Consider the following 118,563-nt stretch of genomic DNA (forward strand, 5'->3'; position numbering starts at 1 on the left):
CTTCTCGGATGATGGAGCAGGCAATAACACTTTGTTTATGCGTTCGTCTTTTAGCTGTGTGTTAGGTGAGGTTGGTGTCGCAGGGCTGGGAGTGTGTGATTGGCCCCCATGGAGAGGAACATGTCATTATGTGTGCGTTGACTCGTGTAATTCCTCGTTCTGGAAACTCAGAGAAACGTGGCTGAACATTTCCTGCCTCTGAAGCTGTCTCCGTGGTGATAAAGCCAGAAGAGGGGGGGAGGAGAATGGTTGGAAGATGGAGCGTGTCGCACATTCTTTCTTCCACCTACACAACCTATCCACATATATATATATATATACATACGTACAAACCTCCCTTAGGAGACAGCAGCTGTAATTTCCTTCCTCCTCTCTCCTCCGTCTTCACCCTATATTCATCATGTCAGACAAAGAGGACTCCGAGGGTCCATCCTCTAACCGCGAGGACATTACTTTCCCTCCATGCTCATTAGCGACGTACATTTCAGAAGCTGTTAAGCCCCTCTCGCCACCTGTATTACTCTAGCACAGCTACAGTAGCGACATCACTCATTTGTTCTTGCAGTGATCATCAGGTCGGCTCTCCAAGGCTATTAAATTCCATTATACCTGCTCTAACGTTTGATCGCCTTGGATTTATCAAGGTTCATATGCAAAGGCATCACATTTGAAGTACTGTTGTTCTTAATTGACGTTAGTGAATTATTAATGGACAGGTATGTGTGAGGGTTCTCCCTCATTTAAATGGACTAATTATTCCACTCAAGTTTGTAAAGTAATTTGTATTAATAAAAGATTAAAATGGAAATGAGCGGCCCCCACCATTGTGCCTGTGTCATCCACAGATTTACCAGTTTGGATTAATTTCCTAGTAGAGCAATTAAAAACCCTTAACCCATCTTAAAGTCATTATATTATGTCTTTTGGCCTCACCCCTAGTGCAACATTAAATGAATGTGAGCGTGTGGAAAAACTAGGTCTAGATTTATGTAATAATCTGCATAATTGAACAAGAAGCAGAGCCGCACATCAAGCTGGTGCATTCAAGGCTGATACTGTTGCATTGTGACTGATGGTAAATGGAGGGTAACGGGATTAGTTAGAGTAGAGGTTTCCTGAGCTGCTTTTCCATGAAGCACACGAGAAACCCTCAGCAAACACAATTATGGCAATTGCACGGTTAACATTTCCGACAATATGTTTTTCTTTGTCAGTAGGATATGGGAGGAATTGATGCACAGAGGCGGAAGCAGTGAAAGAATGTGTCCTCAATATTGTAGCAGAAGAAACTCAGATATTACACTGACACCGGTATCAGGGTTTCAAATGGACACCAGTATTCTGATATGAGCCAGATTAAGTCAAATCAGACACTGTCAGGTTGTCAATCGAATCAAGATGCATATGTTGACCTTATTTGCATTATACGGGCAAGTATACATCTTAATTGCATTGTCACATCATCCTGGAGTTTTCATAGCGTTGTTTGCGGCGTTGAGAAGTCAGTTACCAACTGGTTGATGACACGAGTCCTGGTTTCGAGTGTGAGAAGATGACCGGACACTTTGCTCTGTACCATGTAAACAGGAATATGAATGGAATATTGTATTAGCAGCTCATTTAAAGAACATAATTGAATCTAGAGTGCAAAGGCCCAACAGTCCACATATGAAACCACATTTACATTTACTAGATCCACATTTTTCTTTGGATCTGCACCGTCATACTCATAAACAATCTTCTGCCAGTTTCTTACTCATTTATATCCATGAATTATTCTTAGAAAAAGAAAAATAACGCACATCTCAATATTTTCTGAGTGCAAACACGTATTTTTCTTGCACGTTCTAGTATTTGCTGTGCAATGTTTGAATGGGTATTGCCTGGAGCCTCTGAAGGAGTATTTTCTCCACAACCATCTGTTTACTTTTTATAATGACATGGTGTCACTGTTCCCCCACAGGGTGCAGGTGGAGTTCTACGTGAATGAAAACACCCTCAAGGAGAGGCTGAAGCTTTTCTTCATCAAAAACCAAAGGTCAAGTAAGTACAGCCGTCGGGGGAGCATCACCCCCTCCTGTTGCCGGTGACGTGCTCAGAGATGAAAAAGAAATAAAAGCATAATGTAGAAAAATGCAGCCAGTGATGACTCATATATTCAGTTTCTGTCTCAGTTGGGGTTATCATTATTACATTATATGCCTCACTTAAATGACTATTCTGGAGTGTGCGCACACTGTGGCCCAGCATGGACGGAAGAGCACGGCTCATTTGTTGAGAGAGGCTGCCGGGCTGCATCGTTTTTCTCTTCAGGAGATAAGACTGGCAACGCCACAGTTTAGACAGAGACACTGGTGCAGCTCTGCAGCTTGGTGCATTGTGGACAAAGTGTCCTCTCTGGGATCTTTGTGTCTCTTGATAAAACATGTCGTCGACATATCCTTGACACTGACGTGAGCTGATGTGACTGGCTCTCATTGTCAGTGTCACTAACGGGGAACTGTCTGTGACACGGGGCAACAGAGTCTAATGAAAATGTCACTCGGGGCTGCAGGCGTCTGTTGCTCTACCCCGTTGCATCATTGTTTGTGTTTATCCAGTTTCAAATCATCTTATCGTTAACGCTGGCTTCCCCGTGAAGAGGTCACGCCACAAGAGATTATTTAGCCGCTGCGGCTGATTGGAAATACAGCTTGCACCACACTCTGGCCGGCAAGCATGGTTGCAGCCGAGTTCTTGCTCTGAAATTAGTTAAACAGGAGACTCCACAATCACTGCTATATTTGTGTTATGAAATTCCACCCGTCACGTATCCTGCTCTGTAGCCAGTCGTCAGATTACAAGCCTGTGGAAGTGCTGGTGTTATTTAGTGTTGTTCTCTGAGGAGTTGAAAGCTGAGCGTCAGGGGAAATTAGTTGTGACAGGGTGCCGGAGCAGCGTATTAGTCATGCTCCCCAGCTCTGACAGATATACTCACTTTAGGCCTTTCACTCAAGGCTTTTTAATGCACCTAAACAGTCCAGGCATCATCACCTTCCAATGAGACAATGGACAGAGTATGTGCAGAACTTTTCATTTAAGTCTGTGAACCAATATTTGCAAATTAAAAGATTGTTGTTTGTAATTCGCTCCTTGTGTTGTTGCTCCGCAGGCCTGAGAATTCGCCTGTTCAACTTCTCTCTGAAGATTCTCACCTGTGTCCTGTACATTGTGAGAGTGTGCCTGGATGACCCCAAGCAGGTCAACTACAACCCATGGTGAGAGTCGCATTCCCACTGTGTCTCTTTTTCTAATGTTTATTTATATTGTGAATTTAATTCAGAAAAAGCTGCTGTTTACAAACCTTTCTTGTAGATGTTTTCTTGTTACTGTCAGTTTATCATTTTTAATGCAATTCATTTTCTTATGCTATTATTTCATGAATTCTCACTTTATTTTCCCTCCAGCTGTTCTAATTTTTGTTGATTCATTTGTTTAATTTATCCTTTTGCTTAAAATGTAATTTCCGTACTATAATATTTCCGAAGGGTTTTACTTTTGTTTATGGCAAATTCTACTGTTTCTTATTAGTGTTTTGTTTGTGTCTTACAAAGTTTTGTTTATTTTCTGTACTTGGCCATATTGTAAATGAGAACTCAAACGTCAAATATGAAAGATATCAGCGGAGGAGAGAAAAATGCATTTATATGGAAATAGTTTGGACACTCTTAAGGGGGTCTTCTCACTGGGAAACATGCCTAAAACTAAACCCAGCATTGAAACCTAAATATAAACAATGTCTAGGAATTATTTGTAACTTTGTGTTATATTTATTTTCATGTATAAAACGTGTGAAGTTACTCCTTCTGTGCAGTCGTGTGGAAGTTGTAGATGGTCTGTGTTGTGTCCACTGCCAGCAGCTTTCAGAAACACATTGAGGTTTGTTCTTTATGGCAGCCGACCAGCTGATGGAAATGCTGCCCAGCAGGCATGTTCCCACTCACTCACACACCTTCAAACACACTCACGCTCCGTGTGCGTTTCCTTTTGTTGCTTTTTCCAGCAGCACAATATGTCTCAACACGAGTTGGACCAATACAGCAGAGTCGGCACACATCAATTGGCAAGTTCCAGTTAAAACTGCATTTATTTGTAACCTGAAGTCTGTTGATATTTTCTACGATGCAATTAAACGGAGAAGCACTGAGTTCTGACTAAAACCTTTTCTCGTGGTTTTTGACAGGGATCTGATTTTCTGGGTGCAAAGACGCGAGTCTCTTTGGGCGATACAGGTGAGCATAATAACTCGCCAGTGAGAGTGCACATAAATCAAATTTCCCTCTGCAGCAACTGGATTTCAATGCAGAGTTCAAGACTATCACACTCGCACCCATTTAGTGGATAAAAGAATCGCAGAGCCCACGATTTCGTGTGTGTGGGTTCGGAAGCGAGAACAGATGAGTTTGCAGTTGCTCGGCTCCTTTTATCTCCATGTCTCCCTTCTCTGCTCCAGGTGACAGTGGCCTTAATCGGTTTCTTGGAGACCATGCTTATCACATATCTCAGCTACAAGGTAAGAAACAGGCCCACAGTGCACAGTTTCCCTCTTTACTCCAGGCTGATGTCTCATGGCTGTCTGATCATTCTCTCTTGTGAGCTGACAGCTTTCCATGTCCAAGTGCCAGTGCCAAGGGACTGATCGAACACATTAGGCCAAGAGTGTCCTGCTGTAATTTTGTGTGTGATTTAGACGGGACCGACACTTGCAGTCACATGTTTTTCTAAAGAGGAGCATATAGCCCGATAGTGAAGTATGTGTTCCATCATCTTCTGTGCACTGAATATTAAAAATTCATAAATAAGCAAGGGTCAGTTGAAGTGTTATATTTCTCCACTGACAGTGATCTATGCCCCTTTGCATTTGGCAATATACAGTTTCACCAGGTGGACTATGAGCCCACAAGTTCACACGTCAAGTCCAACACAACAGTGAGGTACGATAGAAGTAAAGCTAAAAAAGAAAGTTGTGCAGATTCAAGCAAAAACATTGTAAGATGAAAAAATGTATAGACACAGAAGATGAGATAAAAGTATATCTAAGATATGACGTTAATAATAAATTACAAGAGCAGATGCATAAAACAGAAAGCACAGTCCAGTAAAACATTAAACCTCTCTGATAAAGTGACAGCAGTTTATAGTAAAAGTTGTTTAATCTTTTTGGGATGGGATTTATTAATTCACTTTCTGTCTTGTGGTTATACTTTATTTAGAACGCAAGGTATTTTAAAGAATACATTGTATTGTTTGCATCTAAATAAAACCAAGATAAATGACCTTGGGATTTAGGGATATGTGGAGGAAACGTGCACAAAGAGACCTCTCATGGCAGGACTCGCTCTCTAAAGCCGTTTATCTTTGCTCAGACATATTAGGTCTCGCTTCAGCCCTTCTGCTCTGAGACTGTCGATGTCTCGTGTTACTCCTCAGATTACAGCTCCTTCACCTTTGCTAATCTTTTAAAAGGTAGTAAGGTTTTGACTTAATACAATATATTGTACATCTTGTTATAGAAATGTCTCTTTGATTTTTTAGTTTTTCCCTCAGAGGTTTTTAAAAGTCTTTTCCATAACTCTACCTTAGATGGACAATCCAAGTCTTGAGGCCACCTTGTCATTTCAGCTGTGGTTTCAATTTGCTGTTAGTTCTCAGTGAGTGTGGAATGAGCCGCAGCTTCACTTATTTTCACCAAAGGGCCCAGATAATACACTTTTATTAATAAAGTCTATGTTATGCCAGTGGCCACAGAGTGCGGTCAGTCTTAAAAATTGGAATTGAATCTGTTTGAAAATGGCTTCCCCTCTTACCCAGGCTGATATCAAATGAATAATAAAACAGGCTTGTGGTTTCTATTTTTTTTTTTTATAACACCTTAAAAAGCAAGTGCAGGTAATTTGGTTTTACATCAGGAAGGATGTGGTTTGTGGTTTAGAGAGTTTGACTTAACAGTCGCTAATGTACTTCCCAAACAAACGCATGCTTTGACTGCTGAACGAAAACAGCTTAAAGAGGAGGGCTGTTGTTTTGACCTTGTCCTAATCCCCACTCCACCGTGGCTTGAAGCATCAATAACCGGAGATATTGCTTGTATAATGTTTATTTTGCTCACCCATGAAATTGTAACACGGCCTTACAGTTGAAACCATGTTAACCCGTTGCAGCTAATCACCTCCATCGGTCATCTTTACTGCAATTACATTAATTCGCTGAATTGCTTTCTGTCAATTTCATTTCCAGGGGAACATTTGGGAGCAGATCTTCAAGATATGCTTCATATTGGAGATGATCAATACAGTGCCATTCATAATCACCGTAAGTAATGTCCTCGGGACAAGTTCCTCTCTTTTAGGCCCCAGGACATTTTCTGATTGGATTCTCTCAATTCAACAGGGTCAATGCTCCAATGCTCTTAGTACCATATTCCAGACCTAATTGTCCATTTTGTTATTTCTCTTTATTGATTATAAAGATTTCCTATCGTATCCCCTGTGTTTTAACTGATTTGTGTTACACCGACAAGTTTCTAATCTCTCTCATTTCCTTCCTTCTTGTGTTCTTCAAGATTTTCTGGTGTCCGTTGAGAAACATATTCGTCCCTGTGTTTCTTAATTGCTGGCTTGCCAAAGGTGCCCTGGAGAACATGATCGTGAGTAGAAAGTTATGAACAAATTCTGGATGCACTGCAGGAACATTATCCATCCTGTTGCTGCCATACTGGAGGTCTCCTGAAGCTCCATGAGTAGCACTGGCTGTAAGAGTCTGAGTGGTTTTATACAATTTACAATTTGTCTGAGCAGAATTCAATTTGAGAAGGTGAATTTCTTTCCTTGCTCTTTAGCTGACATCCAAATGCGCACAAGGCAACGCTGTCTTTTTTAAGCTGATGTTATTGGGCACGTTAGGGAGACATTGTTAGTATTAACGCTGGTTACTTTGATAAATCGGCTTACTGGGTTAGTTGGCTCTTAGTTGGCAAACGCCAGCGATTCGTTCAAATTTGAGGAATAATTAAATGTTTGGAGAACGGCCTTCTATTAACACTTGTGTATCTATGCAGTACTGGAGAAGAAAGAGCACTTTTGTTTTCATTACTCTAACTCCTGCTCCTACAACAAAGAGCCTGTCAGAGCTACTCACTTTGGGCTAAACTCTTATAGCTCTTATAAGCTAAATCTGTGCATGCTGGGTAACCAATGGTCTGTTCGTTTGCTAAGCTTGTCTTGATTTGGGAATGTAAAAATGTGTATGAGAAGCTAAACTTTTACATGCAGACTTCCGTTTCTGTCTGCTGGCTTTGGGAGTTTTTTCTCCAGTTTGTTCCCACAGTGGCGGCATGTTGAAGTTTGAGCAACAGTCAGGGAGCAGGCAGAAAGACTTGAGGCAACGAAAGATCGGGGATATCTTGGTCCAGTCAACACGCTGTGCAATGAAAGAGGGTCATCTTCATATTTAATGGATATTCAGTTTAACTGAACTGAAATGATAAGATAGGCTGCCGATAGAATCATGTTTTTTTAATGACCTACGAATTCATACTCGGGCTGTTTATGTTTACTTTCAGACTGTAGGAATATTCCAGCCGTCTTTCTCAGGTATATACGCCGTGTTATATCAGGATCGTTTCCTAGAGAACAGAACATTGCTCAAATTTATTCAATTGATCTGCGTTATCCCACCAGCTGCAGTAGCTGGTGTTCAGTGCTGCAGCAGTTTGCAATGTGCAAACACCTAATACACTGGAGACCCATTATGAGGTACAGTGAAGTTATGTTTTCTTTTTACAAGGCCCCACAGCACATTTTTAAACAAAAGCAGGACCAACCTTAATGCGAGCAGAAAGAAAACGAGGCCAGTGCAGGCAGAGCAAGACAATGCACTGCAATGCAACACAGGAACATAGAAACAACAGCATCAATTATACAATAGCATCAACTGTAGGATCGCTATAGTGCAGGTGCTACCCTATCGGATAGCAGTACATGGAATTCGAAGGAATTAGATGGTAACCAGCAGGTGTAGCGTGTTCTCTCGCTGTGCATCAGATCAGTCCAGTGTAGCTGGGCAGATGGTAGAATCTGAGGCCTGTGGATGGAGGTGATAGCGGGTGGAACATTATAACAAGGTGCAACTGGTGATTGAGTTGTAGCTGCTACATTTCGACATAGACAGGATGCTATAGGAGAAAGCACAATGTGGACAGTATATAAAAACGAGTGACTGAAGTGTAAGTGGAACAGTTCTCAGACCAGCCCAGTTATACATGCTAGCCATCGCTTCAGGTCAAAGAAATCTCAAAGGCCCAGTTTAGGTTTCAGTTGTGTTTAATTTGTGTATAATCACCAGTTGTATTGCCACCTTAGAATCAGTCCTGCGTTTCTACTTTACTCGAACCAAACACTGACTCAAGAGCTGGACTTCTTGTGTTACCCGAAGGCCATCGTAGGTTCGCTTCAGTCGATTGCAATTTGACACTAAAACTTGCACACTGAAACTTGAGTAAATCTGAAAACATTAAGCGAATGTCGAGGAGTGTTTTATAAATAATTCTCTTGTGGTTTTTGAGACCTGAAAGATGTTTCACATCATTTGTAATCCAGAAAATGCTAAAATTCAAAATAAATTCCCAGTCACTGGTATTTATGTGACTTGTATGTGTCTGTGTCCATCTGTCCAGAATGATTTCCATCGAGCCATCCAGAGGACCCACTCTGCCATGTTCAACCAGGTGGTCATCCTCATCTGCACCTTACTGTGTCTGGTTTTCACTGGGTGAGTGAACATCGTGAAACACATCTCTAACCATTGAGGTGTATGTGTTGTTAGACAAATGTTAGAAGTAGGAGTTTTATATTTTGATGTAATTTGGCAATGGTTACTGGCAAAAGCAAATCTTAAAATATATAACTTTAGCTTGTGACGATCAGTAAGGAAACTTGCAGATGCTCTTAAGACAAAGAACAAGGGGAGAACCATTACATTACATTACATTACATGTCATTTAGCTGACGCTTTTATCCAAAGCGACTTACATTTTTAGAACACTCAGCATTTATGAGGGGCCATTTTAGGGGTTCAGTATCTTGCCAAGGACACTTAGGCATGCAGATGGGATAGAGTGGGATTCGAACCGGCAACCTTCTTGTTGCAGAGCACCCGCTCTATCCCCTAGGCCACGCTCTCCCATTAGCCATAGCCATTGTCATTGAGTTCCACTCTTTCAAAGCCAGTTCATTTTATTTAACGCTGTCACTTATCGACCTTATCTCTTTGGCAACCTTACGAGCACTGGCCACCACCCAGCTAGACATTCTCACCCTCACTCACCGCCTCAAGGTTTTCTTATCGATGGAAAAAGCACAAATATATAAGCGTAAGCATTGAATTGGAACTGACAGGGCAATCAGTGGTGTCATTATAAAAGACTGAGGAACAATGAGGAGGAGGCTGACACTTTGCGAACTTTGACCTTGGGCAGATTGAGTTCTGATACCGTGCCCGACAGGCAAAATCGTTAAGACCGAAGCCTCATTAAAATATCTCTTCATGCATATGATTTTAATTGTCTTAACCTGTGGGAGACGTGTCTTACGATGTCGTTGAATCATTCGTTTTTTCTGCAGAGCTTGTGGGATCCAGCACCTCGAGCGAGGGGCTGAGAAGACCCTGTCTATTTTTGACGCGTTATATTTCTGCATCGTCACCTTCTCCACTGTGGGCTACGGGGACGTCACGCCAAAGATCTGGCCGTCCCAGCTGCTGGTGGTCATCCTCATCTGCGTTGCCCTGGTGGTGCTCCCACTGCAGGTATGAAGCTAAATCAACTACAAGGCTCCTGTGAAAACACTAATATCCTATCTTGTCATATCAAAGCAGTGTTTCCCATTGGTGATGTAGACTGGCGACCCACCATGTTCTACTTTGTTCCACCAAAGCTTCATAATGAACCCCCAAAAAAAGTTTAAAAACTCTCTATCTTGATGTTTTGCTCCGTTGCTGAAGAAGTTTACAAATCTCACTCAAAGCTCCGGCCAAGTCATCCTGGGTCACACATGCTGAAACCGACTGCTCACTGTTTTATCCATTCAAAAATAAGAAAATCATCTTCACTCAGAATACTCTGACGTGTTTACTCCCCCTGCAGAGCAAACTGGGTGATAAATCAAAATTACCTCCTGCTGCAAATTGCCGCGTCAGCAGATTTATGCTCCAGTGCTTCCACCATCTGTTTCTAGGCAGCAAATCTGTTCTCCGTTTATTACTCATACAATTCTGGCTGCTGTTGACATATCACGCGATGCTGTTGTCATTGTGTCAGTTTGAAGAGCTAGCCTACCTGTGGATGGAGAGACAGAAGTTGGGGGGGAACTACAGCCGCCACCGGGCCCAGACGGAGAAGCACGTGGTGTTGTGTGTGAGCTCGCTAAAGATCGACCTGCTGATGGATTTCCTTAACGAGTTCTACGCTCATCCCAGACTTCAGGTATAGTGGAAACAACAAACCCCCATGCACCTGCAGCTGGAGCCGTGACGTCCCACTTTCCACTGCTTGTTTCCACCATCAGCTTTGAAATGGTTGTGATGAGATAAATGACAAAGATTATAGATGTGTTTCTATGTGATCCGAACATGAATGTGTGGGTGGTGACCACACGATACAGGGACGGCAGGGACATATCTGAGCTTCCAAGAGTATAACGCTGTTCCATCAACATTAGATGAAAGAGAATATTTGATATATAAAGTATAAAACTGCTGAAAGAGGCCGTTTAAAGGCTTTATATCAATTTTCTCATTCTCCTTTTAATGCTGATGGATCAGCTCCTGCATGAGGCCATTCCACACCGTGTTCTGCCAAAGTTAGAAACACTTCAGTTTTTTACCATTAGAGACATTTCTGTTCGAGCAGGTCTGTCTGATCTCTCCTCTCTGGGTTCTGAAGTGGGCACCTCTTAGCCAAACTGTAACTTTTGAGTGCTGCGTATTCAGCCAGGTATATTTAATGTTTCATGGGGATTTGAAATAAAAAAAGCCTAATATCTCTTTTGTTGTGCAGGACTATTACGTGGTGATTCTGTGTCCGACAGAGATAGACATTCAGGTTCGTCGCATCCTCCAAATCCCTTTGTGGTCCCAGAGGGTCATCTACCTGCAAGGATCCGCCCTCAAAGACCAGGACCTCATGAGGGCCAAGTGAGTGAAAGCATTGGATTCTCACATTTAATCAAACACAAAAATCACATATTTAGTTGTGTACTAATTATGTTTTTGGCAGATGTGAGTGTCAGTGCATCCTTGAGTTATTATCTTGTCTGTCATTGATGATATCAACTAGGTTTCAATACTAAGTTCTTATTTCATTCTAAAACATCCATATCATATTCTTTAAAGTGCATTGTATAGCGTTGTCTGATACATGCGTCTGTCTGTCTGTTCGTCCGTCCCACTCTCATGAACACTGGGTTTCACCAACGCTCTCAGGGAATTGTTTTAAATTAGGCCCACACATCGTTTTGGACCAGAGGATGAAATGAAACGGTCTATAGTCTGGACAGATATTGATTTAAAATGTTGTTGGGCGATCATTCAAGGTAAATTCATAGTCTGTATTATAATCTCTTATAATATAAGAATATGTTAAATATAGCTAGAAGGGCACTTTGAGTTATGTGCTTCTTTGGTCCATACCCCACCATTCCCCTTAGTATTAATATAATCGGTTCTGTTAACAGGAAAACAACCGGTAATGAAAACATAACCTTCTTGGCAGAGGTAATATAAAGTGTAAGCCCTCCACCTGCGCAGAGACACTTAGATTGAACTTAGATTGTGAAGTCCATTTGGTCGACCTCTATTTACACATCGGTGTAATGGGATTTCCTCTTGCATTCAACCTCTGCTCTCATCACAGGCCACGTTCACACACCGCAATAACATTGGTTCAGCTCCGGCTCCATTTATGTGACATGTTGTTGCACCAGCATCACCAGCGTGTGGTTCCCTGATTAATGGTTGCTTTGGGGAGATCGTTCAGCTTATTGGCAGATGTTGTTTTTGCAGCAGGGGGATAAGATGCTAGTGAAATTTCTCGCAATAATATGTAATGGATGAAATCGCCCATCCAGGTAAGCTTTATAGACAAATCACTGTTGCTTTTCTGAAAGCTTTTTATGTTTATCATCTCATACTCTGGATCCCATTGAGTTTTCTGTCTCCATGAATGATGGCGTGATCGCTGTCTCATGTCAACCAGCAGCTAGGTCGTCATGCAAGACTTGGGCTTTCATTATAATCGGACTTGAGCATTCACCCTTGACTTGTTTTTCCTTAAAGCATTGATCTCTTTAACTAATGAGATTCCTGTCCCTTTTTTTCTTATCCGTCTTTCTGTCTGTCTCTCTGTCGATACTCAGGATGGATGACGCTGAGGCCTGCTTCATCCTGAGCAGCAGGAACGAAGTCGACCGAACTGCTGCTGTGAGTCTCATTATGGGGAATTTGTCGAAAGCAGTTGTAACCCCTGTTTTTATATCCAGCATAAACCCTCTTTAATGTTAGAGCTACTCATTGTGATTCAAGTAATAGTATTGAGAGCACACTGAGTCACTAAGGTAAAACTTTTAAGAATCAAGTGAGTAAACATGATCCTTTTCTCTTCCCACAGGATCACCAGACTATTTTAAGGGCCTGGGCTGCAAAGGACTTTGCTCCCAACTGTCCCCTCTATGTCCAGATTCTCAAACCAGAAAACAAATTCCATGTCAAGTTCGCTGGTACGTGCAGGGAGATCACAGAACTCCTGAAATACAGTCGTTTTGTCTGTATATTACATTTCCTAAACCAACCTATCCTTTATATGTATCCTATGTCATTCAGATCATGTAGTTTGTGAAGAGGAGTTCAAATATGCCATGTTGGCGCTCAACTGTGTGTGTCCGGCCACGTCCACCTTAGTCACTCTGTTGGTTCACACCTCCAGGGGACAGTGAGTATTTCTTTACCTTGATTATATTAACCTGATGTATTTATTTACCATCTTTGATTTACTTCTATACTCAAGAGTAATATACTTTACTTGCTTAATTACATAATCAATACAATTTTAAACATCATAAATAATTGAGAATTCAAATATTGCACAATAACCGCTGAAATCTCAAAATTCAACTTAAATTGAAAGCCAGTGAGAAGAAATAAGCAATGATTAAAAAAAAATGTTTTGGTCTTAACAGTTCTGATATGAATAAGTAAGCTAATCCAGAGTTATGCAAAAAACTGGTCACCTCTATTTTCCAGCCTGTATCTCGGGACATCAGGAAGCATCAGTTTGGTAGAGCTGAGTTAGAGCATCTGTCTTTTGATTCCTGTCTCCTCCGGTCCGCATGTTGAAGTGTCCTTGGACAAGACACTGAGATTTTCTGATTGATGTACAATGTGCTTCATATAGTGAGGGCTGTGTGAATGTGTGTGTGTGAGTTGGTGAATGTAATCACTTTGAGTGCTCGTGAAGATTAGAGGATATAATGCTGCCCATTGAATTACCTTGTGAGTTATCGTCCTACTCATTCTCACTAAGTCATATTCCATTGCGGCCAGATTTTGTTGGTTGGCTTCCACCTCACCTCTTTTTGAAAAGCTCCTTTGCCATGCATACCTGCAAACCTTCGTTTTGCAGAGGCAGAAAAATACAAAGAAGCCGTGCAAAGAGCTGAATTACTGCTTATTCTACAAGGATCTTGTAGTCAGGAGAAACTGATTTGTACCCTATAGAAGTTGAGATTAATAAGTGGGGACATTTCAAGATGAGAGAATTTTCATCAATTACTATCACAAGTGAGAAAGGACCAAACAAACACCTGAGAAGCATAGAAGTCTCATTAAGAGCTACAGAAGGCGCTTTTAACCTATTTCAGTGGCTCTCCTCCTGACATAGCATATTGAAAACTAACCAAATGTTATTGGTTATTGTTTATAAAGGTTTGTCAGCTCACGGGTGAAAGCTGCACTGTCACCACTGCAGGGACTTGTCACTGTCAAGTCCCCAAACATTACACAGTTCTTAAAGCTCTAAAAATGTCTGTGCCTTTCACTTTCTCTGCAAAGGGACCTGTGTTTCTTCACTGCTCTGCACAAGAGTGACTAAAATGTGGGAAGCTCAGGAGTACAAGGTTGGGAAAGGTCATATGCATCGTCTCGTGGGGAGATGAGAGCTTCTGAGTTGTAGATAAAGTCTCATTTGATGTAAAGGGGCTTTTTGTTTGACTAGAATCAACTCTTGGGCTGAAGCTGAAATAAAATCGGACAAAATTATGGCAACAAAGTTTTACCCTTACGTCTAATTTCAGCATTAACTCCACTTTTCTTTTTAAAATGGAGCCGCTTTTTGACAGCAGTGCCTGGTTGAAGTATGACTCTTCAAGTTCTCTTTTAATTCAAGTCATAAATATTCTGTTAATGCCTTTTTCTCCAGGGAGGGGCAGCTGTCACCCGAGAACTGGCAGAAGATGTACGGGCGCTGCTCGGGGAACGAGGTCTACCACATCCGTTTGTGTGACAGCAAGTTTTTTGGGGAGTATGATGGGAAAAGCTTCACCTACGCCTCCTTCCACGCACATAAGAAGTAAGTCAAACTTTCACACTCCATGATAATAATTCATCTCATTCCAGTGGTGGCTTTCTTTCAAACTAAAACACCTCGTATCTTTACCTCCCAGGTATGGTGTGTGTTTGATCGGAGTGAAGAGGGAGGACAACAAGAGCATCCTCCTCAACCCCGGCCCCCGCCACATCATGGCCGCCGCGGACACCTGCTACTACATCAACATCACCAAGGAGGAGAACTCCGCCTTCATCTTCAAACAGGAGGAGAAGCACAGCAAAGGTCTGTCCGTCTCTGGCCTCTACGACGCCCCCTCCAGGCTGCCCGTGCACAGCATCATCGCCAGCATGGGTGAGAGTGAAACCCCAGATGCAGAACAGATAAATGATTTTCAGTAGATTAGTCTAGTGATGATGAAAGCAGACGGGAAGATGGAAGATGGTGTTTACAGTTTGCACAAGTAACGAGTCAGGTGGCAGGTGCTTGTGTTTGATTGGACGAGAGGGTTTTCGTGTTAGAAGAGAAAATGGATGCTTTGTTGTTGTTTATTAACTCCAAGCTGCACTTACAGAGAACGCCTCTGAACGGGGGGGGGGGGGGGGGCTGCCTGGGTGTGATGCTCTCACTGACTATTATGCATGAATCTTTTTCTTACATGCTTTTTTACTTTGACGGCTGAAATTATTGTGTTGTGCTTTTTCTATGACCTGTGAAAGTTGATCAGGCCACTTCATATGGTAAGTTTGTGCATGGCGCATCACTTTCTCTCTCTTATTTACTACTTTTTATAATTAACATTTATAGTTTATTGTTATTGTTGTTGCAGTGGGGCTATTGACGTTTTCATCTCTGATCAACTAACAAGATCTTGTGTATTATTTGTTTTCAGCATTTATCTTTTTATCTAATATGCATGATATTTGTATGATACATAGACATCATATTACAAACTAAAGCCCAATTGATTTATCTATTAATCAGCTTATATGAGTCTTTCACAGACGTATCGGTGTTTGTTTGCCGATAAGCGCGGATAAGAAAATCTTTATTTAAAGAATAAACATTGCATAAAATATGTCTGTTTATATTTTACCTGCAAAACATATTTTTAATTCCTAAATTCGAGTTCCTAGTTGTGTTTCATTTATAACTTATGTTATGGCCAAATTGATTAGGAATTTTATATATATGATTGAACCACCTAATATCAGCGTCTACCCCCAAAAATCCATATTTTTCCGGGCTCTATTACACTGATATGATGTAGTCTACTGGCATAGTTTGTGAAAAACAAAGTGTCAGCGCTGCTTGCATGCCATTCGTAATGTACAAGGCCGTGATTCAGAAAGCAATACATTTTCTCCTCAAGGTCAAGCAGCTGAGCTCAGGGAGGTGTTTTGAATGTGGGTGGATGAGATGCTGAAGCAGCATATATATGGAATATATTATATTCAATATGAAAAGGGCTTTTTCCAGCAGGGGACGGAGATAAAGTGGTCTTGGTCTCATCATGTGCAAACACTCACCGTTGACTTTATAGCACACAGCAGTAAAAGTGCTACACCTGCTGTTTCTTAATAGCCTTGTTGTTTTCATGCTCAGTGGTAAACAGCGTGATAACGTGTCATGTGACTTTCAGGAACCGTAGCCATCGACCTCCAGAACCCCGATCCGCCCGAGGAAATCAGTAAGCTGACTTTGCCGACAGAGAACGGAGACGGAAGCCGCAGGCCGAGCATCGCCCCGGTCCTCGAGATCGCAGACTCCTCCGCCATTCTGCCCTGCGACCTCCTCAGCGACCAATCAGAGGATGAGACCAACCAGTCAGACGAGGAGGGCTCTGTGGGGTCAGAGTAAGTGATGTGGATTCGGTGAAAGTGTCACACAAAGTGGCTCCGAGGAGAAGAGATCCGGTGGCTTTGTCCTGAACAGTAGATCTTGTCGTGCAGCAGTAAAAAGTGAAATGTCCTCAAAGGGCAAGTGTCACGTTCTCTGCGTTTGATTGATCTCACACGCCCACTCGCCCTCTCGTTGGGTGCAAGAGGAGAGATGGATGTGTTTGAGATTAAGTGTGTAATCTATGTGTCATGATGCTGCAGAGGTGCAGAGGTGTCAGTGATGAATGTGCAAGTCATGACTGGGCTGTCCTCAATTTCCTCCTCAGTGAGGCTTATGTTGTGTCCTTGCATAAATCCTGATCCTTCCACTCTCGGCTGTCAACCTGCCAGACTTACTGCCGCCACGATGGTCCAGCCAGTCCAAGGAATCACTTTATCTAGGCAGATTGTTCCCGTCTTCTGTTGCTTTATATGGTTTCATCAGATGATATAAGTTCAGGACGGGGGTTCTGGGCAGCGTTTGTTGGACCCAGACATCTCTGGGTCTCATAAACTAAAATACACAACCTGCCCCTCTCCACCTCTCAGCCTCTTATTACTGCAATCCAGTGCGCTTGAGTAGTTTTAAGGACTTTTCAGAAGCTCTTGCCAGAAAGCAAAATAAAACTCAAGGTCCCACAGCGCCACCATGTGGTGATGGGGATGACTTTTCTCGAAACAAACTCACTTTCCCTGTTACTGGCAAACTATAGAGGGCAGCGTGAGAGCGATGAGGGTAATTACAGCTGACAAATTACAATTCAGGGGACACACAACCCAATTGACACTCAAAATAAAAAGCAAACATTGTAATTGTTTGTGTAGTCGGAATGGAGCGGGGAGAGGAAGTCCTCCAGAATTATAAACACGAGCAATTTGAACACAACAGCTGCAGAAGCTAATTATGATCTGGAAAGTAGAAACAGTGTGATGTCGGCAGTTCGTGGTGTTAAATTATTTAATAAAACATGGGATTCAGGGATTCTTGTGATGTGAAAACACTTCTCTCACTGTGTATCAGTACTTTCTCTTAAATTCATTTCGCAGATAGATGATGTTACTGTTGGAGAACAACTATTAGAATCACGATATATATCCACCAGTTTTTGCTTCAGTTCTTCACACGTCTCAATGCAATGCTGTGAAAGTTTAACGCAGTACGTGTTTCTCCTCCATCAGTTTTGTGAAGGGCTACCCTCCGAACTCGCCCTACATCGGCAGCTCTCCCACCCTGTGCCACCTCCTGCCGCAGAAGGCTCCGTTCTGCTGCCTTCGCCTCGACAAGGTGAATTCACCTACACGAAAACACATTAACAGCACAAACCCCATCACTTAAAAACACACAGTAAAAAATATTGGTATAGGTTCGATTTATGAGTCCCATATTTAAAGTTTCTCATAATGCCCTGAACATTAGCTGGTATTTATCTATGAGTTACAAGAAACACTGATGAATGTTGTTATTAATATAATAAAAAAGAAAGCAGCAAACATTAGTCATGACTGATTATAACTATTTATTGAACAAATAAATAGGAAATTATATTCAGGAGGTGAAAGACACTTCATATCAGCAACAGATGTCGGGATCCAACTGAGTTTCATGATTAGATTGAAATTGGCCACCTGGAGTTTTTTAATCATCATTATTATTCCATTATTTTCTCATCTGTGAAAATGAGGCGGACACATCTCGTGTTTATTAAAGCATAATCTGCTGAGTAGGAGAATTTATAGCATTACACAGTCTGTTTTTTGTGGTGAAACCTAAAACTTTCTGAAAACTTTCAGGTGACTATTATTGACTTTAACACAAGAATTCAAACATAGCAATGGCAACATACACTTAATACCTTTTATTGAAACTCCAACACAACATACCTGATCTTATATGAGTAACGGAGGACTGTAGTTTCTAGTAAAACTGTAAAGACTTGATGTGTCTGCTCAGATCTTTGTACAGATGTAATCTGACTGACCTCTGGTTGACGTGTCTCTCTCCGTCCAGGGCTGCACACATAGCAGCTTCGTGGACGCTAAAGCATACGGCTTCAAGAACAAGCTGATCATAGTGTCCGCTGAGATGGCGGGAAACGGCCTCTACAACTTCATTGTCCCCCTGCGTGCATACTATCGGCCAAGGAAGGAGCTCAACCCCATAGTGCTGCTGCTGGATAACGCGTAAGACTATTGAACCTCCCTAATTTTCCATTATCATTATTATTATTAGTAGCAGAGGAAAATGGAATCTATGTTTGCCTGATTGTGTGTAAGAGCGTATTTGTATTTTTTATTGGTTGCCTGTGGTTTTGAAATAGATTTTTTGTTTTTTAAAGCTCCAGTGGTAACACAGCCTAATTGCTTTCAGTAGAAAATTGGAACTATAGCTCTAGGATAGTGACAAAGAAAAGTTTTTCATTATTCATAAACAAAAGTTCTCTGTGCATGAGAAAGTCTAGGCATGTGTCTGCACCTTTTTGTTCTAAATCACGCTGGGTTTCATTAACTTAGTTCTGCAGAGCCAGGGAAGCTTTTTGGAAATTTTAAAAACAACGTTGTCATCTTTCACTGGGTGTCTCACAAAGAAAACAAGTCTGTGCTGCTCCTTCATGATGTTTCCCGTTTTGCCCGCAGGCCAGACAACCACTTCTTAGAGGCCATTTGCTGCTTTCCAATGGTTTACTTCATGGCTGGCACCATCGATAAGTATGTGTTAGGACTATAAAGGCCTGCTCTATCAATTAGATAATTAAATGATGTTTATCTCAGTAGTTTTTTAATTTCTAATACAGCTACCGGCGAGACAGATTGTCTGCAGCTGCAGAACGTTGTTGATTTCTCTTCAACAATAAATGTATTTGCAACTATCCAGATTATTCTAATCTTTCTGAAGTTGTTTGGTGAATTAAACGATCAGTATTAGCACAATGTTTTATAATCAGAAATATTTTGTTAACGATGCTGTGTTGACATGTATTGAATTAACACAAACTGTATTTAGCCTGGACAACCTGCTGCAGTGTGGGATCATCTACGCCGACAACTTGGTGGTTGTGGACAAAGAGAGCACCATGTGCGCTGAGGAGGACTACATGGCCGACGCCAAGACCATCGTCAACGTCCAGACTATGTTCAGGTACAGAGACACAGATGAGCAGGGTAGAAACGCACAATAATCACTGTCAGTGGATGTTTGTGCACGAGCTCGAATTTGCTGGTTTCTGCTTCATTTTTTTCTCAGAGTAAATGTTTGTTTTTCTGCCAAAACGGAAAAGGAATTTGTCTCTTTTCCAAAGATATGAAGCTGCTCTATAATTCAACAGCTGAGAATTAAAAACATGAATCACTGCCACACCAGAGCTCCCCTCCCCCTGAAGCACATCTCGTCTCTCCAGTGACATCCCTCCCTCTCTTTGTCTCCACCACCCTCAGGTTGTTCCCCAGCCTCAGCATCATCACCGAGCTCACACACCCGTCCAACATGAGGTTCATGCAGTTCAGAGCCAAGGACTGCTACTCTCTCGCTCTCTCCAAGCTGGAGAAGGTTGGTGCTTCTCGTGGACTCGTGTAGAGACGCCCAGGCTCTGACTCACTCTCCTGGAACTCTACGATCACTTCCATGTTTCATCCATGTGTCTAAAAGACAAATCATAGCTGTATTATAGAAGATAGGTTGTATCGCTGTAATGGTGTAAGAACCTTATATTGTACAGTCAACTCCAAATATCCTTACTCATAGGTTATATTATACTTTGGATTTGTGTTTACCAGGTTCTTCTGTGCAAGCAGCTGAACTGTGGGAATATTTTTCATCCAATCTCCTGTTGCTTTTTTAATTATTTCACAAAAACAAACTTGAATACATGTACAGAGGCCAAAACCTGTCAAACGTATTGATTCTGTTACAGGAAAAAGAAATTCACTTTCCCCCAAAATCAAGTATTTTCTGTGTCTCTGTGGGATTTTCTGTTCTGTAAACGAAGCGATAAAACACGATACCATGAACTGATAAAGAGGATCAGTTGTATGTGGACTTAAGGAAGAAGTCCAAAAAGTGACAGGATATAAGTCAAACTTTTACCAAAGTTACAGATATAGTCGTTGCTTCAACTTTCACAATCTTTAAGAGATGTATCGCTGGAACCAACAGGCCACATCAGACTCTTTGAAGCTTTAGCACAAGAGCAATAGTTCAGCATGCAAAAAGGATCAAGTGAGATTTGAACATCTTGTCGCTCTGTTTCTCAAATGTTTTTATCTACTTTATTCCCAGATAGAGCGAGATAAGGGCTCCAACCTGGCCTTCATGTTCCGCCTGCCGTTTGCTGCAGGCAGGGTTTTCAGTATCAGCATGTTGGATACGCTGCTCTACCAGGTAGGACGCTAGACATCTGAGGCTGAACTTATGTTTATTATGGATGAATAGATTCAAGGCAAACATCAGTCAAGTCTTAAAAGGTTGTGCAGCTACATTAAAGAAGCACCAAGCAAGTGAAATAAAGGGCTGAAAGGTTTGTTGATATTTTTACAAATAAAATAAAAAGGTATTCAATTACAATGAAAACGTGGGATCATTTCAAAATAAGTGAATAGACTTGATTTTCCCATACATTTATATGTTGAAATGCTTGAACCCTTTCAAAGTTGTATTCTGTTAACATCCCCTATTCTCCCAATATGATCAGTTCTTTAGCTTCTGTTACTCTATGAACTACTTTTTTTCATATAATTCACCTTCTGCTGCATTTTATGCTTTAAAAAGTGCTCTAAATATATTATTAGATATTTAGATATATTTTATGAAAATAGAAGTTAATTAAATGTCTAAATGCAGTTGTCTGGTACAGGTTGTTTGCAGCTGGACTCCTCTTACTTGTTCATCACCGTCCTTCTCTGTGTCCTGACAGTCATTTGTTAAGGACTACATGATCGGCATCGCGAGGCTCCTGCTCGGTCTGGACACGACGCCTGGCTCTGGGTACCTGTGTGTCGTAAGTACAGAAGAGCGTCATTTGTCTAATCGTGTGATTCCTACAGATGAGAGCAGGATGTGTGAATCCACTGGATTGTTGCTCTCTCTCCTCAGATGAAGATCACGGAGGAGGATCTGTGGATCAGGACTTATGGAAGACTCTTCCAGAAACTGTGCTCCTCCAGCGCTGAGATCCCCATCGGGATTTACCGCACCGAGTCGCACATGTTCTCAACCTCAGAGGTAAGCTCACTTTCAGATGCTTCATTTCAGAAACCTCTCTACTGCATCGGCTGTGGCTTCTGGTTTGGCCTTGTCCCTGCTGCATCTTTGACTTATTCTCTCCTAAAGCCTTTTACCTCCGCTGTTTTATTTTTGTTATTGGCTCGCTTTATATCTTTTCTTTTCTTTTATTCTCATCTAAAACCTTTTACCTCCATTTTTATTGACATATCGTTTCCTTTCTTTATTTCTTTATTCTCTCCTCTTTCTTTCTATTTTCCCTTTTTAATAATCTTGCTTATTTTAATTTCTATCAAGATAACAGGGAAGGAAATTAACATGTTTGGACATCACAGGTTTGGTGCTTACTATCCACTGGGATTATTGAAATAGAAACCAGCCCCTTAAAGGATGACATAATTTTGCAGGTTAGGTAAATGACTTGTATAATAGATATATGAAGAAAGAGAAATAAACCTACTGGCTGGTTTTAATTTCCCACTGTTAACTGCTGATAAAATAGTTAATCCACCATATTAACTATTTCATTTGCTGAGTTTTGAGGCCTTTAATGATCCTGTTTGCTTTGGATGCCCCCATCTTTCATTGCATCTCTTTTTGTTTGGATGTCTGTTTGTCCTTCTCCTGTTTCAGAGCAAGGACAGTTATGCACAGGTAAGGGACAAACGCTTCTTTATGATTTCAGTTTGAACATCCCCTGCTTAAAGTATGCAAAGATTAAAAAAATACCTTAATGGCTTTTTTCTGGCAATTTTTATTATCCAAAGTTTGTAACCGTGATTTATTTGAAGTGTCTGAAAAGGGCTCTTTTAAGTCATTAAAGAAGGACGTGAACACTGTCCCTGTGCTCTCTCAGTCTCAGGTGTCCATCAACGTGGAGCACGGCGAGGAGCAACGAGAGCGCAGAGATATCTGGAAGGAGAAGGTGGCCCACAGGAACTCCACCACCAGCGACCAATCGGAGCACCCGCTGCTGAGGAAGAAGAGCATGCAGTGGGCGCGGCGTCTGAGCAGGAAGAGCGCCAAGCCGCCGAGTCGGACCGAGCGCATCTCGCAGCAGAGACTCAACCTGTACCGACGCTCGGAGCGGCAGGAGCTGTCCGAGCTGGTCAAGAACCGCATGAAGCACCTGGGCCTGCCCACTGTCGGATACGGTCAGTGGATGTTTGGAGAAGCGATAAAATGATGAAGTAAAGCTAAGTTGTAGTATTTAAAATATATTACGAACACTTAATAAGATTAAATACAGAATAATTAACAATAATAATGTAATTGTGTATATTCGTCTATTTTAATTTGATTTATAATTAATCGTAATATACCTGCAAATTAATAATAATGTAAATTAAAATGTGTGACGCAGATTGGAGTGTCAAAATTTCATTAAGGTGACATCAGCTCTGGTGGAAGAAATTATATAATTGTTTGAGTTAAACCTCAGTGGTTGATGACAAAGAATCTAGATAAATATATTCATACTTATGATCATAGATGAGGAAAGTCAGTAGACTAGTTACCAATGGTTAGATTGAACTTTATACATTTAACTTTTATTTATAACTGTGACTTGGTTGTTTTGTCATTTAGCAGCAAGATAGCAACATCTCAAGTTATATAAAATGTTGTATATACATTATATAATATTAATTTCAATGTGCTTCACAAAGAAGGATGAATTAAAAGGCAAGAAAACTAAATTTATCGAAATAAAAAATTAGTATTATCAACATTAGCTTTAACTAGGTTGAAATAATTAACACAAAAAGGCTTGTCACTGCTCATATTTATAAAGAACTGAGCTCTGTCTTCTTTAAACGTGATATAAACAGACTTCAGAGTGTAGCTGATTCTTTTTAGCTCCTCCCACTGAGTCTTCTCTCAGCCAATTAGATTATTTCTGCCACAAGATCAGCGCTGTGATCGAGAAACGTATTTAGAAACTCCAATCTGTGTTCCAGTCATTGTATCTCATCCCATCTACAGTATAAGGATTCGTCTTAACTGATCATGAACATCGCACTTCATTATCATAAACCATCAGAAAACATCATCTTCTTAGTCACATCTAACTCCTCCTCCATGTTCCATACGCCCCCTGAACACCACCACATGGTCACGATCACACCAACAACACGTGAACACAACATGCATGGAGATGCAGGAGCACTAAACCTTTTCTCAATTGCATTTTTACCACAGACTGCAATTGCCTGCATTCTCAGATGCTCACTTCTCCACCTTTTGGTTTCCTCTTCTTCCTCTTCTTCTTCATTTTCTCTCCTCCCAGCTTCATGCTTTCAAAAACAGAAAAGGCAGAATCATGCTCCAGATGTGTTGCACTGGCCAAATATTATGTAACGTGTCAATTAAATACGTTTCAGGAAGAGCCTCAAAAGATCCAGATCTTCCTAACAACCATGAATGTCAGTGAGGATCATTGCAACGTGTGATAGATGAATAATTTGGAAGTGATTCTGTGCACACACACTCTAACGCATGGCTTCTTTGCATCGCTCTCACCCCCTCCAAGAGTTCTTTGAGTTGTGAAACTGCAAAATGCATTCGCTGCCTGCCTGATCTTTTATTTGTTTCTTTTTCTTGTTGTCCCTCCCCTTCCTCTGTTCCTCCCCCTTTTCTCTCTCTGACTCTACTCTCTTCCCTCCTTTCGGCTTTTAGAGGATGTTTCTAATCTCACTGCGAGCGATGTCATGAATCGAGTAAATCTAGGATATTTGCAAGGTAATTTCTGTGCTGTTTATACCTCTCATCTACAACATGTGTGGTGGTTCCCTTCCTGTGGAGAAAGAATCTATTTCTTTCACCAGCATCCATTAAAGACTAGTGCACGGAATTTATCCCCAGAATTAGAGAATGTAGAAGATGTTTGTCCTCTTCTCACTTTTCCTTGTCTTGTTATAGATACTAAACATTTAATTATAAATGGAACCAATCAGGACATTAACAGTGAATGCCGTTGCTTAGAGTTGCAGGACATTTCAGAGCACCCGTATACAGAGAGGACCAGGCCGGCAGGTTAGCCCGTTGATCACAGTTCTGCAACTTTTACTGCATGAGTGTGTGTGTGTGTGTGTGTTTGTGTGCAGTTTGAGTGTGTGTTTGTGTGTGTGTGTATGTATGTGTGTGTGTGTCCTGCCAGAGTTAGCGGTAGCTCAGCAGCCAATCTATCTCGCTCTACTATCTGTCTCTCTATCTGGTCTTCTCTCTGCATTGTGTTCCTGTGAGGTGACGTCCCAAATGGCAAAAAGAGAACGGCAGGGTAAAGAGTATGGCTTACAGAGTGGAGCGGAACACATTATGTCTGTGGATGGAAGGTTACATGTGTAAACATACATAGAACTGAGAAGAGGAGAGGAGAGTTCTTCACCTTCACTAGTTTGTTATATCATTTTATACGATGGCCACTTAGACACTTCAAAAATAAAAGCAGGGTTTCATTCGTCAGGTTAATTTCTTAAAGATTGGTCTGTTTTGCTCGTTTCACTAAAAGCTAAATGCAGTTTAACATAGTTTGCATTAAAAGATCAAGTTTATGAACCCTTTGGAATTAACGATGATAACACGATAGGCTGCATAAAGATGGACAATATGACCAGTAGTTTCTGTCACACGTTCAAAGGTAGTTTTTAAGGTGTTATTTGATGCTATAAAAAATACAGTGCATGTATAGAAGGAGCCTTGATTTGTCGTCCATCTTTATATGCAGTCTGCGGTCTGGATTTAAAAAGTAAAGCCTCTTCCGGCGGCTGCAGATCAGACCTCCACAACGTTCAGGAGGAACAATTTGGATTGTTCCTCCCACACGACAGCTTCAGCTCAGACATATTTTTAGTATGTCTGGGATGAGTATCCCTGTCGGGTTAGAGGGGACCTACTGTCCTCATAACCAGCTCTTTATTGTTATTCTGAGTCTCTTTGCATGATTCACAGTTCAAAAAGTCCTTCTCTGATCTCAGAATGCCTCTCGTTCAGTTGAGCCTCCGACTGAAACAGCCAATATTAGCTCAGGCCTCCTTCAAAACTGTCTTTTGATTGGCCGGACGTTCAGAAGCCTCCGTATGTTCTGCTGTCGACAAACAACTCCACAGTTCATTGAGAATGGTGGACTTATTCAAGTAGACTGTTTTGGGAGAATAAGCTGGGCTCCTGCTGACATCATGGTGTTAGGTGCCTTGATAAACCTAAGAATTCATTTAACCTTGATGAAAGCGAGCTGACGGGGCCCAGAGGCACAAACCCTCTAATCTCGTTTCATCGATCGGACTCATGACTTCAGACTGGAATTGGCTTTTGTGGAATTTTCCTGTCTACACTGATAAAAGTATAAAAATAGATTGTGATTCTTCTCAGTCATATCTTAGATGAAGATCTGAATATATTTAAGTTAAAGTTGTAAATCAAAGCAGATAATTCCAAAGGATTCACTTACTGTAGGACGATACACTGAAGGATGATGTTTATCTTGTCAGTAAGTAATAGGACAGGAAAACGTTTTTTTGCCTTTGTCCTCCAGCACATTGCAAAAGCTAAACTGCAAATATTAATTTTTAATACAACTGCTATTACAACAAGTAAAAGCATAAAAATCCTGTTGTGGTGTTTAATATGATCAAGTTTAATATAATATTTAAATAAACATGAAAGGCTCAGAAGACAACAAGAAATTAAACTCTTACTTGTTCTCTCACAAGAGTTTAGCATTGGTCACTTTAGAGGTTACTCTTTTACATCTTATCTTTAAATATTAGATGATGGAAGTAATTTAAATATGCTTTATATTTGTCTGTTAGTACTTTTTCGCAGTAAAGAACCAGACTGCGGCCATCTCATCTCTTATTTAGTTTGTTGCATGGAGGTTTAGAACATGTGATGAGTCTACCTTCTACGTATGTTTAAGATCAGGAGTCTGCTGCAGTCGCAGTGCAAAGAAATCACTAATAAATTCACGACCATCGTTTGATTGTGTTGATCTAATGTCCTGGATAACAGAGCATCAACAGATGTGTATATGTGAGGTGTCCTTCTTCCTCTAATTGCACCAAACTTCTTGCCACTGATTCAGAGTCTTTCCTGTGGCCATGGTATAATCAATGTTTAATGCAGAGTAGTCGAGTTCCAGGTGAAGTCCCACCGGCAGGTTGACCTCTTCCACTCTCACACTCCCAATGTGTTCCGCTTCACTCTGCGTCTGGTTTGAGTCGCGCTGCCTTCGGTCCAGTCTGACGGATGCTGGAGCATGTGCTCTGTGTCTGTGGGTGTGCCACCCAGGGGGGGGGAGGGGGGGCCGAGTGTCGTCAGTTAGCATGGCAGCCTGCCGCCTGTTGGTGGAATGCGGTGGACGTCGATATGTTGCGTAGCCGCGGACGCTGTCTGCATGCTGGCTCCATTCTGAAGCTGCGCATGGGATCCTGTTTGAGTCAGCAGGCAGCATGCCCCCCCCCCCTTCCTCCACAGAGTGCCCTGTCAGTAACGGTTAGCCCTTCTCTCTCCTCCACCCCGCCTGGCTTTATAAAGGGCCACACGCAGGTGGGTTGTCATGAAGACACACGTGCCCTCCTCTCCCTTCCTCTGTCCATCACACAACACAAGTAGGAGCCGCTGCCAGAGAGCAATCATTCATATATACAGACACAAATCACACAGACACACTAACAGACACACACTCACACAAAGTAATATGACTCCTCATCAAGGTTTCCTCCTATTGTATAAACTATAAAAATAGTGCAAAGTCTTTTCCATTGTTGGATTTACATAAAAGTGAAATAAAAAAAAGTTACAAATGTTCATTTTTAAGATTTAATAAATATTAAACCCAGAAACAATTTACATCAATCTGTAGATTATGTTTCGTGAATAGGGAAATCAATTTATCACTCTTCATTGCATTTTACAAATAAAAAACTCTTTAAATCTAAGTAAACATCCGTTCACTTTTATTATTTATTTGTTTAATATCAAAATAGAAGAAAAGTTAAATAGCTTGTTTTTTGTGTCCTGTTGGTTTTTCAGCTCTGTGGATTTCTTGTTTTAAGTTTATAGTTTTTCTGCACAATCAGTTCATCTGTGACAGTGTAAACTTCAACCTGTCACATACTGATCATAAGTAAAGAACAAACCATTTGTACGTCTAAATTAAAGTGAGACACACAAATCTGTGGGGTGGAAAATATACAGGTACCAACAGAGGGCGCTGTTTGTACATTAGGGTCTTAAACCGAAAGTTAATATTCATTTAAACTACTTTCGTCAAACTTTAAATTTATTTTGTTTTGTTTTCTGAGATAATGAATCTCAGTTCACTCAGCTTGGCGGTAGATATGATGATGGATACCTTCTGTCACCGCCTGTAGTTTGAGAAATTTTAGCTCATCAACTTCACCTTATCTCCATTTGTCTTTCTGGGATGTTTAAACTCTCAAATGTCAACATCAATTGTCAAAAGTATTAAAAACGCGAAATGTTAGCTGTAGATTTAGCTGTTTATTTCAATGTCACTGTCAATTTGAATCGTAAATGAATTGCTCAAACAGTTTACTGCTTTTTAAAGCTCTGAAATAGTTGTAATCTTTTATAATTTACAGTGAGTCGAGGAAAAGAACATCCTCTAAACTCTTTGTCTCTAAATTTGCTCCCGCCTGGGCTCAGAGTGTTGGTGGGCTTCTTGGCCTCTGTCCTCAGTGGAAGGTTGAAGGAGGGCTGGAGGGCTCACTTCCTGGCTGATGCAGTGTAACATGAGGAGGACGGGGGGGCGGCTCTGACGGATCTTTTGTGTCTCTTTTACAGACGAGATGAACGACCACCAGAACACGCTGTCGTACGTCCTCATCAATCCTCCTCCCGACACCACGCTGGAGCTCAACGACATCGTGTAAGACTCCCAGCTCGCGTCTCACTGCTCTCTCTCTGTTCGACCTCTGTTCATCCAGTGGACTCCACCTTTGGGATTTAGATTTAATGTGAAAGCTTGAATGATTTGATGTTTAATTCACAGTTTGAATCCGAGATGAACGTAGAGATACAGAGGTTTGAATTGGAAGAGGGACCAGCATCAGAGGAAACTACAACCAGAGCAAATATAATCATTGATTTATGTTTTCCAGGAAAGACATACAACCTTTTAATAGTTTATGATTAAATTAGACAAAAGTTTATTATGGGAATGAGCAAACAATATTAAGTCTAATGTTTAAAGTTGGGGTGTAAACCACAATTTGGTGAGTATTCATATCTCTCATTTATATCTGCTTAAATATATGCCACTTACAGAATCCAAAAACATTCACATGCATAGTTTGCACATGTCTGGTGTTTAATACAAACAAGTGATTGGGCTTATTGCAACTTTAATCATTTGGTTGCGTTTTAGTATTTAATTGTGTTTGTAGTATTTGCAGCACAGTTTAAAGTGGTTGTGTCTTTTTTTTGTTTGGTTTTGTTTTTTGTCTATCTGAGTGATTTTCAACTCTCAGGACCAACATAACTTGAATCGCAGCAACGGTTCCACAGAGAACAATAAATAGCAATGAAACCTAATTCCTATAGCACGTATCAGGACAAGGTAACAAAGTGGGAATACGTGAGAATTTAACAAAAACAAAACAACCTGATACAAAAACAAACCACATCCATTAAAACTGATAATGTGTTCACGTTAGTCTCTATCGCAGACAGCTTCTCACTCTGCCCTCGTCTGGACTTTCCTGCTGCCACTGTGATCTCTACCTTCCTGGTTTACTTTACAACTCAAGTTTCATCCTACTGTGGAGTAAGTCTTCACCCTGGTGCACGGCTCCTGCTCCGTGCTGCCGGATAATGTAGTTGTTTCTGTCTCCAGGTACATTATCCGGTCCGACCCGCTGGCCCACATGCCGGAGGACTCGCAGGTGGGGCAGCCTCGAGGCGCCAGGAACCAACAGGAGTTTGGCACCGAGACGAGAGACGAGACTCACCTCTGAAGCCCCCTCAGCGCTCCACACTCTGACCCTCAACCCCTCAGCTCCACCCGGGCCGGACGGAGCTCGTTTGTCTCACCAAGATGAAGGCTTGTCTCGGGCCGAGAACGAGCGTCCGCAGCGAAAGTGCATTAGGTGTCTCTCTCAGCCTCGGACCTGGAAGCAAGGAATATTTGAAGAGACTGTGCTGAGAGACCTGCTGGTTCCCCACTGAGCTGCTACAGGAGGATGCATGAAGAGTGCCTCGTCATCGACCCCGACTCCCCTCGCACGCCCACGGAACGAGCACACGTCGCCCTCACCAAACCATCTGAGAAGCAGGCACCGCTAACGCCTCCCCAACCCGAACTGTGATCCATGTTGTGAGAGGTGTCAACGTTTTTTGGGGGGGTTTTCCCCTCATGCACACACCATCGTTTAAAATCATCACTTCACTCATGCTTTTCTCAAGTGGGGGAGTTCCCTCATGTCCAATTCTTCTTCGCCTGTTGCTACCTAAACTCGCAAAAGAACCGGATCTCGGGGAATTCACACCCAGGGATTAAAGGTGTTTGTGCTACAACAGACTTCTGCCACATAGTTAAAAAGATAAATATAGTATTTAACTCTAAACGACAAAACCCTGTGATTAGTCGTTTGGGTGAAATACAGGTTTGTCGCTCAAGTTGTCTTATGTTGTGCTTTACCCTTGTTATGTCAGTAGGTGGCGCTAATCAGCTCGGAATTTGTCAGCGACTGGGGTTAGGGGGTCGTAAAGCAAATTACTGGTGAAATGACACACAACGTGCAGGTTAGAGATCATGTTAAATCTTAACTAAACAAATTTACAAACGGAACGCACAACTGTAAAATGTTTTTTCCGGTTAAATGGCGTCAAAAGGAAACGTCACAGTAAATCTGCTGTTTCATTTCTTTTTATTCCCTTGGGCTTTAATCCCTGTCCGCCCTCCTGCCCAGCTTCAGTCAGGTTTTATAAAGAGAAACATTCATTCATTCACCATGAGGTCATAGCACACATGAACTTTCATTTGGTTTTTATTCTCTTTATCTGACGGGACTTTCATTGTCGTTCTGAGCACAAACTTTTTAATGACACATAATCATCTATGAATATTTAACACTTATATCAACCATATTACATCATCCTTTTCTCTGTTGTGTCTTTGCAAACTGAACTTTTTCTCTTCGTTGTTGTTGAAAAGTGATTATTGTTAATTTATTCCACTATTTACGATTATGTTAATCATATCTGCTGCGCTTTGTGCCATTTCCGTTCACTTGATTTATTATATTTTTATGTTATGTTTTTAAAAGAAATAGCACATTACCAGTATGTGCCACTCTGCATCTATGTCGTGATGTCGGTGTTTATTTTGAAGCCTGACCGATACATGATACATGCAGCTGCACGAGAGAAATCTCAAAATATTACCAGGATATAAGAGAGAAATGCATACAGAAAATATATATATTTATATATATATAAAAAGCTTAAGGCTCTTATTTTGAAATATGAGACAGGAAGGAATCTTGTTAAATCGTCACGGCCATCATCACAAGCATGATTGGTTGGAAAGTCGTCATGTGAGAAGAATTGCGTAATTACAGACGTGATCCATATTTTATTATCCAGATAACAACTGATAATACTGTGATGAAATGATCCAATTATCATACAACGTGTATTATTGATCGTACTGTCGTGCAAATACGAACACTATCGTACAACTGGCAGCCGTGAGAGGACTTAAAAAATACGTCAACTGAAATATGACATTTTCATCAATCAGGGAATATGTCAGTATCGACCTGAAGGAAATCCAGTATCGGTCAGGTTTTAGTGTCGTGTTTATTTATTCCTCTGAAGTTGATGGTGCATATTAATTTGATCTTTAAGTTTCATAACTCTCATGTTGGAGCAGGAGCGGTAGCAGAACAGTTTTGCACAAATACTGACACCGGCACACTTACGTCTATTTTTATCTTGTAATCGACCTTCAGGTCCAAAAGACTGACACCCCCTGACCCACTCTATTTCCAAAAATGTATTTGGAACGTGCTCGAGCTGAAAATGAAGTGCTCTCCTTTTCCGATTTGTACAGGTCACGCTCCATGTGCAGTGTTTGTTTCTTTTGATCACGTGTCAGCTGCAGGTTTTAGTTCGATCACTGTAAATAGTAACTTTATATATTCATCGCTTGTTCATCGCGTGTTGTTCTGTGTCCGTCTGTGACTCCGTGTGATAACAAGTGAAGGAGGACTTGAACTATGTTTGCACTAAGCTCTGGGAGGAAGTCGAGAGCAAAAGAGCATGACCCTTTAATCTGAATGAGCGCAACACCGCCGACAGTATTCAACCATTCCAGTGAAGCTTGGCGTTGCGACTTCTGTCGATTTGAATTATCTTGCAATTCTTTGCAAACTTACTCTATGTGCCATTTTTATTTTTTGTATGTCTAAGAAATATCGAGTGGTTGTCAGGGTGAAGAAATCTGGGATCGGCAAAAGTTTATTTAATGTTTTACGATGTATTTTGTGAAGATTCCAGTTAGAGTGAACTCTTTGCTCGGTAGCCCCCCCTACAGGAGAGTCAGTTTACAGGGCAGGAGAGCTGAGGAGTGGAAGTGTGAGCGACCAGCTCTGCATACGATCGGAGAGCGAATCCCGTCATTTAGCGTCTTCCCGGGTCCTCGCTCCACAAAGAAATCACTTCGGACCTCCTGCTGTCATACTCGCAAACAACCACAAGGGGCATGTAAACACTAAAAAGCATGTTTTGATATACGAGCTTGCCAAGAATGAAACATTTTGTACATTTAGCCGGAGATGTCCCGTGATGTCCCGTCGCTAGAGAAACCCATAATCGAGTCAACTGCTTGCAAGTTGCAGCCATTATTTGATACTGTGTATTTATATGAATGGAACATGCATGTCGTCTCGGTGTTACCTCCAGTTTATGATTTCGAGTCATTGTCAAAAGAGGAGATGATCCATTTTGTACGATTTCTTATGAGAAGCGAGTTCACTTCTCCACGTATGAAACATGAACAAATAAATGCTGCATGCAGCCAGATCCAACTGATGAGAGCGTGTTGTTATTGAGTCTCATAATTCTGTTTCCTGTTTCCTGTCTGCTCTTGTTTGGATTCATTCCTCTGCTCTGATTCGCTGGAGGAAGATTTAGGGGCTTGATTTTTGATTCAACAACTCGTCCGTCTCACTGAGGTCGGGTCTTCTTGTCCTCATGTCCGTGTGGGCCTGTGTTCCTATATCTTCCATTTGATTTATTTTTTCTTCTTGTCGGAATTAGAAGGATGCTCCACTTTGTTTCCAGTCTTCATCACTTCATCAGAGAACTTCTCACTCTCATTTCCCTCTTCCTCCATTTGACATCTCATTTCTCTCTTCTTTCCAACGCACACACACACACACACACGACCACTGCAGAGGAGAATCGTCAGAAAGAAAGTTGTTAAATGAACTGGAATTTGCAGAGAACCACAAGCACCAGTTGCTCCAGTACGTGAAATGACAGATGTTCCTGTCTCTGTGCCTCCCTGGTGCTACGGGAACAACAGAAGAATCATCTGAGGCCCCACATTCGTCAAAATGTGAAGTTTATATTAATATTTACAACTGAAACATTTAAATCTGTATCAAAACACATTGAATCGTTAAGTCCTGCAGACCGGTGACTCAGTGCCCAAGAAAGTATATTTGTTACAGACTCATGACCCTGAGTTATAGTTCATATTGATCATGGAGCTGTGGCGCCATCTGTAGGTGAAATACCGTGAAGTGTGTATAACAGCATAGATAGATCTTGCCACAGGCAGCTCACTCACATTGAGGATATCTATAAAGGAGAAAAAAAATCCCATTCACCTGTAGTGTGATAATAGTGTCATAAATTTCAGGACTTTCCTCCCGGATAGAGATTTTGGCACACATCCCACGTTGTTCAGTGGAGTCATATTAGTCTATAACAGTTGAGATATTCTCCGCTAAATGAAGCGCATACAAATCTTCCTTAGGACCTAGTATAAAGGTAACATCCCCCGTATAAGGTAGTGGTGTCATCAGTCACACGTGACTCCATGCCATATGACGTGCAACAGCGCCTCCTCCTGAACAAATACAGCTACATGCATTCATACACTTATCCACTCTCAACACTAAACACATGGGCTCTTTTATCATGACTTCTGTCCATTGTCTCCTCCAGAGCTCCCACAGCCCTAACCCTAACCCAGGAAGGGGACGGGGTGAGAGCAATTGATTGGGTAAAGTGGCAGATCCAGGATATTTTATTATCAGTGAATGTTGAGAGATGTTGTCAATGTGTCAGGAAAGACTGTGGATCAAGATGTAAAAATCTGACAGATTTGTTGTACAGAAATTTATAAGAACAAAGTATGAGGTGCAGATTATCAGATGACTTCACTTTTTCTTTTCTCACACGTGGAATCTGTGTTTGTCTGTAAATTATCAAAAAAAACCTCCAGGACCCAACATGAAACTGGGTGAAAAGATGTGGTCAGGTGATCTTGATGAAAAACATCTTACACATTTAGAGGACTATCATTCATAAGTGTGTGTAACTTGGTGCTGCTGGATTGAATGGAAACAAGTACGATACATGGAAACAATGAAGAATACTTTGTTTTAGAATGATATCAACAAAGGAGACAGGAAGTTAAATATCCACTTCAAATTAATCAGACACAGCTGAATATTACAGAAATGCTTCAGAGGAGTTCATTGAAGTACATGACTGTTTTTATATTTCTAATAGATGTCGGAGTTACAAGGAGAATTCAATGTTTTAGTCCTGAATCTGTGTTGAGACACACTCCATCCAGAAGGTGGCAGTATTTCACCCGGACGCTGTTTTCCTATCGTCATTATAAAAAGAAGAAGAAGTATTGTTGTTAGCCTGCTATGCTAACATCCAACAGAACATGATGCTACTCGGCTAAATGCTTTCGGATCAACTCTTCTACTACGCACGTGGTTCTGTTGTGTTTATAACACTTGTCGGCAGAAGTAAAGCAAGTCGCCATCTTCCTTATTCGGTCTTCGCTGCGTTCTCTGAGAAGTTCGTTTTCTAAAGCGTTCGAATGGAAATGTCAACAATCCAGAGTTTAAGACAGTTTATCCACGAGAGGTTACACACTGCTGCTGAAGACATATTTGGATGTTTTGAAGCGACTGTCACAAAGTACGAGGAGGAGATCGGTCGTCATCGCAGACTGATGGATGTAACTTTGAAACCTGTAGTAAAGCTGCAGAGAATAGGTCTGTATCACCTGAGTTAGTGAACTATACACCACACTTATAATCCCTGCTAGTCTAAACACATGGGCTCTTTTATCATGACTTCTGTCCATTGTCTTCTCCAGAGCTCCCACAGCGACATTTCTGTATCAAGGAAGAGTTTCCTGCTGACCTGCTGGAGAGGAACCCCAGTCCAGACCAAGAGGAGCCAGAACCTCCACAGATTAAGGAGCAGCAGGAGGAGCACTGCATCGGTCTGTCTCCTTTTGAAACCACATTTAAAGTCACTTGATTTTTGCATGTATCTGCACCAAATTGCAAACACTCATAACTATCATTAATCTATAATTTACATACGTCTGTCTCTTTTCTTCTCTAGAGCTCCCAGAGCAACATTGTCTTAACGAGGAGGAGTTTCCATCTGACCAGCAGCTCTGGAACCTTGAGAGGAACCCCAGTCTGGACCAAGAGGAGCCAGAACCTCCACAGATTAAAGAGGAGGAGGAGCACTGCATCGGTCTGGAAGTAGAGCAGCTTGTACTGAAGCAGGAGGATCAAGATAACCTTTTGTTGAATCCTACTTTCAAGGAAAGTGACCACAGTGAACCAGAACCAAGTGACCACCAGCTCCTCTCCCACAGCTCAGCTCAGAGCCAAGATCTCAACGGAGGCCAGCATGGAAACTCAAAATCAGTTAGTAATGCAGAGCAGGCATCAGAAAAGGGACATCATGTCATCACAAGAGCAAAAGGGAGAACAAGTCCCAGTAAGCTTGCATGTAGCACTACCATGTCAAAGATTGTGCTGAATACCTGCAAGAGTAAAAAGGTTCTCCAGTGTGACACTTGTGGAAAAGTCTTTAAGTGGAAGTCATTATTAAATAGACATCTTAAGGTGCACACAGGTGAGGAACCTTTTTCTTGCAAAACTTGTGGGAGAAGTTTTAGTCAGAGAACTAACCTGCAGGCCCACTTGAGAACGCACACTGGTGAGAAACCCTTTTCATGCAAAACTTGTGGGAGAAGTTTTAGCCTGAGGAATACCATGCGGGATCACGAGAGAACGCACACTGGGGAGAAGCCTTTTTCTTGCAAAACTTGTGGGAGAAGTTTTAGTCTGAGTAATCTCCTGAAGAGACACGAGAGAACGCACACGGGGGAGAAGCCTTTTTTATGCAAAACTTGTGGGAGAAGTTTTGCGCTTGGTAATAACCTGAAGGTCCACGAGAGAACACACACGGGGGAGAAGCCTTTTTCTGCAAAACTTGTGAGAAAAGTTTTACACGTGGATGTAGCTTGAAAGTCCACATGAGAAGCCATAAAGGTGAGAAGTCGTATCCATGTACAACTTGTGGTGAAAGATTTGTTATCAAATCACTTCTAACAAAACATTTGATGACCCACACATAGCAAAACTGATATTTTTGTAAAATGTTGTAAAGATCTCTGACTTGTCAGTTTATACAAAGTCCACAGGAGAAAACATCCAGTTGAGAAGCCACACCATGGCAACAGGAGAGGGATAAGATTTGCTCATTCGTTTTCAAAGAAGTTGTTACTAAGTTATTTATTCATTAATTAAAGATTCAACAGTTAGCGAAAATGACACTGGAAATGTTTCCAGGAGACCAAACCTGAGATGAACCTTGATGTAGTTCAATGCTTTATGATGTTCCATCACCACTGATGAGGAGCAGACTTCAATAACTTCACAAAGTATTGAACTACAGCCAGGTTCATCACTTACATCTACACAAGAGAGATTGTGTACATTTGCATTAGCTGCATCTCTGCAACTGAATGTGGAAAATATCCCATTGAGGAGACATCACAATATCTTTGATGCAGTACATGGTCAACAACATTTGCTGACGTACCCACGTTTCTGTTCTTCATGTGACTGTCATTGACATTTACATCTGCAAAGGAAGTGATGTTTTCATCCATGTCTCTTTGTTTATTAATTTATCAGCCATTTATACCAGATGATGCAGGAAGGGGACGGGGGTGAGAGAAATTGATTGGGTTTAAGGGGCAGTTCCAGGATATGTTATTATCACTGAATGTTGAGAGATGTCAATGTGTCAGGAAAGACTTTGGATCATGATGTAAAAATCTAAAATATTTGTGGTACAGAAATTTATAAGAACAAAGTATGTGGGGCAGATTATCAGATGACTTCCCTTTTCTTTTTTTCCCTATTACAGAAGAAGAAAATATGTTGTTAATGTGTAAACTGTCCTAAATGACTCACTGTAAATGGTTATTCTTTTGTACTACGTGTATTCAATACTTCAGTGCATTTGCAGTTTATTAAAGTTTTTTTAATTATTGTGATTGTACTTAACGTCTGTCACACTTTGAATCTGTTTGTCTTTGTGGAGGAAAATTCCCCTGACTATGTGTCTCCCTGCTATGACCTTGATAAACAGGCAGGAACCCTCATTTGGTGATGTTTTCTTCCAACTGGTGCCGTGGACCGACTGACACAGCAGATAACACACAGAGGATGATCTCCTGTCTTTCATGTCTTCTTCTTTTTCATATCCTCTCTCATGAAATGCCGCTTTGTATAAGTTCTGGCTTTTGTGAACTTGCGGCCAGTTGTTCCATTTTGAGCACCCGTGCTTGTTGTATAAACTCTGCAGAGCTTATTATTATAAAGACTCAAAAGCAACTCCAGTCTTAGAATTTCATTATTTCAAATCTCAAGATGAATTTCCATCACATCTGTTAGTTAGTAAAAATATGGTCAAACTCTTGGATGTCACCATGAAACTGGGTGATAGGATGTGGTAAGGGTCAGAAAAGTACTGATTACTCTTTGGTGCAGTAACAGGAATTCTTACCACAGTTTTTATATCTCTAATAGATGCCGGAGTTACAAGGAGAATTTAAGGTTTTAATCCTGAATCTGTTTTGAGCCACACTCCATCCAGAAGGTGGGAGCAAAAAACTCCTGGACATCAACATGAAACTGGGTGAAAAGATGTGGTCAGGTGATCTTGATGAAAAACATGTTACTCATTTAGAGGACTATCATTCATAAGTATGTGTAACTTGGGGCTGCTGGATTGAATGGAAACAAGTACCATACATGGAAACACTTAAGAATACTTTGTTTTAGAATGATATCAACAGAGAAGACAGGAAGTTAAATATCGACTTTAATTAATCAGACAGAGCTGAATATTACAGAAATGCTGCAGAGGAGTTCAGTAAAGTACATGACTGTTTTTATATTTCTAATAGATGCCGGATTTCCAAGGAGAATTTAATGTTTTAGTCCTGAATCTGTGTTGAGACACACTCCATCCAGAAGGTGGCAGTATTTCACCTGGACGCTGTTTTCCAATCGTCATTATAAAAAGAAGAAGAAGTATTGTTGTTAGCCTGCTATGCTAACATCCAACAGAACATGATGCTACTCGGCTAAATGCGTTCGGATCAACTCTTCTACAACACACGTGGTTCTGTTGTGGTTATAACACTTTTCGGCAGAAGTAAAGCAAGTCGCCATCTTCCGTATTCGGTCTTCGCTTCGTTCTCGGAGAAGTTAGTTTTCTAAAGCGTTCGAATGGAAATGTCAACAATCCAGAGTTTAAGACAGTTTATCCACGAGAGGTTACACACTGCTGCTGAAGACATATTTGGATGTTTTGAAGCGACTGTCACAAAGTACGAGGAGGAGATCGGTCGTCATCGCAGACTGATGGATGTAACTTTGAAACCTGTAGTAAAGCTGCAGAGAATAGGTCTGTATCACCTGAGTTAGCGAACTATACACCACACTTATAATCCCTGCTAGTCTAAACACATGGGCTCTTTTATCATGACTTCTGTCCATTGTCTCCTCCAGAGCTCCCACAGCGACATGTCTGTATCAAGGAAGAGTTTCCTGCTGACCTGCTGGAGAGGAACCCCAGTCCAGACCAAGAGGAGCCAGAACCTCCACAGATTAAGGAGCAGCAGGAGGAGCACTGCATCGGTCTGTCTCCTTTTGAAACCGCATTTAAAGTCACTTGATTTTTGCATGTATCTGCACCAAATTGCAAACACTCATAACTATCATTAATCTATAATTTACATACGTCTGTCTCTTTTCTTCTCTAGAGCTCCCAGAGCAACATTGTCTTAACGAGGAGGAGTTTCCATCTGACCAGCAGCTCTGGAACCTTGAGAGGAACCCCAGTCTGGACCAAGAGGAGCCAGAACCTCCACAGATTAAAGAGGAGGAGGAGCACTGCATCGGTCTGGAAGTAGAGCAGCTTGTACTGAAGCAGGAGGATCAAGATAACCTTTTGTTGAATCCTACTTTCAAGGAAAGTGACCACAGTGAACCAGAACCAAGTGACCACCAGCTCCTCTCCCACAGCTCAGCTCAGAGCCAAGATCTCAACGGAGGCCAGCATGGAAACTCAAAATCAGTTAGTAATGCAGAGCAGGCATCAGAAAAGGGACATCATGTCATCACAAGAGCAAAAGGGAGAACAAGTCCCAGTAAGCTTGCATGTAGCACTACCATGTCAAAGATTGTGCTGAATACCTGCAAGAGTAAAAAGGTTCTCCAGTGTGACACTTGTGGAAAAGTCTTTAAGTGGAAGTCATTATTAAATAGACATCTTAAGGTGCACACAGGTGAGGAACCTTTTTCTTGCAAAACTTGTGGGAGAAGTTTTAGTCAGAGAACTAACCTGCAGGCCCACTTGAGAACGCACACTGGTGAGAAACCCTTTTCATGCAAAACTTGTGGGAGAAGTTTTAGCCTGAGGAATACCATGCGGGATCACGAGAGAACGCACACTGGGGAGAAGCCTTTTTCTTGCAAAACTTGTGGGAGAAGTTTTAGTCTGAGTAATCTCCTGAAGAGACACGAGAGAACGCACACGGGGGAGAAGCCTTTTTTATGCAAAACTTGTGGGAGAAGTTTTGCGCTTGGTAATAACCTGAAGGTCCACGAGAGAACACACACGGGGGAGAAGCCTTTTTCTGCAAAACTTGTGAGAAAAGTTTTACACGTGGATGTAGCTTGAAAGTCCACATGAGAAGCCATAAAGGTGAGAAGTCGTATCCATGTACAACTTGTGGTGAAAGATTTGTTATCAAATCACTTCTAACAAAACATTTGATGACCCACACATAGCAAAACTGATATTTTTGTAAAATGTTGTAAAGATCTCTGACTTGTCAGTTTATACAAAGTCCACAGGAGAAAACATCCAGTTGAGAAGCCACACCATGGCAACAGGAGAGGGATAAGATTTGCTCATTCGTTTTCAAAGAAGTTGTTACTAAGTTATTTATTCATTAATTAAAGATTCAACAGTTAGCGAAAATGACACTGGAAATGTTTCCAGGAGACCAAACCTGAGATGAACCTTGATGTAGTTCAATGCTTTATGATGTTCCATCACCACTGATGAGGAGCAGACTTCAATAACTTCACAAAGTATTGAACTACAGCCAGGTTCATCACTTACATCTACACAAGAGAGATTGTGTACATTTGCATTAGCTGCATCTCTGCAACTGAATGTGGAAAATATCCCATTGAGGAGACATCACAATATCTTTGATGCAGTACATGGTCAACAACATTTGCTGACGTACCCACGTTTCTGTTCTTCATGTGACTGTCATTGACATTTACATCTGCAAAGGAAGTGATGTTTTCATCCATGTCTCTTTGTTTATTAATTTATCAGCCATTTATACCAGATGATGCAGGAAGGGGACGGGGGTGAGAGAAATTGATTGGGTTTAAGGGGCAGTTCCAGGATATGTTATTATCACTGAATGTTGAGAGATGTCAATGTGTCAGGAAAGACTTTGGATCATGATGTAAAAATCTAAAATATTTGTGGTACAGAAATTTATAAGAACAAAGTATGTGGGGCAGATTATCAGATGACTTCCCTTTTCTTTTTTTCCCTATTACAGAAGAAGAAAATATGTTGTTAATGTGTAAACTGTCCTAAATGACTCACTGTAAATGGTTATTCTTTTGTACTACGTGTATTCAATACTTCAGTGCATTTGCAGTTTATTAAAGTTTTTTTAATTATTGTGATTGTACTTAACGTCTGTCACACTTTGAATCTGTTTGTCTTTGTGGAGGAAAATTCCCCTGACTATGTGTCTCCCTGCTATGACCTTGATAAACAGGCAGGAACCCTCATTTGGTGATGTTTTCTTCCAACTGGTGCCGTGGACCGACTGACACAGCAGATAACACACAGAGGATGATCTCCTGTCTTTCATGTCTTCTTCTTTTTCATATCCTCTCTCATGAAATGCCGCTTTGTATAAGTTCTGGCTTTTGTGAACTTGCGGCCAGTTGTTCCATTTTGAGCACCCGTGCTTGTTGTATAAACTCTGCAGAGCTTATTATTATAAAGACTCAAAAGCAACTCCAGTCTTAGAATTTCATTATTTCAAATCTCAAGATGAATTTCCATCACATCTGTTAGTTAGTAAAAATATGGTCAAACTCTTGGATGTCACCATGAAACTGGGTGATAGGATGTGGTAAGGGTCAGAAAAGTACTGATTACTCTTTGGTGCAGTAACAGGAATTCTTACCACAGTTTTTATATCTCTAATAGATGCCGGAGTTACAAGGAGAATTTAAGGTTTTAATCCTGAATCTGTTTTGAGCCACACTCCATCCAGAAGGTGGGAGCAAAAAACTCCTGGACATCAACATGAAACTGGGTGAAAAGATGTGGTCAGGTGATCTTGATGAAAAACATGTTACTCATTTAGAGGACTATCATTCATAAGTATGTGTAACTTGGGGCTGCTGGATTGAATGGAAACAAGTACCATACATGGAAACACTTAAGAATACTTTGTTTTAGAATGATATCAACAGAGAAGACAGGAAGTTAAATATCGACTTTAATTAATCAGACAGAGCTGAATATTACAGAAATGCTGCAGAGGAGTTCAGTAAAGTACATGACTGTTTTTATATTTCTAATAGATGCCGGATTTCCAAGGAGAATTTAATGTTTTAGTCCTGAATCTGTGTTGAGACACACTCCATCCAGAAGGTGGCAGTATTTCACCTGGACGCTGTTTTCCAATCGTCATTATAAAAAGAAGAAGAAGTATTGTTGTTAGCCTGCTATGCTAACATCCAACAGAACATGATGCTACTCGGCTAAATGCGTTCGGATCAACTCTTCTACAACACACGTGGTTCTGTTGTGGTTATAACACTTTTCGGCAGAAGTAAAGCAAGTCGCCATCTTCCGTATTCGGTCTTCGCTTCGTTCTCGGAGAAGTTAGTTTTCTAAAGCGTTCGAATGGAAATGTCAACAATCCAGAGTTTAAGACAGTTTATCCACGAGAGGTTACACACTGCTGCTGAAGACATATTTGGATGTTTTGAAGCGACTGTCACAAAGTACGAGGAGGAGATCGGTCGTCATCGCAGACTGATGGATGTAACTTTGAAACCTGTAGTAAAGCTGCAGAGAATAGGTCTGTATCACCTGAGTTAGCGAACTATACACCACACTTATAATCCCTGCTAGTCTAAACACATGGGCTCTTTTATCATGACTTCTGTCCATTGTCTCCTCCAGAGCTCCCACAGCGACATGTCTGTATCAAGGAAGAGTTTCCTGCTGACCTGCTGGAGAGGAACCCCAGTCCAGACCAAGAGGAGCCAGAACCTCCACAGATTAAGGAGCAGCAGGAGGAGCACTGCATCGGTCTGTCTCCTTTTGAAACCGCATTTAAAGTCACTTGATTTTTGCATGTATCTGCACCAAATTGCAAACACTCATAACTATCATTAATCTATAATTTACATACGTCTGTCTCTTTTCTTCTCTAGAGCTCCCAGAGCAACATTGTCTTAACGAGGAGGAGTTTCCATCTGACCAGCAGCTCTGGAACCTTGAGAGGAACCCCAGTCTGGACCAAGAGGAGCCAGAACCTCCACAGATTAAGGAGCAGAAGGAGCAGCAGGAGGAGCACTGCATCGGTCTGTCTCCTTTTGAAACCACATTTAAATTCACTTGATTTTTGCATGTATCTGCACACAATTGCAAACACTCATAACTATCATTAATCTATAATTTACATACGTCTGTCTATTGCCTCCTCTAGAGCTCCCAGAGCAACATTGTCTTAATGAGGAGGAGTTTCCATCTGACCAGCAGCTCTGGAACCTTGAGAGGAACCCCAGTCTGGACCAAGAGGAGCCAGAACCTCCACAGATTAAAGAGGAGGAGGAGCACTGCATCGGTCTGGAAGTAGAGCAGCTTGTACTGAAGCAGGAGGATCAAGATCACCTTTTGTTGAATCCTACTTTCAAGGAAAGTGACCACAGTGAACCTGAACCAAGTGACCACCAGCTCCTCTCCCACAGCTCAGCTCAGAGCCAAGATCTCAACGGAGGCCAGCATGGAAACTCAAAATCAGTTAGTAATGCAGAGCAGGCATCAGAAAAGGGACATCATGTCATCACAAGAGCAAAAGGGAGCACAAGTCCCAGTAACCTTTCATGTAGCTCTACCATGTCAAAGATTGTGCCGAATATCCGCAAGAGTAAAAAGGTTTTCGAGTGCGACACTTGTGGAAAAGTCTTTAAGTGGAAGTCATTATTAAATAGACATCTTAAGGTTCACATGGGCGAGAAACCTTTTTCTTGCAAAACCTGTGGGAAAAGATTTGCGCGTTGCAATAACCTGCAGAGACACGAGAGAACGCACACAGGTGAGAAATCATATCTTTGCAAAACCTGTGGAAAAAGATTTGGTTACAAGTTAGCACTAAAAACACATATGAGACTCCACAGAGGTCAGAACCTGCATTCTTGCGAAAGGTGTGAAAAAAGTTTCACAACTAGCACAAATTTGAAGATCCACGAGAGAACACACACACGCGAGAAACTTTTTTCTTGCAAAACTTGTGGGAGAAGTTTTACTCGGGGTTATCACCTGAAGAGACACGAGAGAACGCACACGGGCGAGAAACCTTTTTCTTGCAAAACTTGTGGGAGAAGTTTTACTCGGAGTAATCACCTGAAGAGACATGAGAGAACGCACACGGGCGAGAAACCTTTTTCTTGCAAAACTTGTGGGAGATTTTTTAGTCTGAGAACTACCCTACAGGTCCACGAGAGAACACACGGGGGAGAAACCTTTTTCTTGCAAAACTTGTGGGAGAAGTTTTAGCAAAAGAAATAACCTGCAGGTCCACGAGAGAACGCACACGGGCGAGAAACCTTTTTTTTGCAAAACTTGTGGGAGAAGTTTTAGACTGAGAACTACCCTACAGGTCCACGAGAGAACTCACACGGGCGAGAAGCCTTTTTCTTGCAAAACTTGTGGGAAAAGTTTTAGTGCGAGAAAAACCCTGCAGTATCACGAGAGAACACACACGGGGGAGAAGCCTTTTTCTTGCAAAACTTGTGGGAAAAGTTTTACACGTGGATCTAACTTGAAAGTCCACATGAGAAGCCATAAAGGTGAGAAGTCGTATCCATGTACAACTTGTGGTGAAAGATTTGTTATCAAATCACTTCTAACAAAACATTTGATGACCCACACATAGCAAAACTGATATTTTTGTTAAATGATGTAAAGATCTCTGACTTGCCAGTTTATACAAAGTCCACAGGAGAATACATCCAGTTGAGAAGCCACACCATGGCAACAGGAGAGGGATAAGATTTGCTCATTAGTTTTCAAAGAAGTTGTTACTTAATTATTGTTTCATTAAATAAAAATACAACAGTTAACGAAAACGACACTGGAAATGTTTCCAGGAGACCAAACAAGAGATGAACCTTGATGTAGTTCAATGCTTTATGAAGTTCCATCACCACTGACGAGGAGCAGACTTCAATAACTTCACAAAGCATTGAACTACAGCCAGGTTCATCACTTACATCTACACAAGAGAGATTGTGTACATTTACATTAGCTGCATCTCTGCAACTGAATGTGGGAAATATCCCATCGAGGAGACATCACAATATCTTTGATGCAGTACATGGTCAACAACATTTGCTGAAGTACTCACGTTTCTGTTCTTCATGTGACTGTCATTGACATTTACATCTGCAAAGGAAGTGATGTTTTCATCCATGTCCCTTTGTTTATTAATTTATCAGCCATTTATACCAGATGATGCAGGAAGGGGACGGGGGTGAGAGAAATTGATTGGGTTTAAGGGGCAGTTCCAGGATATGTTATTATCAGTGAATGTTGAGAGATGTCAATGTGTCAGGAAAGACTGTGGATCAAGATGTAAAAATCTGACATATTTGTGGTACAGAAATTTATAAGAACAAAGTATGTGGGGCAGATTATCAGATGACTTCCCTTTTCTTTTTTTCCCTATTACAAAAGAAGAAAATATGTTGTTAATATGTAAACTGTCCTAAATGACTCACTGTAAATGGTTATTCTTTTGTACTACGTGTATTCAATACTTCAGTGCATTTGCAGTTTATTAAAGTTTTTTTAATTATTGTGATTGTACTTTACGTCTGTCACACGTTGAATCTGTGTTTGTCTTTGTGGAGGAAAATTCCCCTGACTATGTGTCTCCCTGCTATGACCTTGATAAACAGGCAGGAACCCTCATTTGGTGATGTTTTCTTCCAACTGGTGCCGTGGACCGACGGACCGACGGACACATTCGATAACACACAGAGGATGATCTCCTGTCTTTCATGTCTTCTTCTTTTTCGTATCCTCTCTCATGAAATGCCGCTTTGTATAAGTTCTGGCTTTTGTGAACTTGCGGCCAATTGTTCCATTTTGAGCACCCGTGCTTGTTGTATAAACTCTGCAGAGCTTATTATTATAAAGACTCAAAAGCAATTCCAGTCTTAGAATTTCATTATTTCAAATCTCAAGATGAATTTCCATCACATCTGTTAGTTAGTAAAAATATGGTCAAACTCTTGGATGTCACCATGAAACTGGGTGATAGGATGTGGTAAGGGTCAGAAAAGTACTGATTACACTTTGGTGCAGTAACAGGAATTCTTACCACAGTTTTTATATCTCTAATTAATGCCGGAGTTACAAGGAGAATTTAAGGTTTTAATCCTGAATCTGTTTTGAGCCACACTCCATCCAGAAGGTGGGAGCAAAAAACTCCTGGACATCAACATGAAACTGGGTGAAAAGATGTGGTCAGGTGATCTTGATGAAAAACATGTTACTCATTTAGAGGACTATCATTCATAAGTATGTGTAACTTGGGGCTGCTGGATTGAATGGAAACAAGTACGATACATGGAAACAATGAAGAATACTTTGTTTTAGAATGATATCAACAAAGGAGACAGGAAGTTAAATATCCACTTTAAATTAATCAGACAGAGCTGAATATTACAGAAATGCTGCAGAGGAGTTCAGTAAAGTACATGACTGTTTTTATATTTCTAATAGATGTCGGATTTACAAGGAGAATTTAATGTTTTAGTCCTGAATCTGTGTTGAGACGCACTCCATCCAGAAGGTGGCAGTATTTCACCCGGACGCTGTTTTCCAATCGTCATTATAAAAAGAAGAAGAAGTATTGTTGTTAGCCTGCTATGCTAACATCCAACTGAACATGATGCTACTCGGTTAAATGTTTTCGGATCAACTCTTCTACTACACACGTGGTTTTGTTTCGTTCATAGCACTTGTCGGCAGAAGTAATGCAAGTCGCCATCTTCCGTATTCGGTCTTCGCTTCGTTCTCTGAGAAGTTAGTTTTCTAAAGCGTTCGAATGGAAATGTCAACAATCCAGAGTTTAAGACAGTTTATCCACGAGAGGTTACACACTGCTGCTGAAGACATATTTGGATGTTTTGAATCGACTGTCACAAAGTACGAGGAGGAGATCGGTCGTCATCGCAGACTGCTGGATGTAACTTTGAAACCTGTAGTAAAGCTGCAGAGAATAGGTCTGTATCACCTGAGTTAGCGAACTATACACCACACTTATAATCCCTGCTAGTCTAAACACATGGGCTCTTTTATCATGACTTCTGTCCATTGTCTTCTCCAGAGCTCCCACAGCGACATTTCTGTATCAAGGAAGAGTTTCCTGCTGACCTGCTGGAGAGGAACCCCAGTCCAGACCAAGAGGAGCCAGAACCTCCACAGATTAAGGAGCAGCAGGAGGAGCACTGCATCGGTCTGTCTCCTTTTGAAACCACATTTAAAGTCACTTGATTTTTGCATGTATCTGCACCAAATTGCAAACACTCATAACTATCATTAATCTATAATTTACATACGTCTGTCTCTTTTCTTCTCTAGAGCTCCCAGAGCAACATTGTCTTAACGAGGAGGAGTTTCCATCTGACCAGCAGCTCTGGAACCTTGAGAGGAACCCCAGTCTGGACCAAGAGGAGCCAGAACCTCCACAGATTAAAGAGGAGGAGGAGCACTGCATCGGTCTGGAAGTAGAGCAGCTTGTACTGAAGCAGGAGGATCAAGATAACCTTTTGTTGAATCCTACTTTCAAGGAAAGTGACCACAGTGAACCAGAACCAAGTGACCACCAGCTCCTCTCCCACAGCTCAGCTCAGAGCCAAGATCTCAACGGAGGCCAGCATGGAAACTCAAAATCAGTTAGTAATGCAGAGCAGGCATCAGAAAAGGGACATCATGTCATCACAAGAGCAAAAGGGAGAACAAGTCCCAGTAAGCTTGCATGTAGCACTACCATGTCAAAGATTGTGCTGAATACCTGCAAGAGTAAAAAGGTTCTCCAGTGTGACACTTGTGGAAAAGTCTTTAAGTGGAAGTCATTATTAAATAGACATCTTAAGGTGCACACAGGTGAGGAACCTTTTTCTTGCAAAACTTGTGGGAGAAGTTTTAGTCAGAGAACTAACCTGCAGGCCCACTTGAGAACGCACACTGGTGAGAAACCCTTTTCATGCAAAACTTGTGGGAGAAGTTTTAGCCTGAGGAATACCATGCGGGATCACGAGAGAACGCACACTGGGGAGAAGCCTTTTTCTTGCAAAACTTGTGGGAGAAGTTTTAGTCTGAGTAATCTCCTGAAGAGACACGAGAGAACGCACACGGGGGAGAAGCCTTTTTTATGCAAAACTTGTGGGAGAAGTTTTGCGCTTGGTAATAACCTGAAGGTCCACGAGAGAACACACACGGGGGAGAAGCCTTTTTCTGCAAAACTTGTGAGAAAAGTTTTACACGTGGATGTAGCTTGAAAGTCCACATGAGAAGCCATAAAGGTGAGAAGTCGTATCCATGTACAACTTGTGGTGAAAGATTTGTTATCAAATCACTTCTAACAAAACATTTGATGACCCACACATAGCAAAACTGATATTTTTGTAAAATGTTGTAAAGATCTCTGACTTGTCAGTTTATACAAAGTCCACAGGAGAAAACATCCAGTTGAGAAGCCACACCATGGCAACAGGAGAGGGATAAGATTTGCTCATTCGTTTTCAAAGAAGTTGTTACTAAGTTATTTATTCATTAATTAAAGATTCAACAGTTAGCGAAAATGACACTGGAAATGTTTCCAGGAGACCAAACCTGAGATGAACCTTGATGTAGTTCAATGCTTTATGATGTTCCATCACCACTGATGAGGAGCAGACTTCAATAACTTCACAAAGTATTGAACTACAGCCAGGTTCATCACTTACATCTACACAAGAGAGATTGTGTACATTTGCATTAGCTGCATCTCTGCAACTGAATGTGGAAAATATCCCATTGAGGAGACATCACAATATCTTTGATGCAGTACATGGTCAACAACATTTGCTGACGTACCCACGTTTCTGTTCTTCATGTGACTGTCATTGACATTTACATCTGCAAAGGAAGTGATGTTTTCATCCATGTCTCTTTGTTTATTAATTTATCAGCCATTTATACCAGATGATGCAGGAAGGGGACGGGGGTGAGAGAAATTGATTGGGTTTAAGGGGCAGTTCCAGGATATGTTATTATCACTGAATGTTGAGAGATGTCAATGTGTCAGGAAAGACTTTGGATCATGATGTAAAAATCTAAAATATTTGTGGTACAGAAATTTATAAGAACAAAGTATGTGGGGCAGATTATCAGATGACTTCCCTTTTCTTTTTTTCCCTATTACAGAAGAAGAAAATATGTTGTTAATGTGTAAACTGTCCTAAATGACTCACTGTAAATGGTTATTCTTTTGTACTACGTGTATTCAATACTTCAGTGCATTTGCAGTTTATTAAAGTTTTTTTAATTATTGTGATTGTACTTAACGTCTGTCACACTTTGAATCTGTTTGTCTTTGTGGAGGAAAATTCCCCTGACTATGTGTCTCCCTGCTATGACCTTGATAAACAGGCAGGAACCCTCATTTGGTGATGTTTTCTTCCAACTGGTGCCGTGGACCGACTGACACAGCAGATAACACACAGAGGATGATCTCCTGTCTTTCATGTCTTCTTCTTTTTCATATCCTCTCTCATGAAATGCCGCTTTGTATAAGTTCTGGCTTTTGTGAACTTGCGGCCAGTTGTTCCATTTTGAGCACCCGTGCTTGTTGTATAAACTCTGCAGAGCTTATTATTATAAAGACTCAAAAGCAACTCCAGTCTTAGAATTTCATTATTTCAAATCTCAAGATGAATTTCCATCACATCTGTTAGTTAGTAAAAATATGGTCAAACTCTTGGATGTCACCATGAAACTGGGTGATAGGATGTGGTAAGGGTCAGAAAAGTACTGATTACTCTTTGGTGCAGTAACAGGAATTCTTACCACAGTTTTTATATCTCTAATAGATGCCGGAGTTACAAGGAGAATTTAAGGTTTTAATCCTGAATCTGTTTTGAGCCACACTCCATCCAGAAGGTGGGAGCAAAAAACTCCTGGACATCAACATGAAACTGGGTGAAAAGATGTGGTCAGGTGATCTTGATGAAAAACATGTTACTCATTTAGAGGACTATCATTCATAAGTATGTGTAACTTGGGGCTGCTGGATTGAATGGAAACAAGTACCATACATGGAAACACTTAAGAATACTTTGTTTTAGAATGATATCAACAGAGAAGACAGGAAGTTAAATATCGACTTTAATTAATCAGACAGAGCTGAATATTACAGAAATGCTGCAGAGGAGTTCAGTAAAGTACATGACTGTTTTTATATTTCTAATAGATGCCGGATTTCCAAGGAGAATTTAATGTTTTAGTCCTGAATCTGTGTTGAGACACACTCCATCCAGAAGGTGGCAGTATTTCACCTGGACGCTGTTTTCCAATCGTCATTATAAAAAGAAGAAGAAGTATTGTTGTTAGCCTGCTATGCTAACATCCAACAGAACATGATGCTACTCGGCTAAATGCGTTCGGATCAACTCTTCTACAACACACGTGGTTCTGTTGTGGTTATAACACTTTTCGGCAGAAGTAAAGCAAGTCGCCATCTTCCGTATTCGGTCTTCGCTTCGTTCTCGGAGAAGTTAGTTTTCTAAAGCGTTCGAATGGAAATGTCAACAATCCAGAGTTTAAGACAGTTTATCCACGAGAGGTTACACACTGCTGCTGAAGACATATTTGGATGTTTTGAAGCGACTGTCACAAAGTACGAGGAGGAGATCGGTCGTCATCGCAGACTGATGGATGTAACTTTGAAACCTGTAGTAAAGCTGCAGAGAATAGGTCTGTATCACCTGAGTTAGCGAACTATACACCACACTTATAATCCCTGCTAGTCTAAACACATGGGCTCTTTTATCATGACTTCTGTCCATTGTCTCCTCCAGAGCTCCCACAGCGACATGTCTGTATCAAGGAAGAGTTTCCTGCTGACCTGCTGGAGAGGAACCCCAGTCCAGACCAAGAGGAGCCAGAACCTCCACAGATTAAGGAGCAGCAGGAGGAGCACTGCATCGGTCTGTCTCCTTTTGAAACCGCATTTAAAGTCACTTGATTTTTGCATGTATCTGCACCAAATTGCAAACACTCATAACTATCATTAATCTATAATTTACATACGTCTGTCTCTTTTCTTCTCTAGAGCTCCCAGAGCAACATTGTCTTAACGAGGAGGAGTTTCCATCTGACCAGCAGCTCTGGAACCTTGAGAGGAACCCCAGTCTGGACCAAGAGGAGCCAGAACCTCCACAGATTAAGGAGCAGAAGGAGCAGCAGGAGGAGCACTGCATCGGTCTGTCTCCTTTTGAAACCACATTTAAATTCACTTGATTTTTGCATGTATCTGCACACAATTGCAAACACTCATAACTATCATTAATCTATAATTTACATACGTCTGTCTATTGCCTCCTCTAGAGCTCCCAGAGCAACATTGTCTTAATGAGGAGGAGTTTCCATCTGACCAGCAGCTCTGGAACCTTGAGAGGAACCCCAGTCTGGACCAAGAGGAGCCAGAACCTCCACAGATTAAAGAGGAGGAGGAGCACTGCATCGGTCTGGAAGTAGAGCAGCTTGTACTGAAGCAGGAGGATCAAGATCACCTTTTGTTGAATCCTACTTTCAAGGAAAGTGACCACAGTGAACCTGAACCAAGTGACCACCAGCTCCTCTCCCACAGCTCAGCTCAGAGCCAAGATCTCAACGGAGGCCAGCATGGAAACTCAAAATCAGTTAGTAATGCAGAGCAGGCATCAGAAAAGGGACATCATGTCATCACAAGAGCAAAAGGGAGCACAAGTCCCAGTAACCTTTCATGTAGCTCTACCATGTCAAAGATTGTGCCGAATATCCGCAAGAGTAAAAAGGTTTTCGAGTGCGACACTTGTGGAAAAGTCTTTAAGTGGAAGTCATTATTAAATAGACATCTTAAGGTTCACATGGGCGAGAAACCTTTTTCTTGCAAAACCTGTGGGAAAAGATTTGCGCGTTGCAATAACCTGCAGAGACACGAGAGAACGCACACAGGTGAGAAATCATATCTTTGCAAAACCTGTGGAAAAAGATTTGGTTACAAGTTAGCACTAAAAACACATATGAGACTCCACAGAGGTCAGAACCTGCATTCTTGCGAAAGGTGTGAAAAAAGTTTCACAACTAGCACAAATTTGAAGATCCACGAGAGAACACACACACGCGAGAAACTTTTTTCTTGCAAAACTTGTGGGAGAAGTTTTACTCGGGGTTATCACCTGAAGAGACACGAGAGAACGCACACGGGCGAGAAACCTTTTTCTTGCAAAACTTGTGGGAGAAGTTTTACTCGGAGTAATCACCTGAAGAGACATGAGAGAACGCACACGGGCGAGAAACCTTTTTCTTGCAAAACTTGTGGGAGATTTTTTAGTCTGAGAACTACCCTACAGGTCCACGAGAGAACACACACGGGGGAGAAACCTTTTTCTTGCAAAACTTGTGGGAGAAGTTTTAGCAAAAGAAATAACCTGCAGGTCCACGAGAGAACGCACACGGGCGAGAAACCTTTTTTTTGCAAAACTTGTGGGAGAAGTTTTAGACTGAGAACTACCCTACAGGTCCACGAGAGAACTCACACGGGCGAGAAGCCTTTTTCTTGCAAAACTTGTGGGAAAAGTTTTAGTGCGAGAAAAACCCTGCAGTATCACGAGAGAACACACACGGGGGAGAAGCCTTTTTCTTGCAAAACTTGTGGGAAAAGTTTTACACGTGGATCTAACTTGAAAGTCCACATGAGAAGCCATAAAGGTGAGAAGTCGTATCCATGTACAACTTGTGGTGAAAGATTTGTTATCAAATCACTTCTAACAAAACATTTGATGACCCACACATAGCAAAACTGATATTTTTGTTAAATGATGTAAAGATCTCTGACTTGCCAGTTTATACAAAGTCCACAGGAGAATACATCCAGTTGAGAAGCCACACCATGGCAACAGGAGAGGGATAAGATTTGCTCATTAGTTTTCAAAGAAGTTGTTACTTAATTATTGTTTCATTAAATAAAAATACAACAGTTAACGAAAACGACACTGGAAATGTTTCCAGGAGACCAAACAAGAGATGAACCTTGATGTAGTTCAATGCTTTATGAAGTTCCATCACCACTGACGAGGAGCAGACTTCAATAACTTCACAAAGCATTGAACTACAGCCAGGTTCATCACTTACATCTACACAAGAGAGATTGTGTACATTTACATTAGCTGCATCTCTGCAACTGAATGTGGGAAATATCCCATCGAGGAGACATCACAATATCTTTGATGCAGTACATGGTCAACAACATTTGCTGAAGTACTCACGTTTCTGTTCTTCATGTGACTGTCATTGACATTTACATCTGCAAAGGAAGTGATGTTTTCATCCATGTCCCTTTGTTTATTAATTTATCAGCCATTTATACCAGATGATGCAGGAAGGGGACGGGGGTGAGAGAAATTGATTGGGTTTAAGGGGCAGTTCCAGGATATGTTATTATCAGTGAATGTTGAGAGATGTCAATGTGTCAGGAAAGACTGTGGATCAAGATGTAAAAATCTGACATATTTGTGGTACAGAAATTTATAAGAACAAAGTATGTGGGGCAGATTATCAGATGACTTCCCTTTTCTTTTTTTCCCTATTACAAAAGAAGAAAATATGTTGTTAATATGTAAACTGTCCTAAATGACTCACTGTAAATGGTTATTCTTTTGTACTACGTGTATTCAATACTTCAGTGCATTTGCAGTTTATTAAAGTTTTTTTAATTATTGTGATTGTACTTTACGTCTGTCACACGTTGAATCTGTGTTTGTCTTTGTGGAGGAAAATTCCCCTGACTATGTGTCTCCCTGCTATGACCTTGATAAACAGGCAGGAACCCTCATTTGGTGATGTTTTCTTCCAACTGGTGCCGTGGACCGACGGACCGACGGACACATTCGATAACACACAGAGGATGATCTCCTGTCTTTCATGTCTTCTTCTTTTTCGTATCCTCTCTCATGAAATGCCGCTTTGTATAAGTTCTGGCTTTTGTGAACTTGCGGCCAATTGTTCCATTTTGAGCACCCGTGCTTGTTGTATAAACTCTGCAGAGCTTATTATTATAAAGACTCAAAAGCAATTCCAGTCTTAGAATTTCATTATTTCAAATCTCAAGATGAATTTCCATCACATCTGTTAGTTAGTAAAAATATGGTCAAACTCTTGGATGTCACCATGAAACTGGGTGATAGGATGTGGTAAGGGTCAGAAAAGTACTGATTACACTTTGGTGCAGTAACAGGAATTCTTACCACAGTTTTTATATCTCTAATTAATGCCGGAGTTACAAGGAGAATTTAAGGTTTTAATCCTGAATCTGTTTTGAGCCACACTCCATCCAGAAGGTGGGAGCAAAAAACTCCTGGACATCAACATGAAACTGGGTGAAAAGATGTGGTCAGGTGATCTTGATGAAAAACATGTTACTCATTTAGAGGACTATCATTCATAAGTATGTGTAACTTGGGGCTGCTGGATTGAATGGAAACAAGTACGATACATGGAAACAATGAAGAATACTTTGTTTTAGAATGATATCAACAAAGGAGACAGGAAGTTAAATATCCACTTTAAATTAATCAGACAGAGCTGAATATTACAGAAATGCTGCAGAGGAGTTCAGTAAAGTACATGACTGTTTTTATATTTCTAATAGATGTCGGATTTACAAGGAGAATTTAATGTTTTAGTCCTGAATCTGTGTTGAGACGCACTCCATCCAGAAGGTGGCAGTATTTCACCCGGACGCTGTTTTCCAATCGTCATTATAAAAAGAAGAAGAAGTATTGTTGTTAGCCTGCTATGCTAACATCCAACTGAACATGATGCTACTCGGTTAAATGTTTTCGGATCAACTCTTCTACTACACACGTGGTTTTGTTTCGTTCATAGCACTTGTCGGCAGAAGTAATGCAAGTCGCCATCTTCCGTATTCGGTCTTCGCTTCGTTCTCTGAGAAGTTAGTTTTCTAAAGCGTTCGAATGGAAATGTCAACAATCCAGAGTTTAAGACAGTTTATCCACGAGAGGTTACACACTGCTGCTGAAGACATATTTGGATGTTTTGAATCGACTGTCACAAAGTACGAGGAGGAGATCGGTCGTCATCGCAGACTGCTGGATGTAACTTTGAAACCTGTAGTAAAGCTGCAGAGAATAGGTCTGTATCACCTGAGTTAGTGAACTATACACCACACTTATAATCCCTGCTAGTCTAAACACATGGGCTCTTTTATCATGACTTCTGTCCATTGTCTCCTCCAGAGCTCCCACAGCGACATGTCTGTATCAAGGAAGAGTTTCCTGCTGACCTGCTGGAGAGGAACCCCAGTCCAGACCAAGAGGAGCCAGAACCTCCACAGATTAAGGAGCAGCAGGAGGAGCACTGCATCGGTCTGTCTCCTTTTGAAACCACATTTAAAGTCACTTGATTTTTGCATGTATCTGCACCAAATTGCAAACACTCATAACTATCATTAATCTATAATTTACATACGTCTGTCTCTTTTCTTCTCTAGAGCTCCCAGAGCAACATTGTCTTAACGAGGAGGAGTTTCCATCTGACCAGCAGCTCTGGAACCTTGAGAGGAACCCCAGTCTGGACCAAGAGGAGCCAGAACCTCCACAGATTAAAGAGGAGGAGGAGCACTGCATCGGTCTGGAAGTAGAGCAGCTTGTACTGAAGCAGGAGGATCAAGATAACCTTTTGTTGAATCCTACTTTCAAGGAAAGTGACCACAGTGAACCAGAACCAAGTGACCACCAGCTCCTCTCCCACAGCTCAGCTCAGAGCCAAGATCTCAACGGAGGCCAGCATGGAAACTCAAAATCAGTTAGTAATGCAGAGCAGGCATCAGAAAAGGGACATCATGTCATCACAAGAGCAAAAGGGAGAACAAGTCCCAGTAAGCTTGCATGTAGCACTACCATGTCAAAGATTGTGCTGAATACCTGCAAGAGTAAAAAGGTTCTCCAGTGTGACACTTGTGGAAAAGTCTTTAAGTGGAAGTCATTATTAAATAGACATCTTAAGGTGCACACAGGTGAGGAACCTTTTTCTTGCAAAACCTGTAGGAGAAGTTTTAAAATGAGAAATAACCTGCAGAGACACGAGAGAACGCACACTGGTGAGAAACCTTTTTCTTGCAAAACTTGTGGGAGAAGTTTTAGTCTGAGAACAACCCTGCAGGATCACGAGAGAACGCACACGGGGGAGAAGCCTTTTTCTTGCAAAACTTGTAGGAAAAGTTTTATTCGGAGTAATCACCTGAAGAGACACGAGAGAACGCACACGGGGGAGAAGCCTTTTTTATGCAAAACTTGTGGGAGAAGTTTTGCGCTTGGTAATAACCTGAAGGTCCACGAGAGAACACACACGGGGGAGAAGCCTTTTTCTGCAAAACTTGTGAGAAAAGTTTTACACGTGGATGTAGCTTGAAAGTCCACATGAGAAGCCATAAAGGTGAGAAGTCGTATCCATGTACAACTTGTGGTGAAAGATTTGTTATCAAATCACTTCTAACAAAACATTTGATGACCCACACATTGCAAAACTGATATTTTTGTAAAATGTTGTAAAGATCTCTGACTTGTCAGTTTATACAAAGTCCACAGGAGAAAACATCCAGTTGAGAAGCCACACCATGGCAACACGAGAGGGATAAGATTTGCTCATTCGTTTTCAAAGAAGTTGTTACTTAGTTATTTATTCATTAATTAAAGATTCAACAGTTAGCGAAAATGACACTGGAAATGTTTCCAGGAGACCAAACCTGAGATGAACCTTGATGTAGTTCAATGCTTTATGAAGTTCCATCACCACTGATGAGGAGCAGACTTCAATAACTTCACCAGGCATTGAACTACAGCCAGGTTCATCACATCTACACAAGAGAGATTGTGTACATTTACATTAGCTGCATCTCTGCAACTGAATGTGGAAAATATCCCATTGAGGAGACATCACAATATCTTTGATGCAGTACATGGTCAACAACATTTGCTGAAGTACCCACGTTTCTGTTCTTCATGTGACTGTCATTGACATTTACATCTGCAAAGGAAGTGATGTTTTCATCCATGTCTCTTTGTTTATTAATTTATCAGCCATTTATACCAGATGATGCAGGAAGGGGACGGGGGTGAGAGAAATTGATTGGGTTTAAGGGGCAGTTCCAGGATATGTTATTATCACTGAATGTTGAGAGATGTCAATGTGTCAGGAAAGACTTTGGATCATGATGTAAAAATCTAAAATATTTGTGGTACAGAAATTTATAAGAACAAAGTATGTGGGGCAGATTATCAGATGACTTCCCTTTTCTTTTTTTCCCTATTACAGAAGAAGAAAATATGTTGTTAATGTGTAAACTGTCCTAAATGACTCACTGTAAATGGTTATTCTTTTGTACTACGTGTATTCAATACTTCAGTGCATTTGCAGTTTATTAAAGTTTTTTTAATTATTGTGATTGTACTTAACGTCTGTCACACTTTGAATCTGTGTTTGTCTTTGTGGAGGAAAATTCCCCTGACTATGTGTCTCCCTGCTATGACCTTGATAAACAGGCAGGAACCCTCATTTGGTGATGTTTTCTTCCAACTGGTGCCGTGGACCGACTGACACAGCAGATAACACACAGAGGATGATCTCCTGTCTTTCATGTCTTCTTCTTTTTCATATCCTCTCTCATGAAATGCCGCTTTGTATAAGTTCTGGCTTTTGTGAACTTGCGGCCAGTTGTTCCATTTTCAGCACCCGTGCTTGTTGTATAAACTCTGCAGAGCTTATTATTATAAAGACTCAAAAGCAACTCCAGTCTTAGAATTTCATTATTTCAAATCTCAAGATGAATTTCCATCACATCTGTTAGTTAGTAAAAATATGGTCAAACTCTTGGATGTCACCATGAAACTGGGTGATAGGATGTGGTAAGGGTCAGAAAAGTACTGATTACTCTTTGGTGCAGTAACAGGAATTCTTACCACAGTTTTTATATCTCTAATAGATGCCGGAGTTACAAGGAGAATTTAAGGTTTTAATCCTGAATCTGTTTTGAGCCACACTCCATCCAGAAGGTGGGAGCAAAAAACTCCTGGACATCAACATGAAACTGGGTGAAAAGATGTGGTCAGGTGATCTTGATGAAAAACATGTTACTCATTTAGAGGACTATCATTCATAAGTATGTGTAACTTGGGGCTGCTGGATTGAATGGAAACAAGTACCATACATGGAAACACTTAAGAATACTTTGTTTTAGAATGATATCAACAGAGAAGACAGGAAGTTAAATATCCACTTTAAATTAATCAGACAGAGCTGAATATTACAGAAATGCTGCAGAGGAGTTCAGTAAAGTACATGACTGTTTTTATATTTCTAATAGATGTCGGATTTACAAGGAGAATTTAATGTTTTAGTCCTGAATCTGTGTTGAGACGCACTCCATCCAGAAGGTGGCAGTATTTCACCCGGACGCTGTTTTCCAATCGTCATTATAAAAAGAAGAAGAAGTATTGTTGTTAGCCTGCTATGCTAACATCCAACTGAACATGATGCTACTCGGTTAAATGCTTTCGGATCAACTCTTCTACTACACACGTGGTTTTGTTTCGTTCATAGCACTTGTCGGCAGAAGTAAAGCAAGTCGCCATCTTCCGTATTCGGTCTTCGCTTCGTTCTCGGAGAAGTTAGTTGTCTAAAGCGTTCGAATGGAAATGTCAACAATCCAGAGTTTACGACAGTTTATCCACGAGAGGTTACACACTGCTGCTGAAGACATATTTGGATGTTTTGAAGCGACTGTCACAAAGTACGAGGAGGAGATCGGTCGTCATCGCAGACTGCTGGATGTAACTTTGAAACCTGTAGTAAAGCTGCAGAGAATAGGTCTGTATCACCTGAGTTAGTGAACTATACACCACACTTATAATCCCTGCTAGACTAAACACATGGGCTCTTTTATCATGACTTCTGTCCATTGTCTCCTCCAGAGCTCCCACAGCGACATGTCTGTATCAAGGAAGAGTTTCCTGCTGACCTGCTGGAGAGGAACCCCAGTCCAGACCAAGAGGAGCCAGAACCTCCACAGATTAAGGAGCAGCAGGAAGAGCACTGCATCGGTCTGTCTCCTTTTGAAACCACATTTAAAGTCACTCGAATTCACTGGATTTTTGCTTGGATCTTCACCAGACTGCAAAAACTCATAATTATCATTAATCTATAATTTACCTACTTTTGTCTTTTCTCTTCTCTAGAGCTCCTAGAGAAACATTTTCTTAATGAGGAAAAGTTTCCTGCTGACCAGCAGCTCTGGAACCTTGAGAGGAACCCCAGTCTGGACCAAGAGGAGCCAGAACCTCCACAGATTATAGAGGAGGAAGAGCACTGCATCGGTCTGGAAGTAGAGCAGCTTGTCCTGAAGCAGGAGGATCAAGATAACCTTTTGTTGAATCCTACTTTCAAGGAAAGTGACCACAGTGAACCAGAACCAAGTGACCACCAGCTCCTCTCCCACAGCTCAGCTCAGAGCCAAGATCTCAATGGAGGCCAGCATGGAAGCTCAAAATCAGTTAGCAATGCAAAGCAGGAATCAGAAAAGGGACATCATGTCATCAAAAGAGCAAAAGTGAGCCCAAGTCCCAGTACCCTTGCATGTAGCACTACCATGTCAAAGATTGTGCCGAATATCTGCAAGAGTAAAAAGGTTTTCCAGTGTGACACTTGTGGAAAAGTCTTTAAGTGGAAGTCAATGTTAAACAGACATATGAAGGTGCACACAGGTGAGAAACCATATCTTTGCAAAAGCTGTGGAAAAATATTTGGTTACAAGTCATCACTAGAAACACATGTGAGAGTCCACACAGGGGAGAAACTGTATTCTTGCGAAAGGTGTGAAAAAAGTTTCACAACTAGCACAAATTTGAAGATCCACGAGAGAACACACACGGGCGAGAAGCCTTTTTCTTGCAAAACTTGTGGGAGAAGTTTTAGCCTGAGAAATAACCTGCAGGATCACGAGAGAACGCACACAGGTGAGAAACCTTTTACTTGTAAAACTTGTGGGAAAAGTTTTACGCGTTTAAATTACATGCAGGTCCACGAGAGATCACACACGGGCGGAAAACCTTTTTCCTGCAAAACTTGTGGGAGAGGTTTTATCCAGAGATATACCCTGCAGAGACACGAGAGAACACACAGGGGCGAGAAACCTTTTTCCTGCAAAACTTGTGGGAAAAGTTTTACAACTAGAAATGTCCTAAAGAGACACGAGGGAACGCACACTGGCGAGCTTCAAATCTCAAATGGTTTAATTAAGTCTTGCTGGTGAGACCAGAAGGGGGCAGTATAATACACAGGTGTGTGCTGGACATGGAAAACCTTCCTTGTTGATAAAGCTCCTCGTCAGAGCTATTTCAGGTTTTTCCTTGTCTGCTTTCTGCAGCAGAACAACAAAGAATTTCAAGTCATAAATGGAAATAGAGAAAGTATTGTTTCAAAACTTCTCAAAGAAGAAATAAGGGAATAATGTCACAGTGAAAATAAGATTAAAAACAGAATGAAACATACGTTAAATAGAAATACAATTTCTTCATCCGATTAAAAAGTTGTTACACTGAGTCACTTTATTTCTCTGATTTGTGGAAATATGTTTGTATAGAAGTGAAACTGTTGAGGCAGCATTGTGTGTTTCTTTTTATTGTCATGATCAGTGTGAAATAAAGTGATTTTCAAAGCACAGGACGAAAATATTTAAAAATAAGTTTCCTTTCGCAAGATTGAAGTTTTTTTCTGGTTAAAGTATGGAGCTAAAAGTAGCAATTTGTGTTTTGTAAAAGGTTTAAACCATGGGAATTGTGTCTCACTTTTAAATTAAAATGTATTACTTGTCTGGTCAGTTTTTCTGTCATAGTTCTGACATATTTGATATGAAGAATCACCGTTAAATATATCACATTCATTTCAGTTTTTACTGTAATATTAATACATTTTACTAATATCTGACGGGTATATGAACATGTTATTCCCATAGTAACAGGGAGACATAGTGACAGGAACGTCTGTCACTTCACCTACTGGAGTAACTGGTGCGTGTGGTTCTTTGCAAATTCCAGTTCATTCAACAACTTTCTTTCTGACGACTCTCCTCTGCAGTGGTCGTGTGTGTGTGTGTGCGTTGGAAAGAAGAGAGAAATGAGATGTCAAATGGAGGAAGAGGGAAATGAGAGTGAGAAGTTCTCTGATGAAGTGATGAAGACTGGAAACAAAGTGGAGCATCCTTCTTATTCTGACAAGAAGAAGAAATAAGTCAAATGGAGGATATAGGAACACAGGCCCACACGGACATGAGGACAAGAAGATCCGACCTCAGTGAGACGGACGAGTTGTTGAATCAAAAATTTAGCCCCTAAATCTTCCTCCAGCGAATCAGAGTAAAGGAATGAATCCAAACAGAGAGGAGGCAGGAAACAGAATTATGAGACTCATTAGAAACACGCTCTCAACAGTTGGTTCTGGCTGCATGCAGCATTTATTTGTTCATGTCTCATAAGTGGAAACAGTCTGTGTCTGGCCTCCACCAGGACCAACGAGGCCGACAGCCTCACCTCGGAGCCGCTGGCTCTCAGCGTTAAGCTGCTGGTCACAGAGGAACTTTTATTTATTTGTAATCTTCTGCTAAAGACTTTACTACAATTTTACAATTTTATTTAATTTCTGTTTAGATAATTCGGCCTGGACTTCGTTTCATTCAAACTGTGGCTCTGGAGAGTGGTTTCACAAAAATCAAACTTCAGAACGACACCGGCAAAACGGTTAAAAATGTTGAATACACTGGTGAGTGCAAAGTTTATCAGCTGATAACACATGTTCCTGTTACAGCAGCCCACCCCCCCCTCGATTGTGTTTCTTCACTCTTCTGATAACACTCTGATTGCTTCTTTTCTCTGTTGTTATGTGTTGTATAACACATTGTGTTGTGGGTGATGTGTCTCCTCCTCAAACAAGAAGATCATCCACAACGCCATCTCTCACTGCTGGTACTGCTGGTTCCAATTCCAACTGCTGGTTCCAAAGTCAGCGAGCCCCAGAGGAACCTGATCCTAGAGGCACGAACTCACTGATGCGTATTTCATGAAATGTAGGGGGAAACTTAACTATTTGATCGATGAGTCTATCAAAAAAATTATTTATTTACCATTTTCCTACTCCACGTTTACCAGGAGCTGGAGAAGTGCGAGTCCAACCACCTGATGATCCTGTTTTCTGACGCCGGCTGTCAGTTCGGAGCACTGTACAAGTACCAACCAGACACAGAGGAGCTCCAGAAGGTGACCGGCACCGGACCCAAAAGCATCAGTAAGAATATGATCGACAAGCTGTACAAGTACAGCTCCAACAGGAAGCAGTTCACCGTCCTTTCTGCCAAGACTGTGTCAGTGAGCATGGACGCCCTGACCATCCACAACCACCTGTGGCAGGTCAAGAGAAGCGTGTAGCAGGAGGTTGTGATGGAAGCAGCAGACACAGTAAAGGGCGGTGCTGCACCCTGATGTTGTTGGAAAGAAGAAGAAGAAGCCCGATGTCCCTTTGGCAATATCATCGACCTGCAGATCCCCTTGTCTCTGCCCCCCGAGCCAAATCAGGAGAACCAAACTCTATCAAGACTGCCAACAATATAATTAAAATGATATAAATAAATATATACACATTTATTAAGTTAAAAGAGTTGTATGCCTGCTCAAAACAACCAAAAAGTGAAAACATATTGTTTTGCTAAATAATCTTGTTCCCATACCCCCCCCAACCCCCCATAATGTGCTAAATTCATTATTTGCAAAGCGTAAACTCGAATTACCTTTAAATAATTAAATCCAACTCATGTACACAAGTGCGTTTGTACCTGCAACCTACAAACACTTAAAATAACTGTGTATGCTGTTAACTACTCAAAATTACCAATTAATACTATTTATTTAGTAAAACAATTGTAGCACCTTTAGGAATATTGATACAAGTAATTATAGTAATAATACTTATTTTGTAAAAACTTCTTTGAAAAACTGTTACAAGATGCTTTAGAAGTTCATGATGACAAATTTAAGGCAAACAATTGGAATCAGTTAAAAAGCAAACAAAAAGAACGATCAAAAGCAATTTGAAGATCACACAGCAACAGCAAAACCACAGATCTCATCTCTCATCTCATTTTCATCCGCTTATCCGGGGTCGGGTCGCGGGGGGAGCAGCTCAAGCAGGGGGCCCCAGACTTCCCTTTCCCGGGCTACATTGACCAACTCTGACGGGGGGATCCCGAGGCGTTCCCAGGCCAGTGTTGAGATATAATCTCTCCACCTAGTCCTGGGTCTTCCCCGAGGTCTCCTCCCCACTGGACGTGCCTGAAACACCTCCCAAGGAAGGCGCCCAGTGGGCATCCTTACCAGATGCCCGAACCACCTCAGCTGACTCCTTTCTAAGTAAAGGAGCAGCGGCTTTAATCCGAGTTCCTCACGGATGGCTGAGCTTCTCACCCTATCCCTAAGGGAGACGTCAGCCACCCTTCTGAGAAAACTCATCTCGGCCGCTTGTACCCGTGATCTCGTCCTTTCGGTCATCACCCAGCCCTCATGACCATAGGTGAGGATAGGAACGAAGATCGACTGGTAGATCGAGAGCTTTGCCTTGCGGCTCAGCTCTCTTTTCGTTACAACGGTGCGGTAAAGCGAACGCAATACCGCCCCCGCTGCTCCGATTCTCCGGCCAATCTCACGCTCCATAGTACCCTCACTCGCGAACAAGACCCCAAGGTACTTGAACTCCTTCACTTGGGCTAAGGACTCATTTCCTACCCGGAGTAAGCAATCCATCGGTTTCCTGCTAAGAGTCATGGCCTCAGATTTAGCGGTGCTGATCCTCATCCCAGCCGCTTCACACTCGGCCGCCAGCCGATCCAGTGAGTGCTGAAGGTCACAAGCCGATGATCCAATGAGGACCACGTCATCTGCAAAAAGCAGTGACGAGATCCTCAGACCACTGCAACCCCTCCCCACCACGACTACGCCTCGATATCCTGTCCATGTATATCACAAACAGGATTGGTGACAAGGCGCAGCCCTGGCGGAGACCAGCATCCACTGAGAACGAAACTGACTGGCTGCCGAGGACGCGAACACAGCTCTCGCTTTGGGAGTACAGGGATTGGATGGCCCTGAGGATAGACCCCCTTACCCCATACTCCCGCAGCACCTCTCACAGTTTCTCCCGGGGGACCCGGTCATACGCCTTCTCCAGATCCACAAAACACATGTAGACCGGATGGGCATACTCCCAGACCCCCTCCAGAATCCTTGCGAGAGTGAAGAGCTGGTCCGTAGTTCCACGTCCGGGGCGAAAACCGCATTGTTCCTCTTCAATCTGAGGTTCGACGATCGGCCGAACCCTCCCTTCCAGCACCTTGGAGTAGACTTTACCAGGGAGGCTGAGAAGTGTGATGCCCCGGTAATTGGCACACACTCTCTGGTCCCCCTTTTTGAACAGGGGAACCACCCCGGTTTGCCACTCCTTTGGCACTGTACCCGACTCCCACGCGATGTTGAATAGGCGTGTCAACCATGACAGCCCCTCAACACCCAGAGCCTTTAGCATTTCTGGCCGGATCTCATCAATCCCTGGGGCCTTGCCACTGCGGAGATGTTTGACCACCTCAGTGACCTCCACCAGGGAAATTGACGATGAAACACCATCAACCTCGAGCTCTGCCTCCAACATAGAGGGCGTGTTATTCGGATTCAGGAGTTCCTCAAAGTGTTCCTTCCAACGTCCGCCAACCTCCTCAGTTGAGGTCAACAGAGTCCCATCCTTACTGTACACAGCTTGGATGGTTCCCCGTTTCCCCCTCCTGAGGTGCCGGATAGTCTTCCAGAAACACTTTGGTGCCGACCGAAAGTCCTTCTCCATGGCCTCTCCAAACTTCTCCCACACCCGCTGCTTAGCCTCCGACACGGCAGCAGCTGCAGCCCTTCGGGCCTGTCGGTACCCTGCAACCGAGTCAGGAGTCCTCCAGGATATCATATCCCGGAAGGCCTCCTTCTTCAATCGGACGGCTTCCCTGACTACCGGTGTCCACCACGGTGTCCGAGGGTTACCGCCCCTTGAGGAGCCTAAGACCCTGAGGCCACAGCTAGCCGCCGCAGCTTCAGCAATGGAGGCTTTGAACACCGCCCACTCCGGCTCAATGCCCCCAACCTCCACAGGAATGCCAGAAAAACTCCGCCGGAGGTGTGAGTTGAAGATACCTAGGACGGGGGCCTCCTCCAGGTGTTCCCAGTTCACCCACACTACTCGTTTGGGCTTACCAGGTCTATCTGGAAATTTCCCCCACTCCCTGATCCAACTCACAACCAGATGGTGGTCGGTTGACAGTTCCGCCCCTCTCTTTACCCGAGTGTCCAAAACATGCGGCCTCAGATCAGATGACACGATCACAAAATCGATCATTGATCTTCGGCCTAGGGTACTCTGGTACCAGGTACACTTATGAGCACCCTTATGTTCGAACATGGTGTTTGTTATGGATAATCCATGGCTAGCACAGAAGTCCAATAACAAACGACCGCTCGGGTTCAGATCAGGGAGGCCGTTCCTCCCCACCACGCCTCTCCAGGTGTCTCCATCGTTGCCCACGTGGGCGTTGAAGTCACCCAGCAGAAGTACGGAGTCCCCTACTGGAGCCCCATACAGGACTCCATTCAGGGTCTCCAAGAAGGCTGAGTACTCTGAAGTGCTGTTTGGTGCATACGCACAAACAACAGTCAGAGTTTTCCCCCCTACAACCCTTAGGCGCAGGGAGGCGACCCTCTCGTCTACCGGGGTAAACTCCAACACCGCGGCGCTCATCCGGGGATTTATGAGTATCCCCACACCCGCCCGGCGCCTCACGCCCTTGGCAACTCCGGAGAAGAATAAAGTCCAACCCTTATCCAGGAGTACGGTACCAGAGCTGAGACTGTGCGTGGAGGTAAGCCCCACCAGATCTAACTGATAGCGCTCCACCTGCCTCACAAGCTCCGGTTCCTTTCCCCACAGCGAGGTGACGTTCCACGTCCCCAGAGCCAGCTTCTGCCGCCCGGGTCTGGTCCGTCGAGACCCCTGACCTTCGCTGCCACCCATGTGGCTGCGCACCCGACCCCAACGGGTCTTCCCACAGGTGGTGGGCCCATGAGATGAAGAGAGGGGGGGTGCCACGTATTTTGTTCGGGCTATGCCCGACCGGGCTCCGTGGCAAACCCGGCCACCAGACGCTCGCCATCGAGCCCTCCGTCTGGGCCTAGCTCCAGACGGGGGCCCCGGGCTTCCTCCGGGCTGGGTCCCATCTCCTCTTGTATCGATATTCATTGAGGGTTTTTGAACCATTCTTAGTCTGGCCCCTCACCTGAGACCACTCTGCCATGAGAGACCCTACCAGGAGCACAAGGCTCCAGACAACACAGCCCTCAGGGTCACAGGGACACGCAAACCTCTCCACCACGATAAGGTGACAGTTCAAGGAGAGGTAAAACATTTTCACCACTTTCTAATTTTCTGCAAATTTTGGTAGGAATTTGAGCACGTTAAAGCCTCAAAACGCCAATTCATTTGCCTGAAAAATAATGATAACCAGTCAGGGAAATGTCTGTGTCTCCTCCCTTCACAGATGTGTCAGTGTAAGAAACAGTGAACAACAATCTGTGAACTGTGGGAGCTGAGTCACTGCAGGGAGTGAATGAGAGGGGGAGGAGCAGAGATCTGTTTCTGTTCAGAGGAAGTGAATCTGTTCTGCAGTCTCTGGCAGCAGCTGAAATGGCGGAACAAGAAACTCAACTGGACAGAGAAAGATTCTGCTGCTCGATCTGTCTGGATCTACTGAAGGATCCGGTGACTACTGGATCTGGACACAGCTACTGTAAGAGCTCTATTAACACCCACTGGGACAAAGGGAGGGAGAGAGGAAGCTACAGCTGCCCTCAGTGTAGACAGACCTTCACACTGAGACCTGTCCTGATGAAAAGCACCATGTTAGCTGATTTAGTGGAGGAGCTGAAGAAGACTGGACTCTCAGCTGCAACTGCTGATCACTGCTATGCTGGATCTGGAGATGTGGCCTGTGATGTCTGCACTGGGAGAAAACTGAAAGCTCTCAAGTCCCGTTTGGTTTGTTTGGCCTCTTATTGTGAAAACCACCTCCAGCCTCATCTTCAGTCAGCTCCATTGAAAAAGCACAAGCTGGTGGAGCCCTCGGAGAAGCTCCAGGAGAACATCTGCTCTCGTCACGACGAGGTGATGAAGATGTTCTGCCGCACTGATCAGCAGTGTATCTGTTATCTCTGCTCTGTGGAGGAACATAAAGACCACGACACAGTGTCAGCTGCAGCAGAAAGGACTGAGAGGCAGAGAGAGCTCGGGCTGAGGAGAAAAACCATCCAGCAGAGAGTCCAGGACACAGAGAAGACATGAAGCTGCTTCAACAGGAGGAGAAGGCCGTCAATGGCTCTGCTGATAAAGCAGTGAAGGACAGTGAGGAGATCTTCACTGAGATGATCCGTCTGCTGGAGAAAAGAAGCTCTGATGTGAAGCAACAGATCAGATCCCAGCAGCAAACTGAAGTGAGTCGAGTCAGAGAGCTTCAGGAGAGACTGGAGCAGGAGATCACTGAGCTGAAGAGGAAAGACCATGAACTGAAGCAGCTCTCAGACACAGAGGACCACAACCAGTTTCTACACAACTACCCCTCACTGCCACCACTCAGTGAATCTACACACTCATCCAGCATCGGGATCCGTCCTCTGAGGAACTTTGAGGACGTGACAGCAACTGTGTCACAGGTCAGAGGTCGACTACAGGACATTCTGAGTGAGACAGAGACAAGGATTTTACAGATTGTGTCTCAAGTGGATGTTTTACTGCCACAACCAGAGCCAGAGACCAGAGCTGACTTCTTAAGATATTCACAGGAAATCACACTGGATCCAAACACACTAAACGGACATCTGTTATTATCTGAGGGAAACAGAAAAGTAACATGGACATGTAACGCACAGTCTTATTCTGATCACCCAGACAGATTCACTCATCAGCCTCAGGTCCTGAGAAGAGAGAGTCTGACTGGACGTTGTTACTGGGAGGTGGATGTGGGGGGGAGAGGAGTAGTTTGTGTAGCAGTCATATACAATAATATCAGCAGAGCAGGAAACTCAGTTGAATGCGGATTTGGATTCAATGATAAATCTTGGTCGTTAGTTTGTGTTGGAAACAGTTATAACTTTTATTACAACAGCATCTACACTCCAGTGTCAGGGCCTGTGTCCTCCAGAGTAGGAGTGTACCTGGATCACAGTGCAGGTGTTCTCTCCTTCTACAGAGTCTCTGACACCATGACTCTCCTCCACAGAGTCCAGACCACATTCATTCAGCCTCTCTATGCTGGAGTTAGGGTTAATTGTTCTGGAGCCACAGCTGAGTTCTGTAAACTGAAATAGACTTGAGTCATTAAAAGCAATGATTTAGATACTGTGTGTAAATCTTTAACTTCTTTTGTCTCCATGTTTGTTGATCAAAGTTCGTCGTGGTGACGTTTCTGCTCTGCACAGAGATCTGCTGTCAATCAAACACTGACCTTCCTTTATCACACAGATTTACTTCTGACTTTGTAAAGACAGAAATCTATAATTACACTGACATGAATGTGTTTGAAAGAACTAATGTTGCTGTTGTTTTCTAAATCAATGTAGAAATCAGGTTGTGTGATGTTTTAGAACCTGTGTTGATCCTGTTCCTCATCAATGAGATGATTGTTTGTTCTTTTCTTTTCCACATGTGAGATGGAGGTGCAACAAACTGATTGTGTTTCCATGAACTCACTGAACAAGAGTCACTGAACAGACTTTACTGATGAAATGATCAATGACCTCAGAGCGTCAACATGTCCAACTGATCAACTACATGCTGGTTGGATTTACAGAGCATCAGTGTTATGGGAGGTTTGTCCTCATGGTATTCACATATTTAGTGAACAGGCATATTGATCTGCTGCTGCGTAGGTTTCTGTTCTTTTAGATCTTCCTGATCTGAACTAGCAGTTCCATTGGAGAGTGTCCTGATCGAGTCCCTCTGAGGGTTTGTCCTGCAGCTCTCATCACATGTGCTGTATTTCTAATCATGAAATGAGAAACTCAGTTGGATCCCGACTACTGGTGATGATATGAAGCTCCTGAATATAATTTCCTATTTCTTTGTTCAATAAACAGCGATAATCAGTCATTACTAATGTTTGCAGCTTTTTTAATTAGATTTGTAACCACATTCATCAGTGTTTCTTATAACTTAGAGATAAATACCAGCTAATGTTCAGGGAATTATGAGAAACTTTAAATAGGGGACTCATAAATCGAACCTATACCAACATTTTTTACTATGTGATTTTAAGTGATGTGGGTTTGTGCTATTAACGTGTTTTCGTGCAGGTGAATTCACCTTGTCGAGGCGAAGGCAGCAGAACGGAGCCTTCTGCGCCAGAAGGTGGCAGTAATGCACCCGGAAGCTGTTTGCCAACCATCATTATAAAAAGAAGAAGAAGTACTGTTGTTAACCTGCTACGCTAACATCCAACCGAACATGATGCTACTCGGCTAAATGCGTTCGGATCAACTCTTCTACTACACACGTGGTTTTGTTGTGTTTATAGCACTTGTCGGCAGAAGTAAAGCAAGTCGCCATCTTCCGTATTCGGTCTTCGCTGCGTTCTCTGAGAAGTTAGTTGTCTAAAGCGTTCGAATGGAAATGTCAACAATCCAGAGTTTAAGACAGTTTATCCACGAGAGGTTACACACTGCTGCTGAAGACATATTTGGATGTTTTGAAGCGACTGTCACAAAGTACGAGGAGGAGATCGGTCGTCAGCGCAGACTGCTGGATGTAACTTTGAAACCTGTAGTAAAGCTGCAGAGAATAGGTCTGTATCACCTGAGTTAGCGAACTATACACCACACTTATAACCCCTGCTAGACTAAAAACATGGGCTCTTTTATCATGACTTCTGTCCATTGTCTCCTCCAGAGCTCCCACTGCGAAATGTCTGTATCAAGGAAGAGTTTCCTGACCTGCTGGAGCGGAACCCCAGTCCAGACCAAGAGGAGCCAGAACCTCCACAGATTAAGGAGCAGAAGGAGCAGCAGGAGGAGCACTGCATCGGTCTGTCTCCTTTTGAAACCACATTTAAATTCACTTGATTTTTGCATGTATCTGCACCAAATTGCAAACACTCATAACTAGCATTAATCTATAATTTACATACGTCTGTCTATTGCCTCCTCTAGAGCTCCCAGAGCAACATTGTCTTAATGAGGAGGAGTTTCCATCTGACCAGCAGCTCTGGAACCTTGAGAGGAACCCCAGTCTGGACCAAGAGGAGCCAGAACCTCCACAGATTAAAGAGGAGGAGGAGCACTGCATCGGTCTGGAAATAGAGCAGCTTGTACTGAAGCAGGAGGATCAAGATAACCTTTTGTTGAATCCTACTTTCAAGGAAAGTGACCACAGTGAAGCAGAACCAAGTGACCACCAGCTCCTCTCCCACAGCTCAGCTCAGAGCCAAGATCTCAACGGAGGCCAGCATGGAAACTCAAAATCAGTTAGTAATGCAGAGCAGGCATCAGAAAAGGGACATCATGTCATCACAAGAGCAAAAGGGAGCACAAGTCCCAGTAACCTTTCATGTAGCTCTACCATGTCAAAGATTGTGCCGAATATCCGCAAGAGTAAAAAGGTTTTCGAGTGCGACACTTGTGGAAAAGTCTTTAAGTGGAAGTCAATATTAAATAGACATCTTAAGGTTCACATGGGCGAGAAACCTTTTTCTTGCAAAACCTGTGGGAAAAGTTTTGCGCGTTGCAATAACCTGCAGAGACACGAGAGAACGCACACAGGTGAGAAACCATATCTTTGCAAAACCTGTGGAAAAAGATTTGGTTACAAGTCAGCACTAAAAACACATATGAGACTCCACAGAGGTCAGAACCTGCATTCTTGCGAAAGGTGTGAAAAAAGTTTCACAACTAGCACAAAGTTGAAGATCCACGAGAGAACACACACAGGCGAGAAACCTTTTTCTTGCAAAACTTGTGGGAGAAGTTTTAGTCTGAGAACTACCCTACAGGTCCACGAGAGAACACACACGGGGGAGAAACCTTTTTCTTGCAAAACTTGTGGGAGAAGTTTTAGCAAAAGAAATAACCTGCAGGTCCACGAGAGAACGCACACGGGCGAGAAACCTTTTTTTTGCAAAACTTGTGGGAAAAGTTTTAGTGCGAAAAAAACCCTGCAGTATCACGAGAGAACTCACACGGGGGAGAAGCCTTTTTCTTGCAAAACTTGTGGGAAAAGTTTTAGTGCGAGAAAAACCCTGCAGTATCACGAGAGAACTCACACGGGGGAGAAGCCTTTTTCTTGCAAAACTTGTGGGAAAAGTTTTACACATGGATGTAGTTTGAAAGTTCACATGAGAAGCCATAAAGGGGAGGAGTCGTATCCATGTACAACTTGTGGTGAAAGATTTGTTATCAAATCACTTCTAACAAAACATTTGATGACCCACACATAGCAAAACTGATATTTTTGTAAAATGATGTAAAGATCTCTCACTTGCCAGTTTATACAAAGTCCACAGGAGAATACATCCAGTTGAGAAGCCACACCATGGCAACAGGAGAGGGATAAGATTTGCTCATTAGTTTTCAAAGAAGTTGTTACTTAATTATTGTTTCATTAAATAAAAATACAACAGTTAACGAAAACGACACTGGAAATGTTTCAGGGGGACAAAAAAGTTATGAACCTTGTTGTAGTTCAATGCTTTATGAAGTTCCATCACCACTGACGAGGAGCAGACTTCAATAACTTCACAAAGCATTGAACTACAGCCAGGTTCATCACTTACATCTACACAAGAGAGATAGTGTACATTTGCATTAGCTGCATCTCTGCAACTGAATGTGGAAAATATCCCATCGAGGAGACATCACAATATCTTTGATGCAGTACATGGTCAACAACATTTGCTGAAGTACTCACGTTTCTGTTCTTCATGTGACTGTCATTGACATTTACATCTGCAAAGGAAGTGATGTTTTCATCCATGTCTCTTTGTTTATTAATTTATCAGCCATTTATACCAGATGATGCAGGAAGGGGACGGGGGTGAGAGAAATTGATTGGGTTTAAGGGGCAGATCCAGGATATGTTATTATCGCTGAATGTTGAGAGATGTCAATGTGTCAGGAAAGACTGTGGAACAATAAGTAAAAATCTGACATATTGGTGGTACAGAAATTTATAAGAACACAGTATGTGGGGCAGATTATCAGATGACTTCACTTTTTCTTTTCTTTTTCTATTACAAAGAAGAAAATATGTTGTTAATGTGTACACAGTCCTAAATTACTCACTGTAAATGGTTATTATTTGTACTACGTGCATTCAATACTTCAGTGCAGTTGCAGTTCATTAAAGTTTCTTGAAATATGATGATTGTATTTTATGTTGTTTCACATTGAATCTGTGTTTGTCTGTAAATTATCAAAAAAACTCCTGGACATCAACATGAAACTGGGTGAAAAGATGTGGTCAGGTGATCTTGATGTATAACATCTTACACATTTAGAGGACTATCATTCATAAGTGTGTGTAACTTGGTGCTGCTGGATTGAATGGAAACAAGTACGATACATGGAAACACTGAAGAATACTTTGTTTTAGAATGATATCAACAAAGGAGACAGGAAGTTAAATATCCACTTCAAATTAATCAGACAGAGCTGAATATTACAGAAATGCTGCAGAGGAGTTCATTGAAGTACATGATTGTTTTTATATCTCTAATTGATGCTGGAATTACAATGAGAATTTAATGTTTTAGTCCTGAATCAGTTTTGAGACACACTCCAATCCAGAAGGTGGCAGTAATGCACCAGGAAGCTGTTTGCCAACATTCATCAATAGGAGAAGAAGAAGTACTGTTGTTAGCCTGCTATACATAGATATATATATATTTATATAAAAGGCTAGATGTCTCGGCCAACGGAGTCGAACGTCCGCACATTGCGGCCATCTTGCCACAGGCAGCTCTCCCACCCATAACATTGTGTTGGTAGTGGTACATGTACTTTTTAAATAAAATTAAATAAAATAATTCTTGAGGTATATTTGTAAAGGGAAATCTTGTACCTATATTAGAACATTCTATTTTTTTTTAAATAAAATAATTCATGTATGCGGTGTCATTACTACACCTCTGACGTTTATAACAAACCAAAACATTTTAAAAATCGTTTGAAAATTTAGCAAGTTATGGTTATTTAAAAAGTACATGTACCACTACCATCACAATGTTATCAATTTCTACAAGATTAATCTTCATATTAAGATAAATACTTTTTGTATTACACTTTGTATCAAAAATAAAACAAAATAAGCAAATTAGGCAAAATCTCAATAAATATGCGTACCTATAAACTCTTGAAGCTACAGATTTTCTTAGGTGATCACAATGTTTACAGTGTAAGAATTCTGGTTTGATATTTCTAATTGTTTCTCTGTAGATGTCCTGGTTGTGTGTGTGTGTGTGTGTGTGTGTGTGTGTGTGTGTGTGTGTGTGTGTGTGTGTGGAATTATAAATACAATTGTATACAAACACAGGACTTTTTTAAAAGAAAGAAAACAAGCATTTAATTGATATACAGACATTTTATATCCAACCTTGCTATTATCAGTAGAATGTTAACTTATAGTGAAAAATACAAAACAGCAGGTTTATTCCATGTGTTACAAGGTAGAGTCCAGGTACTGGTAGGAGTCCAGGTATGGGAATAATGATGAGAGCTCATACAATAATATGATTTTACAACTATTGCCTCCCTTGCATTTGCAGTACTTGCAACAATGGATACCAGCTACCCGACAGGGACATCCATTATTGTGTGCACACTTGCCACATGAGCAGGGATCTGACAAACCTTCAGGTTTTGAGATTACAATCTCAGGGACTAATAAACTGCCCTTTCTTACAAAACCATAAGCATCTGCATTGAAGATTGAGGTGGCGTCTGTAAAAGATGCTTGGACCCAAAGCTGCTGTTGATAATACGCTCTTTGTAAATGTTTTCTTGCATTAGCTGAGGTGCAAGCAGTCCTCTCAGAGTCCATCTTGAAGACATGACTATCGAACGCAGCAATTCCCAGGTCGTCAAATGTCTCCATGTCTGTTGATGGTTTGAGACATTTGACCAAGAATGTTCCCGCCATTTGTATTTCACTCTCTGTTAGCTGGTGTCGTCGCCAGGCACTAAACTTGACCTCGCCTCCGGCGATTGGACAAACGTGTTTGTTGATCCAGGATTTGAGAAGGAATAATTAGACACTTATACATGAAGTTTTGGAAATTGAATATTTATTGTATAAGAACAATACTTACAGAGAGTCTCTGGGGTTCTGCCGGACACGTCACCAGGTTCACTGGATCATGTCGAGAAGAAGCCCCGTTTAATCCTAAATCCACAGTATATATAATCAGACACAGGGTGGGCACAGAGGCGGTTCTTTGTCTTTGAGGGAATTCAGTTATTGGCCAGAGGTATACTGTTTCCTCAAAGTGCTGTTTTTTGCAAGCACATCAGTTGTAACGGAAAATTCAACCGACCAGGTGTCCCACTACTGTGGCCTTGGCAAACAGGGAGCCTGCTACAGCGGAGAGACACAGCAGATTAGACATAGGAGGATTTAATATCTTTTTCTCACCACGTTTCATGAAGCACCTCATTGTATTAGTTCTGGCACGTCCTCTCTCTTTCCTAAGCACCCTGTCTGTCTCACAGTTTGTTTGAGGAACCAACTGTCATTAACATTTTTTTTGTTATACAGGTTACAGTGACAGTTTATACTTTGTATTGTGCATTATTGATTATATAGACTATACAGCTAATATTTATTCACAGGATACAGGTAAAATACAGTCACAAGATACAGAGAGACATAGATATCTCAACACTGTGGACAGTTGCAATTGAGAATAAGAGAAGAGTTGTCTGGTTTGCATCCGTGTTCAAAGTTAAGTTGAATTTTTGCATCAAGTGGTAATATTGATCTTTTCACTGAATAAACTGCAAATGCACTGAAGTATTGAATACACATAGTACAAAAGAATAACCATTTACAGTGAGTCATTTAGGACAGTTTACACATTAACAACATATTTTCTTCTTTTGTAATAGGGAAAAAAAGAAAAGGGAAGTCATCTGATAATCTGCCCCACATACTTTGTTCTTATAAATTTCTGTACCACAAATATGTCAGATTTGTACATCTTGATCCACAGTCTTTCCTGACACATTAACAACATCTCTCAACATTAAGTGATAATAACATATCCTGGAACTGCCCCTTAAACCCAATCAATTTCTCTCACCCCCGTCCCCTTCCTGCACCATCTGGTATAAATGGCTGACACATGAATAAACAAAGAGACATGGGTGAATACATCACTTCCTTTGCAGATGTAATTATCAATGACAGTCACATGAAGAGCAGAAACGTGGGTACTTCAGCAAATGTTGTTGACCATGTACTGCATCAAAGATATTGTGATGTCTCCTCAATGGGATATTTCCCACATTCAGTTGCAGAGATGCAGCTAATGTAAATGTACAAACTCTTGTGTAGATGTAAGTGATGAACCTGGCTGTAGTTCAATGCTTTGTGAAGTTATTGAAGTCTGCTCCTCATCAGTGGTGATGGAACTTCATAAAGCATTGAACTACATCAAGGTTCATCTCAGGTTGGTCTCCTGGAAACATTTCCAGTGTCATTTTCGCTAACTGTTGTATCTTTAATTAATGAATCAATAACTAAGTAACAACTTCTTTGACAATGCTTGAGCAAATCAAATCCCTCTCCTGTTGCCATGGTGTGGCTTCTCAACTGGATGTATTCTCATGTGGACTTAGTATAACTGACAAGTCAGAGATCTTTACAACATTTTACAAAAACATCAGTTTTGCAATGTGTGGGTCATCAAATGTTTTGTTAGAAGTGATTTGATAACAAATCTATCACCACAAGTTGTACATGGATACGACTTCTCACCTTTATGGCTTCTCATGTGGACTTTCAAGCTAGATCCACGAGTAAAACTTTTCCCACAAGTTTTGCAAGAAAAAGGCTTCTCCCCCGTGTGTGTTCTCTCGTGATACTGCAGGGTAGTTCTCTGACTAAAACTTCTCCCACAAGTTTTGCATGAAAAGGGTTTCTCGCCTGTGTGCGTTCTCTCGTGTCTCTTCAGGTGATTACTCCGAATAAAACTTTTCCTACAAGTTTTGCAAGAAAAAGGCTTCTCCCCCGTGTGCGTTCTCTCGTGATCCTGCAGGGTAGTTCTCTGACTAAAACTTCTCCCACAAGTTTTGCAAGAAAAAGGCTTCTCCCCCGTGTGAGTTCTCTCGTGGACCTGTAGGGTAGTTCTCAGTCTAAAACTTCTCCCACAAGTTTTGCAAGAAAAAGGCTTCTCGCCCGTGTGCGTTCTCTTGTGGACCTGCAGGTTATTTCTTTTGCTAAAACTTCTCCCACAAGTTTTGCATGAAAAGGGTTTCTCGCCTGTGTGCGTTCTCTCGTGTCTCTTCAGGTGATTACTCCGAATAAAACTTTTCCTACAAGTTTTGCAAGAAAAAGGCTTCTCCCCCGTGTGCGTTCTCTCGTGATCCTGCAGGGTTGTTCTCAGACTAAAACTTCTCCCACAAGTTTTGCAAGAAAAAGGTTTCTCACCAGTGTGCGTTCTCTCGTGTCTCTGCAGGTTATTTCTCATTTTAAAACTTCTCCTACAGGTTTTGCAAGAAAAAGGTTCCTCACCTGTGTGCACCTTAAGATGTCTATTTAATAATGACTTCCACTTAAAGACTTTTCCACAAGTGTCGCACTCGAAAACCTTTTTACTCTTGCGGATATTCGGCACAATCTTTGACATGGTAGAGCTACATGCAAGCTTACTGGGACTTGTTCTCCCTTTTGCTCTTGTGATGACATGATGTCCCTTTTCTGATGCCTGCTCTGCATTACTAACTGATTTTGAGTTTCCATGCTGGCCTCCGTTGAGATCTTGGCTCTGAGCTGAGCTGTGGGAGAGGAGCTGGTGGTCACTTGGTTCAGGTTCACTGTGGTCACTTTCCTTGAAAGTAGGATTCAACAAAAGGTGATCTTGATCCTCCTGCTTCAGTACAAGCTGCTCTATTTCCAGACCGATGCAGTGCTCCTCCTCCTCTTTAATCTGTGGAGGTTCTGGCTCCTCTTGGTCCAGACTGGGGTTCCTCTCAAGGTTCCAGAGCTGCTGGTCAGATGGAAACTCCTCCTCATTAAGACAATGTTGCTCTGGGAGCTCTAGAGGAGGCAATAGACAGACGTATGTAAATTATAGATTAATGATAGTTATGAGTGTTTGCAATTGTGTGCAGATACATGCAAAAATCAAGTGAATTTAAATGTGTTTTCAAAAGGAGACAGACCGATGCAGTGCTCCTCCTGCTGCTCCTTAATCTGTCGAGGTTCTGGCTCCTCTTGGTCTGGACTGGGGTTCCTCTCCAGCAGGTCAGCAGGAAACTCTTCCTTGATACAGACATGTCGCTGTGGGAGCTCTGGAGGAGACAATGGACAGAAGTCATGATAAAAGAGCCCATGTTTTTAGTCTAGCAGGGATTATAAGTGTGGTGTATAGTTCGCTAACTCAGGTGATACAGACCTATTCTCTGCAGCTTTACTACAGGTTTCAAAGTTACATCCAGCAGTCTGCGCTGACGACCGATCTCCTCCTCGTACTTTGTGACAGTCGCTTCAAAACATCCAAATATGTCTTCAGCAGCAGTGTGTAACCTCTCGTGGATAAACTGTCTTAAACTCTGGATTGTTGACATTTCCATTCGACCGCTTTAGAAAACTAACTTCTCCGAGAACGAAGCGAAGACCGAATACGGAAGATGGCGACTTGCTTTACTTCTGCCGACAAGTGTTATAAACAAAACCACGTGTGTAGTAGAAGAGTTGATCTGAAAGCATTTAGCCGAGTAGCATCATGTTCGGTTGGATGTTAGCGTAGCAGGCTAACAACAGTACTTCTTCTTCTTTTTATAATGATGGTTGGCAAACAGCTTCCGGGTGCATTACTGCCACCTTCTGGCGCAGAAGGCTCCGTTCGGCTGCCTTCGCCTCGACAAGGTGAATTCACCTGCACGAAAACACGTTAATAGCACAAACCCACATCACTTAAAATCACACAGTAAAAAATATTGGTATAGGTTGATTTATGAGTCCCATATTTAAAGTTTCTCATAATTCCCTGAACATTAGCTGGTATTTATCTCTAAGTTATAAGAAACACTGATGAATGTGGTTAAAAATCTAATTAAAAAAGCTGCAAACATTAGTAATGACTGATTATCGCTGTTTATTGAACAAAGAAATAGGAAATTATATTCAGGAGCTTCATATCATCACCAGTAGTCGGGATCCAACTGAGTTTCTCATTTCATGATTAGAAATACAGCACATGTGATGAGAGCTGCAGGACAAACCCTCAGAGGGACTCGATCAGGACACTCTCCAATGGAACTGCTAGTTCAGATCAGGAAGATCTAAAAGAACAGAAACCTACGCAGCAGCAGATCAATATGCCTGTTCACTAAATATGTGAATACCATGAGGACAAACCTCCCATAACACTGATGCTCTGTAAATCCAACCAGCATGTAGTTGATCAGTTGGACATGTTGACGCTCTGAGGTCATTGATCATTTCATCAGTAAAGTCTGTTCAGTGACTCTTGTTCAGTGAGTTCATGGAAACACAATCAGTTTGTTGCACCTCCATCTCACATGTGGAAAAGAAAAGAACAAACAATCATCTCATAGATGAGGATCAGGATCAACACAGGTTCTAAAACATCACACAACCTGATTTATACATTGATTTAGAAAACAACAGCAACATTAGTTCTTTCAAACACATTCATGTCAGTGTAATTATAGATTTCTGTCTTTACAAAGTGAGAAGTAAATATGTGTGATAAAGGAAGGTCAGTGTTTGATTGACAGCTGATCTCTGTGCGGAGCAGAAACGTCACCACGACGAACTTTGATCAACAAACATTGAGATAAAAGAAGTTAAAGATTTACACACATAATCTAAACATTGCTTTTAATGACTCAAGTCTATTTCAGTTTACAGAACTCAGCTGTGGCTCCAGAACAATTAACCCTAACTCCAGCATAGAGAGGCTGAATGAATGTGGTCTGGACTCTGTGGAGGAGAGTCATGGTGTCAGAGACTCTGTAGAAAGACAGAACACCTGCACTGTGATCCAGGTACACTCCTACTCTGGAGGACACAGGCCCTGACACTGGAGTGTAGATGCTGTTGTAATAAAAGTTATAATTGTTTCCAACACAAACTAACGACCAAGATTTATCATTGAATCCAAAATCCCATTCAAGTAAAACTCCTGCTCTTCTGATATTCTTGTATGTGACTGCTACAAAAACTCCTCCCAACCCCACCTCCACCTCCCAGTAACAACGCCCAGTCAGACTCTCTCTACTCAGAACCTGAGGCCAATAAGTGAACCTGTCTGGATGATTAGAATAAGACTGATCTTCACTCATGTGTGTTACTTTTCTGTTTCCCTCAGATAATAACAGCTCTGTGTGTGCTGTGTTTGGATCCAGTGTGATTTCCTGTGAATATCTTAAGAAGTCTCTGGTTCTGGTTGTGGCAGTAAAACATCCACTTGAGACACAATCTGTAAAATCTCTGTCTCTGTCTCATTCAGAATGTCCTGTAGTCGACCTCTGACCTGTGACACAGTTGCTGTCACGTCCTCAAAGTTCCTCAGAGGACGGATCTCGATGCTGGATGAGTGTGTAGATTCACTGAGTGGTGGCAGTGAGGGGTAGTTGTGTAGAAACTGGTTGTGGTCCTCTGTGTCTGCGAGCTGCTTCAGTTCATGGTCTTTCCTCTTCAGCTCAGTGATCTCCTGCTCCAGTCTCTCCTGAAGCTCTCTGACTCGACTCACTTCAGTTTGCTGCTGGGATCTGATCTGTTGCTTCACATCAGAGCTTCTTTTCTCCAGCAGACGGATCATCTCAGTGAAGATCTCCTCACTGTCCTTCACTGCTTTATCAGCAGAGCCATTGACGGTCTTCTCCTCCTGTTGAAGCAGCTTCATGTCTTTCTCTGTGTCCTGGACTCTCTGCTGGATTATTTGTCTTCTCAGCCCGAGCTCTCTCTGCCTCTCAGTCCTTTCTGCTGCAGCTGACACTGTGTTGTGGTCTTTATGTTCCTCCATAGAGCAGAGATAACAGATACACTGCTGATCAGTGTGGCAGAACATCTTCATCACCTCGTCGTGACGAGAGCAGATGTTCTCCTGGAGCTTCTCCGAGGGCTCCACCAGCTTGTGCTTTTTCATTGGAGCTGACTGAAGATGAGGCTGGAGGTGTTTTTCACAATAAGAGGCCAAACAAACCAAACAGGACTTGAGAGCTTTCAGTTTTCTCCCAGTGCAGACATCACAGGCCACATCTTCAGATCCAGCATAGCAGTGATCAACAGGAGCAGCTAGGAGTCCAGTCTTCTTCAGCTCCTCCGCTAAATCAGCTAACATGGTGCTTTTCACCAGGACAGGTCTCAGTGTGAAGGTCTGTCTACACTGAGGACAGCTGTAGCTTCCTCTCTCCCTCCCTTTGTCCCAGTGGGTGTTAATACAGCTCTTACAGTAGCTGTGTCCACAGCCAGTAGTCACCGGATCCTTCAGTAGATCCAGACAGATCGAGCAGCAGAATCTTTCTCTGTCCAGTTGATTTTCTTGCTGCGCCATTTCAGCTGCTGCCAGAGACTGCAGAACAGATTCACTTCCTCTGAACAGAACAGATCTCTGCTCCTCCCCCTCTCATTCACTCCCTGCAGTGGCTCCCACAGTTCACAGATTGTTGTTCACTGGTTCTTACACTGACACATCTGTGAAGGGAGGAGACACAGACATATCCTGGTTATTATTATTTTTCAGACAAATGAATTGGCTTTTTGAGGCTTTAACATGCTCATATTGCCAAAATTTACAGAAAATTAGAAAGTGTTGAAAATGTACGAATCCTTCAGGAAATTTCGAAGGGCGTGGGAAAATGGCTCAAGGGTGCCCCCCCAGAACGTGTTCAAATTGACCGATCTTCACAAAAATCGATGACCAGACAAACAAAAAAGAAAATCGCAACAGGAAGCCTGCTTTTTTGCATTTCGTGGCCATTTGGCCATATTCCAAATTTTTACTTTGAGCTACTTGTTTCTCATCTGTAACATTGATTTAATTTCTGTGTCTGTGCTGTTGCTGTTGCTGTGTGATCTTCAAATTGCTTTTGATTGTTCTTTTTGTTTGCTTTTTAACTGATTCCAATTGTTTGCCTTACATTTTTCATCATGAACTTCTAAAGCACCTTGTAACCGTTTTTCAAAGTATTATTACTATAATTACTTGTTTCAATATTCCTAAAGGGACTACCACCGTCTTACTAAACAATAGTATTTATTGGTCATTTTAAATAGTTAACAGCATACACAATTATTTTAAATGTTTTTAGGTTGCAGTTACATACGCAATTGTATTAATGAGTTGATTACCCGACACTTAATATATTTTTGGAGCATCTCACATTAAGTAGTAAGTATATCTAATCATTTCATTAGCACATTATGGGGGAGTATGGTAATAAGATTATTTAGCAAAACAATGTGTTTTCACTTATTGGTTATTTTGTGCAGGCATATGGCATTTTTAACTTAATAAATGTGTATATATTAATTTATATCATTTGAACTATAATGTTGGCAGTCTTAATAGAGTTGGGTTCTCATGATTTTCGGCGTTGAAACAAACCAATAAACCAAATAAAGAAGCAGAGGCAGCAGAACTTAACAACCATTTTTTGAAGCTGTCATTTTATTCGTCAGCTGTAAATTATCTTGCTAATTACATTCATAAATCAGAATTAAGAGAAATAATCAATGTTTTGTAATCTGTAAACCTGCTTTATTAAAGGACTGAATTCAACCTTTCCTGGATCCGCTCCCAAATTGCAGGGGTTCTTCTTTCTTCCGCAAAACGTCTGTAGTTTTTGAGTAATCTGGCTGCACTACAGACAGACAGTAATGAAAACAACTTCCTGAGCCGAGGTTATTATATGAAATGTAGGATCCACAGTTTCTGGAGCTTCACACACAACAGAGATGAAACAATTAGGATATCTCAGTCTTTGTTGCTTTGATGCGTCTCTTCTTAATCACCAGAGTGTCCCTTTAATGGACTCTCACTGGAGTCATGTCCTTCTCTTCATTCAACCCTTACCAAGAAATAATGAATGACTGAATCTTAAGTGCTGATTTGATCTCACACAATTGCAGTTAAAAGAAATCTTAAATTGCAAAACTCTACATCACAACATATAAACACAACTTGTTCTTGAGCCAGAGTCTTAACTAGCGCCGCTGCCTGTTGACTTGTGTCTGTCTCCACCTCTCTCGCGTCCAGCGGCCGTTGTTCTGGGCCACCTCGTGCAGCAGGTCCATGAAGGCGTACTCGTTGCCATACAGCAGCGTTGCGTCATCTGGCGAGGCTCCACCAGAGGGAGCCTTTGAGGCGGTGCTTCTGTCTGCCCCCTGTCTGCTCGTCACAGCTTGTTTTGGTTCATTCCTCTGCTCTGATTGGCTGGAGGCCTTCTGCCTGGGGTTTCCTGCAAATCCAGGGTCTTGATTTGGGGTTTTAGGACTCGTTCGTCTCTCTGAGTCCTGGCCCTCTTGCTCTCTGTCCGTGGGGGCCGGAGCCTCGCTGAAAGATGAGGTCTTGTAGTTTGGTTCTAAGGACTGAGTAGGATTCGTTTTCATGAGAACTGCATTCGTCTCTTGAGAATCTTGGTTTTGAGAAGTTCTTAAATCTTCCATTTGATTTTGGTCCATTTCTTCTTCCTTCTTGTCAGAATTGGAGGGACGCTCCAGTTTGTTTCCATTCTTCTTCACTTCACCGGGGAACTTCTCCGTCTCATCTCCCTCCTCCTTCATTTGACATCTTTCCTGCCACTGAACTGCAGTCGGAGGCCAGGTGGAAATCCTCCCCATCACATTCCCCGTCTGCGACCCTTGACCTGAACCTTCATTGGACCGTTTGTTGACATTCTCAGGATTCGTTTGGTTCTGATCGGTGCCGATGCTCAGATAAGGTTCAGTGTCAGCGCCCACAGAAACACACTGAGGGTTTTCATCCATCCTATTGCCGTCATCAGATTGTTTCTCATTATTCTCACTCATGTTTTCTGCCTGATTTCCACTTGTTGCTTCCGCTTCATTTTCCAGTTTCTTCCCTGTGTCTCCTTGGTTCTCTGCGTCTTGTGACTGAGCCTCCAGGTCGTTCTGCACAGTCCACACTGAACTGTCCCCACACACCCCAGAAGCAGAGATGAAGAGAACAGCGTCAGCCGACTTGGCTCGGACTCCAGTGAACGGCCTCCTCCAGGCCTCCTCCGGGTCTCTGCTCTCTGAGCCTCCTGCAGAATCATCGGGACTCGAACCTCTCGCTGCTTCAGACTCGTCTCTCTCTTCTTTCGGCGTCACAGCTTTGTGGCTCAGTCTCCTCCGGTGCTGCACGGCCAGGACACACAACACACACAGCGCCACACACAGGACCACTGCAGAGGAGAGAGGTGTCAGAGAGGAAGATGTCTAGTTGTTGATAAACAGGTAAAGATATAAAATATAGAATTAACTCACCTATCACAGTGATGAGTGTGCACACTGTAGTTGTATTGGATGATGGTTCTGAAGTCAAACATGTTTCTAGAAGAAACAACAGAAATATGAAGCATTAATTATCAATGCAATGGATGAGTGATATCGGAATTTTGTAAAAGGACCAAAGAAAGAACCAAACTCACCAGTTTCTCCAGATTGTGAGGTGACAGACGTCTCTGTCTCCGTCTCCATCTTCGTCTCTGTCTCCGTCTCTGATGATGGGGACGTCACAGGTGTTGCTATTGGAACAACAGAGATGCTTAACTATAAACACACACGTACAGTAAGTCCATGCAGTCCTCTTAGTGAGATATGTAATACTTTAATATTTAAATCTGTATCAAAACACACGCATTTAGAGATTCATGACACTGAGTTATAGTTGGTATTTATCATGCAGCTGTGGCGCCCTCTGCTGGTGAAATACTATAAACAATTTAGGATCAGAGAAATCAAGTGTTTCCAGGATTTGAAGTGAGAAACTCAGAAGCAGCAGATTTACTGGAGGCTCTCGGCCCATCGGTGGGTTCAGTGTGACCAGGTTGTGACTGGGACGTGGATCCTGGCGCCGGTGACACCATGCACACCGTCACGTTCCACGCCGGTTGACCCCTGAGGGCAGGAGGCGTCTCGCAGGTGACCTCCGTGGGTCGGTCCAGCTGGGACCTGCTCTGTAGACCTGACAACAGAAGCACATTCATTCTACTCTCAAACTCACAGGTTGTTGTTGTGTGTCTGGATATTTCTCAAACCTGTCAGGAGAACAACAAGGTCTTCGGCTCCACAGGAACAGTCCCAGGGGTTCAGGTCCAGTCCGACCCGGGTGGACCGGAGTGACCTGAAGACCTGCGCTGAGATCCGGGTCATCCTGTTCTCCGACAGGTCCAGCTCCATCAGGTGGACCTGCGCGAGGAGACTGTCCGGACCGAGCGTTGTGATTCTGTTCTTGTTCAGGCGGAGCTCCGTGAGGCTGACCAGGCCGCTCAGCTCCGACCCGCTCAGGGTTCCGATGTGGTTTTCTGTCAGGTGGAGCTCTGTGAGGACCTCAGGGCGTCCGAACCATCTCCAGGTCACATGGGTCAACTCGTTCCTCGTCAGACTGACGCTCGTCAGGTTCAGGAAGGACCCGAAGGCTCCTTCAGCGACGGAAGTGACGCCGGCGGTGTCCATCCTGAGCCTGGTCACCGAGGCCAGGCCGGCGCTGTGGAACACCGAGGAGCCGATCTCCCCGAAGTCACTCACGTACATCGCCAGCGTCAAATAACCAGGACTGAAATCTGAGAGAGTTTGAACAAGGATCATTTCTCTCTTTCAGCAGGAGAACGTTTTTATTGAATTAAAAATGATTCAAGGTCGATTACTACACGTTGTTTTTTTACTCTTTATTTATTTACCATTTACACATTTATTTAAGTTTTACACTTTGTTTTCTTGTTTGTTTTTCTGTCAGGAGGATCAAACAAAAATGACTGAACCGATTTAAACTAAACTTGGTGGAAGGATGGAAGTTTTTCTCCAATCCTGTCCACAAACAAACAAACAAAGTTACACTTAACGACTTTATTTGTATAGCACTTATCTAAATGGCTTTTGTGCATTTAGTTCATCGCACTAGAAAAGCATTCAAGTATTTTGGACTAACTTTAACTTTTAAAAATGTGATTTTATGGAACCAATCGAATCATATCTCAAAATCCAACATTCAGTTTAACACCAGTATCAGCTCGTGGGTCTCGATGACCTCAACAGGTCTGATTTTTTACATAAAAGATAAAGATGTTTTATATCCTGAGAAATTGAGAAAAAGGTCACACAGCCTTATTTCAAATATGTCTTGTATCAGGTACTTTAATCAATATTTGATGTTTATAAAGGTCACATTCTCCAGCTCTCACTCACTCTGAAATGTCTACATTTCAAAATCTGGTTAATAAGGAAGGAAATCGAATCAAATCCAATATTCATTTAAAACACTGCTATTTAAAGTGTCTTTAAAAGTAGAGGACGTGTGAAGCCGGGTCCTCACGTGCAGGGATGCTCCTGCAGATCAACACTGGTCCTTCTGCGTCACAGGAGAAGCTGAGCTCCACGTTCACCAGCAACAGAACCAGAGCAGCAACGACTGAGGAGAAAGATCAGAACCACATCTTCAACTTTCCTCCAGAAGGTGAGGATGAAAGAAGAAGATCTCACCTGTCATGTTGATCCGTCTCATCAGTGCACGATCCAGTTCGGGACTGACTGGTTTTCTGACTGGTGGTTTGCTGACCACTGGTCTTGTGATGACCTGAACTCACCAGGTGTGACAGAGAAACACTGTAGCTATGGTAGATCACGGTTTGCCGGGGTTACGAGCACCGACGTTGATGCGTTGGGGTAAGACGCTGTTCCAGTTGGTCGATGGAGTGAGTCGGCAGGAGACCACAGGACGGGTTCAGACACTTAACTTGATATATTTAGAGAGAGCCGGTGGACTAGTGGCAGAAATGTGGACTATGGGCAGAAAAGGAAATAATTAAATCATGTCACTACGAGAGAATAAGAGGGAGACACAAGAATTTACTGGAAACTTTCCTTATAATTTCCTGAAGTTATGTAATTAACCTGTTAAATATGGATAACTGTCACTTCCTCTCATCCAGATTTATTCACTTTTAAAACTATTCAGAATATGAGGGAGGAGGTGTGAGAGAGGAACTGTTTTAATGCCAAGAAAGAAAGGAAATGTAAACATACTCACGAGTTGATAATATTCTTGTGATGTTTTAAGAGGAATTGTTGGGGGAAATAAATCTAATCTTTAAAGAACAAAGTCGAGAGAAATGTGTCAATCATCATCTTACAATCCTGTTCACAGTCAATAGATCTGGTTTACATTGTCTGTAGTACTACTACAAGTAAATGTAGTTAATCATCGTTAAGCTACAAGTTAACTTTACTTTTTAAGACTATAATGAATATTAATGAGGTACAAAATAATATTTTAACATTTAAAACAAATGATTGAATTTTAGAGGTTTTAATACGCAGTAGAAACACATATCCTTTCTACTTTGCTTTAAAAATCAACACAACCCAGTGAGATTAATTTGTACTTATGGATGAACATGACATTTTCAGTGAAAGGATGGAAATAAAAACAGTGTTGTGATATTTGTGAGCTGTTTTGTTAAATGCTAAAAATCCGTGTGGTGTCAAAAAACAAGCAGAGAACAGAAAGAGTGAGTTTCACAAATGAATAAAAACAACAAATCAAGCCGTGAGGAAAGAACAAAAAAGAAAAAGTGTGACTTTTAATCACTGGAAAATTTATTCCGTTTCAGTGCTTCCATTTCAAAATAAATAGATGGCATGGGACCAACGATAAAACAAACACAGGGATGAAAAAATACACTGGTGTAACAAAAATGGTGACCAAATGCCAATACAATCTTTTAGTTAACATAAAAATACACTCATACGATTAAAGATGTTCCACCCGCCCTGCCCCCCCGCCCTCAAAAACACCACGATGCAGCAGATGAGAAATCAAGTAGTCTGTTGTTCTCGGGGAGAGCAGTAGTATCATATCAGCTTCAGGTGTCAGGATTCAAATCGTAGTGTTTGGTTCGGCCGCGCGGCGACAGCAGTGTTTTTAAAAAAACTAAATAGAGTAAAAATTCCCCCAAAGAGACAAACGGAAAGTAAAGTGCGTGTGCGACACTTGTGGTTGTTTTTTCCTCGAGGCCAACAAACGGTTTTGATGCGAAGAAGCACTTTGATTGTGTTTTAGAACGACAGAGGAAGAAGGAGAAGGAGAAGAAGAAGGAGAAGAGACGACGTGGCAGTGTTCGTCAAGACCTTGTCAGGAATGTTCTTTAATGTCGGTACAGAACTGAACCACAGGCGAACCGGTGACACGGCAGCAACACACTCAAACACACGCTTCACAACGAGCGCGTGTGTGTCTGTGTGTGTTGCTGTCGTGGGGGAAACACGTGGGGGAAGAGTGGGGGAGTTACACTGTATGAATGAAGTGTTCATGAGTGCACCTTTTTTTAAACAGGACAATCCAAGAGTGCCCGGTGGGGGGAGAAACCCGACTAAGGCCTAAACATCAGAGAATTCCTGTTATGATGAAAACGCATTAACGTCACTTTAGAACCACATCGCTTCAAGAGGAATCCATAAAAATAACAAACGCTAAAACAAAAACCAGACAAAGCAGAAGTTGTGTAGCAGATTCCCGTGATTCGCCCTCTTCTGACACCCTCGTGAAAAAAGGATGCTTCAATAAAAAGAAAAGGATTTAAAAAATGAGCTGTTATCAACTTATCTGGTTTTCCTTTTTTTTTGTTTCTTGCTATACACACAAACACACACACCTCCAGTGCTACACGATCAGCGTCGAGTTTAAAAATCGGTTGAATCAAAAGAGAGACGATAGTACCACGATGCGTGAAAGGCCAACAGATGTCTGGGGTGGAGACCTGAGGGGAGCTCCCCCCCACCCCCCCGTGACGAAAAGAAGGAGACAGTTCAGAGCAGCAGGTTGTTCGGAGTTCCCTGGTGAGGCAAAAATCGGCAATGCCAGCCTGATTCGACAGATTCAACGGTCCACGTGTGAAGAAAGTGTTTTTGACGGGACGACAGAGGGGCCGTCCCACAGACCTAAAGGGGTCGTAACAAAGGTCCCTTTGCGACTGACATCCCCCCCCCGATGTCCTCCCCCTCGTGTCTGAAAGAGTCCAGAGGAGAGGTGCTTCCGGTTGGGGGGGGGGAAGGGAGGATTTTAGTGCTGCAGCTGAGCTCTCTCCGTCATGACAGTGCTGAACTAATAAATACTTCATGTAAAAAAAATGAACATCCACATGAGAGAGACGAGAGAGAAAAATAATGCCACATGCTTGAGAGTTGTTGTGGTCGTCGTAGAAAAAGAAGGAAACCTGAACAGATCGCACTGAGATCACAGGCAGGAGAAGCAGATTCAGCCGGCATCATTCCTCTTGTTGTTGCAAGCACCAGTCCCTCAGACCACCTGTAACAAACACACACAAGTATTCCCTTTCTCTTGTTCACGGCTGGGGCCTCTCCTGAGGAGGCTTGGAGGCCGAGCGTGGCGGCGAGCTCGGCTGTGAGCGTCGATGCAGTCGATTCAGGACACAAGCGAGATGAGGGAGAAGATGATTTGTAAAGATAGAGGGTTCCGAGTCCGGCCTCCTGTTATTTTACACTTTTCTTTGGCACAGTACCCCTCTTGACGTGCCACAGGTGGTTGTGGATGGTCAGGGCGTCCACGCTCACCGACACAGTCTTGGCAGGAATGACGGTGAACTGCCTGCGGTCCGAGCTGTACTTGTACAGCTTGTCGATCATCTTCTTGCTGATGCTCTTGGGTCCGGTGCCGGTCACCTTCTGGATCTCCTCGGTGTCGGGGAAGAAGGAGTAGAGCGCTCGGAACTGACAGCCGCCGTCACGGAACAGGATCATCAGGTGGTTGGACTCGCACTTCTCCAGCTCCTGGCAGACGAGGAGTCAGAAAACAGATATTGTGACACGGAAATACAATTAAAGAAGTGTTTTTTAAGTGCAGGACTTTAGACTGAATCAAAGGACAAGAAATAAACAACCTGGCCAGAAAACAAGACCTTTCATGAGACTGTTTGATAACATGACAGACATGTTATTTTTTTTTGATTTACACGACCACGAAGTAGATTTTATTTTGTGTATATTGTCAAAGAACTTCAGAGTTGAAAGTGACATTTTCAAACATCTTGTTGGACTGAAACATTGTTTTCCAACTTCAGCTTGAAAAATGTAATGTCGTTTTATCCTGTGAGAAGATCAACACTACACAAATACAGTTTATTAATATCAAACTTGTTGACGATTACTTTTTTCTGATGGTCTTATCGATTTAAGGACAAAGAGTTTCTCAGTTCTAAAAAATTACACCAACCTTTTAGTTTTAAGATCATAAAGCTGTAGAGTTTAAGTTTCTGAAGATGCTCAGATTTTTGGAGACGACACTGTTTATTTTCACTGTTCATGTAAAGTCAACTTTAAATTTCATAAAGTAAACATCAGTACCTCGAGGATCTGGTTCTTCTGGGGCTCGTTGACTTTGCCGGCCAGGCAGCAGTGAGAGATGGCGTTGTGGATGATCGGCTTGTTCGACTTGGCGCTGGGCTCCTTGAACAGTTTGGGACCTGGAGGAGGAAGAGAAAAATAATCAGTCAGATTAGTTTCTGTTTCTAAATTTACTGCAACTTACACACAACAGTGTATTTGTCAGGTACCAGTGCACTAACCAGTGTATTCAGCCATGGAAGTGATGGAGGAAGCAGTGGAGCCGTTGTCCCAGTCGCGTTCTGCAGTCCGACTGTTACGACTTCCAGGAAACGACTCCACAGAGTCACAGCTTAAATGAAAAGAACAATAACGTGTTGAGATTTATGTAAAAAGAACTTTTATTAAATACTAGAAATCTTAAAAGCAAAAAATGCTTAAATTAAAAAAACTCTGAGCAGCAGCTTACCGCTGAGAGCCTGCTCCTCCAGAGTTGACGCTGTCGGCCTCGTTGGTGGCGGCGGAGGCCAGAGACAGACTGGATCCTGACTGGGCCGAGCTCAGGTTGTCGGCTGGAACAAGCAGAAGAAACAAATTTAAAACATACTTGTTTACTGTGTTTTTAGCAGTTGATTTATCTAGGGAGATATAAATACAATGAGAGAACATGACATTCTCAGAAAACTCAAAGATGTGGTATATATATATTAAACAGGTTGCAAATGTTTTAAATAAAAATATGGAAAGATTCTTTCCTAATTCTTGAAATAATCTAGACAAAAACAGGATGATTTAAAACAGAGTTTGAATTGTTTTGTTAAAGTGTTGATTCCTGATCAATTTAGTATCATTATGACTGGAAAACAACCACAGTGTCAGTTTATTATTTAATTTAATCTAAGAGTGGTAACTGTAATGTTATAACCAGGACAACATCCACTGTCACTATAAAACACATGAGAAAACCCTGAAAAACATCCTCAACAACAACCAATGTGTCCGACAGAAGAATGGAGCTACAGCTAAATGTCCAACGGATGATTATTATCTTACGTGTGGAAGAGCACTTGGAGACAGTGTCGCTGGAGGATTCCTCTCGGAGCACCGGCTTGTGTCTGTGTTTCTGCTTCGGTTTTGGGGTTTTGGGCTTCACATGTCCCTGCTCCTCGAAGATCTCCTGCTGCTTCCTCTGCAGATAGTCCTGCTTAATCAGCTCCCGCCTCGTCTTCTCCTCTTCTTTACGCAGGCGATCCTCCTCCGCCTTCCGTCTGGAGGGGAAATCAAACCCCTGCTTGTTAGCATCTTTTTTGGTAGAACATTTGAATGCTGAAGTTAATGCTGGTGAGAAGGAGTTACCTTGCTTCATCTCGTTTCAGCTCAGATTCGACTTCAAACTGTTGTTTACGTTGTCGAGCCTCCTCAGCTTTTTTCTGCTGCTTCAGCAAAAACGCTGCTCTTTTCTTCGCCAGCTCATCCTCGGCCTTCTGCTCGTCCTAGAACATGAGACAGAGAACAATGTTTTATCACTTTAAAGTAACGATATATCTTTTATGTTATTGTGATTAGTCAATCATTCGTTTTTGAATAGTTTGTAGTTAGAAATCAGCCATGAAATAGCCATAATTGGAATTAGGACTAAATGAATTACAAAAAACTAAAAACAAACATTACCTTGAAGAAGAAGCCCAGGCCTGACTTCTGCTCTCCATCCCCTCCTTCTGTGACGTTAAACTCAGCACCCTCCTCTTCCTCAGGATCCTTCAGGTCAGACAGATCCACCTCGATCAGATGGGATCTGCTGCGCTGCACCTCCTCTGATGGAATGTTCTCTTTCCCCGAACCGTCTGAAGAGTTGAGCTCAGACTCTCTCAGGGTGCTGGACAGGCAGTCGTCAAAGGAAACTTCTGAGGCCGTCACTGCCGTCAGGTCCACTCGGGTCGGCACACGCATGTTAGCCTCGTCATGAAGCCTGAAGTTGGCGCTGCGAATGTGGCCAGAGCCCGGCCTGTCGATGGTCTCTCCTGCTGTGGGGGTTCTGGGGCTTCCGGGCTGCTCGGCCCTGGGGGACCTGCCCCCGGCTAAATTCCTCATGTGTGGTAAAGTCTCTGACCCACTCTTTGTGGGGGTGAGGGTCCTGGACACCTGCCGGACTTGCTCCTTGGCTATTTTTAGCTCTGATGGTTTGGACCTGGAGCTGCGGCCTGAGCTCAGCTTGGGGGGTTTCCTGGTGGGGGCAGTGTTACTGCCAGAGCTGTGCTCCACAAAATGAAAACTGGCCCCAGACTTAGAGTCACTGTTTTTGTCACTAGCGTGAGGAGGAGGAGGCTGAGCTGCTACAGCAGGGGGCGACTGTACATTCTGTTTCATCAACATCTCCTGTTGTAGTGACATCTGCATCATCTGCTGCTGGATGCTGCCGATGGCGTCGTTCAGCAGCTCGATGGAGCGGCTGCACTCGTTTAGGTCCAACTCTTCCTCAAGATAGAAGCTGCCACTGCTTCCTTTCTTATCTGCTTCTAAGGCACCAGGCGGGGGGGTTCCCACCACCTCTTTGTCTCCCCTCAGGGCCTCTACAGATAGGCCACCTTTATTTGATGGTCCTTTTTCTCCATTGAGCTCTTCTTTCGAGATGGCGGCCTTCAGCGCACTGGGTAAAGTGTCACTCTTGCCTCCACCTTTCTTTACGATGTGCAGGAAAGCTGCCTTTCCCAGCTTCTGCCTCTGCCTCGCCGACAGCACCTCCATCTTCTTCTTCTGGTGCTCAATGGCACGTCGCTTCTCCTCCAGCTGCATACGTAGCCCGACAAGTTCAGAAGCCAGGACGCCACCGCTACCATCCCCTGAACGAGAGCATCCGCCTATGGGCGAGGAGGGGCTCTGGTCTCTTTTAACTCTCCAGGAGGATGACAGGGGCCCGCTGCACTCTGATCCATCTGGGGTGGTCCTCTGGGAGCTGGAGGCACTGGAGCGGAGGTCGTGGTTGCTGCCGAAGCGCTGCTGCTGAGCTTTGCGCTCTGCGAAGGAGGTCATGCGCACACTGCCACTGGCCATGCTGCTGGCCTGGGAGTGAGCGCTGAGACAGGGGCTGGAACGACCGCTGCCTCCGTTCATGTCTTTGTCATCATGCTCTTTCACATTCATATCCTCTTGCAGTTTGGCTGATTCTTCTTCCTCATCTTCCTCATTGAAGGCTTTCCTGGGCCAATTGGGGTCTTTAGTGGTACTCGCTTCGTCCAAATCCTCCTCTTCCTCGTCAAGGTCTTCCAGCTCAGGATCCAGGCCCGGGCCACACTTTGGTTCTTCAGCGTCTGAATGCAGGTAGAAACCCCCAGCTGGCTCTCTGGCCGAGGGGGCCACGCTGCTTGTGGCAGTGGGCCTCAAACCTGACTGACTCTGGCAAGGCCCCTCTGCCAAGTCTGCCTCCTCACCTGTAGGGGGAAGAGTTTGGTTTAGGGTGCAGGATGTTTTCCTACGAACTGCTGATGTAGATCCTTCTCCTCTGTGTAAAGATCCCCGTCCTGAGGAGCGGGGCACCTCACCGCTCTCCTCCTCCTTGTTTAGGCATACAGACTTCTCTTTAGCCGTTTTGATAACGGCAGGCATCAGTGGTTCTAGGTAAAAGCTATCCGGTGCAGGTTTGGACTCAGGGGAAGGTTTAGACAATGCTGCGGCAGTCGCTTGTGTCCCGTCAGCCTGTTTGGGGACGGCGGGAGATTCAGTCCGTGCGACTGCCACAATAGTTTTGTCATCATCTTCAATGTTGACTTTGGCCAGCAGGCCGTGGCCGTTGACTCTGCGCATTGCACCCTGCGGGGGCTGGTGGACAGAGGGCTGGTGTTTGGGTGTGACGTTGAGGACGTTCGATGCCAGGCTGTCTTTACTTATGGAGCGAGCCAGACTCACGCTGTCTCCAGAGGCCACATCTGCATCACCGTCTGCGGCTGAATGCAACATGTAGGGATTCAGTGTGGACACTGGTCTGCAGAGAGAGAGCATGGGGGGGAAATTGTCAGTATAACATAGAAACACATATCCATAGATCAAACTTTTTGACATGTTTACATCAGTAACTGCATATGTAAAATACATGGTTTTTGGTCTATTCAGCACATCTCTTAAGGATCTAAATATGCATTTGTGCTTTTTTTCTGTTTTCCATTACCTTTGCCTCTTTTCTGGCCATGCAGTAACAGAACCTCTGGGCTGTCCGTCCATCTGAGTCAGAGAATTTGAGCGGTTTCTCAGACCTAAGAAAAAACACAATCATGTATGTAGCTGATACACACAAACGGGACAGTTTGAATATGAACCCTAATTAAAATGAGGAGGCTCCACCATCTTACCTGCTCCATCCTCTCCCTGCTGCTTCTGTTGTCTCTGTCGCAGGGGCAGTAGTGGGTGGGAAGGACTGAAGGCTGGACCCCCTTTACTAAAATCAAAAAACAACAGAAATCAATCAAATGTGAGATTTGCCAAAAACCATACAAAGATGGACCACGTGTCTCCAATATCCAGAAATGAAGCTAGAGCTTAAATGAGAGAATGATGGTCACACACGGCATAACTTCCAATCCTTGTCGGGTCACTGTATCTGGTTAGCAGGATCATGATGGAGTGGAATGAGAAGCAAAGCGAGAGAAGACTTACAGGGGGTCAGAGTCTTCAGGGTGCAGGAAGTACCTGTTACAGACTTCAGGGCTGGTCTGGTTATCAGCCACACCAGGACTGGCCAGGAAGCTGCGCTTGGTGGCGTTGGAAATGGGCACTGATGGACGGGCACTCTTGGGCTGAGCTATGGCTCGAGCTGAGGATAGAGAGAGAGAATGATGTTGATCGTTAGAAAAGTTAGTGACCAAAGTACACACAGGATGTTTTATATCCAAATTATGACACAAATAAGTTAAAACACAAAAAAGTAGCTGATATTTTTAATGCAATATTCTATAAACAGGGCAGGCAAATAACGATTGTCATTATCAATTAATCTGGAAAATATTCCTTGGTTAACTGATTAATCGTTATAAATTCTTTTTCTTAAATTTTAGAGAAGCTGGAATAACACAATGTTTGGTTTTGTTGCTTGGAAACTGAATAATGAACAAATGATTATGAAAGTAACTGGAAAAAACAGTAAGAGGTTTAACTTTAAGAATGCTTAACCACAGTCATGCTGAGCAGCTTTGAAAGGTCACACAGGTTCGTCTGTCACATATGTGACATTTTCCTCTTGTACGTGTAGAAGTCACACTGTGATGCTCACCATCTTTAAACTCTTGGAGATCTCTGGGCTGGACAAACTCTGGTTTGACAGTTTCAAACCACCAGTAGAGCTCAGCGATGAACACCATCACATTGTGCTGCACGGAGAACACAAGACAAGACTTCAATACTATTTCTTGACTTTAATAACTGGTTCTTTTATGCAAATGTTCATGAAAACCCTTCATGACGGTTACCTTGAGCACGGGGGGCGAGTAGAGCATGTCCTCCGTTGTCAGATAGAAACTTTTATTCAGATACTCGTTGGCGAACTCTCTGAGCAGCTGGATGTTGTACAGGCTATCAGCGATGGAGGGCACTTCCTTCAGGCAAATGTCTGATCAGACAAGGCAGAGAGCAGGTCAGATTAGGACACGGCTCATTGACCTGACGGCTATAAATGTCACACGGTGACATCGGGCCAACAGGCCGTGTGAAGTTACCAGAGGAGTATCACACATGGACTGAGAGGCTGGATATTGCATTCAACGTCAGCAGAGAAAGATTGATGATCTTTAGATGCTTCAACAGCAACTGATAATTAATGTGATGAAGCTGGTGATGAAAGATGTGTGCGTGTGTGTGTGTGTGTGTGTGTGTCTGTGTCTGTGTCTGTGTCTGTGTCTGTGTGTGTGTGTGTGTGTGTGTGTGTGTGTGTGTGTGTGTGTGAAAATGCAGCATTACCATCCAGCTTCATGAGGTCGGGGCAGTAGTAGTGAACCACAGCGAGCAGTGCAGCTCCATCACAGACATCCCTCATCAGTTCCTCCAGCAGTGGGAAGAAGGCCTGCTGTCGGCCTGAAGCATGCTCCCGGCGATATCGTACCTAACCACCAGGGGGAGGGCATGACAGTTTATTGAGGGGAAGAAAAAAAAACAGCAGCAACACACCCCACCAGGGTGTGACAGGTCATGCTTTGGCCAAACCCTGTAAGTATCAGTTCAAGGTTCTCCTCGGGAATTTCAATGTAAAATATTTAAAACTCCTCCTGAACTGATCCAAAAGCAGGTGGGATGTAATAAAGAAAAGGTCAAGTGGCACCATTGTCGACTACTTCAAGGGAGAACCCTGAGGACCAGTGAGAGGATGGAGGTGAAGGTGTTCGAGCAGTGATAGGAACAACACAGTCGATGGTCGGCCTTCCTACGGCTTCCACCAGAAGGCAGCCAGGTGAAGCCCAGGCAGCGTGAAGCAGCTGACTGGGATGGAAACTGGGGTAATCGCTGGCCCACTTATGGGAAATGAGTGTGTGGTTGTGACAGAAACTCATTCACAGCAGATGTATTTTGGACACAAGCTCTGTGCAGCATTTAAGGTTACTCTACTTGCTTCCCACCAATGATTAATAAAATTGAGCACGAGACACAACAGACTCAAAAAACGATTAAACACTGTTGCACGCGGCACAAACACTCGACAGAGTAATAAAAACTACTTACAAACCTACATATAGTTTGGAGCAACACAAGTATAGATCGTGCAGGATGTCTGTACTGACTGGTACAACTGCTTGTGAAGCCAAGGCATATAATTAATCACCTTATTATGGGAACACCACTCCCTATGTCATGACTTATCAATCTGTAATTATCTTTATGAGAGAATAAAGCAGTTTTTAAGAAATGCAGTTGTAGTAGACCATAGATTGTATATAAAGATGGATGACACTTCTATACAACTTCCCACTATACAGAAATGAAGCCAAAATATCCCAGATGAAAAACCTAACTAAAACTAATCAACACTTAACAACAGTGTGATAAGAATTATCTAAAATGACAGAAAACATCTATGGAACCTTTTAAATATGACTCATGTCTCATCTGCTAGCGTTAGGTAGCAGGGTTTATGACCACTACTGCAGCCAAACACCAGGGGGCAAATCGAGACAGCTTGGCTTCACTTTTGGAAATGCCATGCATCTTTATATACAGTCTATAGATTTGCATTGCATTACTAAATATGTGCAAGATCAATGAATCACAACACATCTAAATCAAGAGCTCAATGTGCACCTATTGGCCACTTTATTATGTACACCTGTAAAATCTAAAAAGAATCCAATTCCAAAGCTGAGGAATACATTCTACCTCTAGAGATAATTGTGTTTAATTTGGATTGAGGAGGTATTAACTTTACCAAATAACTGTTGTAGTTTATTTTTTGTAAAAAGTAGAATATTTGGCATAGTTGTTGTACTGGATTGCATCAGATTGTATTTGTGTACCTTGTAATGTGGCAAATAAAGCCAGTGCTAAATACTCACTATTTAAACAGACTATGTACAGCACAAATACTCTAAACAGCAAGAAATACAATGAAATAAAAACATCACATTATTATTCAATGTTTGTTTCAGTAAAGGCTATTCTACAGAACTACAGCAACTGAAGAGATGCAGGTGTAGTCACAAGTCAAAGGTGAAACTCACTAACCCAACCAGAGGCTCTATTACAACACAACTGAGGGGAATCCCCTCCTGACTGAAAGGAAAAACTGTACCGCTTCAGTGAGCTCCTTTGGCTCCAGCATGCAGTGGGCCGGCTTGTGCCCGACATCAGGCTAACACACACACGCATACACATGAATACAAACAGACATAGTCAAGAGGAGACAGTGGGCACATCGGAGACAGTTTGTGAGAGCAGAACAGGGAGACTGGAGGAGAAGTGACAAGTGAGAGGAGGTGGCCGGGGATGGGACTGCAAAGCAAAGGAGCAGTGTAGGCATGGATTTGCTCTTATTCTCACACACACACACACACACACATACACATCATTACTTTTATCTGTGCAAAGACATAACATATTCCCCAGCTTCCTTACCCAAAACTTAATTCTATCACTAAAACTACATCATAACCCTCAAAAAGCCATTAATTAAAAGGATTCTGAAGATGTCATAATGAAAAGCTTGATTTTTACGTTTAACCATAAACTAACAGGAAATAAAAGAAGAAAACAAAAACTTCTTTAGCTATAATTATATAAACATTAATTCTGTTAAATAAAAGTTTACATATTGGTGTATATTGGCAAAAACGTTAACCCCTCTCTGATAAAGGCTCTTATCAGCCAATCGGCTTGACTGCGGACTGGTCAAAATATCCTCACTTTGGCAAAATGTAAAAAAAAAACTAAATTGTCCAAAAACTAACATCGGTCCTCTAATATATCTAGTTGAACAAGTATTCACACACACACAGCAAATCCACATGGCCTAGCTGAGCTTGAAATGAGATAGCACAGCCAAAAATAATGTGTTTTGAACACTTGACACAAGGTCAGAACAGCCTTACACGTGTGTGACATGTTTATCACAGGGAGAAAATAAATAAAATAGCCGTCAGCTTTCTCCCCCCTGCAGACACGCTGGCTACAAGCAGCACAGATTGAGCTTGAATCATCCACATTGGACATTGTGTGCACATCAGCTCAGAGCGATGCGTGCAAGGGGGAGAGAGGGGAGATAATGGGGTAATGGGAAGGCTGGGGGGGGGGGGGGGGGGGACTGGCATCCAACTTACAGGGACTAGCTTCCAATACCATTTGGAGGGAGACTATCCAGTTTGCAGGGATAAAAGAGGAGAGGGAGGTACAGATGAGGAACAGGAGCAGAGAGATTAACAGGTCAGAGGCCACAGACAATAAGAATTGGATGTGGTTCCGGTTAAACAGAGAAAAAGAGCAAGGTCAGAACATTTCGTATGAAAAGTAGAAATCAAGCTGTTTTCTTGAAGCACGTTATGGAAAATGGGTTTTTGTAGTAGACATCCACCTGGATAAAGATTTGGCGAGGAAAAGTTTCTAAAAGGGAGTCTTGTTGGTGATTTTGAATCTGTTTTTTAGATTTCCCTCCTGTAAAAGAAGACACTGGGTTTTATTTTACCTTTTGGTGGCTGGGGGATTCCAAAGGGTGATGCTTGACTTTGTGTTCCCTTTCCGATATTTCTCTCATCTTCATGTTGACCTGCAGAATAAGTCATGTTCAGTTCATTCACATGTGATCAAGTAGCACGTTTACACAGGGAAACCAGGTTATGCAGATAACCGAACGCATTTACATATTACATATTCAGATTTCACTGCTGCACTCAGATTAATACACAAGACGCATATCTTTCATGTTGGTTTTTACATAGTTTCCTCCATTTAAGGTTTAATTTAATTTATTTATTTACAGATAGATTTTTGCTCTCGACTAAAGATTGTGGTTTTAAACTTTTTTTTTATAAGTAGAGAATGAAAAATCTATTTATCAACATATTAATCAGGATAAATGACAGCACATGGGATTTTAAAGCATGAAATGGACACTTTCCTTTTCCCAGACAATGGTGTGGAACATTATGATGATTCATGGAAACACTGCGTCATGGTTTTCGCTGCCTCGGGCCGTTAACCCCTTGAAATATGAGTGCAGCATGAGACTGAGCCTCTTGTGTGTGAGTTGCTATCTGCTGGCCCGTCTCTGCTCACCAGTGACAAACAGGCCTCAAGAACACAAGTGAACCACTGTCACTTATGATTTTAATAGGAAAAAGATTATTCATCCAACATGGTGCTAAGGGGTAAATGAGAAGGAGCCTCTGATACTGACCAGTGAGACATTAGAGCGGTACAAGTCAGTGAAAGATGTAGGGGATGCCGTTTTGTCCCTGTGTCCTAACCTTGTTGATCCAGAAGACCATAGTGTCCTCCAGGTCAAAGGGCAGCTCCTTGGAGGCACTGAAGGTGGAGAAGCGCTTGACGGAAGCCACCACTTTCTCGATGCTAATCATCTCCACTGTGTAGGCCATCATCAGGGCATCGATCATGGGCATGTGAGAACTCTGAGGGAGAGAGACAGCGAAACAGAGGTCAATTCAATTTCATTAGATTACCTCCAGCCTTCCACAAAATTACCTCACAGACTACTTTAGATTTACAGTGAGCTCATTAGAGAATGCAAAAACAAACTTAAGGGCATTTATTGTATTCCCTTTATTCAGCGGTTCCACGTATAAATCTGTATCACCAGTGAAGACCAATGAACAGACCATAACCAGAGTAATTTCAGTCTTCCTTCTTTGAATCCTGTTATAAAAACAGGAAACGTAAGTAACCAGTAGCCACTATGGGGAGTGGATAAATGGATTTAATGGAGTTTAATGGATAATGATATTATCCAATTCCGATCTCCAGGGGGACATGCTGAGGTCCCTAAACAGTTGTGGAGCTTTAAATAACCAACATGGCTTAATCAAAGTGAGAATCTTCTCTTTCGCACAATGGGTGTCCAATCCGCTCTCTACATCCTAATATAATCAAGAGGCCCAGCAGGGGTGTCCTTACTTCAAGTGTCTTACCAGGTGGCAACCAGTTCAAATATTGATCCCTTGATAGCCACAGTGGGAATTTACACAGACCAAATACTAATAGATCCTCTGTCTCAGCTAGAAAAGCCTAATTTTGTAACTAAATCTAATTCTGTGTAAAAGTCTTCTACTAAGGATTTTAGTCCACAGCACCAAAGCCAGCCCATTACAGAACAAATATTTAAAGTGTATGCCATTGTTTCAGTCAGTGCTTTGAACATCAGGCGGAGAGTATAATCCAATTGGTGATGGAAGTGCTTAGAGATTATGATGGTTAACGCAACAAATGAGAGCTTTAATGAGCTTTCTCCACAGCACAAGATCCATGGGCACAGAGAACACCAGGGAAAATCTACTTCCAAACAAACCTCAACTATAATGTAGTAGACAGAGGAAAGCTAATACATGAAGAAAGGATGAAGACTGTGTGTACAGGAAGCTAAAGGCTGCTCTGTTGCTTTCTGCTGGGTCATTTCATTCAATTATCCAGTAGCTACTGTTCAACTGGCCTGTTTTCAAAAGGTAAATTAAGCATTAATGCCATGTCAGATAAGTATTTGTTCCTTTTCGAACTGCCGGTCCATTGTTCACGACCCATGTTTATAAGCCGTCATTTAAAAGATGAATACGGTTTATAGAAACATTGATCCTACACACTGAACACACTTTATCCTAAAAAGGTAAAGAAAAAACTGCTGCTACAGACTACAGATTTATCAGAACCATCGGAAGCAGTAAAATTCAAATGAATTTGGCAGAATTCAGCAAAAAAAGATGAAACGACTCAGCATAAAAAAAAGATGAAGCACATTCAACACCCAAGCGTTAACAAGTGTTTCTTAATAAATACACAAAAGAGCAAATCTGACAGATGTGCTGTTCATATCTTTTGTTCTCCCTCTGCCCTTCATGTGTTCAGTGAAAGCCTCATGGGGAGCAGAAGGCTGCTGTGGCCCCGAGCTGTGGTTGTGCACGCTGACGAGACAAGCAACGTGCACACACACACACAGAAATACACTAAAGTGGATTATAGAGTACGGCTCGCTGTTGCTCCAACAAAAGTGATGCTACAATCAAACAGTATTCCGGTAAAAATCATCACTCTGATCAGATCTGCACCAACATTATATGGGTTCAGTCAAGTCTCATGGAAATCCATTCAGTCCTTTTTGCATAGTGAACGTCAGTCACTGCTGGTAGTCATGACTGATAACAAACAATCAGGAAGCAGCCTTGGGTGTCAGCAGCACAGTTTCTGCCCCTCCAGACTAAAACGCAACAACCCAAGGGTTTTCAAAATAAAAACAGGGCAAGCACGCTATTTCAGACATAGTCTCAAACAAGATGTAGGTACGGGATCTACCTTATTCTCTCTCACTCACACTAGGAATACGCAGGGTCCTATGGAATCCTCTTGTCAAGTCAGCACATTGGGGGGGGGGGGGGTTCCAACAGTCTATTAGAGATAAGCTGTGTCCTGCTCAGGATTTTCCATCCCCTCACCAGGCTTTGTGTCTGGATGCTTACACACAGGCCTGTGTGCATTATTTTGTCAGGCCGCTCGCAGGAAACGCAGACACCACATCCCAGAATAGGCAGCCTGCAGAGGTTCCCATGGTAACAAAAGGGGTAAGAAGATGGCCGAGATCGTGCGAGCTGCTTGGTGTTCTTTGTATCCTGTGTGAAGTGCTCTTGTTGAAATTGTGAGACATCAGATCTCATTGCCTCTGTGACTTGGTGCTGTTGTTTCAGGTGATGACCCACACACACACACGAGGACATTAAACCTGTCTACGAGCTGATCTGTGAAAATATTACGATGATGATGACAACTACAGAAAGGCTCAGGAGAGACAAACCACTAGTTTTCCTTTGTAAAAACATATGACCTCTCTGAACATTATCTCCAAAATCTATTAGATAATCTATCTAATAAAGCAAGAGTGGAGCACAGTTGTGTGAAATGCTTTTAAACTGGAGCCCTGGAGGATTTTCTAATTTTCAAATGCCAACATTCAGCAAATGCTCTTAACAGGTTGGGGGGGAAATGTAGAAAAATATCACAGACAATAAAGTCCATTCTTAGAGGTATTATCGAAATGGTAACCCTCTTATGGTCCTGATTACAGTTCCTGTTCTGAGAGGGAACAGGCCTCGTATATGAGGATTTGTAGATTTTGTTCTCCTGAGCTAGATAGAAAGTGAGTACGAGTTAGATCAATATGAAAAACATCAGCTTAATAAACCAATGTATTCCGATTAAAAGATGGACCTTTTGAACACAAGGTTATCACAGTAATTCAGCTGTATGTTATGGTCAGAATTGACATCAATAAGAAAGAGGTATTTCTACTTCTCTTTACAGTTTGCAGGTTTTATATCATCTATGTTTGTTGAATAAATGTCTTTGTGGTTTTGACTCTCTGATAAAACACTGAGTCAACTTGGCTTTTTAAAAATCACACTGCAGATGAGCTCATGACACATACTATCATTATCTGCAGCCCTTAATTAAAAAGGTAATTATCAGTAATTAGGGATTGTGCTCCACCCAAACGTTGTGCTAAATGCAATAACACTGCTGCATGAGTGAGACGCTTTCTTTAATGTTGAACTGTTCACTCAAAGCAGAGTATCATTGTGTTTTATGGAGTAAATATAAGGTGCAAAATACTGCCACGGCATAATAACCCCTTTACATATTCAAATCTCAGCAATTCTATCAGGACATCCTCCTTCAAATGATTTGAATAAAAATGATAAGGGTGCACCCAAATCTGCCTCCACACACTGTTCCTCTACTTCAAACAGCAAAGCATGTCTGACACTTATACACCGCGTATAATGTGAAACAATTGCAAATAGGGTTTTAAAGAAGTGTGTCAAATGCCTGTGGTTACAGCTGAGTGAATATGAAACCACCAACTACTTTCACAGGGTTCACTGTGGTAAGGATATACAGCAGAAACAGGAAGTGATTGGGATTATAGAGGAGATGTGCAGAGTTGTTGTAGCGACCGATCCTGGTTCCCGTCTTCTCTGGTGTCAGTGCAACAAGTTATTTTTTGTGAAAGCTGCTGGAACATCAGGGTCTGTCTGGTGCTAAAAGCTGTGTGATGAACAGTAAGTGTATAAACTAAGGATGTACATTTTTATGTTATATTACAGATGACTGAAATTTTTTTTAACAGGGGTTAATTTTCACATAGGTGCAAACAGCAGCATCAACAGTAGAACTCACTCAGTCATTGCAGAGGCCCAGTGAACTGTTAAAAAAACATCCATTCTTCCAAGTTCTTATTTAGCCTCTTAGACATGCAGACGTTAGCATTTTTCACTTAAGCAGTGCGTGACCCTGCGACCCTGATGGACACGCACTGCACTTCGATGCACATGAGACTAAACTGTGTACGCCTTCAGTGAACACCCACAATAATCAACCCTCATTAACAGGCCAGGCGTACTCAGTGATTTATGCTCAGGCATTGATGAGGATATCTGTTTGTTTGTTTGTTTTTTTCCCAGTGCATCTACTCACCATTTTGATGGGCACACAGGCCAGGTCTCCATCTGTGACGGGCGTATCATCACTCTCCACGACATAAATCCCCTTTCTGGACAGGGCCTGAATGACGGACAGGTGGGACTGAAGAGACACTGCCTGCTCCGTCTTGAGGATGAGGGTGCAGACACGGCAGTAGAGCTCACAGGACAGCAGTAGGCGGATGACAGGCGGCTTTATGTGTTCCTGGTCATATTGATCTGTGTAGAATGGGTCCCTTAAGTCCTCTGGAATATGGTCTGCAATGGAGAGAATGGTGTTAGGAACGTGCTTCTAATGTAGTACATGCAATGCAGACAAGACACGATAAATGGGATAGCTTGTTAGTCAACAGTATAGTAAGGTATTATATTATGAAGCAGGAAAATGAAGGTAAACTCCTGGCATCTATCAAACTCTTACAATGTCAACAGACTACAGGAATGTGACAAAGTAACGTGCTTTCTTTCTTCTATTTGCTCCATGTCTGCGTCAGTTTGCTTTGGGCAAACATGGCCATTTGCAGGTGTAAGTCACAGCGTGTTGCTTCAGGAGTACATTAGGAAACGGAGCCTTACTGAGTCACGGCTGCAGTGAAAGCAATCTTCTCAGGTGACACGGTGGGTTTGGCTACGGTTAGTTTAACAATACTGAAGTCACAAAGACAAAAAAAGAAACTATGACCTAAACAAGAGATTCTGCTGCTTTGGATGTGAAGTCATTCTCAAAACCAGCCATGTAAGGGCATGAGATGAAGCGCACTGGACTCCAGGCATGCTCACAACATAAATTTACTCTGCAAGTTGAAACAGCACCAAACCTGTCCAAAATCCCACTGATAGAATTAACCCAGTTCTGAACTCAGCCTTAACTCCAGAAACACAGTATAAGCTCTGTGTGTGTGTGTGATGTGTTCTTAGCGTCTGCTCTGACTGACGGGATCAAGGGAGCCACTCGTCAGCAAACTCCTGCTCACAAACACAGGAAGGCAGCTACTTCCATCAAGACTTGTTTATGAGAATGGACAAAACACACAATCTGAGCTGCACAAGTGTGGCTTGTGTGGCTTTTATGAATTATATTAAGTCAATTAACGTTGTGGTGATGTTAGAGTTTGTATAAATCCGTGGTTCTATGAAGCCGTGCTACCAATATTGCTTTTGACCATCATATTTTTGAATCGATAAATACGACCATGTACTACCTCCGCCAGCATGGTCAGAAATATGTGCTCTTTAAATAAAGACTGATCTAATTATCTCTATCTATAAACTCCACATGCACTTCAACAACACAAGCCTCACAGATATGTTGCCTGCAACCTTACACGCATTGCAAATAAAGATGTTGTCATACGACGTAATTAACTCATTAGGCATAACACAGAGGGGTGTGGGTCATTCCTGGAGAGCTGCGTCTGGGTCTATGCTCTGAGTATATTAACATATAAGAACAGTGGGACTATTTGTGTATGAAAACAAAAGGGGTCTGGCTGGGGCGAGTCTTCACGTTTGACTTCATTCCACAGACACTGATTTTGTCTGGCAGCAGCAGCAGCCATGGGATGGAGGATGGGGTCTGGCAACAAGAACCAGGATGTGCTACAGCAATGTTCAGCCAACCGTGATCTGCACCACAACATCATCAGCACAAACCAGGGAGAGCGCAGGTCAACGACCAGCGGATGTGCCTATAACCATGACAGGCGCTCACTCTCACTGGTGATGCGTCTGGCTGTCCCTGAGGCTGGCAGCAGCTGTGACACATGCAAAGTGCAGCAGGACTGGAGAGCATGTGCACCATCATTAACCTGCTGGTTCAAAGACTTAACAAGGTAATGAGCAGTCACCAGATGCACCTGCATCCCTGACAACCCCCCACATCACTTGACAGCTGCAATTATCTCAAATGGAACTACGTCACTGTCTGTGTCTGTCAGTCGTTGCACAAGCAAAGTCAACGACTGTTCAGCATTAGCATCACAACAGAAGCCACACGAGCCGTGGGGCGAAAAATCAAATGGGCCTAATACATTCAGTTCCCATGAGAGGAAGATGATGTTGCCGCCCTCTGTGCCACAAAGCCTTGCAGCTACTGTAACTCAACATCATCTCCACCACAATTCATGGACATCACTGATCCTGCATCATTCTCAAGCACTGATGCTTTGACTGTCTGAAGAGTTAAGCTGTTTTCTGAAGCCATGTCTGAGTCCAGTTGTTGACATTTATAATGTGGGTGAAGGTTCTAAAAGAAAAGTAATACCAACATCAGCCCATTTAAAACATTTAGGATTTTTTGACATCCAGTGCTGCATGAGGGTGTGAGCCCAGTGGAGTAAGGATCTTTATAGGGTGCTCGTCATACAGCCACAACTCAAACACACCCATAAAAGGAAACTCCTTTCAAATCATCATTGAAATGTATTCAATAATCACCGGTTGCATCCACAGAAAAGACAGTGAGATCTGCCCTGCCCCTGTTGCTAATGCTGATATCATCTTAACATGGAGTGTGAGTGACTGGCAGTGCAGATCAGTATTTTCCATGCACTGCCTACAGTCTAGCAAATATAGCCTAAAAACTCAGTGTCTGTCACTCTGCTTGATTTGGGTTCAATCTCACCGGCCACTCTGTGAGAATGGAAGGATGTTGTGAGTCAGTGAGGGAGGATTCTGTTGCCGAGTGTCATGAGGGAATTAGTGTTGGCTTGAGTGCACACATACACAAATATCTCTTTCTCTTGGGCTCTTGCTGTCAACGTTTCAGCACGGAAGCAGCACACAATCTGCTGACCATCAGTATGTTGAGGAGTAAACCCACTGCTGCAACAACTTCATCTGAATCTCTAAAATAAATATGAGCATATGAGGAAAATATGCTCTGAATTTTTTAGGGTAACAACTTATTTTTGGTTTATAGTGACAGATATACAGATCTTTTTATATCCACAAGTCATAAAGACGACTGTAAATCTAAAAGCTGCACCTTGGGTCTTAGCGTTTGTAAAGGTTAAACATAAATTTACATTACTTACCGATGCCGTAGGCTTTTGCAAATAGCCACCGGAGGTTGGCAGCTATTTTTGCTCTGGCGGAGTCGTACATTTCCAGTGGTGTAACATCCATTGTGCCTTCTGCCACAGCCAGATCCACTTTCCTCCTGGTACTGTCCCCACCGGCACAATAATCAACATCCATCTTCAAAGAAAGAAGAAGATTAAATCAAATACCATGTTACAGTCACACTGCAAAGCCAAATAGCAGCTATTCACAATATGACAGGTGTCAAAGCCCCTCAGCGTGGCTCGTGAGCGGCTGGAAGTTCCATTAGACTGACTTTTGAATTAATAATTAAATCAAATCTCATCTCCTCTGGTGTTTGTTGATTGTTGAGGAAATCTTTCCTCTTTACATTGGTTAATTACGACGAGCATTTTGTGGATGACACACAAGTACTAAAGTAGCACCCTGACAGGAAGGATCACATTCATAACGGCAAACACTCGACAGTGGCAGGGAGAGTAAAGTCGCACAAAGCTGTCCAGACCCCAAGGGTGAAATGTTCCAGTCAAGCTAATCATGAACTGTGGATGTCTACAACTGAAGAACAAACTATTTGTGTTGAGCTTGAACCATTCACAGAAAGCACATTGTGACTACAAACAAAAGTCTGGGGGAACTTAGAGGTTGCTGATAACTATGAACACCTTCTGATAGACAATCTTTATGAAACCTTGATAGTGGTGTTCCATTTCAGACTCACAACTAAAGATGGTTGATTTTGTTGTCAGAGCCGACAAACTCAGATCGGTGGGCAAGCTGAGCTTTTGCTATGAAAGCCCCCAAACATTGTAACACTCAGTTCCTCTCTAGCTTCTTTTAAATCATATCTCAAACCATTTGCTTATTCAAAAGAGGTGGAAAGGTTTGATTTGCATTAATCTTTACAGTTTTTGTTTTGATTATTTTCACTGCTGTCTCTCGTGGGGACAATTAACTTTCAGTCGGCTGCCTTGTCTGGTTTTAATTTAGATTGTGTTCACTTCTTGATTCAAGTTTATGTGGTCATCATTCCTTAAAACAAGTAAAAATCTAGTTTACAGATTTCAAAGTAATAATATTTCATTGCCCTGTGTCTGCTAAATGTTTCTGATTGAGATGGACCACAAGTTGTGTTTGTATTATTCCAGACACCTTGAAACTGCAGTATCTGAGATAGACTTGTGTTTCTTCTCAGTACCAACATGTAGCTCAGAGTAGTCTTACTTGAACACTGCTGCACCAGTGGCTTTGTTTGGTGCGTATGAATTATAGTAACACGTCCAACTCATAATCAATAGAGACACTAACACCGATGGGAGGACGTGAACACACGAACACACACATTCTACCACAAATGGGTGTGTGTGTGTGGCTTGTTCCTCATGGTTTACCTGCTAAGTCAGCATGTGTTGTGTTACCTGTAGCATTACCTCAACGCTACCTTGCCCCTGTGTTGCAATCGGCGGCCCAAAGCTAGCTTGTCGGAGGAGGTAGAGAAAATGGCTAATTCAACAGATTAGCTTAAACAACCTCAGGGGAGTAGTTGTTGTTGTGGTCACCGGGTTGACGCACATTTGCTTAGCGGTGATGTGAGCTCAAGTGGCCGGGCATGCAAATGTGAAGCACCGAGCTAACTGGCTAGCTAACCGTTAGCTCGGCTCATCAGCCCCCCACGCCCCGCGGAAGGTGTTAGCTAGCAGGCGAGACTTTACCTCGAAAGGTGCGGCGTGGTTTCCCGGGTCGCCCTTCAGCTCAGTCGGGGGGAACCACTAACCAAGGACCCGCCTTGCTGAACACAAGAGACGCAGGAGCGGTGGTGGCAGCAGCGACTCATCGTAGCGAGCTAACGGTGCTAACTGGGAGTCTGAGCAGTCTCCACCCAGCGACGAGACCACGATCCGCGGCCTGCGTGGCGACCGCTCCACGGCGACACCTCCGTGGGCCGGGATGAGAGAGCGGGAGGAGAGAGCGGGAGATGGGGGCCTTCCGGCGGCTTTCAGCGGCTCCTCTGGGTCCGAGTGGGGGTGAAGAGATTCATGTTAATGGGAGAGACACACACTGGGAACAGGGAGGCTGCGCTTGGTTCGCGCTCTGCCCGCAATTATCATCCGCCTGGGTAGCGACTGCGCATGCGTGATGAGCTTCCAGACCATTAGCAGGACTGGTCCGAACTGTCAATAACAAACCAGTAACTGTCACTGGTAGAGATAAAGCACAGATTATTATTTTTATTTTACACGGTGGATTGTAGGATTGTTTCATTGAGTAGTTGATTAAAGAGCAGGAAAACGAAAGTATTATTATTTCTGCTCCTTTTCATTCAAGATTTGAGATTTGGTGTTTTCATTGAAAGTATTTTGTATGGTCGGTGAATGAAATTAACTTATGAATTATAAACACGTTTCTAATCATTTAGGATAACATAACGAAAACAAATCTCCACAGACAAACTCTTATCTTATCATATCATGAGCTAAGGTCCTGAGGAAACAGTATACGAAGAGTTTTTAATAATAAACCAGCTGTAACTCTCTTATTAACAAAGATAAAGCACAGACTATAATTATTTTTTCTATTTGTGATTTTTGTTTGACAAGTTGATTATAGTGTTCCGTGTGACTTTGACCAATGAGTCCCTCTATTGGTGAAAAGTGGTACAACATTTCAGTGTTTGAGTGTCCTTATGTGAGGCTGAATAAGCGACATGTGATGATTTGTTTGCCATTGGTATATAAATAATTAAATAAAAAATGTATATTGAAGTGTATATGGATTCTCTAACATACAGGAGTGTTCAAAAAAAATCTTTAAATCTTGGAATTTACTCTCAACATTTCAACTTTATTCTTAAACCGCATGTGAATATAAAATGTAATGTAAATACATTACTCCCTCTCTGTAGACTTACCCCCCCATCTAACTTTGGTCACTGTGATAACCACCTGTTATAGCAGTGGTTACTGGTTACTGCCCCGTCCTTTGTCACCGAAAAACCACACAGACTCCAAATAATACAGCCACAAAAAATAACTTTAATGCAATAGTGTTTCGGACGCCATTAGCCACGCGGCTGTTTGAATGAACAGACTGTGAGAGTATATTGCATAGGTGGTTGATCTGGGACAGTCCTGCATGAAGCTGAGTGAAAACATTAACCTGTGACTCCAATCACTCTTCACTGATCCAATAAGTAGTTCAATCAAATGTTGTTCTTTTCTGTTCCTGTTGACGCCTGCGTTTTTTATAAAACTCGTGCAATCTCCCAGGGTTTATTTCATTAGAGACATTATGCTTTTTTTTTTTATCCCTGTCTTTATTCAAGGGCGGGGTTTTTTCAGTTTGAGAGCTGGGCTAATTGATTTCATGATCAAATGTTGTAATGCTTGCACTCAAAACCCAGCGCTCACACTCAAATAACCCCTGCCAGGATTAGATCTGCTTTTATAGAACTCAAACTGTGGGTTAGGGTTAGGATTTCAAGCACTTGAAATAATCCCACCCTCATTGTGGTTAAAGTAAACGCCCTGTACAGGACTCTCAAAGCAGTAACGCTAACAGACACAACACAAAGGCAGGACAAGAGCAGATCTGAACACCAGCAGGCGCAATCTGAGTGCAAGGGCAGAGTTTTGATTGAAAGTATCACAAAATTTGAATGTGCCCATAAATTCTGATCTCATAAAGAAAGACCACGCCCTTGAAAAAAAAGGGCGGTAAAAGAAAACTCCATTATTATTTGTATGCTTCCACAGACTTGTGGGGACATCACCCTCCATTCAAACACAACTTGAAATCACACTGTGACCTGTGAGTTGTATAATGGTTTGTAAAAACAAAATTTGAATAATTTAATTTGTTCACATTTGTAGATTAGCTTTGAGGTTCTGCTAAAAGTATTATAAATAAACACAAAAACAAATAACTAGTTTGGCTCCGGTATAAATGGTGTGATAATACACAGTTCAAACAAACACTCCTCTAGACAACATTTAAATATCTTTCAAATATTGCATTTACAAAACCATTTTTCTGTGGTGCTCTCATTCATAAGCTAAGTTCTAGGCGGATTAGTTAAAGCCATTGTCAGATGTCAAACTAGAAGGGGGGGTGAGCAAAGGTTTGCCGTTACGACAGGTTTAGAAAAACAATCTCAGCCTCCCTGAGCAGAAAATCACATCAACACATTTTAAATATACAATAAAAACACTCAAAACCTTGGCAAACACACCCTCCTCCATGTTGTTTTTTTAACTCCCCTGTACAGTGAGGAGAAGCCAAGTTCACCTCGATGTAGCCATTGGGATTTTAAGTGTTGATGCAAAAAGGCTAATATTGTATGACACCTCATTGCAGAGCACACTCCCTTAAAATCAAATATATTTCTTTACAGATCAACATGAGTCCTTGCTATTGCACAGAAATATTGGGGTATTTTCAAAGGATACATCTAATGCCAAGGCAGGTTATATAGTGACAGTTTGGTTTGACAGCATAAATGTTCATTGCTCTCAGGAGAAAACAGGAAAACCCAGTAAACCAGAAGACCCGACATTGGTTGCTTGTCGTAGACGCTTGCTTCTCCGGTGTGAGCGTGCAAATCCTCAAAATGCGGATTAAAGATTAAAAAGTCAAACCCCCTTTGATAAGGTTTAGTTTCATTCAGCATCCCACTACAGCCTTTTGAGACATAACACACACAAAAAAATCTGCTTCTGTAACTTCTCGGTGCTGTAGTGATATTCACAGAAGTCAACAGGTGCTAAATGAACGCAACATGATAACATGACATTCAAGAGCACATCGACAATAAAACACACAAGCCTATTATATATATATATTTCGTTTTCTTGTAAAAACATGACTAAGACACGGACAGTTTAGTGAACAGCTTTCCTCTAAAGGGCCAGAAAGTCAAATAAATATTCTCGAAGAAGCTCCGAGGACAAATTGTTCTCTTTACACAGTCGACCTGCAGTGACCTTGCAGGCGTGAACAGGGAGAGAGAGGTAACACTGCAGCTCGGACAATCAGCCTCTCGAACAGAAGCAGTTCTTTTGATGAGAGCGAGACAAAGAAGGGGGAGATAAAACAAAACATGACCGTGACATAAAATTCTTCCAAACATTCCCCTCTGATGAAATGTAACAATTTAAAACAGACAGACAAAACTGTAAATTGATATTTAAATATTGCAGAACATACAAAAAAACAAAACAGTTTTCTTTGAACCGTAAACAAATTGATTTCTGATGTCATTTTGCACAAGGAGAAATTATATAAAATAAATCATGTCTGTCTTATTTATAAATTGTTCTCATTCAAATGTAAAAACATAGTAAATCTCAATTCTTTTATTATTACAGTAATAATAATGTTTATGTTAACATTTGTTTTGTATATGTTTTTACTGTACTGTTATAAATAGTTTTATATATAACATTTTTATTCATACTCTGACTCCTCCAGCTTTGTGTTTATCAAGGCAAAAAAACAATACATGTGTCTCTACTGAGATGCACCCACTTCCACACACACACACCCACACACGTATCCCAATATGGTCAAACACACACACACACACAAGCTGCCAGTCACACAAAGGGGTCACCAAAAGGCTCTATGTGCGATTAAGTGTTTGGAAGATTCTGGATATTTGGAGCATGACGGGACCAGTCTCAGGGTCGTTCATCCACTGGGTGCTGTTGAGAGGATTCTCCAGCATGTCTTCAAACGCTGCACAAAAAACACGAGACACATTAGTGACAAATATACTTCACAAAAGCCAGCAGCCTGTGAATGTATATGTAACTGTCACTCCAAATTAAATCAGGTTTATTCTTCTTGATCCATAATTTTTCCTGTCTAAGCTGGGGTTGTGAAGCAGACCTCAGATGTCACGTCAGTAATATTAATCTAAGTTAAATTGGACTAGACTGTACCGAGCAGAGTCTTGGGATTGGTTAGACCCAGCTGGACCACTGGATTCTCCAGTATGGCTTGGAACAGTGGGCTGTTGGTGTCGATGCCTTTGTCTAGATCCTCTGGAGAAGGTTTCCTGTCTCCCAGTAGCCACTCGCACTGCAGGAGGGGAAAACAGCAAGAAACCAAATTCTCAGTCTGCTTTTTGAAAATACAGTGATATCTTTAGCTTTCATTTTCATACCATAACACGGCAGTTCATTTGGATCATTACTGTTAAACCAAGCACAGGAAGTTTGGGAATTGTTTAAGGGATATATGCAGCAGTGGGCCAAACACCACCTGTGTAAATCGCATTAGAGCTTGTTAATTAATTAAACGAGAATGTGAAATCATTAAGTCAACTCTTTTTTACATCACACATTCACAGTCAGGGATGTGTAAACGTACCGCGGCATCCTGTTGGTTGTTATTGACTCTCAGAGCATCAACCACCTCCTTCTCATCAAAGCCCATCTCCATCAATGCAATGACAGCCTGAATAAACAAATAAAAAGGTTTGCATGATCCGTCTAATTAACAAAGTCCTATGGAGCCCAGCATGTGTCTCAGGTACAAAAACCTTATTTGTGCTCAGCAGAAGAACACAAAGAAGAGTTATAACCTCTCTTGTGGCAGCTATGGTAGATAAAACAACTACTGTGGAAGCCTTATGTCGGAAGATGGGATATTAATCACTTTTCTATTTTTGGAAATAATCTGTAGCAGCGTTACTGGGGAAACCCTAAATTATAGAGAGAAGACTCTGAACACACACAAGGTTATAAATGAAACCAAGTAATACTGATGATGCAGGTTTAAATATAATGTTATCACACTTGTATCTGGTAAAACAAATTCTACATTGTGCAGCAAAAAGGACTCCTGACCTGTCTGTACGATTTGCAAAGATGTATACACAGTAAAGGAAAGATTAAGTGTTTATAGACACATCCGCCACTTTGGCAAAACAGTCACTATAAATATAACCCTGTCTTCAACATATCAGGTGTGAGTGCTGAGATTAGAAGAAGTAAGTCAAAATCAAATTTCTGAATGACAGCTCCGACTGGATAGAGCCACTCACTCTTGAGTCCGGTCTGAACTCCCGTTTCCTGCGGATCCTCTTGAAGATCTCTGTGAGCTCGTCCTGCCGACTACTCTCCTCTGTGCCCGACTGGCTAGAGAGGCTGCGGAGAAGGTTGGGACCACAAGCTGAAGCGGAGGCGGAGGCTGATGCGGACAATGATGCAAGGGCTGATGCGGAGGCTAATGCGGAGAGTGAGGTTGCGGCTGTGGCTAAGGGGCCTGTTGTGGCTCCTGCAGTGGCTCCTGCAGTGGCTCCTGCCCTGGCTCCTGCCGTGGCTCCTGCCGTGGCTCCTGCCGTGGCTCCTGCCGTGGCTGCTGCCGTTGCTGCTGCCGTGGCTGCTGCCGTGGCTCCTGCTGACCCAGAAGAGTCCTGGGCTGGTAGTGGGGTGTCTATAGAGGGGTCGTCTACATGTTCAATCAGCCACTCCATGGCCTGGGTCACTGACATGCTGCAGAAGGGAAGATTGAGGTGAGAAAAAGAAAAATAATAACACGTCAGAACAGATGAGTCTAGTCCATCCAAATTCCTTAGTATACTTTCTAAGTCAATGATTTCAGCTTTAAACAATATAAATTGTAATAACAATGCTGCGTGTTGAGTTGTGAGGATTTAAGCTACACCCATACTAATATGTTTCTGTTTTAAAACTAAAAAACTAACTTGGGTTCACACAAGCGTTAGTGATCATATGGCGATTAGTAGTGATCATTCACGTACACTGGGCATGTGCCTGTGTCAGCAGGTTCAGATTTGTTTATTCTGTAGCCGGTTGCTTACTTACAGAAAATACTGAGAATGAGAAAAGTAATACGGGAGATTTATTTTCTTGCACCAATGACAAGGTGGAGCTGTTGTTCACAGTGTTTACGTTTGTCTCCATGACAGCCGAGTGACTGATAAGAACAAATCAGGAAGCAAAGACAGGTGAGTGCATGCCTGTGCATATTACAACACAGTCGCAGCGTTTTCTAGTTGAACTGGAACAGTGTTTCCTAAACTTGCAAAACTCCAGAGTAGTGTGGATGACAAGCACAAATATAGTAACAGTGATGTATTTTAAAACTAGAACATGGCAGTATGAATGTGGTAAACAAGTACAGCCTTACTGGTTTAGTCTGAGAGACTTGATGGCCCTGCTCTCAGGGAAACCCATCTCAGTGAGCTGCTGAAGCGCCGTTTCATCCACCCGATCCTCTTCATCTTCATCCAACATCGCTACAAGACACACAAACACGACACATTAGAGGACAGCTACTCAGGCTGAGAAATACACAGGAACTCTCAGGATCCGAAAAACCCTCTATATGAGCTTTCCTGCACAGACTTTGATGGTTATTATTAAAAAAGTAAACAGACATAAATGCTTGGAAAGATTTGTGTTTGTTTACGGGATTGTGTGGCTCACCGTTTGCCTTTTTGAAGAGTTCAACTGCATCAGGGTTCAAGGCAAGAAGCTTCTGGGCAACTTCAATGAGAGAAACCAAGATTTTTCTGAGCTCTGTCTGAAACTGGAACAACACAAAAACACAAACATGTCAGAAATCATTACTTACTACTCACTGCAACTAAAAGTCTTAATCACAGTATAGGTTAATGATATTGAGCTTCTCACATCTCTGATATTGTGCTGGGTAACAGTGCGGTCAGTGTGGCGGGTGGAGAGGTTGCCGGTGGCTTTAAGAATAGCATCTTTGTCTGGAGCTTTGTTATCTTGTTTCTTCTGTGAAAAGAAATTAACAGGTCAAATAAGATACTGGTTTGCTGAGGGCAGAATTTAAAACGTGATAAGGAAACAATTTAAATCTTCTTCAGAAAGTTGCATAAACTCACCTTTTCATCTGAACTAACTTCTGCCATCTTTGGAGCAGTCGGTGGGGGTCTTTTCTTTATGAGCAGCAAAACGTCTAAAAATAAATGTTTAACATGCTCAGTTCACGGAAAACATTGTAAGATAAAAATGACAGTCACAAAACTTATCAAACTGGGCTTTACTTACCTCTATCTTTGAGATTTTCATCAGCGACTGTTTTATTGTCCGTGAGAACTCTTTCTGTAGCAGCATGAATAAGTTTGTGGTGGGTAAGTGTTTTGGGGTCTTCTAGACTTCCGTGTACATACTATAAAACAAGCACAACATAAATCAGCTCAGACATTCGATCTGTAACAATTTACATAATCATTAAATCTGTTTAGCCATATATCAAGAACAAAAATGGTTTCCGTACGTGTAACACTTACACACATTTACCCTTTGGTCTGAAAAATAATCAAACAGTTTAAAAAAAGTAATCCATCACAGTCTCTGCGAGTCCAAGATGCTGCCTTGCACTTAAATGACAAATATTATACAGTTTACAATGTTTTTAAAACAGAAAAAAATTAGAAACTGAGGTTGAAGAAAGCTTAGTTTGGTCATTTCATCATTCATGATTAATCCACGTGATGATTGTTTGATTGATTAATGATTATCCATTTATTCAGTTAATTGACGACTCATTGTGTCTAAAGGGACATTTCATGTGAAAAAAAGACAAAAGGTTGCAAGCTACATCGAAGACCCTGGGGAATTATGTTGTTATTGTTATCTGATGTTTGAAACAGTTATTTGAAGAATACTTAATAACTTTATATTAGGACAAAAGTAAAGATGTAGATATTTATTAGCCAAATATCGATAATTATCATAATAAATGTAACATGACAGCTCGTCTTCAGTAGTAAAGTGACAACATTTGATAAACAAATGTTATAAAGTGCAGTGGAAGAGGATGACTGCACGAGCAACATCAGTTATGATACATCGCCATGGATGGAAATAGATATCGCTACATTCCAAAAAAGAGCCAGCAGGTTGTTTCAGTTACACTCTGTTGACAAAAGTCCGGACTGTGATATTCACTTTCAACTCACATCCTCACGCGTTGCGGTGTCACACAACGTGTTATCGGATCTGTGTGTTGTCCCATGTTGTCATGCGAAACACACATTAGAGCAGCACTTTGCAGGATGATGCTTTGGGCCATAGAAGGAGAGGAGAGACGGGCTCGTGTAATAATAGCCAGGCTCTCTGGACAGTAAAGGGGTAAAGTGTGTAGCGTTAGCCGCAGCTAGCCTGAGAGAAGGGGGGGGGGGCAAATCTGCTAAATTATAAATAGCGGAGTCTACCCAGTTACTATAAATACAAACCCAGTGGCACTTTACCCAGAGGACAGGTTGGACTGCTGGTGACAGGACAAACACGGGGGGGGGAGGAGGGGGGGGGGGGCGACGACACAAACACACACACACACAAACACAAACAACAACCCTGGTGCACCTACATGTTTCAAGCACTTCTCCTTCAGTTTGTCCACGGTGGTGTCCTCCGTCACCTCCTCCAGCCACTCTGCGCCGTCCATGGTGCAGATGTGGATCTTCAGCACCTTCCCGGCGAATATCTTCTCCTCCTGGACGAACATAGCGGCGGTAAACACGACCGGGATCCCGGTGGTGGTGGCGGCGGCGGCGGTGACGTTAGCAAGCCGCAGTTGCTATGTGCTCCTGGCAAGCTAAGAGTGCTAGCGGTTAGCACCCAGCTAGCTAGTCGTCTGTTGTGTCAGTGCGCCGACAGCAGAGCGAGAGCGGCCGCCGGTCAGCGGGGAGACATGTCCGGGTTCTTCTGCGAGTCGTCGGTGCGGGAGCCGCCGGTTGCTATGTCCGAAAAGTCGGTTTATTTCCCGGTGTTGACACGCGAGCGGTCCAGCCAGCGAGCAGCCTGTTTCCACTGTAGCGGCTGAACTTTGAACTTCAACTTGCTGCCGCAGCGGTGCATCATGGGAGTCGTAGTCTTTCTCTTTGTTGCTGTCAAGTCAAAATCCAGTGGAAATGACACAACAGATTAAAATACAACAGATAATCCGTGGTTATCCCACAAAATAGTATTATACAACAGCACAAGGTCGTGAAGAAATATATGATATATTAGTTTATAATATATAATCCCAAATATGCAATAAATTGTACATGGGTACATGTATAATGATTATTTATCAACTATTTGTTTTTGCCTGTTTAACTCAATATCCAATGACACAAAACATAGAATAAAATGCAAAACTAATGAGTGATTAAGCCACAAAATATTATGATACAACAGTACAAGGCCGTGAAGAAATATATAATACATTAGTTTAGGATATATAATCCAAAATATATAATACATTTTACATGATAGATTTATTCTATCTCACCTTATTTATATAACCTTTTCACTGCAAATCTACTGTTGTCTTTCATGTTGTTAGTATGTGGTCTTAAGTCAATCAAATATTTAACTATAAATAGTTTTGCAAACAGTTATGAACAAGATTTTGTGTTAAAACCCCACATTTGCCCTTTGCTGTCTCTACATTATTAATATCATCGAGAGCTGCAGTGATGAGAAAAATGAATTCACATAATTGCATAAAGAATTT

The 118,563-nt window shown here is 42.3% G+C and overlaps 15 protein-coding genes across 23 annotated transcripts; 10 read left to right on the forward strand and 5 right to left on the reverse strand.

The window, feature by feature from the left end:
- Nucleotides 1-1,940: 1,940 nt before the first annotated feature.
- Nucleotides 1,941-32,798, forward strand: kcnt1b (potassium sodium-activated channel subfamily T member 1b). The gene is made up of 30 exons (XM_062380617.1): nucleotides 1,941-2,043; nucleotides 3,152-3,257; nucleotides 4,043-4,102; nucleotides 4,223-4,271; nucleotides 4,493-4,552; nucleotides 6,277-6,351; nucleotides 6,602-6,685; nucleotides 8,714-8,808; nucleotides 9,660-9,843; nucleotides 10,355-10,519; nucleotides 11,093-11,229; nucleotides 12,450-12,513; nucleotides 12,701-12,809; nucleotides 12,913-13,021; nucleotides 14,507-14,656; nucleotides 14,751-14,986; nucleotides 16,275-16,488; nucleotides 17,692-17,797; nucleotides 18,521-18,693; nucleotides 19,147-19,218; nucleotides 19,514-19,648; nucleotides 19,945-20,056; nucleotides 20,786-20,887; nucleotides 21,420-21,503; nucleotides 21,599-21,727; nucleotides 22,361-22,381; nucleotides 22,584-22,881; nucleotides 24,404-24,466; nucleotides 28,532-28,616; nucleotides 29,583-32,798. The coding sequence occupies exons 1-30, from the start codon at nucleotides 1,941-1,943 to the stop codon at nucleotides 29,701-29,703; spliced, it is 3,501 nt and encodes a 1,166-aa protein (XP_062236601.1). The 3' UTR covers nucleotides 29,704-32,798.
- Nucleotides 32,799-34,630: 1,832 nt separating this feature from the next.
- On the forward strand, nucleotides 34,631-37,647 carry LOC133938174 (zinc finger protein 567-like). 2 transcript variants are annotated; one of them, XM_062381466.1, is made up of 4 exons: nucleotides 34,631-34,998; nucleotides 35,103-35,231; nucleotides 35,357-36,300; nucleotides 37,409-37,647. In XM_062381466.1, exons 1-3 carry the CDS (start codon nucleotides 34,821-34,823, stop codon nucleotides 36,274-36,276), a joined length of 1,227 nt encoding a protein of 408 aa, XP_062237450.1. In that variant the 5' UTR covers nucleotides 34,631-34,820; the 3' UTR covers nucleotides 36,277-36,300; nucleotides 37,409-37,647. The 2 variants fall into 2 exon arrangements, with proteins under 2 accessions (XP_062237450.1, XP_062237449.1); XM_062381465.1 differs by lacking the exon at nucleotides 37,409-37,647 and having other exon boundaries at nucleotides 35,357-37,308.
- A 716-nt stretch (nucleotides 37,648-38,363) lies between these two features.
- LOC133938148 (zinc finger protein 567-like) lies at nucleotides 38,364-41,380 on the forward strand. Of its 2 annotated transcripts, XM_062381464.1 has the most exons (4): nucleotides 38,364-38,731; nucleotides 38,836-38,964; nucleotides 39,090-40,033; nucleotides 41,142-41,380. In XM_062381464.1, exons 1-3 carry the CDS (start codon nucleotides 38,554-38,556, stop codon nucleotides 40,007-40,009), a joined length of 1,227 nt encoding a protein of 408 aa, XP_062237448.1. In that variant the 5' UTR covers nucleotides 38,364-38,553; the 3' UTR covers nucleotides 40,010-40,033; nucleotides 41,142-41,380. The 2 variants fall into 2 exon arrangements, with proteins under 2 accessions (XP_062237448.1, XP_062237446.1); XM_062381462.1 differs by lacking the exon at nucleotides 41,142-41,380 and having other exon boundaries at nucleotides 39,090-41,041.
- Nucleotides 41,381-42,096: 716 nt separating this feature from the next.
- LOC133938090 (oocyte zinc finger protein XlCOF22-like) lies at nucleotides 42,097-44,305 on the forward strand. Its single transcript, XM_062381458.1, has 4 exons — nucleotides 42,097-42,464; nucleotides 42,569-42,697; nucleotides 42,823-42,972; nucleotides 43,098-44,305. Exons 1-4 carry the CDS (start codon nucleotides 42,287-42,289, stop codon nucleotides 44,165-44,167), a joined length of 1,527 nt encoding a protein of 508 aa, XP_062237442.1. The 5' UTR covers nucleotides 42,097-42,286; the 3' UTR covers nucleotides 44,168-44,305.
- Nucleotides 44,306-46,554: 2,249 nt separating this feature from the next.
- Nucleotides 46,555-49,548, forward strand: LOC133938200 (zinc finger protein 567-like). 2 transcript variants are annotated; one of them, XM_062381468.1, is made up of 4 exons: nucleotides 46,555-46,902; nucleotides 47,007-47,135; nucleotides 47,261-48,204; nucleotides 49,313-49,548. In XM_062381468.1, exons 1-3 carry the CDS (start codon nucleotides 46,725-46,727, stop codon nucleotides 48,178-48,180), a joined length of 1,227 nt encoding a protein of 408 aa, XP_062237452.1. In that variant the 5' UTR covers nucleotides 46,555-46,724; the 3' UTR covers nucleotides 48,181-48,204; nucleotides 49,313-49,548. The 2 variants fall into 2 exon arrangements, with proteins under 2 accessions (XP_062237452.1, XP_062237451.1); XM_062381467.1 differs by lacking the exon at nucleotides 49,313-49,548 and having other exon boundaries at nucleotides 47,261-49,212.
- A 719-nt stretch (nucleotides 49,549-50,267) lies between these two features.
- Nucleotides 50,268-53,996, forward strand: LOC133938048 (gastrula zinc finger protein XlCGF57.1-like). 2 transcript variants are annotated; one of them, XM_062381454.1, is made up of 5 exons: nucleotides 50,268-50,635; nucleotides 50,740-50,868; nucleotides 50,994-51,143; nucleotides 51,269-52,633; nucleotides 53,744-53,996. In XM_062381454.1, exons 1-5 carry the CDS (start codon nucleotides 50,458-50,460, stop codon nucleotides 53,830-53,832), a joined length of 1,911 nt encoding a protein of 636 aa, XP_062237438.1. In that variant the 5' UTR covers nucleotides 50,268-50,457; the 3' UTR covers nucleotides 53,833-53,996. The 2 variants fall into 2 exon arrangements, with proteins under 2 accessions (XP_062237438.1, XP_062237440.1); XM_062381456.1 differs by lacking the exon at nucleotides 50,994-51,143.
- A 731-nt stretch (nucleotides 53,997-54,727) lies between these two features.
- LOC133938122 (zinc finger protein 567-like) lies at nucleotides 54,728-57,696 on the forward strand. 2 transcript variants are annotated; one of them, XM_062381461.1, is made up of 4 exons: nucleotides 54,728-55,075; nucleotides 55,180-55,308; nucleotides 55,434-56,377; nucleotides 57,484-57,696. In XM_062381461.1, the coding sequence occupies exons 1-3, from the start codon at nucleotides 54,898-54,900 to the stop codon at nucleotides 56,351-56,353; spliced, it is 1,227 nt and encodes a 408-aa protein (XP_062237445.1). In that variant the 5' UTR covers nucleotides 54,728-54,897; the 3' UTR covers nucleotides 56,354-56,377; nucleotides 57,484-57,696. The 2 variants fall into 2 exon arrangements, with proteins under 2 accessions (XP_062237445.1, XP_062237444.1); XM_062381460.1 differs by lacking the exon at nucleotides 57,484-57,696 and having other exon boundaries at nucleotides 55,434-56,451.
- Nucleotides 57,697-58,434: 738 nt separating this feature from the next.
- LOC133938106 (zinc finger protein 567-like) lies at nucleotides 58,435-60,929 on the forward strand. The gene is made up of 3 exons (XM_062381459.1): nucleotides 58,435-58,807; nucleotides 58,912-59,040; nucleotides 59,176-60,929. The coding sequence occupies exons 1-3, from the start codon at nucleotides 58,630-58,632 to the stop codon at nucleotides 60,246-60,248; spliced, it is 1,380 nt and encodes a 459-aa protein (XP_062237443.1). The 5' UTR covers nucleotides 58,435-58,629; the 3' UTR covers nucleotides 60,249-60,929.
- A 5,825-nt stretch (nucleotides 60,930-66,754) lies between these two features.
- Nucleotides 66,755-69,479, forward strand: LOC133933494 (E3 ubiquitin/ISG15 ligase TRIM25-like). Its single transcript, XM_062380628.1, has 2 exons — nucleotides 66,755-67,403; nucleotides 69,415-69,479. The coding sequence occupies exons 1-2, from the start codon at nucleotides 66,755-66,757 to the stop codon at nucleotides 69,477-69,479; spliced, it is 714 nt and encodes a 237-aa protein (XP_062236612.1).
- Nucleotides 69,321-72,470, forward strand: LOC133938074 (gastrula zinc finger protein XlCGF57.1-like). The gene is made up of 3 exons (XM_062381457.1): nucleotides 69,321-69,902; nucleotides 70,007-70,141; nucleotides 70,267-72,470. The coding sequence occupies exons 1-3, from the start codon at nucleotides 69,725-69,727 to the stop codon at nucleotides 71,547-71,549; spliced, it is 1,596 nt and encodes a 531-aa protein (XP_062237441.1). The 5' UTR covers nucleotides 69,321-69,724; the 3' UTR covers nucleotides 71,550-72,470.
- Nucleotides 72,471-74,376: 1,906 nt separating this feature from the next.
- LOC133938545 (zinc finger protein OZF-like) lies at nucleotides 74,377-78,248 on the reverse strand. The gene is made up of 3 exons (XM_062381496.1): nucleotides 77,724-78,248; nucleotides 77,491-77,619; nucleotides 74,377-77,365 (listed from the first exon to the last, which is right to left on the reverse strand). The coding sequence occupies exons 1-3, from the start codon at nucleotides 77,899-77,901 to the stop codon at nucleotides 75,990-75,992; spliced, it is 1,683 nt and encodes a 560-aa protein (XP_062237480.1). The 5' UTR covers nucleotides 77,902-78,248; the 3' UTR covers nucleotides 74,377-75,989.
- A 1,364-nt stretch (nucleotides 78,249-79,612) lies between these two features.
- LOC133938603 (E3 ubiquitin/ISG15 ligase TRIM25-like) lies at nucleotides 79,613-80,894 on the reverse strand. Its single transcript, XM_062381500.1, has one exon. It carries the CDS (start codon nucleotides 80,850-80,852, stop codon nucleotides 79,722-79,724), a length of 1,131 nt encoding a protein of 376 aa, XP_062237484.1. The 5' UTR covers nucleotides 80,853-80,894; the 3' UTR covers nucleotides 79,613-79,721.
- Nucleotides 80,895-81,971: 1,077 nt separating this feature from the next.
- LOC133938423 (uncharacterized) lies at nucleotides 81,972-86,632 on the reverse strand. The gene is made up of 7 exons (XM_062381487.1): nucleotides 86,003-86,632; nucleotides 85,836-85,931; nucleotides 84,562-85,086; nucleotides 84,312-84,488; nucleotides 83,953-84,048; nucleotides 83,789-83,854; nucleotides 81,972-83,706 (listed from the first exon to the last, which is right to left on the reverse strand). The coding sequence occupies exons 1-7, from the start codon at nucleotides 86,022-86,024 to the stop codon at nucleotides 82,505-82,507; spliced, it is 2,184 nt and encodes a 727-aa protein (XP_062237471.1). The 5' UTR covers nucleotides 86,025-86,632; the 3' UTR covers nucleotides 81,972-82,504.
- Nucleotides 86,633-86,812: 180 nt separating this feature from the next.
- On the reverse strand, nucleotides 86,813-109,177 carry camsap1b (calmodulin regulated spectrin-associated protein 1b). Of its 3 annotated transcripts, none has more exons than XM_062381474.1 (19): nucleotides 108,774-109,177; nucleotides 107,055-107,217; nucleotides 104,015-104,277; nucleotides 99,790-99,951; nucleotides 99,009-99,089; nucleotides 98,647-98,679; nucleotides 95,804-95,945; nucleotides 95,317-95,456; nucleotides 95,121-95,217; nucleotides 94,541-94,664; nucleotides 94,204-94,289; nucleotides 94,023-94,107; nucleotides 91,532-93,839; nucleotides 91,217-91,353; nucleotides 90,914-91,128; nucleotides 90,330-90,432; nucleotides 90,103-90,212; nucleotides 89,882-90,000; nucleotides 86,813-89,308 (listed from the first exon to the last, which is right to left on the reverse strand). In XM_062381474.1, exons 2-19 carry the CDS (start codon nucleotides 107,215-107,217, stop codon nucleotides 89,012-89,014), a joined length of 4,665 nt encoding a protein of 1,554 aa, XP_062237458.1. In that variant the 5' UTR covers nucleotides 108,774-109,177; the 3' UTR covers nucleotides 86,813-89,011. The 3 variants fall into 3 exon arrangements, with proteins under 3 accessions (XP_062237458.1, XP_062237457.1, XP_062237459.1); XM_062381473.1 differs by having other exon boundaries at nucleotides 94,508-94,664; XM_062381475.1 differs by lacking the exon at nucleotides 98,647-98,679 and having other exon boundaries at nucleotides 94,508-94,664.
- An 893-nt stretch (nucleotides 109,178-110,070) lies between these two features.
- ubac1 (UBA domain containing 1) lies at nucleotides 110,071-117,900 on the reverse strand. 2 transcript variants are annotated; one of them, XM_062381498.1, is made up of 10 exons: nucleotides 117,430-117,898; nucleotides 116,106-116,226; nucleotides 115,940-116,013; nucleotides 115,722-115,829; nucleotides 115,515-115,617; nucleotides 115,216-115,324; nucleotides 114,107-114,557; nucleotides 113,431-113,517; nucleotides 113,001-113,139; nucleotides 110,071-112,794 (listed from the first exon to the last, which is right to left on the reverse strand). In XM_062381498.1, the coding sequence occupies exons 1-10, from the start codon at nucleotides 117,565-117,567 to the stop codon at nucleotides 112,679-112,681; spliced, it is 1,446 nt and encodes a 481-aa protein (XP_062237482.1). In that variant the 5' UTR covers nucleotides 117,568-117,898; the 3' UTR covers nucleotides 110,071-112,678. The 2 variants fall into 2 exon arrangements, with proteins under 2 accessions (XP_062237482.1, XP_062237483.1); XM_062381499.1 differs by lacking the exon at nucleotides 110,071-112,794 and adding an exon at nucleotides 113,225-113,322 and having other exon boundaries at nucleotides 113,043-113,139; nucleotides 117,430-117,900.
- Nucleotides 117,901-118,563: the final 663 nt, after the last annotated feature.

Source organism: Platichthys flesus, chromosome 3 (assembly GCF_949316205.1).
Source record: "Platichthys flesus chromosome 3, fPlaFle2.1, whole genome shotgun sequence".
In the NCBI taxonomy this organism is placed as follows: domain Eukaryota; kingdom Metazoa; phylum Chordata; class Actinopteri; order Pleuronectiformes; family Pleuronectidae; genus Platichthys; species Platichthys flesus.

What these genes read in the sequence shown, in the direction of transcription:
- kcnt1b (XM_062380617.1), top strand. Translation starts at nt 1,941, where the DNA reads ATGGTGTCACTGTTCCCCCACAGGGTGCAGGTGGAGTTCTACGTGAAT. An exon ending in CAGTGCCATTCATAATCACC is followed by an intron (nt 6,352 to 6,601) that starts GTAAGTAATGTC and finishes GTGTTCTTCAAG; the next exon opens with ATTTTCTGGTGTCCGTTGAG. An exon ending in GAGGGCTCTGTGGGGTCAGA is followed by an intron (nt 16,489 to 17,691) that starts GTAAGTGATGTG and finishes CTCCTCCATCAG; the next exon opens with TTTTGTGAAGGGCTACCCTC.
- LOC133938174 (XM_062381466.1), top strand. Translation starts at nt 34,821, where the DNA reads ATGGAAATGTCAACAATCCAGAGTTTAAGACAGTTTATCCACGAGAGG. An exon ending in AGTAAAGCTGCAGAGAATAG is followed by an intron (nt 34,999 to 35,102) that starts GTCTGTATCACC and finishes TGTCTTCTCCAG; the next exon opens with AGCTCCCACAGCGACATTTC. An exon ending in GCAGGAGGAGCACTGCATCG is followed by an intron (nt 35,232 to 35,356) that starts GTCTGTCTCCTT and finishes TTTCTTCTCTAG; the next exon opens with AGCTCCCAGAGCAACATTGT.
- LOC133938148 (XM_062381464.1), top strand. Translation starts at nt 38,554, where the DNA reads ATGGAAATGTCAACAATCCAGAGTTTAAGACAGTTTATCCACGAGAGG. An exon ending in AGTAAAGCTGCAGAGAATAG is followed by an intron (nt 38,732 to 38,835) that starts GTCTGTATCACC and finishes TGTCTCCTCCAG; the next exon opens with AGCTCCCACAGCGACATGTC. An exon ending in GCAGGAGGAGCACTGCATCG is followed by an intron (nt 38,965 to 39,089) that starts GTCTGTCTCCTT and finishes TTTCTTCTCTAG; the next exon opens with AGCTCCCAGAGCAACATTGT.
- LOC133938090 (XM_062381458.1), top strand. Translation starts at nt 42,287, where the DNA reads ATGGAAATGTCAACAATCCAGAGTTTAAGACAGTTTATCCACGAGAGG. An exon ending in GCAGGAGGAGCACTGCATCG is followed by an intron (nt 42,698 to 42,822) that starts GTCTGTCTCCTT and finishes TTTCTTCTCTAG; the next exon opens with AGCTCCCAGAGCAACATTGT. An exon ending in GCAGGAGGAGCACTGCATCG is followed by an intron (nt 42,973 to 43,097) that starts GTCTGTCTCCTT and finishes TGCCTCCTCTAG; the next exon opens with AGCTCCCAGAGCAACATTGT.
- LOC133938200 (XM_062381468.1), top strand. Translation starts at nt 46,725, where the DNA reads ATGGAAATGTCAACAATCCAGAGTTTAAGACAGTTTATCCACGAGAGG. An exon ending in AGTAAAGCTGCAGAGAATAG is followed by an intron (nt 46,903 to 47,006) that starts GTCTGTATCACC and finishes TGTCTTCTCCAG; the next exon opens with AGCTCCCACAGCGACATTTC. An exon ending in GCAGGAGGAGCACTGCATCG is followed by an intron (nt 47,136 to 47,260) that starts GTCTGTCTCCTT and finishes TTTCTTCTCTAG; the next exon opens with AGCTCCCAGAGCAACATTGT.
- LOC133938048 (XM_062381454.1), top strand. Translation starts at nt 50,458, where the DNA reads ATGGAAATGTCAACAATCCAGAGTTTAAGACAGTTTATCCACGAGAGG. An exon ending in GCAGGAGGAGCACTGCATCG is followed by an intron (nt 50,869 to 50,993) that starts GTCTGTCTCCTT and finishes TTTCTTCTCTAG; the next exon opens with AGCTCCCAGAGCAACATTGT. An exon ending in GCAGGAGGAGCACTGCATCG is followed by an intron (nt 51,144 to 51,268) that starts GTCTGTCTCCTT and finishes TGCCTCCTCTAG; the next exon opens with AGCTCCCAGAGCAACATTGT.
- LOC133938122 (XM_062381461.1), top strand. Translation starts at nt 54,898, where the DNA reads ATGGAAATGTCAACAATCCAGAGTTTAAGACAGTTTATCCACGAGAGG. An exon ending in AGTAAAGCTGCAGAGAATAG is followed by an intron (nt 55,076 to 55,179) that starts GTCTGTATCACC and finishes TGTCTCCTCCAG; the next exon opens with AGCTCCCACAGCGACATGTC. An exon ending in GCAGGAGGAGCACTGCATCG is followed by an intron (nt 55,309 to 55,433) that starts GTCTGTCTCCTT and finishes TTTCTTCTCTAG; the next exon opens with AGCTCCCAGAGCAACATTGT.
- LOC133938106 (XM_062381459.1), top strand. Translation starts at nt 58,630, where the DNA reads ATGGAAATGTCAACAATCCAGAGTTTACGACAGTTTATCCACGAGAGG. An exon ending in AGTAAAGCTGCAGAGAATAG is followed by an intron (nt 58,808 to 58,911) that starts GTCTGTATCACC and finishes TGTCTCCTCCAG; the next exon opens with AGCTCCCACAGCGACATGTC. An exon ending in GCAGGAAGAGCACTGCATCG is followed by an intron (nt 59,041 to 59,175) that starts GTCTGTCTCCTT and finishes TCTCTTCTCTAG; the next exon opens with AGCTCCTAGAGAAACATTTT.
- LOC133933494 (XM_062380628.1), top strand. Translation starts at nt 66,755, where the DNA reads ATGGCGGAACAAGAAACTCAACTGGACAGAGAAAGATTCTGCTGCTCG. An exon ending in AGTCCAGGACACAGAGAAGA is followed by an intron (nt 67,404 to 69,414) that starts CATGAAGCTGCT and finishes GTTTTCGTGCAG; the next exon opens with GTGAATTCACCTTGTCGAGG.
- LOC133938074 (XM_062381457.1), top strand. Translation starts at nt 69,725, where the DNA reads ATGGAAATGTCAACAATCCAGAGTTTAAGACAGTTTATCCACGAGAGG. An exon ending in AGTAAAGCTGCAGAGAATAG is followed by an intron (nt 69,903 to 70,006) that starts GTCTGTATCACC and finishes TGTCTCCTCCAG; the next exon opens with AGCTCCCACTGCGAAATGTC. An exon ending in GCAGGAGGAGCACTGCATCG is followed by an intron (nt 70,142 to 70,266) that starts GTCTGTCTCCTT and finishes TGCCTCCTCTAG; the next exon opens with AGCTCCCAGAGCAACATTGT.
- LOC133938545 (XM_062381496.1), bottom strand. Translation starts at nt 77,901, where the DNA reads ATGGAAATGTCAACAATCCAGAGTTTAAGACAGTTTATCCACGAGAGG. An exon ending in AGTAAAGCTGCAGAGAATAG is followed by an intron (nt 77,620 to 77,723) that starts GTCTGTATCACC and finishes TGTCTCCTCCAG; the next exon opens with AGCTCCCACAGCGACATGTC. An exon ending in GCAGGAGGAGCACTGCATCG is followed by an intron (nt 77,366 to 77,490) that starts GTCTGTCTCCTT and finishes TGCCTCCTCTAG; the next exon opens with AGCTCCCAGAGCAACATTGT.
- LOC133938603 (XM_062381500.1), bottom strand. Translation starts at nt 80,852, where the DNA reads ATGGCGCAGCAAGAAAATCAACTGGACAGAGAAAGATTCTGCTGCTCG.
- LOC133938423 (XM_062381487.1), bottom strand. Translation starts at nt 86,024, where the DNA reads ATGAGACGGATCAACATGACAG. An exon ending in GAGACGGATCAACATGACAG is followed by an intron (nt 85,932 to 86,002) that starts GTGAGATCTTCT and finishes CTTTCTCCTCAG; the next exon opens with TCGTTGCTGCTCTGGTTCTG. An exon ending in CTGCAGGAGCATCCCTGCAC is followed by an intron (nt 85,087 to 85,835) that starts GTGAGGACCCGG and finishes AAACTCTCTCAG; the next exon opens with ATTTCAGTCCTGGTTATTTG.
- camsap1b (XM_062381473.1), bottom strand. Translation starts at nt 107,217, where the DNA reads ATGGATGTTGATTATTGTGCCGGTGGGGACAGTACCAGGAGGAAAGTG. An exon ending in TGGCCAGAAAAGAGGCAAAG is followed by an intron (nt 93,840 to 94,022) that starts GTAATGGAAAAC and finishes CTCTCTCTGCAG; the next exon opens with ACCAGTGTCCACACTGAATC. An exon ending in GGAGGAGCAGGCTCTCAGCG is followed by an intron (nt 90,213 to 90,329) that starts GTAAGCTGCTGC and finishes TTTTCATTTAAG; the next exon opens with CTGTGACTCTGTGGAGTCGT.
- ubac1 (XM_062381498.1), bottom strand. Translation starts at nt 117,567, where the DNA reads ATGTTCGTCCAGGAGGAGAAGATATTCGCCGGGAAGGTGCTGAAGATC. An exon ending in AAGTTAGTTCAGATGAAAAG is followed by an intron (nt 115,830 to 115,939) that starts GTGAGTTTATGC and finishes TTCTTTTCACAG; the next exon opens with AAGAAACAAGATAACAAAGC. An exon ending in ACTCTTCAAAAAGGCAAACG is followed by an intron (nt 115,325 to 115,514) that starts GTGAGCCACACA and finishes TGTGTCTTGTAG; the next exon opens with CGATGTTGGATGAAGATGAA.